Source organism: Camelina sativa, chromosome 7, assembly GCF_030686135.1.
Source record: "Camelina sativa cultivar CO46 ecotype springtype chromosome 7, ASM3068613v1".
Classification (NCBI taxonomy): domain Eukaryota; kingdom Viridiplantae; phylum Streptophyta; class Magnoliopsida; order Brassicales; family Brassicaceae; genus Camelina; species Camelina sativa.
Genome location: NC_141886.1, coordinates 7,998,362 through 8,137,296, shown reverse-complemented (window position 1 = coordinate 8,137,296; position 138,935 = coordinate 7,998,362). Strand labels below are relative to the sequence as shown.

Sequence of the window (138,935 nt, the reverse complement as noted above, 5' to 3'; positions counted from 1 at the left end):
ATATACACACATTTTAAAAAATATTTCATATATGCAATATAATTCCTTTTTAATAAATGTGAAATTATTATTTACTTGGTATAGATTTATGACGAATAAAAATATACAATATATTTAATTAAGTTATAATATTGTACTTTTAACATGTTATGTTTGAAATGAATTATGTTATGTTACGGGAAATATGACAATTCCTAAAATATGTCTGAAAGAATAACTATTGAACCAGAACCAGCCGGTTTGTTTCATTTGGTTCATGGTTTGTATCATTTTTTACTAATTTTATAAATTTGGTTTGATAGTTCATGGGTTTTAATCATTTTTACTGATTATATAAATTCGATAATTTACCGGTTTAATAAATTTTTTACTATGGGTATAAAAAGTATAAAATTTATTATGAGACATGTGTCACAGGTCTATGGGACTGTGTTTGACCAACTTGAAAATTTGGGTCATATGACCAGAAAAGTTTAATATTTTGGTAGTTTTTATCCGGTTGATACTTTATGAATTTAATAGAAATCTAATTAATTACTAATTCAGTTCAAATTTGATTTGAATCTGTTGTCATGTTAATCCAAATTTCATGGTGAAACTATAAAATATTGACGAATATAATCCTGTACGAACGTTCGGGATCGAATCCAAATTTGATTTAACACCCCTAAACAAACTATATTTAGATTAGCTTACAATAATATACACGTAATATCACTTAAGTATATTTTATCTTAATTTGTTCTTATAAATATCATCCATGCAGATTTGAGTAGAGGTCTACGTGAAAATTTTCCAATTTTAAAGAAATTTACGTAAAAATAACCTCGCACGTACGTGCGGATCCGAACCTAATATATTTTACTACAAGATCATAAGAAATGTAGGTCATTGCTAATGATACTATAAACAGTGTTTTCGTAGCCAAATGTATGTTTTTTTAACAAGAAAAACTATACAAAAATGTGAATCATTGTGTTATATAACCAGTTATAACATTCGTCATTTTTCTTTGATTTCAGGCCTCTCTTTGTCTTTCTTCATTATTAGTCATTTGGCGGTCTTATTTACATATCATCTTTATAATATATACATACCTATATATTTCGACAAATTGTTATTTGTGTAATTCACTAATAGTATGAATTTGCATCATTCTTTTGAAAAAAATATTTGGCAGAATATCTTACGTAAGTATATATACATTGAATAATATCGTAAACTATATGTTACCAGAATTTGTATCCGGAAAACATCTGGCAAATCCTCCATGGTAGACATATGTGACATATTTGGTGCACCATTTGAACATTTTCCATAAACTTTTATCTCATATTTAATTTCTCAATGCTGCCGAGACTAGAATAAAATTTCTTCTACTCCTCCAAATCTTTCTTTGCCCTCTCTCTCTCATTGAGTCTCTTTAACATGTTTGGATTTTCATGCTCTGCAAGAGCTTTCTTGTAAATCTGAATCACACGCTCATAATCTTTTGAACATTTAATTTATAAAGAATTAAAATAATATAGTTATTACATATGGAATCAGTAAAGTCATTAAATATAGTATAATTTCTTCAATTAATATTCAATAAATTAATCTTGAAATAAGCAAATACATTTTTTGGTCCTGAATTGTGTTTTAAAATAATTAATATATCGATAAATTAATAATTATTAAAATTGATAAAATAGAATAGTTTCAAAATGCTTAATTTATCGAGGTTTTGCTGTAGAATATTTTTAGACTAAATAATTACTGAAATTGCATATTTTTCTCATCCTCATGATGCATTAAAATATTACAATAAGAATCTTTTAGAATACATAACAATGAAATTTTAATATTACTGTAAGAATCTTTTAGAATACATAACAAATAAAATTAACTTACTTCATACCAATGATAAGTAATATTCTTATGTTTATATAATTATCTGAAATTACATAATGTTATAAATTTAACAACTTTAAACAAAAAATATATAAAATCAACAACATTTTTATTATAGATGAAAGTTTGAACTACTCTTTTGAACAGCTAAGAAATGTAAGCTCTAGTGGAATGGGGATTTCTTTCTTATTGCTATGGTTCCCTTTTTCTTTTCATTTCTTAAGACATAAAAGCTTTTTGCTAGTCTCTTTTTTTCTTTCTTTCTTCTCTTTGATTAGAACCATCTTTAACAATCTCATACTTCCCATTCTTTCACTAGAGCTTACATTTACTTAAACACATTCCCCTCCTAAAGACTATAACATTTTATTTCTTTCTTTCTCTTTTCTTTTTCTTTTTCAAAACAACCAAGTCTCAAACCCAACAATTAAACCACCTAGTCCTATCTAGTTTGAAAACTGCAAACTAGAACTACACAAGGCAATACTTTTGTCAGCTCAAACCTAACACTTTCTACCAAGCTCAATCCCAAAAAGGTCTTACACACACAAGAATAAACATGTCTTAAAAGAAGGGTTGGTTAAGGGTATTGGAAACTGATCTTAATGATTAAATCAGCTACTTGGATCAACAAGAGTGGTAAAAAGGAGAAAGATGATCCAAATATGTATATGGTATCCATGAGTTTAAAGCAATGCACAAATTGATAATTAAAAGTCAATATTAGGTTCTTATAAATAGGAAATGGTATCAAATCACAACATGCTTCAATTTAGACCAAATACAATGCAGGAATGCAAGAGTTGGTTCAACCTTATGCTTCTAACCACTCAACTAGCATCAAAGTACTATTAACTTGGGCATTGATCCTAGTTTAGTGAATTTTCCATACAAAGTGATCTCGGGCCGGCTTATGTTTTCTTATTGAATGGTTTTTTCTGGGGCTATAGCTATGATAAGATAATTCAAGATCTTTCATCATTCATTAGTTTATTATAGATGAAAGTTTGAACTACTCTTTTGATCTTCCGAGCATCTCCAATGGGAGTATTTAGGTTGGGTTCTTGAAATAAATAAGAACATTTATTTAGGAGGTTTAAGAGCCACTTTTTGATGATGACATGTCATAATGTGATAGGGTGAAGAATTTAATATTTAATTTTTTTTTTATGAAATACAATAATTTTCCGGTTTATGAAATGCAATAATTTTCTATTTTTATAATGTAACACCCATGAACCGGTTATAGATTTCTGGTAAGGGTGTCAAATGACACTAGTGGTGGGTGTCCATTCGCAGGTGTCGGTGTTCACTGACACCACGTTCGACACAAATCCAGAAATCACGACCAGAGCCTCCTTTCAAGGTTCTTTTTGCCATAAACCCCTAATCCTTCACAACCATCGATTCCCTAGTCGAATAAACCACAAACAACACGACTTACCTGGATTACAGCCATAAGAGAGCCTCCTTATCTCTCTCAATCCACCACCAAGTAGATGTATCTCCTTTATCCTTCTCTTACGGCACAACCAGAACTCAGCTCTCTTCGCTGCTCACACCACAAACAAACTCAGCTCAAGCTGGAGGCAACGACTCCATCTCTTTTTCCTTATCTGATGGTGGCTGCGACCCAAGGGACATAAAAAAAGAGAAGAAGATTCTCCGTCCCCTTATAAACCTAGGGTTATGGTTTACTTCCACCAAACCAGAAAACCGCTTGCAAAAATAATCCAAACTCACAGCCCGAACCAACTTGTGGTGTCGGTCGATATTCCAACACCAAAGTTGGTTCACGAGCGTTAAAATTCTCCCATCTAATTAAAGATTCGTTCTCAAATCTGACAACACCACAGTCCAATTGCAAAATGTTTCCACCACCACAGTGGTTCACACCACATACCGATCCAACAGTCCATAACACCCTGACCTCACTGGCCAGTACAACCAAAACCCGAGATCACTCCCGACCTCCGAAGTCTACATCAAGTCACTATGCTGATATCCATGTCCTAGACATTGTTTGCTCCATTACTCTACCATTCTCAGGTCATGTAACATCCATGTTTGGGGATTATATTTTGGGTTGTGTTATATAAATCAAAAGAGTGGATTTTAATTAATTTCAATTTAACTATCGGTTTAATTAAATTCTGGTTTAATCTAATTAAACCAAAAGCCCTAGATTTTTTTAAAGTGTCGCCTCCTTTCTTTTGGTGGAGTGTCAACGTTAGTTTTTTATAGAGTAAGAGAGAGAGATATTGGTCGTTTTGGTGAAAAGGAGAAAGAGATCAACAGCTTTGTGTTAGAGAGAAAGAGAAGGAGAAGGAGCAGAATCGTTAGGGTTTGGGAGGAAACAGTTTCGATATATCAAATCGTTGTAAAAGGTAACGAAATTTTGTAGAGTTAGTCTCAAGTCTATCATCGTCATTCTCCTTTTTACAGAAGTGGATTTGGATTTAAACTCGATACGTTATTGGCAGTTTCGTAAGACACATTTTCTCATACACGAGTTGAGACCATCAGAGATTGTAACTGTAGATCATAGTTTCGTTTGGATTCTAATCGGCAAGAGATTTTGTGGGAAGTTTCGACGTCTAGGGCTAGCTTTTCACCGAAGAGATTTGATAGTTAACGATTGGTTTTTATTTTAGGGTTTCATCTTTGAGACTGTTCTTTTCTGTTGTTTCTGTCCAGTTTGCTTCAAGATTGCTTTTGGTCGTGTGAATTGTTGTAGGACGTTTTTGGACTGTTTCAGACGCGAGGAGAGGCTCTCCTGTTTATATTTGTTGTTAGAATCAGCTTGTTAAGGTGAGTGTGTGACCATGAGTTTATCTGAGCGATTGGGTTGTATTATTTGTTTTGTGTGATGATGTGTAGGTGTGGTGAATATGTTATTGGGTGTTTTGTTTAATGACTGGTTTATTATATTTTATTTTTGGTTGTACTCTTGATTTGCTTGTGTGTATAGGTCGTAGATGGGAGGATCGCCTCAATGGGTATATATGGTAATACTCACGCATCTCATTGTGTTTGTGGTGCAGGTAATGCATGTGTAGCGTGGAATCATGGCGATGAGGAGGAGTATGATTTAGGGTCTCGGTTGTATTATTGATAATGTTAATTATGTTGGAACCTAGTTTGGAAGCATGTTAGGTTGATGGTTTTAATTGGTTATAATTGATTGATATGGTATTTATATTCATTTGAAGTTGGTTTGGTTTGTTTTCCGCTGTGCATATTGATTTATTGTTTGGTTGTAATTAAATATGATGGGGGTATATAATTAGATTATTATTATTAAAAAAATGGATCGGGTTGTTTCAGTTTGGTATCAGAGCCCTTACGGTTTTAGGGCGGTTAAGTGGATTGGTGTTAGAGTGGATTAAGGGGATTTTAGTTGGTGGAATTATTTCTTGTTGCTTGGTGCATGATGTTGTGAATGGTTGTTGTGTGATGAAAATTGATTATGAGTAGTTAGTCAATTTGAGTGAGTTTGGAGTCCTAGAATTATCCTCTTCGACCATTCAATGAGATTCTACGGTAAGTTTTTATTGCGTTGTGTAGTTGTTTAGAGTTTTTAGTCTATGTTCAAGGAAGTGCATATGACTAATGGAAAGTGGTGGATCACGTCGGTATCGGAAAATACCGTTAGCGGTGAATTGTGAAAATAGATGTGTTGGAAATGGATTTCCAAGAATTTAAGTTCGAGACTTACTTCGTCGAGGGTGGCTGGAGGGCCACTGTTTAGCAAGTTAGTAATTCGCATGCTGGTCAGGTGGGGGTCTAAGGGTGTGGCCGGTGTGCTTACTGGTGTTGTTGGAGGTCCTGCGGGTGCTGTGAGTGTGGTAACAGGTTTTGCTCAGACTGAGATGACCGTATTGCGGATTTACTGACAATATTGCTGGAGAGAAGATTTAATAAGATGAGTAGTTCTTATGGAATCTTGATATATAATGAGTAAAATGATTATGAGATTCTAGAAATGGGATGTTTCCATATATAGAAAGTTTCTAAAAATGGAAAGTTTTAAGGGAGTTAGAGTTTTGCTATTTTTGGAAAGTGTATGAAAACACTCTTGAGGGTGGGCGTAACACCTGTACCGTTACAAAAGATGGAACAACATGTAATCCATCTGGTATGGCCAAAAACGTTTCTTTCTTAAAATTCACCAACGAACAAACATCAAACTGTAACTCTTGAAACTTACTAACCTGGGAAAAAGGGAAATAAGGGGGTGAGTAAACAAGTTTACTCAGTGAGGAGATCAAACTCTGCCCACTGGACATACAATAATAACGTTCCAAATATAATCAACAACTATTACTTAGCATAGATTCAAAATGTTTATCAATCAAACAAACAAGCAAACATCTTATTTCTCCTCAATAACTTTCATCTTAGTTTAATCACTTTTGTGGCAACTACCACTGTCAAACATTTATGTTTCTTACATTACTTAAGAAGTTTTACTTTTCTTATAGGTTTGGCCATTATCACTTTTTCTGGCTCACGAACCCCATTCCTAAAAGACCACGGTCCATAGCTCGATTCTTCCCGTACTGCTCGTCAGCGGTTTATGACCTGCAATGAACCCGTCGGTCCGTTGTAGTCCAACATCCTCAAGTATCCTTTCTTTTCGCATTTTCTTTATACATTAATAATAATTTTTGTAATATAATATATACATTAATTCATAACATCAAATCGTATTACTAATGATTTCTCAATTCTAATTGGGCCACGTTCCAGACATTATTTGCTTACTCAATCATACATTCTCAGGTCGTAACCTTTGAACTGCACCACCTACCTTCTCAGATCGTCATTTTCGAGCCATACCGTTTCATTCTCAGATCAACAGCCTCGAGATCTCGGTACCAGGGGAACTACTCATCCCCTCCGGGGTTCTAATCATCACCACCAATGTAGCCACAACGTACACACCCCCACTGTAACACCCCATTGAGAAAGGACTCAGAAAGAACTTTGAAAGACAGAAAAGGAAGAACCTTGAGAAACGACCGAGAGGCTTGTGAAGGTTAGGCCAACAAGGGAGATAGACGATGGACGTTGGGGGACATCGGTGAAAATTTTTAAAAAGGATAAGTAGAGAAATAGCAAAGATAAAGGCAAAAGGAAGACGTGGAATGGACTATAAAAATGGAATGGCCGCGTACCAGCTGACCAGCCAGTGTACCAAGGGACCGTTGGGAGTGACCCGTGGTACGTACCAAGTACGTTGGACGAAAGGAAAGAATCAAGGAAGAAAATTGGTCCGAGAAGGGGACTGTTGGTACGGGGAAAAAATGTACCAGGGGACCAGACCACAGACATTAAGGCCATGCACTGCGGACGAGTACGTTGGGTACACATGGGACGTATAAGGAACGTGGGAAGGGGAAGAGTCCGGTCATAAGCTGCAATGCCACGTGTTGAAGGATTAAGCCTCTTTTGTCTGGCGTTTGAGATACACGTGCCACATGCAGCCATGGTTGAGCCACGTGGCGAAATCCATACAAGAACTGAGCCATTTGTCTCCACACTCACGCCACATGCTCTTTCATGAAACTCGAGTGAGAGGCTTATAAATAGCTCATGTAAACTCTCATTTTCGACAAAAAACCTCTTAAAGCACCAAAACTCTCCCAAATTTTTGTTTGATTCTGATATGTCTATATTTTGTATCATTTTCTAGTCCTTTATATACACTTTGCATGTCTAGGTAGTTCTTGCATCATCCTTCCATACATTGTGCATTTCGGAGTATTTCAGGTATCTAGGAGACGTCAGGAACACATCACTCGACCCATCCGCTGCACAACACTCCCGGAACCATCTCTCGAGCCAATCTCACAACCCCGATCGAGTCCCTCTCTCGAGCCAGTCTCATCCGCTTGATCGAGCCACCCCGTTCGAGCCGTTCCACTCAAGTGGGATGTAGCTTTCGACGTCTTTATAAAAGTTGTAGGGAATTGATTCATCTTTCCAACGCCGTTTATTTCAAGCCAATCGGAGGTGTGGTTCAAGAGTTACCATCGTTTTAGTGGATGCCTATACACCCAACTCGAGCCAAAACCACTCTGGATCGAGCCAACACTACTCTGGTTCGAGCCAACACCCCTCCACTCCATCCAGTAGACCTCGCTCGAGCCAGCCTCACCACGCATCACTCGAGCCATCTGGTTCGAGCCACTGGACGCACACCGACTCGTTCGCACATGTCAGGAAGACGTTCCATCTTACACGCTTTAGGAGATTCCGAAACCGACTCTTCACCTTGTCGTTTTAAGTTTTAGGGATTTACATGTTTTTACTGTAAATACATTTTGTTAAGTCTTGGCTGAAGACATCTTTTATCTCATTTTTTGTTCTTTTCCTTAAGGTTTTACCTAGCTACCGAAAACGTTCTCAGACTTGTAATCCGACATCTTTGAGTTTATTGAGTTTTTGCATTTGATTTCTTCTGCAAAGTTGTTCTTCTCATTTTTATCTATCTTACTATGCTTGATTCAATGTTTTCCGAATTCGTATCTTTGATGATGATTTTCGGATCTGAGTAGTGTGATTGTTCTTGAGGATAGGATAGATTAGGTGGAGGATTTTAGGATGTAGGGTGTTTAAACTTTGATTTGTATGATTCCCTTCTGGACTAGAGTTAGAAATACTAGTTTCTCTCTGATCAATTGGAACTAGGTCTTAGACATTTTCACACCCAAAAGGTGTTCGATGAAATGTCTGACCAACTAGTGCCATAGACTTACATTTCTAGCCTAAGAGATTAGTTGTCTAGGATGTTTGTTGACGTAAATGAACTCGTTTTTCATGTCATGCTTGATCATGTTTCTCTAGCGAGAGCTAGGTTTAGAAGTGGTTGAGTGAGTAGCTTCTGTCAAAAGATTGGATTAGCTAAGACGTGATGTTCATTGTTTAGGGATGGTTTGCTTGTGGCATGTTAAACACTCTGTAGACTAGGATACTCCACCGACATCAATTACTCCCATCCTTAGGACTTCTATCTTTCTGATTTTTATTTCATTCGTGAGACTGTTTTGGTTCTTGCTGTTTAGTTCACGCTTAGACTCGTTTCTGCTTTTACTCATTTTTACTTCATGTCATACATTTTCGTTTCTAGTTCTGTAACTCATTTCCGTTTTCCATTCTGGTCATTCTAGGATTGTTAGATACAAAAACACTCTTTGAATTAACTTGACTTGTTATTTCTTGATTGCATCCTGATTGCTAGCAACATCCCATTTGGATTTACACCTTAAGTACTACAACTACATAAGGTTAATTGAACCTGCTAGGATAGACACACAAAAATCCTAGTATCAATTTTGCGCCGTTGCCATTTGGGATTCGGTTTGCTACATTTAAGATTTCAAGTTTTGCACGATTAAGTTCTATCACACTTATCATTCTGAGTACTGACTTGTTTTGGTTGTCTGCTTGTTTGTTTTGCACCTCAGGAACCTGTTGATTGCAACATTGCATGCACACCAGATCAAGAGGACATCAGAACCTCCTTCCTGTTATCGACGACATCAATCGGTTATAACGACCACGACAAGCTCGTCAACTCACTGATCATCCCGCACTAGTCACTATGGAACAACAAAATGAACCAAATCCGAGACCGCGAAGTTCATCACGCCCACTCGATCGGTTTCATCCTCTCTTTGCACTTTCAAATTTTGAATTTCATAATTTCTCTTGTTACTTGCTCACTAACATATTAACATTTAGCTTTGAGTCTATCATGTCTCAGAGAAACAAAAAAAGTACCGAGCTTATACATGAGATGAGAGAAACATATGGTTGTGTTGGTGGAGAACGCTCATCACCTGAGTCCATGGCAAAGCGTTTCCTGAAAATGAAGAACATGGTTGACGAGATTGTTGGGGGTTCAGCATAGGCAGCAGGGCAAACAGACCAGACAAATCGCTCTCTAAGAGCAAGAGTCGAGGGAAGAGACCGACATGAGCTTCCAACTCAAGAGAGGAAGGCAGTGATTACGAACAGGAGGAACCTGAGTTGCGCTCAGGACAAGCTCCTAGGAAATCTGTCAGACGGAAGGGCGCTGAGACGAGACTGACTCCCAAGGAGTACTACGAGCTGTTCCAGCAGTTGGAGTTCAACGGAACAAGATATCCTCATGTTGAGACGATGGAGCAACTCGGGATTCTGGAGGATGTTTAGTATCTATTTCGACGATGCCATCTGGAGAGAATCATGAACACCCCGAAGCATTGATACAGGGAGGAGACAATCCAGTTCCTATCCACTCTGGATATGCACTTGTATGCGGATGAGCCGGGAACGATGTCTGATGGAGGTCTGGTCTACATTACATTACGCGTTCACGGCCAGTTCTACACTCTTACATTTAGGACCATCGACGAGATATTTGGATTCTCCAGCGGAACGGGGACGACACTGCAGTTTGATAGGAATGAGATATCCGCACTCTGGGCAACAATCGGAAGCACGTCCATATTCACTTCATCGAAGACAAAAGCGACGAACCTGAGGAGCCCAGTGTTGTGTTACTTCCAGAAGGCGGTTGCCAGTGCATTTTACACCATGGAGATTATGGGATACATGACGAACGGCGAGCTTGAGATGATTGATCTGGCGCTTAAGGGACTCTGGCGCTTAAGGGACTCTCGTTCACTACTATGGATTGCACCGCGCTGCAAAGTGACATATCCAACACTTCTGCCACACTCTACCTTATCAACTACATAATGTCATACAAGAATTGGGTCTCGAGACTCAACAGCAATCACACTCCCGGAGTGATGTGCATGGGAGGCGTGGTGACTTGGTTTCTTGAGGCTGCTGGTGTTCCCCTACCATCCTATTCATACCAACCACGCTGGATAGACATAAGCAACTTGCGGCAGCTACGCACCTTGGACTCGGGATTGAGGCATGGACGGTTGCTCTACAAGTTCATGCATCCTGCGCGCGCACCCTCGAGATTACTCCTCCCTTGCGTCGAGTTGAATATGATCTTGGGGGGGGGGGGGGGGGAGGGGTGAGCATATTTAGTTCATCCCTCCCGCGGATACATTATACAATTCTGATGTTGAGGAGCAACATGTAGACGTTACGGAAGCAAGCGCCGAGCCAATGGAAGAAGATGCGGTTGAGTACCGCCCTGAGCATTTTCACTTCGAGGAGTACTCAGAACCCAGGATGGCTAAGGGAGTCAGAGCAGCTCATGAACGCCTCAACAAGCTTCAGATATGGGGGAAGGCAAGAGACAAGGCGCTCAACAGCTTCACCAAGACTTTCACGAACTTCATGCGCAAGTTCAGTTGCTTGACTTCCACTACCACCGTCCCTAGGTCTATCCCCGAGGATACCAAACCAATGTCAGGACGCCCCACAGGGACACTCGAGCCAACTCGTCAGAGAACACTCTCTCTTGTTCCCTCTCCAGCACGTCAATCTTCATATGTGCCTCAGGAGCATCAGCCTTTACCTGCTCCTTCACGCCACTCGTCGGACAAGTCTAAGGAGAGACAGAGACGCGGTTCGCGAGGTTCCAAAGCCTCTTCTAGTCATCAATCAGCGCGTTGTTCTGCAGCTCGAGATGAGCACGAGGTTGAGGTTGAGCAGTGAGATGGCGCTGAGGGAGATCATCAGGGCATGCACGGGGTTAAGCAACAGGGCGAACAACAAGGTGATTATCAGCCTACCGATGTGGTTGTGTTGGTATTGGACCATGGTGAGTCCAGAGTCGATGACATGCAGTGTGACGAGCAGCCGAACATGTATCAGAACACGCAAGCGGTTGAGCAGCACGTCGACCAACCCGCTGAGGTCACTCCTGCGGATCCAGAACAAGGTGAAGGATAAAGTCAATATAACGCTCCTCCTTGGGCGAGCACTGACTCCTTCTTCTACTACTGAGGTACTCCTACCTTCCCTTGTATATACCATTTCATTCCTGCATTGTTTCTGTTGTGATTCTTAAATCCTCCTGCAAATTTTTCTTACACAGGAGACTGTAATTTAAGTTTGGGGGAGGATTTGAGATGATGTATATGATGTTGTGTTTTGTGATTCTTATTTCAATTTTTTGCAACATATCATGTTTGAGTTTGCATCCATCTATTTGCATAGAAAACCCCAAAAAAAATTTGAAAAAAAAATCGAATACTTTCACAAAAACAGAGAGTTGATTTGGTTTGCACTTGCATATTAGGATTGAGTCTAGTGTTATTCATACAGGGTTGTTGCATTTAGAGCATAGGGGTTGATGATGATTGTAACCTTGGTAGCATGCTGAATTCAATAGGATATGATCAAGGCCCTTGTTATTAGTTCTTTGATGCTTGTTGATTGAACTTGAAATGTAAGACTGAACCAGGTTTTGAATTCTCGAAATTACATCCTAGTCTTGATTGAAGCATGTTTTGAATTGACGTCATTCCCTATCTATCTGAACCTAATCCTGACTTGCAATTATCTTGTTATGCATTGAAGTTGAACTCATGGATACCATATACATACTTGGATTGTCTTTCACATTTTTACCACCCTTGTCAATCCAAGTAGCTGATTCCCATTTTTGGAACAGTTCCCCGCACCCTTAACCAACCGTTCTTTTAAGCCAAATGTATTCTTGAGTGTCAGGCCTTTTCCGAGTTGAGCTTGTTAGAAAGTGTTAGGTTCTAACCGACAAGAGTAGGATCCTGTGTAGTTCTAGTTCGCGTTATACGGATTTTGGATATTGGGTATGGATATGTGCAGAAAAGTAAAGGGTAGAAAGTCTAAAGGAGGGGGATATTGGGTTGAGCAAAGTAAAAAGAGTAATTGGTTCTGGGCATGAAATAAAAGATTAGACAAAGAAAAGAAAGTAAAAATGCTTAAGATGTCTAGAGTCCTTAGAAGAAAAGAAAAGGAACCATAATGATAATAAAGATTTCCCAATCCGCTAGAATGAAAAGAAATGAACTCCTCCATAGTGTAAAGAGTTTGAGATGATGTTGCTGACAAAGGGTAGAGATATGACCAACTTCTTGGTTAGAATGTTAGGGCTAAGGTTTCTTGTGGACCTTTGGGTAGACATGACACTTCTCTTGTATGTATCAGTAGGTTTCAACCTTTAGCCTTCTTTTAAGCTCAACTCTTTTTCGTGAGAGAACCTTATTCTGTATTGATAAAACCACTTCATCCTTGACCTTTCACCCTAGCCAAATGAGTTCGATGACATTGTTTAGCTTGATTCACGGTTCTCTGTTAATGAATGTTAAAAGAAATGATTCATAGGATTGCATGTGTAGATTAAAGATCAAAATCGTTTCAACAAAGTTTTTAAATAAAGTTCCTTCACCATGCATCATAAAACTAAGAACAAAAACTTTGATTTTAACTACTCTATTCAGCATGTTTTAGGTTCTGAGACCCCATCTTCACACGTCTCTTCCATACTTTGCTCTTGATCGTTTGCTTGAGAGCAAGCAAAGACTAAGTTTGTGGGATTTGATATTTCTATATTTTGTCTCTCCCTAGCATATATCTATCATGCATTTAGCTAGGATAACTCATTGTTTTGCATAATTTTCTAGTCTTTTCTATACACTTTGCATGTCTAGGTAGTTCTTGCATCATCCTTGCATACATTGTGCATTTCGGAGTATTTCAGGTATCTAGGAGACGTCGGGAGTGCATTATTTGACCCATCCGCTGCACAACACTCCCGGAACCATCTCTCGAGCCAATCTCACAACCCCGATCGAGTCCCTCTCCCGAGCCAGTCTCATCCGCTTGATCGAGCCACCCCGTTCGAGCCGTTCCACTCAAGTGGGATGTAGCTTTCGACGTCTTTATAAAAGTTGTAGGGAATTGATTCATCTTTCCAACACCGTTTATTTCAAGCCAATCGGAGGTGTGGTTCAAGAGTTACCATCGTTTTAGTGGATGCCTATACACCCAGCTCGAGCCAAAACCACTCTGGATCGAGCCAACACTACTCTGGTTCGAGCCAACACCCCTCCACTCCATCCAGTAGACCTCGCTCGAGCCAGCCTCACCACGCATCACTCGAGCCATCTGGTTCGAGCCACTGGACGCACACCGACTCGTTCGCACATGTCAGGAAGACATTCCGTCTTACACGCTTTAGGAGATTCCCAAACCGACTCTTCACCTTTTCGTTTAAGTTTAAGGGATTTACATGTTTTTACTATAAATACATTTTGTTAAGTCTTGGCTGAAGACATCTTTTATCTCATTTTTTGTTCTTTTCCTTAAGGTTTTACCTAGCCACCAAAAACGTTCTCAGACTTGTAATCCGACATCTTTGAGTTTATTGAGTTTTTGCATTTGATTTCTTCTGAAAAGTTTTAAATCTCATTTTATCTATCTTACTATGCTTGATTCAATGTTTTCCAAATTCGTATCTTTGATGATGATTTTCTTATCTGAGTAGTGTGATTGTTCTTGAGGATAGAATAGATTAGGTGGAGGATTTTAGGATGTAGGGTGTTTAAGCTTTGATTTCTATGATTCCCTTCTGGACTAGAGTTAGAAATACTATTTTTTCTCTGATCAATTGGAACTAGGTCTTAGACATTTTCACACCCAAAAGGTGTTCGATGAAATGTCTGACCAACTAGTGCCAGAGACTTACATTCCTAGCCTAAGAAATTAGTTGTCTAGGATGTTTGTTGACGTTAATGAACTTGTTTTTCATTCCATGCTTGATCGTGTTTCTCTAGCGAGAACTAGGTTTGGAAGTGGTTGAGGTTGAGTAGCTTCTGTCAAGAGATTGGATTAGCTAAGACGTGATGTTCATTGTTTAGGGATGGTTTGCTTGTGGCATATTCAACACTCTGTATACTAGGATACTCCATCGACATCAATTACTCCCATCCTCAGGACTTCTATCTTTCTGATTTTTATTGCATTCGTGAGACTGTTTCGGTTCTTGCTGTTTAGTTCACGCTTAGACTCGTTTCTGTTTTTACTCATTTTTACTTCTTGTCATACATTTTCGTTTCTAGTTCTGTAACTCATTTCCGTTTTGCATTCTGGTCATTCTAGGATTGTTAGATACAAAACCACTCATTGAATTGGCTTGACTTGTGATTTCTTGATTGCATCCTGATTGCTAGCAACATCTTATTTGGATTGACACCTTAAGTACTACAACTACATAAGGTTAACTGAACCTGTTAGGATAGACACACAAAAATCCTAGTATAAGATTCCTTGATAGAAAAGCAAGATTTTCTGATCAAAATGAGAAAGAAGATAAGGAACGTTCGAGCTAGTGGCTAAGGTGGAAGAGGAGGTGCTGTCAGATCGGCTGTGTGGTGAAGATCAATCTAATCAATTTCTGCTAAAAATAGTTAGTTGCGGTTTGTTTTTTTTGGGATGATGCATTAGCTCTCTAGCTCTTGCATGAGTCCTTTCTTGTTGCATGTTGCTTGTTGCATGTAGATCTTGTTAGAGTGCATGTGGACAAGCTAAGCTTTAAGTTGACTTGCATGAATTCTTGGGGGAGAAGTGCATGAAGTCTTGGGAAAATTTAAATTGACTGCAAGGTTGAACCTCTTTGCATGCATAATCTGGAGAGTTGGGATCAGTTATTGGTGGAAAATTTTGCAAGAATTTTCTTGCTTACAGATTTGGACATGGGGGTGTCATGCATGTTAGATTATTTTTGCTTGCATAATTTGAGGAGTTTAAATTCTAGTAGACTCGATGAAAGGTCGGTCTATGGGATAGATTATTTTTATGAGGTCATGCGAGAATTACCGGGATGGAAAGAGCCGCATGCATGTTGAAAATTGAGGAATTTAACCTAGGTGGACTTGATGGGAAAAAACAGTCTATGGAATGGTTATTTTAAAGAAGTCATGCGAGAATCACCGGGGTGAAAGAGCTGCATGAATGTTGAAATTAATGAGAAAAAGGTTTGCATGTCGAGAAGAAATTTGTGTAGAATTTTTATTGCATTTACCTGCATAAAAATTGTAAGTTAAGGGCTTGCATGCATGGGTAGGAATTCTTAAGTTTGCATGATTGCATTCTTGCATCTTAAGAATTATGTGGTGCTTGATAGTATTCTTGCTTGAATTTTGGTTGCCTGTGTTGCTTGATTATCTTGCTTGAATTCTTTGGGTGTGTAGAGTACTTTATTCTTTGTGTCATTAGACTTAGAGTTATAGTACATAATCTAGCCAGCTCGCGTTTTGTGGATCGGAGCTAGGTCTAGCGATCGACAGTCTGTTCCCACGAGGTGAAGTGATGGTCCGAGCGAGTTAACCTCAGCGGTCTCGCGGGATGGACGTCTCAGTGCTAGCTAGCTACTAGATCGAGCTGCTGCATGACGATGCAGCCAAGTAGAAAACCGGTTGGTTACCTTTGTGGTTTCAACGTGGGGAGTGGGTGATGGAATGGGACAGGCTATCGAAGGGCCCTGGTTGCGGTATGGTTGAGTGAGTTAAGGCATGGCTGCCTGATTGGTTGAATGGCAAGAATGGGAGGAATGGTTCACGGGGACAAGGTCCGGGGCAGGAGGAGCCGAGTCACCACAACGGATATCTTTTGACTGAGTTGGAAAGTACCCACGTGACCATCGACTCAGATAATTGGAGTCTTGATGGTTTGCTTGATGGTTTTGAGGAGGAAGTGGATCAGCATGTTGAGTCCCATCCTTCCGAGTGTTTGGGAGAGGATGAAAATGGGAAGGAAGTAGATTCGTCTGTTGAGTCCGATCCTTCCGATTGTTTGGGAGAGGATGCAAATGAGGAGAACGGTTGGGATGATCAGTCAGACTCGAGGGAGTTCGAGGTGCCGAGCCAAATCCAGATTACTATCGATGGACGCAGCATGACTTTGACAGTACCGGATAAGGTATCAGAAGAGGAAAGGGAAGGAACCAGGAGCCAAGTCCTAAATATGCTGTCAGAAATAATGGAGGAGACAGATGATGAGACCAATGCGGGAGTCGAGACCGGCGTCAGAGTCAAGACTAATGCCGAAGAAGAGACCTATGTTGGGACGAAGATAGCAGAGGGTGATGGAGACCCTAGTTCGAGTGAGAGTGACCAGGAGGAGTATTTGGAAGTCCTGGAAATCTTGTCAAGTGATGAGGAGTGTATACCAACTCTTATAGTTAAGGTGAAAAAGATTCTAAGGGAGGAGCCAAGGGAGGAACCGATCGGAGGGAGGCTCAATCCAAGCCAGTGGTTGACACGGTACCAGTATCAGTACCAGACCGAGAGGAATTAGTGGTTGGCCCTAGTGTCAAGGGCAAGTTGAGTTCGAGACGGACCAGACCAGGGTGCGGATGAGCGAATGGTGGAGAATCAAGGGAATGAGACAAGGAGTTATGGCCGATGGGATCTAATGCTACTCAAAGTTCAGATAAACAACGAGGCGTTGTTGAGACATTTGAGGGTGGCTGAGACGGAACTGGAGATCGTACATGTGTGTATGGCTGAAACTGAACCCAAGAATGATCTGGTACCAGTGGTCGAGACTGAACCAAGAGGGGACCAAGTGCGAATAGTAGAGGATGAGATCAAAAGTGATGGTACGAGAGAAGTTAGAAGTGAACCCGAGGGACACCAAGAGGAGACAGTCGAGGGTGAACCATTTGAACATCGTGGAGGAGTGATGGCCATTTGAACACCAAGAGGAGTGATGGCCATTTGAACATGGCCGATCGTGGACCGAGAGGTGATCGTGGAGAGGTAGCAGAGCAAGAACCAAGGGATCCGAAGATGGAGCTTGTTGAGAAGATGTCGGAGGAAGGGACCTTGAAAATAGAGCCTGTTCGGTTGGAACCGAGACAAGGCAGTGAGAAACGATGAAGATACATGGATGAGGGAGTGAGACCAATGAGTCACGTTGAGATGCGGCCGTTGAGGGGAATGTCAAGAACTCGAGCTCAGGCTAGGAAGCGTGTGACATACCCTTCCCGAGTTCAATTGAGGAACACAAACTATGGTGTGGCGTGTGGAGAGAATGGACATCGAGTCCTCAACTGCTGGAGAGCAAACCTGTGCACCCTAGGGCCGGGAGATGTTGTAGTATGTTGGGAATGTTGCGTATTTGGGCATCAGGGGCATACTTGTCTGACCAAAATCGCGAGACCGAATGAGAGAGGACCAAGTGACGTTGGAACTCCAGATCCTACGGCTTTGACCTCTGTGATCCTTCCCACTGAACCAAGTACCGACCAGCCGCCTGAACGTTGGTGAGTGTAACTGTAGAATGTGTAAGTTCCTGAGAGGACCCTAGGCACTTGTTAGCCATTTATATAGGGTTATCTGTAAACCTTTTGGGGAAGGTTGGAACTTTAAATTTTTGGTGGTATAATATTCTATCTAGGTCTTAAGGACTAGATATTGAAGTCGGATAGCAAGCATGATGAACCCTTATTCTTTTGGTGTGAGATATTAAGGGAAGTTTGTGCTAAGTCGTTAGCCTTATTGGGTTGTGTTGATGTGTGTGACTGCTTGCATGTTGGTTTAGACTGCATATAGATTGCATAACTAACCATATGATTGAGTTGGGTTGTTTTGGCATGATTGATTGAGGATTCACTTAAACACCGCAAGAGCGCGATCTGACAAGAAAGCACGAGAGTGATCGAGGAGAACACTCGAATCAGTTGAGGGGAACAAGGGAGAATGGTATTAAATAAATAATTGCTAGGGAAAATCCAAGAAAGATCGAAAAGATTGATCCGGGAGGGAAAATCTGATAAGGGAGAGAATGAACGGGTTGAGGCAGTAATGATAACTCCAAGGGCAAGCCAAAGGAAGTAAGGGCAAACCAAAGCAAACAAGAGATGGTGCAAAGAAGCCGGGAAGTGGAAAAGTAAGGAAAGAAAGAGGCTGCAAAAAAATAATGTGGCAAAGAGGATAGAGCGGATTTTATGCAAAGTGGCAAAACCAGTGAGGTTCCATCAAACTCGAGAAGAGTAAATGATGAATCAGATCAAGTGTAAGGAGTCCAGACCAAGTATGGAGGACGGATAAGGAAACACGATTCGTTACATAAGATGTGGAGACGGAGTCGTGATAAAGAGACTAAGTACACTTGGTGAGGTACAACGAGAAAATTGAGGGATTGGATAAGACGGGGTACGTCAAAGAGATAAATAACCGAGGTGAGAAGCTTTCTGAACAACGCCAACCAATGGTACCAAGGAAGCAATAAGTGAGAAAGGAAACTGAGGATTAAGTAATTGGCGGGAAGTCAAACGGTGATACGCAGAGTAGCGAGATAAGTATCAAGATATGGAGATGAGTATGGATCCAAAGAAGGGAAGTCGACCAAGACACAAGAAGTGGTACGGTTGAGTTAATATGTCGATGGTGGTCATGATGACAGCCGGACAAGGACACAAATGACAAAGGTCATGATCATTATAAAAGAAATGACCAAGACATTAAAATTCAAGGACAAATTCTTTGAAAGATAGAAAAGGAAGAACCTTGAGAAACGATCGAGAAACTTGTGAAGGTAGTCACTAAGACGCGGAATGGCCAGTGGACGAAAAATGGATGTGAACCGTTAGGCCAACAACGGAGATAGACAATGAACGTTGGGGGACATCGGTGAAAAGTTTAAAAGAAGGATAAGGAGAGCAGTAGCCAAGGTAAATGCAAGAGGAAGACCTCGAATGGACTATAAAAATGGAATGGCCCCGTAGGCCTTGGCATTTGGATACTCTTTCGGATCCGGGTTCGGGTGTTCGGGTTTTTGAGTTTGGAGCTATAAAACCCGATTAGGTATTCTCTATTATTGGGTCGTGTTCGGATCGGTTAGCATCGGGTTCGGTTAATTTCGGGTAACACCCGAAACCGATATAAAGATCGGATAACCAATGGTGTTTGGTTATTTTAAACCGAATTGCATAAAAAACCTGAATTAAACCCGAAACCCTATGTACATGTGACCATTTGCACTTTCAATACACAAAATTACATACATAAAAACATAGAGAAGAAAGAGTAAAAAGATATAGAAATCTAAATCCACTAAACTTAAAAGGTGTTTCATGACATTAATCCAATAAACTTAGAAAGAGTAGTAGAGTAGAATGACATAAAATCAAAGAGAAGAAAGACATAAAACTAAAGAGTAAAACCGAATAGCGATCGACCAAAACCAAAGAGTATGATAGCTAAAGTTAAAGAGAAGAGAGAATATGACTAAGAGATTGAAACTAAAAACTCTTGAAGACTCTTGAAGAGAAACTTCCAACTGTCCCTATGAAATGTAACGTGAATTACATCAATATTAAATAGCAAGAAACAAAAAATTTGACAAGTGAATTCAGAAAACATAACCTAAAAAAGCACCTTGTAGATAAGCCGACTACTTTACCAAATCAGTTTTTGTTCTTGAATTGGTTTTCAAAGTCAAACTCTGAAAAAAATTAATACAAAACAGATTAAATACTTTGTAATCAACAAATAAGAAACTAAAGCAAATGGATAACAAGATAATAAGATAGTAAGTATACCTTTTTCAAGCTCATCTTCAAACTCAATTTCTGCAAGTATTTGTGCATTTGTGAGCACCTTTGATTCACATTTGATGTCTTGTTTCATCCACTGCTCTGTAAACATCGAAACTTCAACCATATAATGAGTTAGACAACTTCTATATGGGTATATTATTCTCCCACTAGAGCTAAATGCACTTTCAGAAGCAACCGACGACATTTGCATAACAAACAGATCACGAGCCATCTATGATAGTATTGGATACTTGCCACTGTTGACTTTCCACCAAGAGAGTACATCATACTCAATACCCATCATGACCTCAGGATTCTCAACCTTGTCTCTAAGATATGTATCCAACTCATTTGTGTCTCTAACTCCAATCTTTTTAACCAATGTATTGTACCTATGCTCCATTGGATTGTACCCATAAAACTCATCCTCAGTAGAGTCAGATCTTTCCATAGACTACTCTTGAGTAGCTTGAGATGCATTCTGATTTGGAATTTCAGATTGTTGCACAGTCTTGTATCTCTCACTATACTCCTCATACATATTCTGCATGATGCTAACAACTGATTCATACAACACCTTAGCTGTTTTACTATCTTTCCCATACAGATCCTCAAAACACATATTTGCAAACTGCATCTTCTTTCTCGGATCAAAGACACTAACAATTACTAACGTCTTGTTAATGTTATTCAAGCCATCCCAATACTTTTAGAATTTCATAAACATTTCCCCAGCTTTTATCTTAAGCTCAACATCAAAACTATTACAGAGCAACTGAAGCTTTCCTGCTATATTAACTATCTCACCATAACACTTATGTGCATTCAGAGTAGTAGAAGCTGAAACTACCAATGTGGATTGATAGAAAATATTAAGAAACTTCACTAACCTCTCAACCTGACGCCAATGATCTACCGAAGGTGGTCCAATCCGTTTTTTACCATTCTCAACCTCTAAGAAATGGTCATTGTACAGCTTATCCTCAAACTCCATCTTATCAAATGCTCCCTTGAATTTAATTGCCTTTGTCAACATCAAAAAGGTTAAATTCCATCTAATTTTCACATCTAGAGGCAAATTACCTCTTGTCATCCTACCAGTATCAAACCTAAGTTCAAATGCCTTTTGACTATTAGTCCTTGACCTAATATAAGAGATCCCATTACGAACTGCAGTCACACTATCAGCATAATCAGAAGTTCTATTCTTCACTATCAAGTTAATGATGTGACCAGCGCATCTAACATGCATAAAATCTCCATTCATACCAAAGATTCATTTGATACCAAGGAAAACTAGACTAAAAACTATCCAGTGCTTTACTATTAGCAGATGCATTATCCACAGTAACACAGAATACTCTTTATATTTCCCAATCAACAAGGCATTCAAGAAGCGTGTTGGATATGGTTTTACCTTTGTGGTCGGTTACATACTAGAATCCTATAATTAGCTTCTTTAATCGCCAAAATTTATCAATGTAATGTGCTGTTACCACTATATAACTTGCACCTGTCCATTTTAAATAAGATAATGATTAGATTACATAACAAGATAATAAGCTAATTATTAGATTAAAGTAAAGAACATCAGTTGTGAGTGAAACTCTTTGCTTGCTACTCAAAAACCATTGTCTAATACCAGCTTTCCTCTCAACATACATCTTCACAATGTCTCTTGATGCTATTCTTCTTGACTGAGGCTTGTACAAGTTTACCTTAAAAAAACATGTATATTAGCAAATTTGTTGAATAAAGAACTAAAAGTGTATATTAGATAATAAGAACTAACCTTGTTGCAAAAGTGTCTAAATGCCATACTCTCTACAAACACCAATGGTAACTCCCCTATCACAAGCATTTTGAAGAGTTCCATCTTTACTAATCACTTTCTGATTCTGAGTTTGATCTTGACCCTCTTCCCATGTCTTGTATTCTTTACATATCTTAAGATGATTCTTTAAGGTTGTAGTCCCTGACTTTGATGGACATGCTAAGCCCTTCTTAAAGTAGTTGCAAACACATTTCTCACGGTTATCCAGTAGCCTTGTGAAATGAGCCCACACACCAAATCTGGAGTATCCTCTGCCTCTTAGCATTATGTTGCTGAGTATCAGCTTCATCAGCTGCATCAGTAGCCTCATCACCATAAGCAGCTCCACTCACAGGTTTTCGTTTCGTTTTGCCTCTACGGTTTGAATCCGGGGTCAGAAAATCTTCTTGTTTTAAGTCATCATTCTCATCTTCATCTCTGTCTCGATTATCATGGATTGGAGATGATGAATCCATCTGCAAATAATAAGACAAATGATCATAGTCAGGTTTCAGTTACTACAACTAATAAAAACTAATTACTTACATAGCTACTAGCAATGCTTAAGTACTAATATTTCAGTTTCAGATGCAAACGAGTATGAATATCAACCCAACAATCATGATTTATCACTTACGTATCTACTAGCAGCTTTCATAAGATCAGTCATACATAAAACCAAACTAAAACGATTACTGGTTTGACAAACAACAATTATCAAGCAGCTAATCAAGCATATATTTTTAAATAATCGAAAACACAACAAGAAAAACAAAAACAAGTAAACAACAATTATCAGTCATATTTTTTCAAAAACAATTAACGATTAAACAAGAAGAAGAAGTATAGATTAACTACCCCAAAAAAAAAACATTACAGATTACAAAAAAAAGGATTGAACAAAAGGATAAAAACAATCGAACATGCAACAAACATTACAGCAAATTAACATTCAGAAAATCTTTGTGTGAAGACAGAATTACAGATTATGATCGAAGAAGAAGAAGAAGCAGAGTACCTTACATTGCCTTTGAGAATTTCAGACGGCGGAGGAGATGGATATTGAGATTTAGGGTTTTCAGTTTGAAGAAATGGGTCTTATATCGATTCAATGGTTTTCAGAAAAGGGAATTTGAATCTACTATGGTTGTGGGTAAATCAAAATCAAATCCGCAAAGGAAAGGAAGAAAGGGGATTAGGGATTTGTAATATTCTTTGCTTGCTAATGTATATATATCTTTGTGTGTATTCAGTTTAATATTGGATATCGGGTATTATCTGATCGGGTATGGGTATCCGATTTAGTAGAAGAAAGACACCGATCGGATATTATCACTAACCCGTACCCGTACCGAACCATCTACTTCAGGTCGGATTTTGGTTCGGATTTCGGATATGGTCAATATGCCCAGGCCTATGGCTGCGTACCAGCTGACCGGCCAGTGTACCAAGGGAGCTGGGAGTGACTCGTGGTATGTACCAAGTACGTTGGGCGAAAGAAAAGAATTACAGAAGAAAATTGGTCGAGAAGGGGACTTGTGGTACGGGAAAGAATGTACCAGGGGACCAGACCACAGACATTAAGGCCATGCACTGCGGGTGCACACGGGTAGTAGAAGGAATGCGGGAAGGACAAAGGGAAGTGGAAGAGTCCGGCCATAAGCTGCGATGCCACATATCGAAGGATTAAGCCTCTTTTGTCTGGCGTTTGAGATACACGCGCCACATGCAGCCAAGATTGAGCCACGTGGTGAAATCCATGCAAGAACTGAGACATTTATCGCCACATGCTCTTCCATGGAACTCGAGTGAGAGGCTTATAAAAATAGCTGCTCTAAACTCTCATTTTCGACCAAAAACCTCTTAAAGCACCAAAACTCTCCTAAATTTTTGTTTGATTCCTCGAGAGAAAAACTCAAGAGATTTTCCGAGCAAGAGGAGAAACAAGATAAGGGACGTTCGAGCTACAGGCTAAGGAGGAAGAGGAGTTGCTGTCAGATCGGCGGTGTGGTGAAGATCAATCCAATCAAGTTCTGCTAAAAACAGTGAGTTGCGGTTTGTTGTTTTTGGGATGATGCATTAGCTTTCTAGCTCTTAAATCAGTCCTTGCTTGTTGCATGTTGCTTGTTGCTTGTTTCATGTAGATCTTGTTAGAGTGCATGTAGACAAGCTAAGCTCTTAAGTTGACTTGCATGCATTCTTGGGGAAGAAGTTTATGAAGTCTTGGGGAAATTTTAAAGTGCCTGCAAGGGTGAAAGACTCTTTGCATGCATAATCTGGAGAGTTGGGATCAGTTAACGGTGGAAAAATTTGCAAGAATTTTCTTGATTACAAATTTGGACATGGGGGTGTCATGCATGTTAGATTATTTTTGCATGCATAATTTGAGGAGTTTAAATTCTAGTAGACTTGATGAAAGGTCGGTCTATGGCGTGTTGAGTCCGATCACTCTTTGGTTTTTCTTGCTTATTGTTGTGGGGTAGATGGGTGGGGAGAAAGCATGTTAGAGGGTTACCCAACTAACTGAGAAATCTTAGATTAATCATTTCTTTCCAAAATTGTTTTTGTCTTACAGGAAAGACAAAGTGAGTTAGAGTTGGGGCAGCTAAGAAACCAGATAGGGTGTTTTCTTGCTGTTTTGAAAAATCCTTTGCCTTTAACATGTTTTCTTTGAAATGGATCCACCTGTTTTACTTGGTCTTTGTTTTAAAAGCAACAGTGTACTAAGTATTAATAAACGTTATTTTCATATATTCAGACAAGTAAAAATGGTACATGGCCTAGTCCGGGCCAGCACAACGCCGCATGCGTCCCAAGGGTTGAAAAGCCTAAGGGATGTGCGCAGCAGAGAGACAATCGTCAGTGAACTGGCTGAGGGACCCAATTTGTTGGTGGAACCTTGGATGGATTGCGGGCGGTTGTACTCAACATAGTGTTCTTGAGTCGGTCTGCGGTTTGTCCGACCATAGGGACGGTCGGGGCGTTACAAGTGGGATCAGAGTTTTGTGGACCGTTGGATCACGGGGGTGTGCAGGCTGTTGTGACAGATGCATGGGGAAACTTTGGCTGACGTTTTTCAGTCCAGTCGGAGGATTTGCGGGGCGTGGTGAAGATTGCAAGGAGGTCCACGGTGGATGGACGGTGTTGCGGGATTCGAGGATGAATCCTGGTTGGTGGGGGAGAATAGTAACATCTGTATACGGCGATTATATTTTGGGTTGTGTTAAATAAATCAAAGAAGTGGATTTTAATTAATTTTGGTTTAATTATCGGTTTAATGAAATCCTGGTTTAATCTAATTAAACCAAAAGCCCTTGATTTTTTTTAAAGTGTCGCCTCCTTTCTTTTGGTGGAGTGTCAACGTTGGTTTCTCAAAGAGTAAGAGAGAGAGAGATCTTGGTCGTTTTGGTGAGAAGGAGAAAGAGATCAGCAGGTTTGTGTTAGAGAGAAAGAGAAGGAGAAGGAGCAGAATCGTTAGGTTTGGGAAGAAAAAGTTTCGATATATTAAATCGTTGTTAAAGGTAACAAAATTTGGTAGAGTTATTTTCAAGTCTTTCATAGTCATTCTCCTTTTTACAGAAATGGATTTGGATTTAAAGTCGATGAGTTATTGGTAGTTTCGTGAGACATGTTTTCTCAGACTCGAGTTGGGACCATCGGGATTGTAACTGAGATCAAGGTTTCGTCTGGTTTCTGATCGGCATGAGATTTTGTGGAAACTTAGTGACGTCTAGGGCTAGCTTTGCACCAGAGGGATTTGATATTTAACGGTTGGTTTTTATTTTAGGGTTTCGCCTTTGAGACTGTTCTTTTCTGATGTTTCTGTCTAGTTTTCTTCAAGGTTGCTTTTGGTTGTGTGACTTGTTGTAGGACGTTTCTGGACTGTTTCAGACGCGAGGAGAGTCTCTCCTGGTTATATTTTTTTTTAGAATCAGCTTGTTAAGGTGAGTGCGTGACCATGAGCTTATCTGAGCGATTGGGTTGTATGACTTGTTTTGTGTGATGATGTGTAGGTGTGGTGAATGTGTTATTGAGTGTTCTGTTTAATGACTGGTTTGTTATATTTTATTTGTGGTTATACTCTTGATTTGCTTGTGTATAGCTCGTAGATGGAAGGATCGCCTCACTGGGTATTTTTGGTAATACTCACGCATCTCATTGTGTTTGTGGTGCAGGTAATGCATGTGTAGCGTGGAATCATGGCGATGAGGAGGATGATGATCTAGGGTCTCGGTTGTATTATTGATTATGTTAATTATGTTGGAACCTGGTTTGGAAGCATGTTAGGTTGATGGTTTTAATTGGTTATAATTTATATGGTATTTATATTAAATTGGAGTTAGTTTGGTTTGTCTTCCGCTGTGCATGTTGAATTATTGTTTGGTTGTAATTAAGTATTATGTAGTATTTAATTAGATTATTTTTTTTTTAAACGGGTCAGATTATTTCAAGTCGTAACCTTTGAACTGCACCGCCCTCGCTCTGAGATCGTCGTCTTTGAGCCATGCTGTCTCACTCTCGAATCTTCACCCTCAAGATCTCGGTAAAGGGGAAACACTCAACCCCTTAGAGGAACTAATCATCTTCAAGGAAAAATAATCATCTTCTCTGCCGCTATCAGGGTCGCAACCCCTCAAGGCCGCGGTGCATCAGGAGAACTAATCATCCCCTCAAGAGAACTAATCATCTCCTTCAGAGAACTATTCATTTCCTCTAGAGAACTAATCATTTCCTCATGAGCAAACAAGTCTTAACGTCTATAAGCATCTTCCGAGCAGAACAACCTCCCGTGGTTCGCATAAAACATCGCAATGTCCAACCACCAGATTCTCTCACGAGAATATCACCACCACCATGAACACTCTTCAGGCCAACTCTAAAATATTCCAACCACTCGGGTGTTTACACATGTTCTTACCGAAATAGACAAGTTATAACTATTATTCATAAAACTTTCTGTTTCCAAAACAACATATGAATTTAACTCCAACATACATAAAAACATAAGAACTAATCATCTTATGAAATCCTTTCCCATTCCATTGTCAGTAAATCCACAATACGTTCATCTCAAACCTGAGCAAAACCTGTTGTTCCACCGACAAACTCCATACCGGCTCCCACACCGGCCACACCCTCAGACCCCTCTAATTCTGCATTAAAATTCCTAACCTGCTAGCCGTGGTACTCAAAGCCAGCCTGATGAAGTAACTCCCCAACTTAGCTTTTCGGAACTCCATTCTCAAACACCTCCACTTTCATGAATCACCGCAACAATATTTTCTGATACCAGCGTGATCTACTACTTTCCAAACACTTTCTACTAGCCATCTGCTATTTCTTGAACAAAGACTAAGAACTCCGAAACAACAAACAACAAACACACAACACTTACCGCGTCTCAGACAATCTAGACAAGTCTATTTCCATTCAAGAACATGTCCTAGAACCGTATACCCTTTGATACCACTTGTAACGCCTCGACCGTCTACTCACTTAGTGGATCCCATTTCTAATCCTAGACCATGGGCCCACTTTGCTTAGTGGCCTCCACGTCCACTCCCAGCCCGTGGATCCACTTATATCCGACGGCCAGATTGCTATGTCCGAGAAGCTTTAAAGAGTTGTTACCATCTCTACACATCACCAAATGATCTTTCCTTGTGTTTTGTCTTCGCTCGCACAGTTCTGACAATCATTTCCTGGAAGGTCACCCATCCTAAAACTACTCCAGCTCAAATAATCTTAACTCTGGAGTTCTCTCAGAACCCTTGACCGAAAACATAAGTGCACTTTGGTGAAATAGGTGGTCAAATCAATTCTTTTAAACCTCTTCACAAATCGGGGTGTCACATACAATAACAAATGAGTTTCTCTGTTTTTATGTTTTAAGAGTAAAATATTGAGCAAGATTAAAATTTTCATGCCTGAATGTTGGAGTTTTGTTTTGGTGAAATCATGCCTTTAATTGAGCTAAATATCATAGTAGGTGAGACAATTAGATATATGTATATACTAAAGTATAACTTAACGACATAAAGATAATTTGATACACTACAAGAAAACAGGCGTTTAGCGACTACAAGTAGCGACTACATCTGTAGTCGCCAAAAAGAATGACCACAAGGTGACCACTTTGTGACTACGTTGTGACTACAGTGATTTAGTCACTACTGAGTCACTACAGTACCGACCATAGATGATAGTCGTAACATAGTCGTTAAAGTAGCGAATATTATGCGACTCTTTCGGCGAGTCATAAGATAGTCGTAAGGTTGTCGTAAAATAACGACTACGTTACCGACCACAGCTGATAGTCGTATATTTGGCGACTACTTTGCAACTCATACGATGCCTACGATGTGTCTTTGAATCAAAACTTTAATCTAAAATCTGTGCTGATGTGGACGATAAGCGACTTTCCGGCGTATAGCATGTTATCGGGATGGACCACCCACGGTAAATTGTCTTGTCCAATTTGCATGGAAAGTACAAAGTCGTTTTATCTACCCAAAGGAAGGAAGACATGTTGGTTTGACTGTCACCGAAGATTCTTTCCTCATGGTCATCCATTAAGGAAGAACAAAAAAGATTTCCTGATGGGAAGAGACACTTCAAACGAATATCCACCACAGTCTTTAACTGGTGAGCAAGTTTATTACGAGCGTTTGAAATGCGTAAATCCACCAAAAATCATGGACGTCAGTGGTAACGGTCATGAAAAGAAGATGGCAGGCTATGGAAAGGAACATAATTGGCACAAAGAAAGCTTATTATGGTCGCTACCTTACTGGAAAGATCTCAATCTCCGACAAAATATTGATGTGATGCATACCGAGAAGAATTTTGTGGACAACATCTTGTATACTCTTATGAGTGTGCAGGGTAAATCTAAAGACAACATCATGTCAAGATTGGACATAGAACAATTTTGTTCTCGACCACACTTACATATTGATAGGAAGGGTAAAGCGCCATTCCCAGCATATACATTGACAAAGGAAGCCAAAACAAGTTTATTGGAATGTGTCAAGCATGCAGCGAAATTTCTAGATGGTTATTCGTCAGACTTGGCTAGTTGTGTTGATTTGATCAATGGCAAGTTTTCAGGAATGAAGAGTCATGATTGCCATGTTTTTATGGAGCGACTACTTCCATTTATTTTCGCAGAACTCCTAGACCGGAACGTTCACCTTGCGTTATCAGGTACTACGCTATTTCTAACTCTATAAAACGAGTATATATGAATATATTAATTTTGTGAGACATGCAATTTGAATATATATTTTGTAGGGGTTGGAGCATTTTTCAGGGACTTATGCTCGAGAACTTTGCAAAAAAGTCGCGTTCAGATTCTAAAGCAGAACATTGTTTTGATCTTATGCAACTTAGAAAAAATCTTTCCACCATCATTCTTTGATGTGATGGAGCACTTGCCTATATATCTTCCGTATGAAGCAGAATTGGGAGGCCCTGTACAGTATAGGTGGATGTATCCTTTTGAAAGGTTTTTCAAAAAGTTGAAAGGAAAAGTAAAGAACAAAAGATTTGCGGCAGGATCAATTGACAAGATTGCTTATTTCTCAGAGCACTACTTTGCCGATCATATACAAACAAAGTCACTGCAATTAAATGCATATATAATTTAGATATTTGAACATAAATATATATTATCATTAATTTAATTTAACTCATTTGATCAGGTTAACAAGATTCAACGAAGGAGAAGTCCCTGTGTTTCATGTCCCTGGAGTACCTAATATATTTACTCATGTCGGTCGTCCAAGTGGGGAAATTCATGAAGTATGGCTTTCAGAGAGAGACTATCAATGTGCCCATGCATATGTTTTACGAAATTGTGACTATTTTCAACCAATTGAGAGGTATATAAAAAAGACTCTCAACTTACATTTTCATTTAGAAAATCCACAATTATTACTCATATACATGTATATATGTTGCTTTGTTAGTATGTTCGAGGATTTTCTTTCAACAAAATATCCAGGATTGACCGAAAAAGAACTTGGCCAATGTACTATACAAGAGGCTATGTGTTTCATACGCAAACTCACGGTGCTGGACGGAAGACATGTAACTATGGTGTATGTGCTACTGGTGAAAATTACATTGATGCATCTGATGGCGCGGATTTCTACGGGAACATCATCGATATCATAGAACTTGAATATGAGGGGATGGTCAATTTGAAGATCACACTTTTTAAGTGTAAGTGGTATGATCCTGTTCTCGGTAGAAGCACTCGGAAGAGCAATAGTTGTGTTGTAGACGTGAACGCATCAAGGAAATACAACAAATATGAACCATTTATTTTAGGTACGTAAAGACTCCATATAATTTAGATATTTTCATCATAAATGTAACTATCCATACTAATTACTGATTTTGCAAACAACATCTCAAGCGGATCAAGTTTGCTATATTCCGTATCCATACATAAAGAAACCAAAGCGGGAGTGGCTCAGTGTTTTAAAAGTAAATCCTAGAGGAAACATTTCAGGAGAATACGAAAACAACGAACCGGCTCTATTGCAAACAGAAACTGATGATGCTGTAAACTGATGATGACTACAATTGAAGATCTCATAGTCGACAATTTGGTAGAAGAAGCTAATCCAATAAACCTTGATTACGAAGTCGGAGATGCGGATCCAGAAGATGAATTCCTGTGTAATTTATCTTCTTCTGATGATGAAGAAGAAGAAGACGAATATCCATTTTCTTAGTTTGTTTAATATGCTATATATATCATTATTTGTCAAAAAAAAAAAAAAAACACTAAGTTTGTTTTAGTATTAATAACTTCGTAATATTATATATGTTAAGTACTTTGTTAAATAATATTAAGTTTGTTTTAGTATTAATAACTTTGTAATATAATATATGTTAAGTACTTTGTTAAATAATATTAAGTTTGTTTCAGTATTTAAACCCAAATAAATTATATTTGTAGCCTGTTATTTAAATTAAATTTCATTAAGGATTTGTAATTACCAAAATTATTTAAATTTGTAATTATAATTTTTACCAAAATAATAAATTAATTTTATTATTATAATTTGTACCTTAATAATTTAAATGCTATATTTTACAATTGGGTTAAATTTAGGTCCAAATCCACTTCCTAATTAACTAATTAAGGCCTACAAATTCCTAAACTTAGCCCATTAACCACTAACTAACCTATACGAAACCCTAGTCTCACAAGACACCCCCTTAACCCTACCTCTCGAACTCGATCGCCTCTCTCTAAACCTCTCTCGTTACCTCTCTCAAACCCTACTCAGTCTCTCTATCAATCACCAACAAGATGCCGAATCGAGGAAGAAAGAGGAAGGTTGGTCCTAACGTTACTCAGAGACCGATAGGGGCAACACTAAATCGACCGCCTAACACTCTGCCCAGTCAGTACAACTTCACGCCGGCGGTCCAAGATCCTCCTACTCCTCTGCAGACGCCTGAAGTACAAGTCGGCGGTTTGCAACGACAATCATCAGCAGCCTAGATCCCGAACTATCCTCCGCCGCAACAACTTTTTCAGAACTCATTTACACACCCACCTCCACCCGAACTACACCGTACTCCTTCAAAAGAAGTCCACTTCAATCCTCAGACTCAGGCCAGAAGTCGGGATGTCTCTCCGCCTTCTCCAGTTCGACCCTCTCAAACTCAGGCCAGAAGTCAGGCCAGAAGTCACAAGCATCCATCACATCCATCGTCTCAAGGGAACAACTTCGAAGAAGAATCTTCTCCGGTGTTGCCGGAAGTCCAGGCGGACATATTGCATGCTCTAAATGCATTGCTTCTGGTTCCAGACAGGGATAAGTTCACCATTGTCCTCTCTCCCACACCCATACCGAACACCCAATGGTATGACATTCCTCTTCACATGTTTTGTAATGGTGTTATGTGATTGTTAGAAGAGAGTTTGGTGGGTTTTGTACTGTAATTGTGTTTTGTGATTGTTAGAAGAGAAATTGGTGAGTGAATGTATTGTAATGATTGTGGTGTTAGCTTATATGAATAGCAATGGTGTTTTATGATTGTGGTATTGGCTTATACGAATAGCAATGGTGTTTTATGATTGTTGTGTTGGCTTATACGAATAGCAATGATGTTTTTTGTCTTTGTGATGTTGGCTTATACGAATAGCAATGGTGTTTTTTGTCTTATGCGTATGCGTATTGTAATTCAATAGAAACTGATGCCTCTTGTATTGATCTCATTTCTTTTGGTTTGTCTATTATTTGCTTTTAAGTAACCTACTTACTTATTTTATTGGTTCATGTGTATGGAGGTTTACTCGTGACAAAGGATGTAAACTTGTTCGAAAGATTACTAAAATTCTTCAAAACAAATTCGAAGGTCCCTTCTTCAGCTGGACATGTGTGCCGCGGGACAAACAAGAGAGATACTTCCTTGAGTTCGCGGTATGGATTTATGTCACATAGCCTTCATACATAGCTTTACATGTCTTCTTTTCACTCACAATAGCTCCTTTTTTTCTAGAAAACCCACACCTGGGATCCTTTGATAATCGGGACTTTTCAAGCTTACTTGAGGAAATCTGTCAAAAGCGGGTCAAAGACATGGTTAGCACTGTGAGAACTAGTCGAGTTCAACCAAACTGGATTGGCGACACTCTCTGGGTTACGATGGAGGATTACTGGGACACTGAAGAAGCACAACAAAAGAGTAAAACCTACTTTGATGCCCGTATGTCTGACCATAACGGCCTAGGTCCTCACGTCCACCTCTCAGGGCCAAAGTCGTATCGACAGCTTCAAGACGAAATGGTTAAGTAGCTGTTATTTTTGCCACTTTTAATTCTTACATAGCTGTTATTTTTTTTAGTTAATCTATGTTTCTTTGCTAACATTGCAGGTTGAGGAATTGGTAAGAGAAGTCCGACTTGGTGAGGTTTTTATCAAGGCACATACAAAGCCTGATGGTACATATGTTGATCGGAAGGCAAAAAAGATTGCAGAAACTTATGAGAAGACTGTTCAAGAGAGGTTGACTCAGCTCGAGACAGAGTCTTTTGCTATGTCAGATGGAGAATCACGGCCACGGGACCTCACAACAGAAGAATATGCAGAAATTTTCCTTGAGGTTACTTTTTTAAAAACCAATACACATTTATAGTCTTGGATTTTAATTTGTCATCCTCTAATCTTAACTTTTCTCTTATTTTCAAGTCCACTGAGAAGGATTCAAGAGGAACACCTTATGGGGTTGGAAGCCTCAAGTACTGCCTTGTCAATGGAAAGCATAAGCAAGCATATGGCTCTTCTACCTTAGTTGCTCTCCAAGAACATTTGAAGGAAGCTCAACGCATGATAGAAGAACAGGCTGCTCAACTGCAGAGGCGTGATGCAGTAATAGCTGCGCGTGAAGCTGAGCAATCCAAAGTTATTGCTGCCCAGAAGGACAAGATTAACCAATTCTCCATCGTCGAGGAGTTTCTGAGGGAATGTGATCCGCGGTTTCAGAGTTTCGTTGCAAGCCATTCAGCTAAAGAGACAACCACAGAACCTCTTCCCCAAAATGATGCAACTTCAACTGCTTAATAGGTTTCTCTGTCTTAACTCTTTTTGGATGAAATCAATGTCACTCTTTTCGGATGTACTCTATCTCACTATTTTCTGATGAACTCTATCTCTCACGCTTTTGGATGAACTCATTGCCACTTTCAGATTGTGTGTATGACCTTTTTTATTTCTGTAACTTGAACATGTACCGTGTATTTCAATATTTCGATATTATGTCTTTCCAAATTCGAATCTTTCAATTTAAATTGGTAAACAAGAATGAAAGGAAGAGGATAAAGGGAAATTAGTATATGCAACATTCAAATTCTGAAATCAACATCAGTGGCCAAATAGTCGTAACATTCAGATTCTAAAATCAACATCAGTGGCCAAATAGTCGTAATGTAGTTTCTAAATAGTCACTAAGGTAAGTGACTATACAGCGACTACTAAACACTCAGTCAGTACTTAGTCGCCAATTTGTCACCACAATTATACGACTAAAAACTGACAACAGTAAGAAAACCACTTGTCTGTGCTAATTAATCACACAATAGTCGTAAAACAGACACTACTTTAACGACTACGAGACGACGACGTTATGACCATATGAGGACTACAAGTTTTGGTCATAAAGTAGTCGCTAAAAGACGACTACATATACGACTACATTAATTAGCGACTCTCAATCTCCGACTGCTTGCGTTAGTCGCTATTTAGTCGTAACCACGGTTTTTACGACTACAAAGCGACTAATTGTGCAGTCGCTAACTGCTTGTTTTCTTGTAGTGATATACTAAACTACTATAGTCTCTTTTAGTTTGGTTTATTAAAAAAGAAAACTCATGTGACAATAAGTTTACTTAAGAAACAATTTCATTTCTTTTAAGAAATATATGTTTCTAATATACACACACCTTCATCTTCTAGTAATACATATTAATTGATTCATAACACGTATATTTTTCCTCATGAAATACAACATAATATGTATGAAATTTATACAACAATTTCATTTAACAGAGGTATGCCTCGCCGTCACTTATGAAACACCGGTTGGAGCACGTTATGGTGCCCTCTTGCTTGCTTTGGCCAAATGTCTTCATAAACCACATATACTTGTATGAAGCCACTATGTATCCCATCACCAGTCCAAATACAACTCCAACTGCAATGCCTAAACATACAGCAATCAAACTCAATGGTTTTTCTTCTTCTTGTTCTTCTTCTTTTCTCTTTAGCAGTTCGGGTTGTGGTGTTGTAATCGCTTTGATATCTCCACAAACATCCTTAAGGGAGTGACCATTAGGTCCAGGGTTTCCCTCGTATGATGAGCAATTTTATCGCTGAAACTGTGTGCCTCGTGGTATGGAACCTACAAGATGGTTGTGTGAAACGTTTATCCACTCAAGAGAAGAGAGAGCCCAAAGCTCAGTAGAAATCTCACCAAAAATCTTGTTTTGGGATAGGTCTATCGATTTGAGATTTTTCAGGTTTGCCAAAGAATATGGGATGTGACCCGTGAATGAATTGTTAGACATGTTGAGATTACGAAGCTCCTTCAGCAGACCAATAGAATATGGAATTTGGCCATGGAGTTTATTTCCTTAATAATCGATGGATGTGTAGATTGTAAGGACTTGATCCATCTCCATTGACACTCCTTTACTCGTCAAGATAAGTGAAGTGTAGTAGCGGTATGTACGAGTATTGATGAAACGAGCCACTCGTTTTTTTAATACAATATTAAAATAGTGATCCCATACTCACTAATAACCTAACCCCAATCAATACAACCGAGAAAATAAATAACAACATTAAACTAGAAATGCCTCAATTAAACCAAATTCAACTAATCCAATAATCATTCCAACTTAAACCAATAATAGATCAACCAACAATATTAATATCATAACCAAGTCAGAACAATGAAACAGCAACCTAAACAACCGTTCTAGATCACTACATTCCATTCTAGCAACCTAACAGCAGCATAGAACAAACAACCGAGCCTCTAGAACATCCTCCTCTTCATTGCCTTGATTCCAGGATCACACTTTGCCTTTACCTATATCAAAAATAACAATTGAGAATCATGAATATTATCACAAATACTCAGTGAGACAATCCTCCCATCTATTGGGCTATAAACACAAGCAATTGAGAACTCAATGTCCAATAAATAACAAAAAACACAATCAAACCAGGAAAAGCACCTAACGAAGGTTGGTGTCGTCCGACACACTGGTTTGTTTCCCTAGCCTCCAAGTCTTTCTTTGCTCAGAAAGTCATCACATGGACTGCAAACGGAGTACCTTCATTACGCTCCTCATTGTCCAACTCTTCTTTTGCTCCCATTGCCTCATTTAGTCTCTTAAACGTGAATTTGTTACGATGCTTCCAGGTAAGTCTCAATCATGGGCTCATAGGTCTTTTGAGAAGTTAGTCATCTTCCCTTGAGCAATTCCTTTTCAACTCAAAGCTATAGCTAACAACCTACAGTCTGACCTAAGCTCTCTGCCCCTTCCAACTACCTTATCACAATCAATGATGCACTCCGCATACTGTATAATCAACCACAACCACACATTTAGACTTAACCCCTCATGCCAAGCAAATCACTCTAAGTAAGGTAAGAATTATCTTCTTAAAAGGAACATTTCTAAGTACATTTCCCATCTCCAGATCAGCAGGAGCAAGATCTGTAGTATAAGTGATATCTTCATCATCATCCATCACCATGGCCGTTGAGTAATGATTGATAACAGTTTCAAAATCCTTCTTCTGAAAAGCAGCATTCCCCATCTCTTTCTCCTTCAAATCTCTCTACTTCCACTCCTCCTTATCCTTTTTTTCCTTTGCTCTCTTAGGTTCGTGCAATCTCTTCAATGCCTCTAGGTTATGATGCTCAGTAAGAGGTTCCAGCTAAGAGTCAATCACAGATTCATAGTCTTTTGAGCACTTAACCATCTTCTCCAAAGCAGTTATTTTCCTAGTTAGAGCTTTAACAACCATCTTTCAATCTAACCCAAGATTTCTACCTCTTTCAACTGCGTTATCACAACCCTTGACGCACTCATCATACTGAATCAAACACAAAAAAACATTTAGACTTCAGTCTGGCAATTTAGTCTAATAAGGAATAGTTAGAAACCAAAAATAAATAAAAAAAAAAAAAAGAAGAGAGAAGCATTTCTGTGTACCTTACCCAACTCCAGATGAACAGCATCACGATCTGTGAGAAGACTGATGTCTTCATTATCCATAATAATGGCCGCAAAGTAATGATCGATTGTAGTTTTGAAGTCTTCCTTCTAAAAAAGCAGCATTCCCCATCTCTTTCTCCTTCGAGCTCTCTACTTTCGCTCCTCCATCTCCTTTTTTTCCTTTGCTATCTTTGCCTCGTCAAGTCTCTTCAACGTGTCAGAGTTATGATGCTCAGCAAGAGCTTCCAAGTAAATTTCAATCACAGATTCGTAGTCTTTTGAGAATTTAACCATCCTCCCAAGAGCAGTTCCTTTCCTAGTCAAAGCTTTAGCAACCAGCTCTTCTTCAGCTCCGTCATCTCTGCTGGAGCCATACTGTAAGGCGCCTTGGATAACGGCATAGTCCACTATTCCAATTCAATTGTGAAGGGATTAGAACGAGATGGTGGTAATCCTTGCAACGACTGAAACACATCCTCAAACTCCTTAACAACCTGAATACCGCCAACCGTAGAATGACCCACTGACTCCGGCATCGAGATTGTAACCAGATAGGCCTCACCGTAAAATGCCCTTCTCAATCATCTTCCATGTCTGCATGGCAAAGATCACAAGACTTCCCGAAGTCGGTTGCACTCCCTCAAATACTAACTTCCCTTTTGGACGCTGAAAGACCACTCTACCTCGATGATAATCCAGATGTACCCTGTGACGATGCAACCAATCCATCCCCAAGATAACATTATATAACTCTGTTGGCTTCGACTCCCCTGCAATCTGAATATCAACACCCCTCGCCTGTCCAAGTGTTGAATTTTATGAGACAAAGCTCACAAGAGAGAGTAAACAATCACTTGGCGATTGAATCCCCCTTTACCCACACAAAAGAGAACTCATTTCTAAGGTGAACAAGCCATCAACTTGTGATGTAATTCACTAGATAAACTAGAGATTAACTACTAAATAAAGAAGAGTTTAGAGTGTATTTAACAAGTATTAGGCTGCCTTTAGGGACAGTCTCTAATACATCACTCTCTAACTAATCTACATTATGATTATTAGTTAAGCATATGTAGAGAGAAAATAGTAACAAATTAGATAGAGGAAATACTTGTATTCAATATATATGTGTGTTACAAAGTAGTCACAAAGCCTTTATATATAGGCAAGGAGAGAGATTTGAATTGTAAACATAAGACAAAGAGTGAAAGTGACATGAGGAGAGAAAGGGAGCTTCATGAGCGCCCAAGGAGTGTAGGGGACCACTCCCAACGTCTCTTTGCCTACATGAGCGCCCAAGGAGTGTAGGGGACCACTCCCAACGTCCCTTTGCTCCCACTTGCCTTCCTTTGACTTATTCAACATCTTTCCCTCTCATTCTTTCATGGGCTTGGATGGGCTTTCTAGATTCTTCTATATTCAAGAACCCTTAGCTTTAGTAAGAGTAGAATCATCTTGGGCCTTCATTGGACACCAATTTGGCCCTTTATGATACTTGAAGCCTAGATGGAGCCTTGATATCAGTCTACTGTTTTGTTACTTCCTCCATCAAGCCTAATACTACCCCTCAAGCTTAAGTGTAGAGATATTGGAGGTTAAGCTTGGACATTCACGAGCCTAGTTGAGTGTTAAAGTTCCTTAAACATTCTCCTTAGGTTCTCCTTAAAGTAGCTTGAAGCACAGCCTTGTCTTCTTGACATACTCCTTAGGTTCTTATTCTCTTTTTCCTCTCTAATACTCCCCCTCAAGCTTGGGCGGTGGGAACCAAAGACCAAGCTTGCAACAAACAAAGAACTACCTCATTAAAAACCTTAGCAAAGAAAACCACTTGGGATAAAACTTTGCCAAGGGAAAAAGAGTATAGCCTTCATGGTTGAATGATGTAGCTATGGCCATGGTTTGAATGTGGGATAGCTTTGGCTTCTTGCTTGGAATTCTTCCCATTGCTTCTCTTCTTGTCATCTAGCTTCCAAGTGGCCTTCTTTTCTTTAACACCTCCAGCAAAATATGTAAAGAAAGATCTTAAGTATGTTTATCATAAAAACAAATAACATTAAGCATGCACAAGGTTTTACTAGATCTAAATTCCTTTTAACACATGACTAAAAACTCAAATTTCAAACATGCAAATTCAATTTCAAATCATGCTAAATCCGGTTTAATATTCAGTTTATAAACTCATAAATTAACAAGATAAATTTCAGATTTTAATCATGAATTTAATTTCTAAAGTCAAACTTTAAACATGACAAATTAAATATTAATAATCTGATTTAATACAAGAAAATTCTCTAAAACCACAACCTAAAAAAAATGTTTTCTAAATTCAGATTCTAAGCATGACAAATTCACTTCAATGCATGACTAATCTGATTAAAATGTGGTTAATGAATTAAATATATTGAAAGATTTAAGGGTTTAGAGATAGCCTTTGATCTTCTTGTTGAAATGTGTTGGTTGAGACAATCTTTGCACCACCACTTGAGTTTCTCCCCATGGGTCTCCTCTTTATGTTTGATGACTTCTTGATCCCAATCCAACATTTCTTTGAAGCATAATTGCCTCAAACTGCTTCTATAGCTCCATAAGGGTAGTTTACACCTTTCTCCCCCTCAAGATTGGCTTGAATGGTTAATGAGAACCAATCTTGTAGGTTTGTGTAAACCCTACTTCAGTTCAAACAATGGACCGATAATTCCAGTAAGCACTTCAATGTCGCTTCTTTTTCATCTTTGTTCGTGTCCATTCAATGGCCACTTGACCCTCAACTTATCTCATTGATCGAGTGCTTCTTCTCAGTCGCGCCAGACTAATATATCTCCATTTAATCGAGCATAACTCGTGAAAGGTTGCTCCGATTGGCATGATCTCACCTCCACTGGCCCGACAACTCAATTTTCTACAAGTTTTGTGAAGAACGCGGAAGCTGAATAACAGTGGAAGACCTCCGTATGTGTCGATCTTTGAGACGCTTCGGCAGAGATTTTCATGTTGCCGAGAGTAAAGTAACTAGAATGAGAGGTGACTCCTTCCTCTAAGTGTTTCCATTCCCTTTTTAGTCCTTCATGACTTGATTTCTCCTCTTTATATGGATCTCTTTGCTTTATCTTGTGTTTCTCATGAGAATGTCCACACATGCCTCCTCTCCTTTAAACCTTCATCATGAGATTTAAAGAAATTTTTTAAAGTATATGTAGTGGAGTTTAAGAAAACACTAAATAAAACTTGAGAAACCAAATGAAAGAATTAAGATAAATAAGGTAATGGTTTTTATTTCTCCTTAAATACTATATTTATGTTAAGAAAATATTTAAAACGAATTTAAAATTATTTTAAAAACGAAATAAAATATTTTTAGATAAATATAGAATTAAATAAATTCAAACTTGAAATTCAAATTGAACAAAACTTGAAATAAGATGAATTTAAATAATTTAAGAGGTAGAGTGTAGAAGGTAGCCTTTTTAAATTAGAGATATGTTTTGAATCATCTTTGGGACCACTCTCTTGACTTGGTCATGGCTTGGGACATGTCTTTGAGTCTTGAAACCTTGTGCCTAGAAGATCTTAACTAGTGTACATTCAATCAGCTCTTAACAACTTTTACACTACCACACATGCTTTGGAGCTGATTCATCACCTTCCACCAGCTTGATGGCCATTGGTTCTAACTTCCAAGCATTGTGATGTGCCAACCTCACCATTTTTAAAGAATGAACCTGTTTGAGATTAAGATAGATTCTAAACAAGAGATGGTGAGAGATTAGAGAATAGAGTATATTACTCAAAATAAAAAGAGAATTTAGAGAATAAGTAACCAAGAATTTAGAGAATAAGTAACCAAGAATAAGTAACCAGAGAATAGAGTATTAAAGATTATGGGCAAGAGTATAAGGACCATAGAGAGTAGAGAATAGATAGTTTTCTCAAGAGTTCAAATGGACAGAGTTCTACTCTGTTTTCTTGAGTTTTGCGGAAGCTTCAACAACCAAGAGCATCCAATAGTCATTGAGAATTTGGTGCTTTAGTGGCTGAAATTTATGGACCATTTGGACAATTAATTTATCCAACGGTAAAGACATAAGACATATGTCTTAAACAACTTAACCCACGAAATAACACATGAACAAGTGATTTTCGATGGCTTTAACTGAACAAGACCCACAAAATATCATATTGAAGATGATTTTCGTGGTCAATTGCCAGTAAAACAAAATAAAAGTACCTTTGGAACAACATTTGTCCATTGGTTACAAAGATGCATCTTTAGAACAAGCTTTCATCTAATTGACTAAGCTAAATGGAGATGCAAAAATCAGATCTTTCCCCTCCTCAAGCTTGGATTTGGGCATACCAACAAGACCAAGAACAAGCTTGCAACAACAAGATGTGAAAGAGAAGAACTTTAAGACAATAAAGAAAAATAGCAAACATTAGAAACGAGTTCTTAAGGAACCAAGAGAGCAACTAGGCTCTGATGCCATGTTGAATTTTATGAGACAAAGCTCACAAGAGAGAGTAAACAATCACTTGGCGATTGAATCCCCCTTTACCCACACAAAAGAGAACTCATTTCTAAGGTGAACAAGCCATCAACTTGTGATGTAATTCACTAGATAAACTAGAGATTAACTACTAAATAAAGAAGAGTTTAGAGTGTATTTAACAAGTATTAGGCTGCCCTTAGGGACAGTCTCTAATACATCACTCTCTAACTAATCTACATTATGATTATTAGTTAAGCATATGTAGAGAGAAAAGAGTAACAAATTAGAGAGAGGAAATACTTGTATTCAATATATATGTGTGTTACAAAGTAGTCACAAAGCCTTTATATATAGGCAAGGAGGGAGATTTGAATTGTAAACATAAGACAAAGAGTGAAAGTGACATGAGGAGAGAGGGGGAGCTTCATGAGCTCCCAAGGAGTGTAGGGGACCACTCCCAACGTCTCTTTGCCTACATGAGCGCCCAAGGAGTGTAGGGGACCACTCCCAACGTCCCTTTGCTCCCACTTGCCTTCCTTTGACTTATTCAACATCTTTCCCTCTCATTCTTTTATGGGCTTGGATGGGCTTTCTAGATTCTTCTATCTTCTTCTCCCTTAGCTTTAGTAAGAGTATAATCATCTTGGGCCTTCATTGGACACCAATTCGGCCCTTTATGATACTTGAAGCCTAGATGGAGTCTTGATATCATTCTACTCTTTTGTTACTTCTTCCATCAAGTCTAATACCAAGGACCCTCAGAAACTTGCCTTCCACGACTCTGACAACACACAATCGCTCTCTGGTATCTCCTCTAATATTGGCGCTCTCGGGGTACTTTGGGTTAATGAATCAATGAGTTGTTCCAGAATCAAACTTGACGTGGGACTTAAACCCACCCACCAATAAAGTTCCTATGATCTCTCCAGCACTAGTTCCACCAGTCTTCACGGTCGAGTACACCCGTGGCGCCTGCTCAATCCATGCTATCAGCTTCACTCCATGTTGTGCCACTGCCATCGCCATCTGCTACAAATTGGGCTGCCGTCGGAGCACTCTTCTAAGGAAAACTTGCCATCTTGTGATTTATACTACCGCACCTGTAGCATCCTGCACCAGTCAGCCTCTGCATAGCCTCCTACTTCCTCTTGGTTCCTGTGCATGCTTGCCGCCCTTGCCAGAACTGTAATGACCCTCACTAAGGGTAGAAATCCCGAAAGTAAAAGTTCAAGGAAATGGCCTAGAAAGGATTTAAAGAGGAAGAGAAAGAAAAACAAAGAAGAATGGCTGAAGGAAGTCCGAGGAAAAATGCGCGGATCGGAGGATGGCCAAGCCAAGACTGGAGTGGTCGGATATACAATCAAGACCTTAAGACCGATCGGGAATTGGCTGTTAACGCAGAAAACTGCGTATGCGGAAGAAACGGTCCGAGACGTACCAGAAAGGACAGTACGGACCGAGAAGTACCCGGAAGGGACAGGAAGGACCGAGAGAAGTACCCGGAAGGGACAGGAAGGACCGAGAGAAGTACCGGAAGGGACAGGAAGAACCGAGAGAAGACCAAGAGATGGTCGATGGTACCATGTACCATGTACCATGTACCGTACCAAACGTACGCGGAACGACCGGACGCACCAGACGAACGCCGAGTGGACAAGGACGTGTCTTGGACGGGAAGCCAGAGTGGGAAAGAGCCCACTAAGGAGGGAGAATTAAATATAAAAATTGGAGTTAATGGAGTCTCCACTAAGTGATCATTTAATCACAAAATTAATCTAAGTGGGATTTTCCACCAAGGATTAATTTAGATCAAGGGGAAGTAAGTGGGAGACAAGAGAAGATTCTTTTGGACAAGTGTTGTGCTCACTTAACAAGTGTACACACCTGCAATAATTGGTGACTTTGGTGTTGGACACACCTTAAACATGCATTGGGCCATGTCGCCATTCTTTTCTCTATATAAAGACCACCTCTCTCTCTCATTTTGAAAATTGCATAAGGGAGAAGGAGAGAAAGAGAGAAAGGAGAGGAAGAGAGAAAGAAGAGAGAAAAAGAGAGAAGTGTTGCCGAAAGGGAGAGAATTTCCATTTCGCTCAAAGGCTACTAAGAGAAAAAAGAGAGACGCTGGTTGTGGACCAAGGAAAGAGCTGAGGAAGAAGAGTTGTGAAGAGTTGCTGTTGGACGCAAGAAGAGGGAGTTGTCTGATCCGCGGTGCAGTGAAGTCCATCCATTATCCGTTGCCCCAAGGTGAGTTCTACGGTAATTGTGTGCGGTGCTGCATGGATCTTTAGATCCTTGCGGTCACCATTTGCGTGTTGCATGTAGACTAGATTCATGTTAGAATCGGTTTAATTTGATGCATGTGAAATATGGTAGGATTCATGCTAGATTCATGTTTAAATGCACATAGAATTTGAGCTAGGAATCACCATAAGAAAATGAACTTGGGTGCATGTTAAGTAATTGGAGTACTTAAAATTTGGATAAAAAAGTTGCATGCATGGTTAAATTGTGAAGATTTTACTTGCAATATTTCTTGCATAAAATCGGTTGCATGCATGAAGTAAATTGGTAAAATGTACTTGCAATTTTTATTGCATAATTTGGTTGAGGTTAGTTGCATGCTTAATTGGACTTAAAGGATTTAAATGGGTTAAATCATTCAAAATGGATTGCATGCGTAAAAGAACTTGTTGCATTAATTTGCTTTAGTTGGATAAATCGATTGCATGCATGTAGAATGATCATAAGTTGCTTGACTTATCATCCTCGTTGCTTGTTGATTGTTGCATGTTATCTTGCTTGAAATTTCTTGCTTGTTTTGCTTGATTTCTTGCTTGAGTTGTTGTAAGTATTTTAGCGAAGTCTCTTGAATTTGTTTCTCGAGTCCTAGCTAGAATAGAGTGTCGATCTTCTGTTCCAAATATGGTTCTGTCTCGCGAGAGTTCCCGATGACCACTCGCGCGGGACAATGTCACGGCTAGCTAGCTACTAGCGTGACCGTTACATGACGATGTAACCTTTGGGGCTCATGCTGGTTACCTTTGTGGTTTCAGCATGGGAAGTGTTGTGGAATGGAACAGATTATCGAGGGCCCATAGGTGAAGGAGTCTAGGGTATTTCAAGCGTCCCTTGTTTTATCCTAGTCGTCCTTGCGAGTCGTGTAAGAGTTAAAGAGTCTATTGTGTCCAAGTGAGCATGCCTATGAGCAGTCCTTGTACCTCTAGTCGTCTTTCTCTGTGTTTAGCGAGTATAGTTCGTCCGAGTAGAGTCGTGTCGTTCTAATTTCTCTCGCTTGTTTGTTATTGTTGCTTCCGCTTTGTTTCTGTTGCGTTGCTTTGATTACGTGCTTGCTAGTTTGCCTTGCTTGTTTATTTGCTTGTTGGGATAGTCGGGTTGGGAAGTAGAATCCTGTTTAGGAGAAAGGGGTGCCCAGGCTCACTGAGTAATATTAGATTACTCATGATATTATTTTGTTTTGCAAGAAGCCTAAGTGAGTCTAGAGCTGGAGCAAACATTAGGGTACCGGATAGGGTTTTCTTGTGTTCTTTGTAAAACCCTATATTTTCATAAGCAATTTATGACAAATTATCCGACTATCTTTATATATTGCTTTAATGATTTATTTTCAATGTAATAAACTATTGAAGTAATATATTCGGTTTTCGGGAAAAGCATGGCAAGTTTGCAAAAGTTACTCGGCCTTGTCCGGGTCAACACAACGCACCAGGCCGCAAGGGTTGCAAAGCCTAAGTAGTCTCGGTTGCGGGTGGAATTGTGCTAGGGAGGACCGGTCGGGAAGTCTGCAGCTTCCGTCCCTCGACTGGATCACCTTGGTACAGTTCCCATAGTGGCGTTCCGTGGCTGTCTGATGGCCTGCGTGGTCATAGAACGGTTCGGGGGCGTTACAAGAACCGCTGGACTAACCGTCACAACCTGTGCTTGGATTTCCTCCTCGATCTAAGTTGTAGTCTCAACCAACTTTGTGCCTCGTGGCGTAGCTCCGCCCTCTACAATGAACCCTCAATTCATCCTGAAGGGCCCTCATAAACCTCCAGACATGCGATTCCTCGGACTCAATCGCCTGGTCCCCATACACCAAAAGCCGACTAAACTCCATTTCCATCTCACGAACTGACCAAGTCCCCTGCAATAACTGCACCTCCATTCGGTCTTGTGCCTTTCGAGGGAAATACTTGCAGTTGAACTCCTCAACAAAGTCAACCCAAGTCATCTCTCTTTGCACCCTCCTGACAGCCACCGACCTCCACCACAAGTGGGCATCATCTGCCAGGTAGTGGACTCCTATGTTCACCCTATACTCCTCTGAACATCTAAGAGACTAAAAGTTGTGTTCCAGCCTCGTCCTCCACGCATCAGCTACAGTAGGGTCGTTACTAGCCGAGAAATGCCCCGTTCAGATCCTATCCATCTCTCTCAACATGCTGACGTACTAAGAATGAGCTCCTGCACCTACAACCACTAGTTATTTTCGTTTTTTGTTCCGCTCGTAGAATACCTCGTACAATTCTAGATAGTGACCTAGCAACCCAAAATACTTCATTAAACCCAAAATTCTTCAATTAATCCAATAACAATTAATCTAATATCAATAATCCAAGACAATCCAGAAATTCCATAAGACTAACATAAACAAAGGAACCAGCAATCTTAGGCAAATTCTAAAGACTCAACTCTAGCAACCTAACAGAAGCAAGACATCAACCAATTGAGTCACTTGAACACCCTCCTCTTCATTATCTTGATTCCACGATCACACCTTGCCTTTATCTGCATCACAAACAACAATTGAGACACATGAGTATTATCACACATACTCAGTGAGACAATCCTCTCATCTACTAGGCTATACACACAAGCAATTAAGAATCTAATGTTCAACAAATAACAAACAACAAACAACACAACCAAACCAGGAAAAACAATTATCAGCCGTCTACTGAAGGTTTATGTTGACCAACACCCACTTGGTGTCCATCGAAACTAACACCAGGCGAGAGTTGATGTCGACCGACGCCCTCCTGATGTCGATCGACGCTGACAACCTGGTGTCGACCGACATCCTCCTAGTGTTGATCGATACCTGCTCGACATTCCCCAAAAATCTTATAGTTGTGTCAACCGACCCCTTCACATGGTGTCGATCGACACTCATTAGAGCCCTCGAGCTGTCCTTGCACTGGTGTCGATTGACACCGATGCGAAGCATCATTTTCCTAGGATCTCCAGCTTAGATCTCCATCTCCAAACGCCTCCCACTCGTCCTAGACATCCCTAGGAACGAAACCAAGCCACAGAGAACACGAAAAATCACACAACAATCAAGAGAAACAATCACACAATTCAAAGAACACCAAAACAGAGAATTCTCAAGATTAAATAAGCCATGGTCATGCACTCACCTTTCCAACATAAGATTCAGACCAAACAACGACGAAAGTCACACCACAGCAAGCTTCTAATACGCCTCTTGCCTCGGATCTTTGCTCCCACGTACAGATCTCTCAAGAACAACAAAAGTTCTCCAAAAATTTACAGGGATCTTTTTCTCTTTCTAAAACTCTATGGAATCGACAAATTAGCGGCCACCGAACCATCAACCTCGAATTCTAGCTTAAATACCACAGTTTAGGGTTTTCAACCTCGAATTCTAGCTTAAATACCACGGTTTAGGGTTTCCTAAATCAAATCCACTCTAATTCGACCATTTAAAACAAACAGATCGAACCATAAATTGATGGTGTCGATCGACACTCATCCCAAAACTCTAAAATCTGGTTTGCGGGTGTTACAGGAAACTTCTAATTTCTTCATAAATTTTTGAAATATTGTGTTTCAACCAACAAACCAACCACCATAAAAGTACATTATTTGGACTACCAGTCTATAAAGCCCAAACAATATTCCTCTCATGATTCAGTTTGGCCGTAAGCTAACATATCTAGTACTGCTCCTTTCCCATTCACCAGTGAATCTTCCTCCTCTTTACCTCATTGTGTATATAGGTGAAACTTAGTTTGCTGATTAATTGGCTTAACAATGATTCAATGAATACAAATTTGATTTTCTTATTTTGGTTTTTTCATAGAGTAGAGTCGCTGAGAAATCGAATGCATGCAAAAATCGGTTTTCTTGGTTTGGAGACATTAACCGAGATCCAAAACACTACTTCTACGTTTTCTTTTCTTGTTTTTTTACGACAAAAGAACTTCTTGATACTAAGTTTTGAACCCGCAATTTTAATCCAGTATGAAACTACAAATTTTGCTGCTTCTAAGTTTTATTTACCTTTCGATATTATGTGGTTCTCCAAAACAAAACAAAAAAGTGTTTCTCCAACACAAATAGAATGTCTAAGTCAAATATTTAATTGTAACTTTTTATTTAATAATATGATGTACATTCGTATGACTTTTTTGTCCCGCATTAAAAGATGGTCATAACCAAACCAAGCGATATGAAACGTACACGTAGTGATTTAATTTGTAACAATAAGTAGTGTTATGTATTACCAAAGGTGTTAATTATTGAGCACTTACAGAAATGAAGTTTTTTTTGCCGATCCTTCTATATTCTTACTAATTGTTTTGCTAATATATGAGTCATTTCATATCCCGTAATATGTATATCTTAATTTTGGGAATTTAAAAGTGAATTTTAGATAAAAATGAAAGCCATTTATGTGTTCTCTATCATATATATTATTTTTTTTTGAAAAAGGCTTTCTCTATCATATTTTTGCCATCTAAAAAATACTTGTCCGGTAAATGATTCGCCATATTATGAACTTGGTGGACATACGTACGTACATACAAAAATTGTCTTTGACAAATTGAATAAACAATGAATGTGAACTGATCTTTCGAATCCAAGAAATAAATCTGTAAGAAAGAGAGTTGGGAACAAAATGATGTGAAAATGAAATGAAAACATGTTTTCAACAAGAGTCAAACATGTCGTCTTAATCGGCATTAAAAACACCTTAAATAGTATAAGAGGAAAATATGTGACGACTAGGCTGACGTTTAACATATGTAATCTCCTAATGCACTTAAAATCATCTACTATATATATATATATACTTCTATTGCAACCAAGTTGCATTCAACAAAACAATTAAAATCCAATCATCACCTCTCCCTCTCCCTCTCTCAAAACCTCTTTCAAAACCAAAGATGGATAAGGTATCTATCCAATGCTTTATCTTCTTAGTTCTCACCAGCTTCGTTGCCACCGTTTGGTGTTTGAGTGCTACAACAGATTATAGAGAAGTTGGTAAGCCACACAAGTGATCTTGGTTCTTTTTTATGTTCCTACATTTTGTTGCATTTTGAGAACTAAATTATACGATGGATGGATGAATATAGAGGATGAAAGGGAGTTCAGCTACGAGCGGAACAAAGAGAACGGACCAGAGAAATGGGGAAAGCTAAAACCGGAATGGAAACTGTGCGGAAAAGGAGAGTTGCAATCTCCAATTGATCTTATGAACAAAAGAGTTAGACTTGTTACTGATTTCCAAAAGCTTACTAAAGATTACAAACCTTGCAACGCCACTCTCATAAATAGAGGCCATGATATGATGGTATCAAAGTTATTACCCATTCATATACAAATCTCTCATTTATAAGTTTCAAACTAAAACTCATAATTTCTTACTTTTCGCAGCTGAGGTTTGAAGAAGACGAAGGGCCAGGAAGTTTTAAGATCAATGGAACTGAATATAAACTCCTACAGCTTCATTGGCATTCTCCCTCTGAACATACTATCAATGGAAGAAGGTGTGTAACCATCTAAATAACATCCCATATATTTGACTTAAACTAAATACGAAAAATAAAACTATAATATAGATCAAATATGTATGCTTAACACACATGTACAACAGAGGAGGAAAACAAAAACATACATGCATGTACAAATTAAAATCTATGCCCATTATTGCATCAAAAGAAGAGTTAGTACTTAGTACATATCACGAATTTAATTGAAACTTTTTACAATTAAAAATAGTTGATGCTATTTTGATTAAGTTGTTGTCTTTAGTTACACATCAAGACTTTAGTTGACACTTCTTACAATTATTAATTCTGGATGATAAAAGAATAGTTATGATAATTTTCTAATTATATATATTAAAAACCTTAGACGGCATGGAATTTTGTTTTCTCTGAAAAAAAAAAGGATATCTTAGTGTTTGTAAATTAAAAAATTATTTTCAACTTTTACATAAATGGCACTGCAGGTTTGCTCTTGAGCTTCACTTGGTTCATGAAAACATTAACGGAAGCTTGGCTGTAGTCACAGTGCTCTACAAAATCGGAAGGCCAGACTCTTTTCTCGAATCGGTATATATCTCAAGAATTTTGATTAATTAAGCACTAAATTTTCTAGATAATGAAGTGTTATTGTAACCAATCTTTTTCTTTTTTTAGCTGGAAAAGAAATTGTCGGTGATTACAGATCAAATTGAGGCAGAGAAATATGTAGAAATGATTGACCCAAGGAATATTCAGATTGGGAGCAGAAAATTTTATAGATATCTTGGATCACTTACCACTCCTCCCTGTACGCAAAATGTTATTTGGACCATCGTTAAGAAGGTTTATTCATCTTCTTGTTTTCTCCTTTTTTTCACTTAAACTACCATCAATAAAAAGTACAACGAATGATATATTCATCTAGTTTTTTTTTTTTTTTTTTTTTAAAAATATATCTCTTAGTTTGTGACCAATTATATTATATCGTTTCATTTTTTTATTTTTCTCGACATATTCTATCGTTTATAAATTTGTGTGATATTTATTTAGGTAAGGACGGTGACGAAAAACCAAGTGAAACTACTTCGAGTGGCTGTTCACGATGTAAGTTTTATTTAAATGATAAAATTATCAAATTTTACAATTACACTATTTTAGATTTGAAATTTATATATGTTTGGCCTTTTTTGTTGCAGAATTATGATACCAATGCGAGGCCGGTTCAACCAATAAATAAACGTGTGGTGAAGTTATTCAGACCAAAATCTCTGTGAATCAAGGCATCACATGAATCAAATACAAAGATACAATACAATTTATTTCATTTTTTTACAATCAAAGTGTAATTTTTATTTATTACGAAATTAATGATGTATGTGTTTCCTGATTCCCTTATTCTTTGCAATGTCCCATCGATATCTTCCTCCTTTATTTACACTTTTTTATTTCCATTTAAAATTACTATTCACATTTTGAAGTGGCGTTCATATATTGTATTTGTTAAAAGAAGAAAATCCTTAAAAGTGGTCTTAATTTGCAATAAAATAGTCTAAGGTGGTCTTAAAAGTGGTTTTAAAAATGGTCTAAGGTGTACATTATTATTAAGATTCCACGAAAACTCCAGACCCTAAACATGGTCTAAGGTTTTTCCTTACGGCTAACTTATTCATACATTTGGCTCCACTTTTACGGATTACCGTATCATGTGTTCTCCAGCTTCGAGTTACGAGACAAATCCTTATAGAGATAATCACCTTTGTTCGAAAAAAGAGCTTTTATAAAGCTTCTTCACGATTTAAGCCAGAGTAGCAAGAAGCTTGCAGGGAAAAACCTAGTCGTCAACTTTTAAATCTGAGTCAACCGGAGCTCATCGTGAACACCACATGATTAGGCAGGCATTTAGGCTCCAAGCCTTCCGCTCTATTTCGTTGGCCTTAAGAAGGGTATAGTTTGGTTCCGTCAATGGATGTTTATTGAGTTTTTTTTTCTACATTATTTTAAACGTCAGTTTTTACATTTCTTTTTATTATCGGTATATGCGATTGGTTTAGAGAACTAATATGCGAATGAGTTATACGACATGCATCAAAAAATAATAGTACAAGGATGCGGTTGGAAGGTTCAAGATTCACAATTATAAATTAAACCAAAAACAGTGCGAATAAATCAGTTTTAATATAGAAGTCATATATATCTAATTTAATTTGTTAGGAATCAGTACATTACATAGAGCAATCAAAATTATTTTTCGACTAAATTTTAACTGAAATTTTATTTGTTTCTAGTCGCCATGAATGATGTAAGTAATAAGAATAATCTAGAATGTTTAACAATTAAAATTAAACTACTTCTCAAGTTATAAACAAACTTATTATTTTGAAGTTATACAATGTGTTCGATCATATTGGACCGTCTTAAGTATTTCTTTTGAGTTTTTTTTTTTTTTTTGGCACTAGCTATGAGCCTATGTATGATACGATAATTCAAGGATCTCCATCACTCTTTTTTTTTTTTTTTTTTTGTCACCCAGATCTCCATCACCCATTTGCTTATCATACATGAGAATTTTGAAGTTGTTCCTTTAATTTGACCTTGCTTACGGCGAAGCGAAACTTCTATTTCTTTTACAAGATATATGTGTGTTTTCAACCAATATACCTTCTTTTTTTTTTTTTTTTTTTTTTTTATATACGAGAAACCTCTCTTTTATTCATAACAAGTTCGTGATACAGAAGCCATGACTGTGCTAAGTCATACAGTTCTTAAAAACAAGAAATTAATACAAACAGATGCCCATATTACAAGTAGAATAAAGTTGGTAACCGAATCTTCCGCTTCGGTTAGCTTCTTATCTCTTCATGACAGGACAACTAACCACGCCCATGGTTCCCGTGTCCACGATTCCCGCGTCCACGATTCCCACGTCCTCGGTTACCCCTTCCTCGAGCATTAGAAGATTCTTGTATCTCCTTAGCTTTGATGGAAGGTTGAACTGGTCTTTCACGCAAAATTCATTGTCCAGCCGGAGTCATTTGATCCAATATTCTCGACTCAGTGTCGGAATCATCGGACTCAATTGAATCTCCATCTGACTCAAGTGACTCTCCATCTGAAAACGAAGACCCCAAATGGTTAAACCTGTTGTTAGTCATGACATGTCTTACCTCACGTTCACTAAGAGCATGTTCATGTGAGCCTGCTATTTCAGTAACTGTTTCAACTGAGTAAACAGCCTCAGTTACAATTCCAGCTTCAACAATTGTATGACAATCTGCCACCTCGGTGCTTTCCTCTATGACTTGGATTTGGCTAGCATCAACTGCTAGAGCTGTATCGAGTTGGATTTTTGTGGTTGTGGTAATAGGAGCAACTGGAGGCTCAGATGGAAGAGTGATTGGTGATACCAAAGCACAGAGACTAGAAATACTTACAATAGTAGGAGCGGTGACATCTTTTGAAACCAGCTGAGTAATTTTTTCATTCGGCAGATGGGGGTGCAAACAGCGGGAGGCCTTATGCCCTAACTGTCCACAATCTCCACAAACCGCTGGGATCCAAGCATACTCAACATTCACCATAGAAATGTTACCCCTTTTGTCAGCTGCAGCAATCCTAGGAGGGAAAGCTTTACTCAGCTCCACTTCCACCAATATCTTGGCCTCCCCCATTAAGGAAGGGTCAAGTCTTGGTTTATACGTAGCCATAGGAGCACCTAAACCTGATGCAATATGACTAATTCCTGGAATTGAGTACAACCTGTGTGGTATATTTTTGAGTGTTACCCAGACAGGAATAGTTGATATCTCTAGGAGATCAAATGTTTCTGCATCAGACCAAGGAGCAACAAACATAAGACAATCATCAACATGCCATATTCCTCTTTGGAGAACCCACGCTATGGTTGAAGCATCTGGGATATGGAAGAGAAATCTTGAACCATCTAACTTGCGCATAAAGATCTTACACTTTCTACCCCAAATTCTATTTAACACTGCATGAATCAAGCCATTAGGAGGAGGACTACATCTATAGAACTGACCTAAAACATATTCCTTCTGATTCTCAATACCTTGCAACAAGACATGACTCGGAATTGTTACTTTTGGAGTACCGTCTTCCATATACTCCGGTGAGGTAGCTCTGTAAAGATTTCTTGCTGCCGGATCCATTTTAGCAGCTTAAGGAAACCTTAGATTATCTTCCTGTGATGATTCAGGAAGATTTTTCCTCGGTCCAGATATTGTTACTCCATTCGCAGCTTGTTGCGAGGTGGATGAAGAGGTATACTTTAGCTTCTTCGCCCAAGCTCCTTTCAGAGGTGGAGAAACCAAATCCTTAGGGGCATTGGGTTTGTTAGATGCATCAACAACAATCTCCACGGTTCAGATGAAAGCTTGTTTGAAGACACCGGTTCAGGCTCGGCGTTAAGTGGTAATGATGGAACCTTCGGAGGAGGTTGACTTACGGCATCGTGAGAAGAGCAGTGGGTATCTTCCGGCGAGACACCATCCACCACTTTGGATATCGATGCCACCGGAGTAGTAGAATGAACAGAGACCAGCGATTTCTCAACAGCCGTGGGAAGGAGAGACTTCACCGGCGGTGAAGAAGAAGAGTCGGGAGCAGAGGATATGGTGATTTGGTTTGCAACCTCTAAATCCGACGCCGACCAACGATGCTTGCTAGGCCATCGTGGATCTGGAACTGAAGTTTCTAAGCAAGCAAGGAGAGGCGATGAAGATCTCCGGTTGAGACTTGACGGAGGAAGCAACTCACCAGAATTTTCTTCAATTTTGGATCCCAGATCCATGTCGAATAAACCACCGATTAATACTCAAAGTTGGTTTAATGGTTAGCTAGAGATGGAACAAAACCGAATATGGTGTTCGTGAGTGACGACGCGCCGGAGCAACGCCGACCTGAGGAAATACAGGTTTGGTTTTGCTTTTCTCCCTGTCCAATACTCTTCATGACATATACTAAAATATGGTGTTTTCAACCAAATATGGTGTTTTCAGCAACCAAATATACTCTTCATGACATATACTAATACAGGTTTGGAGCAACGCCGAATATGGTGTTTTCAACCAATATACCAACCACCCATATTAATTAATATTCAATTATTAATTTAGACTAAAAAATCAAACAGTTTCCCTCTCATGATTCAATTTCTATGTTGGCATATCTATGTTGCTTCATTCCTTTTGTTCCCATTCGCCAAATAATTTTGCTCCTCATCACATCAATGTAAAGGAGAAACTAAATATGCATATCTAAGTAGTCAAGCATGCCGTCTGGGTTGGCGTTGAAATAATATAAGAGGAAAAGAAAAAAAAAACGTGACGACTACTTAGCTCGCGTACAAAACTGTAATGCACTTATAATATCATCAACTATGGGTGTGATTGGTAAAAAAACATCTAGTATAGTTAACAAAAATTGGTAAGGAAATTAAGTTGAGTACAATAAATAGATAATTGAGTGAATGTTTGTTCACAAAATAATTGAGAATAACTTAGATTAGAGAAGAACAAATTTGAGTTTGTTTTTATAAATAGGAAATATGAAATTTATTTTTGAAGGATAAAAAGAAGAAGCTAAAGATAAGATAAATATATGTTTGTAAGTTGTAATATTAGATAATTTCTTTGTTGCTCTTGTCCTCTCTTTTCATTTCATCTAAGCAGAGGGAAGTTTTATCCTCCCATTTTTTTACAGAGGGTATAGCAAACAAAAACTACGTCTTTTTATTGACTGGTTTAAAAAAAAAATCAGGGACGTAGCAAAATTCTTTTTCTTTATTCTATTTGCAAATCTTATATATTTCTATTACAAACACTTCATATCCTATATATATATCTTTACATCCAAGATGTAAGAAGAATCATCCCTCTCTCTTTCTCTCTTAAACATGGATAAATCTTCAATAAGGTGCTTCTTCTTTATAATTCTCACCATCCTCGGCACCATTGTTTCGTGTTCAAGTGCTGCGAAAAATGATAGAGAAGTTGGTAAGCCATATGATTGATCATATCTTGATTGTTTTTTTTCCCTACAATATATGACGCCTTACAAGTTTTCTTGTTTTGAATTTATAAAATAATTATCTAATGCATTTGATGTAGAGGATGAAAGCGAATTCAGCTACGAGCATAACAAAGAGAACGGGCCAAAGAACTGGGGAAAACTGAAACCAGAATGGAATATGTGCGGCAAAGGAGAGATGCAATCTCCAATTGATCTTACTAACAAAAGAGTTAAACTTGTTTCTCATCTTGGAAAGCTTAGTAGAAACTACAAACCTTCTAATGCCACTCTCAAAAATAGAGGCCATGACATGATGGTATATATTTTACTTACCCATATTATGTCTATCCCTCGTTTATAAATTTTCATACCTTTATATGTAACTCTTATTTATTTTTCTCAGCTGAAATTTGGAGAAGAAGGGGCAGGAAGTTTTAAGATCAATGGAACTGAATATAAACTCCTACAGCTTCATTGGCATTCTCCCTCTGAACATACTGTCAATGGAAAAAGGTACAAAATTATATTCTAACTTTTAATCATTTTGTACCTTTGTTCATTGGCATTCTCCCCTATAGTTGGCATATTTATAAACTATAGTTGAAAAAAGGTACAAATTATTTATAAATTAGAATATTATTTTCCTTGTTAGTATACTAACTATATGACCTACATGATGTGCAGATATATAAATTAAAGATTTGATTATCATAATATATGTAGTCTCTATTAACACATACCAATAGTTATATTTTTGATAAAAAAATAACATACCAATAAATTTAATTATTAGTATAAAACAGATTCTTATATAACTTTCTTAATATTTTCATTCTCCTAGATTACAACCCGCTCAATGACTTGTTCTTAATTTATATATTTTTTTTAGTTCCATTATTGTTATAAATGCCTAAAAATTGAGTATTGATTATTGTTTTATAAACTTTTTTATATCCACACGTTCATACATAGTTGTGTCTTGTGTGTAATAATATGCATATATAAGAGTAAAAATTAACAAATAACATCAATTTTATATAAAATCAAAATATATTTCTGAAGGACAAAACTTTGTTGATATATGTATATATAAATATAATATGTTCTTTACTTGTGTTACTAATTCTTTGAATATGGTAAATAATAAATGACAGGTTTGCTTTAGAGCTGCACATGGTTCACGAAAGCAAGAACGGAAGTATGGCTGTAGTCACAGTTCTGTACAAAATCGGAAGACCAAACTCCTTTCTCAAATTGGTATAAATTGCCAGAATTATTACTTATTGCCAGAATTAAGTTTTTAGTTTTTTTTTTTTTTGCCCATGCTTTTAGTTATCTAAATAATAAATATCTTTAACCAATTTTTGTGTTTTGTTTTTGTTAGTTGGAACAAAAATTGGTGGCCATTACAGATCAACATGATGCCGAGAGAAATGTAGTAATGATCGATCCAAATAAAATTAAGACTGAGAGCAGGAACTATTATAGATATATTGGATCACTTACCACTCCTCCTTGTACGCAAAATATTACATGGACCATCTTGAAAAAGGTACTACACTTGATTGGTAACTTGTATACAGTTTTGTAGTTACAAATCATAATTAGAAGTTTATTTTTATTTCATATGTTTTTTTTTCTTTTTTTAATAGTGATATCATTTTTTTTTTCTTAAGTTTTAATGTCTTCTAGAGGATTCAGTATTATCTTTAAATTTTGTTCTTTTATCTTTTAGTTTTATATCGTTTAATCAATATTTTTAGGTAATTTGTAGATACGAACTGTGTCGAAAAGCCAAGTGAATTTACTCCGAGTAGCTGTTCATGATGTGAGTTTTATATAAATAATTATAATTAATAAGTTTCACAATATGACAATATTACAACTTATTTTGTAGAAGTGAAATATATATTTTTGATATACAATTTGCAGGATTCGAATTCAAATGCGAGGCCGGTTCAACCTACAAATAAGCGTGTGATACACTTATACAGGCCAAAATCTTCATGATTATTCAGTTTTTTTTTCCACGATAAAGAGTGTAAATTCTAGGGAGATTATGGTGTATGTACAATCAAATAAAAATTGATAATTTGTCAATTGACAACCAAAAAAATTGTAAGAATATTCTCTGTATATACAAGAGTACCTTAGTGCACTTATAAACAAACACACATATATATATATAGGGAATGTATGCTTTTTTTTTTCTTTTCCTTTTGTCTTATATTTATTTTACATTAAATTTTCCTCTACCACTCTATCTTATTATGTCTTTTCATGAAAACCATGTAAAATATACTATTTTCTACATTATTTTCTTAAACCTTAAGCACACACACACACATATATATATATATATATATATATATCGTAAAACCTCTATAAATTAATAATGTTGGGACTATGATATTTTCTTAATTTATAGTGATATTATTTTTTCTATAAATGAATATCTATTATCTTATAGTATAAAATAATAAAAGAAATATTTTTTATTTTTTATTCTTAAAAATTGTGAAATTGAGACAATAAGATTGGACTTTAGAATGTTATCATGATTTTGGAATTGAAATTTGAAGATTTAGAAGAAAAAAATTATTGACAATAAATTACAAATGCTATAGATAAATTCACTTATACACATGGCATACATAAATCTATATTTATGAATAATGATCTCAATTGTCGTTTTTAATAGCTTACAAAACTATCAAAATAAAATTATGCATATTTAGCTATTTTTGTGTGATGTTATAGAGTAGGGGTATTTTATAACATTATATTCAGAAAGTACACCATACTAATTGTTTTAGATAAATAAATTCTAGGATAAAATTCAAGCATATTATATATATATATATATATATATATGTATGTATAAATTTATATAATTATTAATTTATGATATTATTAAGACTATATTTTATTATACGGAGATTTTAAAAAACTATTATTTTATTAAATTTTGTTAATTTTAAAAATTAACAATTTATCTTGTTTATTAATTTATAGAATACTAATTTATAGAAGTTTTACTGTAATTTTTAGGCTTCCAATATGTCACCGGTCTTGCGGATTGATTCATCAGAAATCAAACTATTTTGGCCCATCGCAGGGTGTGATGTGCCTAATGAGACGGTCGCCTGTTTTAACACCTTTATTTGCAGTCAGTTTGGGCTTTGCTATATGTACAACATGGCCACAAAGAAGGGTTCTCTCCATTTTTTACTTGGAAAAAACGATGTGTATCCCCCCCAAACCTACAAATTCTGAACCACGATCTCTGGCCACACAATTCGGAATTGTATCCACACAATTCAAGATTCACAATCATAAAACAAACCAAAACGTTTTGAACATTAATCGAAATTCAAACAACAATCTGCTACGATCTCCATTTTTTTTCCTGGAGTTAGCAAAGCAACTTGGTCTATCAACTCTTTCTCAAAGTCTATTTTTCTCAATGTTTCTTCTACATAAAATGACTAGCGATATCACTAATATTGCGAAACGCAGAAGTCTTTTTACCTAAGATACAAAGCTGTGTCTTTTGTTTAGCCTCTCACAGCTTGAACCGTAGCAATCATGTGAGCCATCACGAGAGCATATCGAACAGCGGTGTGCTGTGGAGTGTAATTGTCTCCAAGTCCAAACTCCCCAAAGTTGAGATCTATGTTCACAAACTTACCAGGCAACGACCTTTTAGACAGAGCTTCATGCCATATCTCCAAGAACTCCTCCATCACTTTTCTTGACTTTTCCATTGATGATATAGGAAGATACTCCACCTGCAATGATACACACAGAGAGTCTTTAGTTACAAGATATACAACACACAAACTCCACACTGAAATTACAAGAAACAAGACAAACTGGATTTAGAAAACTTCTAGATGCATCAAATAGGATCAAGGATCATCACCAAAAGGGACGCTCCATGTACCCTTTTGGTGATTAGATTAGCATTGAGACAATCGGAATTAAAAATAATAGCAAGGGGTTTTTCATCATCTCGATACATCAACATAGTTACAACCCATAAACTCCAAGTTGAGATTACACAAAACAAGACTGAAGAAACTTGGAGATGCATAATCAATATTGTTCAATTTTCATTCATCTGTCTTAACATTTTACAAGGAACTCTGTTAACAATATACAATCTAGAACATGGACTTCATCAACTAAACACATCAAACATTGTTGATCACTAGTTTCAATTGCTCAAGCTCTAACACTGAAATTAGCATCAAGGATCATCTCCACCAAAAGAGACTACAACAATTTTCCTATATGCATCTAACATTGTACACTTTTCATCATCTATGTTAACATTTTCATTCACCTATCTCAATTTCTCAAAGCTCTAACATTTTAAATCAGCATCAAGACCCATTATCACCAAAAGAGACTACAAAAAAAATACATTGTTCACTTTTCTTCATCTCTGTTAACATTGGCATTCACCTATCTCAATTGCTAAAGCTCCAACACTGTAAAATAGCATCAAGACCCATCATCTATAACAAGACAATCAAGAACAAGGATTCTAATCATCTATATGCACCAAACATTGTTGTTATTCACCTATCTCAATTGCTCAAACTCTTAAAAAGCTCAAATCTTTGTTTTACCTCCATGACGATTCCTCTAACATTCTCAGAATGAGTAGGAACAACTTTACCAACTCTCAATCTAAAATCACCAAGCTGATACTGAAACCCTTCAAAGTAAAGGGCAACTTTGGATTTATAAGACTGAAGCCTCTCCATGATCAATTGAATCGACGAATCAGCCTCAAGCACAATCCTCTGAGACCTGATGATGAAGTAGTACTTGTTGGGCTGATCAGCGAGTGAGATCCCTAAGAAATCACGAGGGAACTCGGCTTGATTAGTCTGGTCTCGTAACAAGGGTTTGTAATAGTTGAGAGTAGCTTTCCATCTTCCTTCTTTGACACCATTGATGCTCTCTACGCATTGTGTAGCTTCGTTTAGGATTTGGCTGCTTACTGTTGAACCTTGATTTGGTTGCCAGTGTAAAACCCTAGAGAACCAACAAATAAAACACCCAGAGATTAATTACTAAAGGGAACGAGAAAAGTTGGAGACTTTGAAGGTTTGTATGAATGAATTTGATTTGATTTGATATGATATGATTCAGTTTTTGCAAATCGCATCGAAACGTTACCATTTGACAGGCATTGTTGTTGAGGAAGGAGGAAGACTGAAAGCTACAATTTCGCACTGACCCAACCAAAATTAAAGTAAATAAACAAGTGCGAATTTAAAACTGTATTTTAGTTCATTAATAACTAACAATAGAAAATTTTATATTGACCTTACAGAATAATAAAATAATATTTTTGAAGTTATATAATAAAATTATTTATTATTATTTCAGAAATTAAAAAAAAAATAAAATTATCGCTAAAACCTAATATTTTATACACAAATTCTCTACATAAACAATACTCTACTTCATATCAAAATCTACATTTACAAAAACAACTAGGTTCGGATCCGCACGTATATACGGATTGTTTTTACATATTATTTTTTAAATTAGAAATTTTTTATGTAAACTTCTACTCACATCTGCATGAGTAATATATATAAGAAAAAATTAAGATATAATTTAGATAAGTGATATTACGTGTATATTATTCTAAACTAATCTAAATATTTCTAACTGTTTGTTTAAGGGTGTTAAATCAAATTTGGATTCGGTTTCAGTTTTATTTATTTCACATATTAAACCTAGATATATATAATTTGGAATGAGATACTCGTCTTGTTCTGTATGCATCAAAAAATTTCGTTCCATAACCGTTCTCTTTTAAATACTTACATGTTCGACTATATTTATTTTAATAGATTTAGACTGAATACCCGTATTCTCTGTTTATAAATTTCATTTTTATTAACTTTAAATATTTATCTGGTATAACATACATAATTATTTGAATGCATAGCAGTTTGATATTTGGTTTAGTTTCACTTCTGATCAGACACAAATGAATGATGATTTTTTAAATATCGATAAAGAAGACAACTAAAAACTAAATAGAAAGACAATGAGAGAAAATGATCTTGTCCTTAAGCATGATAAAAACTAAACCATAACCCTATTTTGGACTATAGCCGTACATAACAATTAGAAATCTTAATTGTTAATCGTAAATATATGGTTAAATTTATATTAATTGTAACCGTTAATTTACTGTAATCCTATCAAAACTGTTGGTCAACCAGATAGTTGAACTATAAATTTTTTACCGTAATAAATATACTAATAATTATATATTTAATATGATATAAGATATATAATATAATATATAGATATACGATTACACTGAAAGAGCATATCAATTGAAAATAAATAATATTAACTATATCATATCATCAAAAAATATCAACTGTATCATATCATCAAATAACCACAACCGTATATATCCATAACCGATAGTTAATAAACAGTAATCGTACCCGTGGTCATGCCTGCTTGTCCATACCCATCTCGTTGCATATCGTAGAATTTTCAGATGACCTAAATATAATTGTCAAGCGATCAAACCCATTTAATATGTCTGATTGCAACGTTTAAATTTTTTTGACCCGAAAAAATCCCATTCATCGTAATTCACATGAGTAAATAGTATTTTTGCATGTGTTCTGCTTGAATTCCTGTTCCCAAAATTCTCGTCATGTATTTTGTCATACATGAATATACCCACACAAAATTCTCATAACCTGATTATTATGGAACTAATTTGAACGATTTCCTAAAATATAATAAATCTGTTGTTTAATCTTCCTCTTAATATGTAAATTGAGTCAGTTTGGCAAAATAGATATTTGATATGATTTTTTTTTGTTTAACCTTTAAGTGTATTCCCCAATTAATAGTATAGATTTACTTCAACTTTTGAATGAAATATTCCTTAGTTATACTAATGACAATTTAATGTAAATCCCTTATATATTGAATGATATTCGATTCTTTTACCATTAGAGCTTTATAAAATTATTAGAAAGGTAAAATTATTTATATTTTTGAAGATATGATTTTAAATATATATATTTTTACATTTCATAATATATTTATATTATTATATTTCAATACATAGTGAAATTAATTTAATTTTGAAAATATGTAGGGGATAATATTTATCAATTTTTGAATAATATTTACCAATTTTAGAATTTTTAGGAGCAAAATATTATGTATATAGATAATTGAATATCAGTGGTAGTTGAGAAAAAAAAGAAAAAAAAAATATATATATATATATAGCAATGGTATATAGGAGTGACAGTTTTATGTAATTTTATGGAATACTAAGGGTGAATAATAAATTAGATATGAAGCTCTCTGGCGATGACACATCAGTTTTATCTCCAGAATGTTTTTCTTTTAATATATAGGAGATTAAAAAAAGGAAAAAAAAAAAGAACTTACCTCATTCTTTTTTTTTTTCTGGATTCTACACATATTGCCCAAATTCAGCATGCGCCCTGATGTTTGCAAATACGGATCTAATTTAACCTATATATATATATATAAAAGAATTTTAACCTATAAATAAAACTTTGACAATAAAAAATATATATTTTAATTGTAAATTTGGTATATAAAGTTAATATATATTAACATGTTATACCAATAAATTAGATTGTGGTTTACAACTATAGCTTTCATACCTGTTTTGTTTACTTCGGAGTATCCCTCTAGAAAAAGAGTCAGAGAAACGGCAGCGATTTAAATAAAGATTCCTACAATACCCTACCTATTAAATAAAATCGCAAACAGAAACTAAAAGAAAAAAAAAAAGCAATGTTGCATCAAACTGCTTGTCGTTTTGTAGTTGGATCTCCAAGTTTTTAAATAATATTAACTACAATGGTGTTAATATTAACACCAATCACTAATGTAAATTTGGTATATTAAGATCTCTGCACATGAGTGCATCAATTTGTAATACAAGATCACTAGTCAATATAGGTTTTGTTAGGGTTTCTTAGACTTTACCGAAATTATAATTAAAGAATTTTGATATTATATCCAAGCAAAAATAATGGTACTCAAATACTGGTCAAAATCATAGTATAAAACTAAGTAAATTAAATATATAACATTATAAAATGAATAGAATAAATAATTTTTCACTATTATTTTGTAACTAACAAATTTAAATTTACGTAAATATTTCTCAGTACAACAAGGGTCACTGTCTAGTACTTTTTAGAATTACATTTATACATCCCAAATAATTCCATTCCTGTACAACATTAATAATTTAACAAAGTTTGCCCTTAAACTTAAAAAACAAATTTAAGAGGGGTTATTGAATTAAAAAAAGATTTACATACATTAAAGATTATATTTTTCGATATTATGATAAAATATCACTATTACATAGCTCGATACACTAGTTAATAATTTACTCTCATTTTGATATTTTATTTACAGTTACATGCCATTGTGTTTTTTTTCTTTCAATAAAATATTAAATATTTTCATTTCATTTTTTAATTATATCACGTCTATTATTCTTTAAGAAAAATCTTACGTATATCATATTTTTAATAAAAATAGTTATTAAAATATTCTACCAAAAATTGTTTGGAAACCATTACAACATTACAAGTATCGAGCCCTATACATAAATACATAATAGGTGATGTCACATCCCCTAAAACGGAAGTACGTTACTAAAGTACGTTGTTTCCACAAATCATAAAGGGAATATTTTAAAAAAACATTTTATATCATCTAACTTATTATATTAATTTCCTTTATTAAAGTATTTATCAAAGAAAATCATTTGATATCTAATTTAACATATTAATTTGTTAATTATCATTATATTTCACCTCTTATTTTTATATATGAGTCTATTTTGTGAAACAAATAAATTATAATATTATCTATTATAATTAAAAAATAGTTTTATTTCTGGATATACCATAAGTTAAATTTTTAAAAACAAATATAAATGGTTCAATCTATAAAATATTCAAGCTTTAGTAATATTATTCCTTAAAAATAATATCTATTGAATTAAAAAATTTACTGAGTAACGGGTCAAAATTTCAATATTTAAATTCTATTTCATATTTTTTTGTTGAATTTTATAATTTTAGATTATATAATAAACTTTAAATAATTTATTTTGAAATATTTTTAAAATATTGAAACTTGATATAAAAAGTAGAAACGGGTTACCGACTCTTAACGGTCAAAGCGAACTCGTTCATTCTTATATTCTGAATTCTTAAATTTGGAATGAATTCTTAACTTAAATTTGTTATAACAATGTCAAGAAACCAAGTATATTAAAAAAAAAGTATAACAATATATTAAAGTACTCATAATATAACAACTCGCTTTTTAAAAACCAAATTTACAAAATTATTTTTTATAATTCAAGTCATGATTTAGATTATACATTGTTGAACTAACTTCACATACATAAACTAATACAACATATTAAAATTTTATTTTAAAATATATAATATACTAAATTTTGTATAAAAAATAATAATAAGTGTTATAGCACGGGTACTTATCTAGAATCATTAACAATATAAATTTTACAAAATATGTGTCTTTTTTCAAGCCATCATATTTAGCATATGATTTTATTGCATAATGTTTTATCTAAAAAAACTTTTAAAAACAATCACATAAATTATATTTTATATAAAAATTACAATATAAATAAAATAAATTTTAACCCGTGCTCTAGTACGGGTCTTAATCTAGTAAATTTAGTATTTCAATTTACAAACCAAGACTATTCTTCCACAACTAAAGTTTTATAATGGCATATTCAAACACCATAAACACATTTCCTCAAGAATACTCATACCTCAAAATATCCTTTAAAAAAATAGATATATTCAGATTAGAAATTTAATTATATTTTCCATAATGAAAGGTTTCATCTAATATTCCTCTAATTATAGAAAATCTTAAAAAAACCGAAAAAACTCAAAAGATTTAAATGGTATAAAGAAAAATATTAAATCATTTAATTAGGTTATATCCAAAAAATGATTTTCAAATCTGATTGTTTATTAATAGATAATTAAATTAAATAATTTAATTATTGAGTAATAAAAATTATATTTTAATGTTTCCGTAAGAAACATGCAAAATAGTTATGGTTACTCGATAAAACATAGAATATATGAATTTGAATATTAATAACAGTGTTCTCTTATGAGGCTGCCAATAAGAATGTTCCAAAATTTCAGTCACCAAAGAAATAACAATTGCGAATTTAAATGTAGTCTTCGGTCTTTGAGTAGCTGGTTGTAAATAGATCTGTCCTCTTCAATGATCAGAACAACCCCAGCTTCAAATACACGGTAAGATTGCGGATATGCCCAAGCCAATCCATATTCACAATCACTCTATCCAGCTTTTTTATACGCTACACCTTCATCCCTCTTGTTACACCACGTGAATAATGGACATTGAGACCCCATATCCGTTAGAGAACCAAACTGAATAACAGCTTGAAAATCTTTCATGATTGTCCTAACGTTGGTATAGTTTCAAAACATGAGTGTTCCTCCAACAGTAATATCTCATTAAAAATCTCCAAAAAGCATCTCTCCACAATTTCCTCTTTTCCTCGACAAAGTTTGATGCCGATACGAATGAACAACAAGATTCACTTGGACAATTCTCCACCAACATAGCACAAGTAATCATTTGTCCACTCCTAAACACCACCGTAGTCTTCGCCATTTTAACTGGATAATCTTCCCCATTTTCCCCATCATCATGAAGCACCTCAAAACGAGATGGTGATGCAATACACACTTGTTCGTAAACTAATTGTTTGTTCTGTTTTCTTGTCTCCAAAGGAGAAAATTCACACAAAGCACCTTCGTTGTTTCCCTCTTTTTCCTTTTGAAATAGAGACGACACAGCTATTTCTCCCTCCCATGTTCTAACTCTTTCCCGAACTGAGATTATGTGGACAATATCTATGTTCTCGCACCATATCGACGGTATTACATAATAAAAGTGTAACTTAATGTTTTCTGTTAGAATCTAACTATATACATAAGAAGATTGCATCAGCGTCAACTGATTTTTCACAAATAAAGTTTTAAGTCTGCTTTTCTAGAATTTCAACCCTACTTTATTTTTTGATTGTTTCTTATTTTTTTCATGATTACAGATTTTGGCATACAATGAGAGAAGATCTAAGATAGCTTTATCATACATTGTAAAATTAAATGTTATAGTTCTTAGTTGGCTTTTTTTGTGCCCTACATATTTGTAAGTTGTTCCACATTATGGTAATTGTATCATTTAATAATTGTGGTAAAATTAAAATAGAAAATGCCAAAATTAAAGCTTAATAATAAATTGGAACAACAACATAAGAGTATCTTTGGTTCTTATGCTATATAAGGGGATTAAAGGATCCCATGAGCACAAGAGGTTCAAAGATAGTTAGTGTCAACAACATAGGAAGGTTTTTTAGTTTATGTAAAAAAAAACTCAATAACAATTTGCCATGATGTAAAATTAATGGTTTCGAATTACAAGCACTCTCTCACCTATGAAAGCTTTGGGTTGATGCGACCTTTTATCTAACTTGATTTACAACAATTTTTTTGCTAACTAAATTGATTTACAACAATTAATTCTCATTCTGGGCAAACTCCATCGCCGAAAGGTGGTGTTTGAGTTTTGGCAAATAACCAATGAGTAATTTCTGTTTTTATGTTTTTTAAGAGTAAAATATTGAGCAAGATTAGAATTTTCATGCCTTAATGTTGGAGTTTTGTTTTGATGAGATCATGCATTTTATTGAGCTAAATATCATAGTAGGTGAGATAATTAGATATACTAAACTACTATAGTCTCTTTTAGTTTAGTTTATTAAAAAAAAGAAAATTCATGTTACAATAAGTTTACTTAAGAAACAAGTTCATTTCTTTCAAGAAAAATATGTTTTCAATATACCCACACATTCATCTTCTAGTAATACATAAAACTTGATTGATTCATCAAACGTATGCTTTTTCTCATGAAATACAACGTAATATTTATGAAATTTATACAGCAATATCATTGAACAGAGGTACGCCTCGCCGTCATTTCTTAAACACCGGTTGGAGCATGATCTGGTGCCCTCTTGCTTGCTTGGGCCCAAAAGTCTTCATAAACCACTGATTCTTGTATGAAGCCACTATGTATCCCATCGCTAATCCAAATACAACTCCAAGTGCAATGCCTAAACATACAGCTATCCAACTCAATGGTTTTTCTTCTTCTTCTTCTTTTCTCTTTAGCAGTTCGGGTTGTGGTGGTGTAGTCGCTTTAATATCTCCACAAACATCCTTAAGGGAGTGACCATTAAGTCCGGGGTTTCCCTCGTATGATGAGCAGTTTTGTCGTTGAAACTGTGTGCCTTGTGGTATGGAACCTACAAGCTGGTTATGTGAAACGTTTATCCACTCAAGAGAAGAGAGAGCCCCAAGCTCAGTAGGAATCTCACCAGAGATCTTGTTTTGTGACAGGTCTAGCGACTCGAGATTTTTCAGGTTTGCCAAAGAATATGGGATGTGGCCCGTGAATGAATTGATAGACATGTTGAGATTACGAAGCTCCTTCAACAGACCAATAGAGTCAGGAATTTGGCCATGGAGTTTATTTCCTGATAAATCAATGGACGTGTAGATTGTAAGGACTTGATCCATCTCCATTGACACTCCTTTACTCGTCAAGATAAGTGAAGTGTAGTAACGGTATGTACGAGTATTCCTAATGTACTCTGGTTCCATATTATAATCTCTCTTGGAGGACATCACAGTCCAGTTTACGAAGAAGTCGGAAGGCAAGGTACCGATGAAGTCATTATGTGACACATCAATGATTTTCAAGTCAGGAAATCCAAAGAAAACCCCATCAGCGTTATGTAACGTACCGTGAAACTTGTTAGAGTTGAGGACAAGAACTTGAAGCTTTTGCAAAGAATTCAAATGGAAAGGAAACATGTCGTTGATTCTGTTTCTTCCCACATTTAGAACTTCCAAAGCAGAACAACCAATAAGAGAAGCTGGTAGTTTTCCTTCTATTCGGTTGTAGCTGACATCAAGTGACCCTAAGTTCTTGGCGTTCATAAAGATTTCAGGAAGATGTCCGCTGAGCATATTGTTACGAAGATTTAGATCAAAAAGATAACTCATCTGAGTCTCTAAACACCAAGGAACTGACCCGTGGAGGTTATTGTCTGATAGATCGAGGACGTACAAAGAGCGTAGTTCACATAACGATCGAGGTATCTCTCCCGTGAAGTTATTCTTCGAACCAAGAAAATATAGAATAGACTTAGACGGGATGAAGACTGGTCCTTGAAAATAATTTGACCTTAGATCCACACTAAGGATTTGACTCCCATGATAACCTTTGAATGATCCATTGTAACCGCTGAGAGAGTTGTTAGAAAGATTCACATCGGACAACTTTGGAAGTCTCCACAACCACTCTGGTACTTGACCTTTGATTTTGTTGTTTGAAAGGTCTATAGACGCTACATTCCTTCGGTATTTTATGAACTCGGGGAACTCAGTGATGTTGCAGCCTGGTAAATACAACTCTTCCATTTGTGATGTAAGATCTGAATCAGAAGTGATGTTTGCTGTTGAGACGGGGACTCCCAAGAGTGCCAACAATATTAACTGCTTCAGAGGCAAGAAGATGTTTAAGTCAACTGGACTGACTTTATTGTAATCGATACGGTTAATAATCTTAATATATTGTATATTAGGTAACATAGAGATATTCTCAACCCCAACGAGGTCTTGGTGTTGGCTATAATCCAAATAGATGTGAGTCAATGAAGGTATCTTGACTAGGGAAGGAAGGGTGGCTCCCGTGAAATAATTCTCACACACACCAAAATAAATTAATTTGGAGAGTTGGCTAATGTTTGGTGGGAAAGAACCAGTGAACTGATTGGAAGAGAGAGCGAGTGAACGTAGTTGGGTAAAATTGAGTATTGTACTTGTCAAGTCTCCACTAAGCTTGTTTCTCTCGACATTAAAATATGTCATTTGTTTTAGATTGCCAATAGAAGATGGGACTTCACCAACAAAACCATTTGAAGAAAGATCAAGATTAGTGAGATGAGAAAGGTTCCCAAGTGAAAAAGGAATCTTTCCTGAGAACTTAGAATAGGAAAGGGTCAAAGAAACCAAATGTTTGAGGCTGCCAATGGAGTCAGGTATGGTACCTGAAAAGGCTGTGTTGTAAAGGCTTATCTCTAACAAAGAGTTATTTTCTTGAAAAATGGGAAGGTTGCCTCTTAGATTTAGATTGTAGTCTAAGGCAATGGACTCTAACTTGGGGATCAGAAAGATACTGCTTGGGAACTCCTCAAGTAGGTTGCACTCGACAAGATGTAGCAATCTTAGAGACGACATGTTTGAAAACTCATGTGGAATTTTTGAGGAAATGTTCGAGAAGCTCATATCCAGTTCTCTAAGGTTACTCAAGTTTTGAGCAAGTAGACGAAGAAAAGATTCATCAATAGCAAAAGATGAATAAGAAAGATTGAGAGACACCAACTTGGTTAGCTGAAGAAGCTTGGTTGGAGTTGGGCCTGAAAATGATGAACGGGCGAGGTTAAGTCTTTCTAACTCCATTAGTTTATCAAAACCAGGTGGGATTGGCGAACCAGTGAAATTGTTGTAAGCCAGGTTCAAGTCACGGAGATGAAGTAGTCTGAAAAGACTACTGGTGGATTCAAGTTGGCCATGGAGACAGCTGGAACTAAGGTTTAGTCCGACAACATTGCCTGACATAGCATCACACGTGATACCATCCCACGAACAACAATCACTATTATTCACCCATGATGTTGTCTTTGGATAAGAGGAGACGTCAAAATAAACAAAAGTAGGCTTCTGAATCCCAAACTCCTTCTTGAACTCAAGAAGAGCATCTTTTTGGTCTTGATTACACAAGTGTTGTGTAGCAGAAATAAAAGTGTTTAGAAAACTTGAAACGAGGAAAACGAAACAGAAGGAACGAAGAATGAAGCTCATTTTTTGATTATATAAGGAAAATTTAACATTTGTGAAAAGAAAAAGCATTTGAGTAGTGATGTTATAGATTAGTGCTGCTGGTCACCATATATAGAGTACAAAGCTCCATCGACCTGACGACAAAAAAGAAAAAAAAAAAAGCTCCATCGACTTAATACTTTGAAGCATATTAATTATTGAGTCTTCCTTTCAGTAGACAAAAGCATGATTGCGACTTGTAAACTCGTTCTTGCCACCGAGAGGTCAATCTTGTTAAGAAATTTAGAAATGAATGTGAAAATGAAATTTGGAGTTTAGTGATGGGAAAAAATAAAAACCAAGTGCCGTGTGGCAATTTTTGGTGATATGCCTTGCAAGTTGTCTTGTCCAACATTGCATTTCCAAAATTTGTATAATTGCGGGGTGGACAACGCGTATGGTTGGTGACATCAGAAGTGATAGCATGAGAGAACATTTATGCTTTCTTACTTATACACTAGATTTTTTTCATTGGGTATAGCAGTATTTTACAGTAATTTAAAACTTATAACAATGTAAAATATGAGTATAAATAATAAAATAATTCAAAATGTAAATAATAAATTTATAGAAAACTTTTTTTGTTAGCTACTTATTGTCGGTGATGATGTTTATTTAGCAAAATGATGGTTTGTTATATATCACTTAGTAACGAAGATTATTTAAGAATCTCACAAGCAGTTCGAGCTTTCTTGTTGGTGTAAAAATTCTTCTAATTTGGTTTGTCCGTGCAGGTGAAAGATGATCTTTGCGTTCCGAAAAGTTGTAGACCTGCATCGTCAGAGTATTTAAGGACTGTCTCTCGGGTGCAGAAGACTCACAGCAAAACCATTGAATTGAGACTCCTCCTCCTCCAACGATTGTACCTTCCATTTTATCTTCTCTAGTTTTGCAGTATTTTTCTTGTAATGATGTATGTTTTAGAGTTCAGTCTTCTATTATTCTTTGTTAAATCTTTGTATTCTGTAAAAAATTGAAAATTGGTATGAATCTTCACATGTTTACAAAAAAAATAAAAATAATGGCAGTTACGACCATTCTATGACCCTTCATCAATCCCCATCTCAGTAGGGTGGGCAGAGAGTGTGGTCACCAAATACTTTCTTTTGATGGAAAAATATTTATAAAAAGGTTTATCGTTGGTTTTAAAAAGCTAAATTATATATATAAGGCTCATATTTATATTAAAAAATGTTTAAAACTGTGATAAAGTCCAGGATTCTGAAAATAATTTTTCATATATAAGAAAACACCAGAAAATCATCAAAAATAATTATAAAAAATATAAAGTAATAAAAGGCCATTTTTTTTTTTCCAAATGCTTTTAAATTCTTTGAGTCAGAGCTGCTTTTATCTCTAAGAGAGTTTAATATCTATCTTATTCAGATTCCATGAGAACATTCTATGATTTTAAGTTGATTTCTGATAGGTTTACATAGTTGTATGATTCTAAATTGTGATGCGAACATAATGTTTTTCAATATTAAATATAAATATATATACCGAATATTATCAAATAAAAAAGTACAAACACAGCTTTCAGCGAGTATTAACCATGATTTAGTGGTCATATGGCTAAGGTTGAATACAATCTAATAATTATTCGTTTCACACATGGATGGTCCTTACCTTTGAGAGGCCTAAAGTATTTTAGAAATTGTAGCCTTAATAGTTAGGACAAAAACTTCAAAAATAATTTTTCTATAACAAAATAAAGCAATATGATCTAAATTTATTTTCCAAAAGAACATGTTCGGCATATGGTTTAACACAATATAATTTTAAAAACATTGACACCAAGTTATTTAATACCTCATATATTAATATATTTGAATTATGTTAATTATATTTAATTAACTAACAGTTATAAAAGTCGGATATTTTCTAATGAAATTCATTGGAAACTAAGAAGTGGAAAATGCTGCCAAAAATAATTAATAGTTAAAACAACTGAGAATGATATAAGCTGGAAGTTAAAAATATATAGGCCACAAATGGTTATTAGTTTTTAAATGGTTTTTAGTTTTAAGATTTTAGCTTTCAGATTTTTGTTTTTAGATTTTGCTGTTGATTTTAAAATTAATAAATAAAAAATCTGAAAGTATTATAATATATAAGATTAGAACAGCCTTGAAAGAGGAATCAAAACTATGAAAATTTAGAGGAAGAGAGAAAACATAGTTAGCTAACCCATCGATAAGAAGGTTAGCTTTTCTATACACATACGGACTATCGAATCCGTTGAAATATAACTATGATTTTTAACTCTTTGTTATATGACGATGCCAACGGATTAGCCCGTCTTCGATCCATTCGGTTGTAGCTATCCAAGGCATGGTTTGACACAATGAATTAGATCTCAAAATTTACAGTAGCACTTTTTTGGCATTTTCTGTAATATACTTTTTATTGACCTTCTATTGACTCATATAATATAATGGACTATGAACTGATTCTCAAGACAAATCATAATTTGTACAACAAGATAGAACATAGTTAGATCAAGGAAAATGATGGATCTTCAATGTTGGAAGGATCTTCTTTTTGCGGTTGATGGAGCGCTTGTTTGTCTTCTTTGCAAGTATATATATACGTATCAGTTTTTATGAACTAATAAACCAATAAATAAGTGATAGCATCAATCACCGCAACTGATATTATATTACATATATAGTGTCAAATGTCATCAATAACAAATTAAGAGGATGTATTAAAATTAGTATTTTAGTTTAATTAACGGTTTTTGAATTTTATGGGATTTCAGTGAGTTTCAAAGGGATTCGACGATTTTAAAGGAATTAAATAAAGATATTCTAAAAGATTGATGATGAATTGGTAAAATTTGATTATCGATTTCATATGATTTTTTGTGTGATAATATAATGAAATGAAATTTTCATTAGTAAGTTAAACACAAGGCAATAATAAATTTGTTTGGAATTTTTGTTAATATAAATCTTATTATTGCTCGTTTTTTTTCTTGGTAAATCAGATACTAATAATGAATCAAATTATATACTATTATACTAGAAATATTGTCGTTAGGAACCGAGAGAACTAATCAAGCGTCACATTCATCAACAGTTTTATGATCCATGAAATAAAATCTAAAATAAACCTAATCGTTCGAAACTAAATATTTGGTTTGATTAAAAAGCTCAGTAAGTAAAATGCATTATACAAAACCTACCTATCGAAATCAAAATGTGGGCTGAAGGCCCAACAAAGCTTAATTAAATGATCCATGTCTCTCGAATCTCGATTCCTATGTTACTGTGTTCTCAGCGCTCTGTAACCAAACCTGGGGCAAGGAAGAAGAAGAACACCTTGAATAGAAGATTCGAAGATTCTACATTTTAAGGTAAGAGTTGTCTTATTTATTTATTTTTTTCGTTGGAGTAGTATCACTGAATTTGTTCGACATGTTTCTTCCCTCAATGAAATCGAAGCAAAGCTCTTGTTTCTTCATCATTGTCCACGCCCTAGATTTCGGATCAATTTTGTTTGCTTACAATAATCGCATTTACAAAGAATTAGTCAGTTGAGTTTAGTTACAAATCTTGGAAAAGTTAAGATTTTTATCTGTATTATGGATTTTAATTTCGTTGATTCTGTGTTTTGATACTGTAATGGTTCAAGGGTCACTCTCATTTGCAACTTCTTGGAGACTATAGTGTGTGTGTGTGTGTGTTTTTCAAAGATTGTAATTTGAAATAAGATTGGTTTGTTGTGATGTGGAAACCAGGGAACTTGTAATCCGTAAAAAGCTCCTGATGTGTTGCTTGATCTCTTCATAACCGTATCGGTGAAAGCAATTGATGCCATGGTTCCAAAGGAAACTGATGAGCCTACAGATTCTTTGCCAAAAGCACAGAGCAAATCTAGGATTAGTCAATTAGATGGCTCTGTAATTGTGGCTTCAACCAATGTACCTGAGATTTTGACTGCTTCTGACTGTGGAGAGAGACTTCCTGAGTCGTCAAGAGGTTGGGTTTGTGACACAATGATGCCACCACCAGCTTCATATTCCCAAGCTGCCTCCTCAGAGTTACCTTTGAATGTAGTGGAAGGTTTGGTTAGAGTAGAAAATAGTAGAACTAGTCATGATGCTGATGGTATTTTGAACCAAGTGATTTATGAAGAATCTGCATTTTGTTTACCAGACCCTGCCGGCTCTGCTAGATCAGATCAGGTGAATTTCTACTTCTTAAAAACATTTCTCGTAGTTTGTACATGTTCTTGATTTCATGTAGGAAACAGGTGTGGTGTAACTGATAAGATCTCATATGTTGCTTATGGATTTGATTTTTCTTCTACAGGGTGTTCAAATTACAGGTTCTCTGCCATTCTCATCAGTTCTCTCCCAAAATATTACATCAGCAGCAGACCATTGGACTTTGAGATCAGCTTCTTTAGGTCATAACCTGCCTAGAGATAGTGATTAAAATGCTTTTAACTAAATAGTTGGTGTTTACTAGACTGTAAAGGCTTTGGTGCGTTTTTGATTGTTATGTAGTTAACCAGTCTGAGGATGTCCATGAAGCAGGTGTTCAGCCTCCTAACATCTCATATAGCGGATCAACAGTCAACGCATCAGCGGATACATCTCTTCCCAACAATCCTATGGGACAGAGTCCTCGGTTACATTTCCCTTCGTACAGTGACATATGTGACTACGAACTGGAGAAACTGAACAAAGAACAAGGGACCTTAAGGAAAAACTTTGATGAAACGGTAAGTTTGTCCTAATTCTCGGTAAAATCTAATCTTTATTCAGTTTTCTGTCTTCTCTGCTCACTGTCTTGTTGTTTGTAAACAGACATTAGAGTTGAAGGCTGAACTCGAGAGAAAGATGGCTGAAGCACGCAGTGAGTACGATCGGAAATCCCAAGAGGTAGATACTGAATATAATGCCATTTCGAAACAGATTGGAGCCTTTAGGAGTTTGGTTGCCATGAACAGTCTCTTGGCGAACGCTTACAAGTCTTCACGTCCAGTGAAGAGTGCAGCGACGGATACTGCAGCTGTTAGAGGTAAACGTGAAGAGTTAAGAAAAGTGAATTTCGATAAAGCTGATGAGCTAAACAATGACACTCACACTTTTTATTTCTTTAGCAGCTAGAAGCTCCCAACATCCAACGCAGCAGCAGCAAGCAGTACAAACGAACACGACTATGACTTCAACTGCTCCTCCTCGACCCCCAGTCACAACAGCGGAAGCTCCAATTCCTTCCGGTCCTCCTTCACATTTCCCGCGCTGCAATACGCCTCAACCGAGACCAGTATCTCAGCAAGCAGTACAAACAAACACGAATATGAATGCAACTACTCCTCCTCAACCCTCAGTCACAACAGCGGAAGCTCCAAGACCTTCAGGTCCTCTTTCGCATTTCCCGCGCTGCAATACGCCTCAACCGAGGCCAATATGTCAGCAAGAAGCAGCACAATCCAACCCACATATGAATTCAACCGCGCTTCCTCGCCCCTCAATCACAACAGAAGCTCGTCCTCTACATTCACCACCCTGCAACACGCCTCAGCCAAGGCCAATATCTCAGCTACCAGTAGTACAATCAAACAGGCCTATCAGTTCAACCGCCCCTCCAAGACCCTCAGTCACATCAGAAGCTATACCTTTGCATTCACCACCCTGCAACACGCCTCAGCCAAGACCAATATCTCAGCTACCAGGAGTACAATCAAACTCGCATATCAGTTCAATTGTCCCTCCTGGACCCTCGGTCACATCAGAAGCTATATCTTTGCCTTCACCACCCTGCAACACGCCTCAGCCAAGACCAACTCAGCTACCAGTAGTACAAGCAAACACGCCTATCAGTTCAACCGCCCCGCATGGACCCTCAGTCACATCAAAAGCTATATCTTTGCATTCACAACCCTGCAACACGCCTCAGCCAAGACCGCCACCTTTAATCTCCAACCATACTCCAACTTCTTATTCAGCAGCATCTGCTCCACATGTGCATGGTATAGTGAGGCGGACCATGGCACCTCACTTACGTTCATCTCGACCTCCCAACTCTGCTGCTGCATCAACAATAAATCCAACAAGGCAGGTTCAAGAACAACAACAACAACAACAACAACAGCAACAACAACAACAACAACAGCAACAACAACAACAACAAGGGAACTCAAACAGTAGCTTGGTCTATCTCTCAGATGAAGACTAGTGACAAAATCCTTGGGAGTATATATAGTATATAAGTTATTGTAGTTTCTCGTAAGGATATATAGGTATCGAAGCCCTTAAAACATTTGAGAATACCACGTACGAAGAAACATTTCGAAAAAATGGACTGTTCATTTGGAAACATGTACTGGAACTTAGTGCTTATATGTGTTTTGCGTAATGGAATACAAATTTTTTGGATACTTACAAAGGAAGCATACAATTCCGAATGTTGAGAGTTGTATATTACTACATAGAGTAGAGATTTTTCAAAAATACTTTCCTCAAAACTTCGAATTTTGAAAATATTATGGTCATTTATGGATTCTAGCAGAGCAAGGATCATGGTGGACTTCTGCTACATTAACTTAAACCTCTGAAACGAGTTCCAATGAAAACGTGATATTAACACCACGTGGCACGTGACATCCCCCGATCTCTAATAAATGAACTCTTTCTCTTACTATATACTATATAGTATCAGACTTATCAGTACAGTGATGAGCTAGCTGACTCAACTCCACCACAACCGCAAAACGCAAATGCAAACGCAAAAACACTCCTCTGTTTTTAGCGTTTAGCTTTCTTAATTCTCATTCTGATTTGTGTGTGAACCAACGGGGAAAGGGATTGTGAAAGTTTTATCTTGATGAAAGCTCAACTGCATTCCACATTTGCGTTTTAGCTTACTGGTACTAGTACTACTACTAGCTTTGAATCTGCGCCTCTGTTCCTTCCAAAAGCTTCAATTTTTTCAAGGTTGGTCCGCTATTTCCCATTCTTTTAACGGTTGAAATCTGCGGTTTGAGCTATCAGGAAACGGGTTTCCCCAAAAACCTTAACTTTTTTTCACTTGGACCATTGTTGAATTTGTGGGACATGTTTCTTTCCATCAAAAAGTTCGGATCTTTACTTTTTTCAGTCAATGGCGGAGGAGAGGAAACAGCTTTTACAATCTAAATCCCGGTTTAAATAACCGACACCGGAAATTGTGAGTCCCACAAATAAAAAAAAACCAGTTCTTTAACCGGTTCCCGACAACCGACACCGGAAATTGTGTGCCCCGACACGTTCCAACAGTTTGCTTCGGTCCTCGTTTACCTTTTCCTTAAAAGCAAAGCACTTTCGTCATCCTCTTTTTGTCTATATCCTCTAATTTGGTTTTTGTCTCTTAACCCTTAATTTGAGCTTATGGAACTTCTTGGTTAGATTTCACAAAATCGTTTTTTTTTTTTATGAGCGTTGAGAAAGTTTTAGTGGATTAGATTATAATATGAGGATTTTGCTATTAGTAAACAGTTTAAAGATTAACTTAAAAGGAGCTTTTTTGATATATAATATAATGGTCTAATCTCAATGATTCTGCCTTTGATACTATAATGGTTGAAAAGTCACTCTCAGATTTGCAATTCCGTTTCTTTCTTGAGGTGGTTGGTCTGTTTTCATTCCATTTATTATTTGTATTTCCCATTTTTGACTAATCTCAATCATTTCTTTAATCACATTATATATTTTAGTAGTAGTGATCAAGATGCTCCATTACTTTCTTCTTTTTATAACCCTTTGCTTTGTCTGCAACTTCCTTTTCTCTGTACACTGTGATGCACTTACCAATCTTGTTCTTACTTCAACGTTTTTGCAGGGTAATGTGATTTTATATTGGCTCTCTTGTTTTGTTCTCTTTTAGTGTGTTTTGCTTTCAAGAATGCAATATGAATAGTTTGGTTGTTGTGTTCTGCTGTGCTTTGTCTTTAGCCAACTAACTTTAGAGGGGAACTAAAGATTTGCAATGGATCTTCAATGATTTGATGTGACTGTATATCAATCGGTATGAGTTTTACTACTTTTTTTTTATTGGGGTGTGTCTTATTTTCTCTTCTAACTCTGGGCCCTTTTAAGAATTGGAGTCTGACCAGGTCATAGAATGTTTTTGGTTCACAGTGGGTGCAACAGAGTTAGAATCTTTTGTATGTCTGTTCACCAACCCCATTCATTCACAACATTACACTGTAGATTTACCTGTAATTTTCTATAAAAAAAAGTCTAACATAAGTTGTTTCAGGTTCTAGGTTGTTGTACACTTGGGAGTTGAGTTTACTTTGAGTAAAAGAAATAAATCAGACATGAAGGTCTTCATCTTATCTTCTCTGTTTAAGAAGCTCCGCTCGCTCATGTTGTTGTCTACACATGTTAGAATCAATTACTAACTTCTTGTGGTGTAGTTTCAGCAGCAGTTATAAATAAAGATGAGAGTGGAAACCGCATTTGTGATTCTCTTGGTCCTCATAGCAATTCAACAATGTTATGGAGGTTAGTATCCTCTTAGTGTATACTCTTTCCATATTTGTTCATGCTTTCTGTATTCAAAGATAACTCCGCAACATATCTAAAATGGTGTGACTACCTCATTTATGTGTTAGGTGCAAGCAACTATACGTGCACTTGCTTCTCTTCAAGCAATCAAAGTGATATCCTGGGATCTAACTGTTCAACATCATGTAATTGCAGACCAGGTTAGTTTTCGCTTAACCAACTAGGAAGTTTTCAAGATTATAGAGATAACTAACTTTATAACTTTCTCTTATGTTAGCTGATAGAAACCAATGGGTGTGCTTGTGTCCTGCAAATGGTTTTCCAGTAATAGCCATTGGTGGTGCCAATTCTTCATGTTTCACTTCATGCAACTGCGCTGCTGGTATGTTTTTACTCTTATCTATCTCGTTCTATGGTAACCTCAGTCGTTTATATCATACATTTGTCTGCTTACTTGTTTCCAGGAGCTACCAAATCTTGGAAAAAGCAATATTTATCGAGGAAACTCGTTGTGGCTATACTACTCTTCTGCGGTGTACTCACTTCACTAGCATTGCTTGCCTCTATGATTTGCTACATTTGTCGAAGGAACACATTTTCTGGACAGTCACCTTCAGTTTCTTCAGATAGAGAATCTAGCTGGCATAGCTCAGCCAACTTAATAAACCGTAAAAGCTCGGTTTCACAATCGAAAATTAGTATCAGCTCCTCAGTGACAGGTATACCATTTCCTCCTACTTAGTTCCTTGAAAAATCTTTGCTTTGTTACATTAAACTTGTTTTTTGTTGTCATCAGGATGCTTCTTTCAGAATGCTTCTTTGTTTTGTGTGAGCAGACCTGAAACAATCCATGGAACTATATTTCAGTTCTCATACACTGAATTAGAGCAAGCAACCAACAAATTCTCCAGCAACAGTGTGATAGGACATGGAGGTAGTAGTTGTGTTTACCGCGGGCAGCTCAAAGACGGTAAAACCGCTGCGATCAAACGTCTAAATACCCCTAAAGGAAATGACACTGACACTCTATTCTCAACAGAAGTATTAGCCTCCTCCTCATCCTCTTCATGCTTCTTATATAGGGTGGTTTCAAATATAATCAAGATTATGACATTTGTGTTCTGTTTTTTTTAATGTTTTCACAGGTTGAGTTATTATCAAGACTCCATCATTACCATGTGGTTCCTTTAATTGGATACTGCTCTGAGTTTCATGGCAAACATGCAGAGAGGGTTCTGGTTTTTGAGTACATGTCTTATGGAAGTCTGAGAGATTGCTTAGATGGAGAGTTGGGGGAGAAAATGACATGGAACATTAGAATCTCTGTCGCTCTTGGAGCTGCAAGAGGGCTCGAGTATCTTCACGAAGCTGCAGCGCCAAGAATCTTACACAGAGATGTAAAATCTACAAATATTCTCCTTGATGAGAATTGGCATGCAAAAGTAAGTAACACAAACCACCTCCCCCATATATTTAGATGAGTCTAAATTTGAACTTGTAATGAGCATAAATTGTTACAGATAACAGATCTTGGGATGGCTAAGTGTTTGAGTAGCGACGGTTTACAAAGCGGTTCAAGCTCTCCTACCATAGGACTACAAGGAACGTTTGGCTACTTTGCACCTGAATATGCAATTGCAGGATGTGCTTCACAGATGTCAGACGTTTTCAGCTTTGGTGTTGTTCTACTCGAGCTTATAACTGGAAGGAAACCGATACAGAAACCTAGCAACAACAAAGGAGAAGAAAGCCTAGTTATTTGGGTGAGTAACAACACTTAGTAAATGAATCTTTTACCATTCTGAAATTTAGTATTTACTGGTTGGTTTGTGTTAGGCTGTGCCGCGTTTACAAGATAGTAAGCGAGTGATCGAGGAACTGCCTGATCCGAGGCTAAAAGGGAAGTTTGCTGAAGAAGAGATGCAGATCATGGCGTATCTTGCTAAAGAGTGTCTGCTATTGGAACCAGAAGCTAGACCAACAATGAGAGAAGTTGTTCAGATTCTTTCAACCATCACACCAGATACAACATCCAGACGTAGAAGTTTCCCCATTAATTATCTATTCCAGGTATGTTTTTACATGAAAACACAGAATACTAAAGCATTGAAACCTTATTATCAGTAACATTTTGTCTTCATAGAGTAACGAGACGAAGAAAGAAAGCAAAGTAGGGTGGTCAAGAGGTGGGAGCAGGAGTGGACATGAAGAGGAAACAGTGGATCTTACTGAGCCACGGTTTGAGTCCTTCTGCTTGCCGAATGTGAAGCCGGTCTTGCTTGAACCATCTGCACATATTTAAAACTTTGAAGTAGATATAGAAAAGCACAGAGCCAAAAACAACATTGAGCCATTTGCACTATGTAGATAATTGCTCACTCTGACGCGGGTGAAGCGTTGTGACTTGAGAGGTTTCTCTATAAGTGAGTGTCAAGATTTGTTCTAAAAAAATAATTTATAATCTTACTAAAATATTTTTAACAAAATTCATAAAATTTGTTAGTTTCTCTTCTCTAATTTGGTTAATAAAAAATGTAGAATATGATTTAAGCTTTTGACTATGTGTTAAACAAAAACGAATGAACATGGCCATTATGTATTGTAAGATATTGTTAAACTAGAGTTCAAGTTAATCGTACACGTCCACACCCTAGGACCGGCCTTGCAATGCATACACACATAATCTATAAGATAGATAATGGAGGCATGTCCATTTTTTCATTTGGATAATACGTTCGGATGTTGTTCGTGTCATGTAATATTAAGCATGTGAATACAGTCATATGTTTTGCTGATATCAGTTTTTTAATGCGTTGAACTTTCCTCTGTACGCTTGATTGATAAGCATGCATATCAAAGCATATATTTTTTACTTTGTCAGTGCATTCGGTAAGTAATACCTTTTGACTAAATGATGTTACAAATGTCTTGGAATAATAATTGAGTAGTAGTAGTAACGTTAACATCTTGGATAATCGAAGAAAGAGAAGGTGGGGGATGATGGGATATCAACCAAGAAGAGCCCATATGGTGTGTTCCACAGACTGGACGAACCAAACCCATTTATTCCAAATGAAACCGTCAATTAATGCCAACCCAAGCTTTGTCTCTTAACCTTATAAAAATGAACCAAATAAAAACTAAAAATACAGATTCAATTTTTATCTTTTCAAATGGAGTTCTATAATCTTATTGCATTGTTGCATAAATAAACTCTAATTACCAAAAGAAAAAAAAATTGAAATAAAAATAGATGGGATAAACCATCCAACTTGTTTTTAGTTTTTAAAATTGTGTCCTTCGGCTAGTTCGAGACTACGTTTGACCTATTCATATTATACTATTTTTAACAGCACTGATCTCAGTATAAAACATATAATGCATATCTCAACATAAAGAAATGCAAATGGTCGTAGTATCTTGAGGAGTACTGTTTGATAAATTTTAATATATTTTCGTATGACACGCTAATAATCTAACGAAAGATTCATCCCTTAATGCAATTAAAGCAATCTAATCCGATGAGGAAATGCGTCGAGATTTGTGAGCAAATTGTCCAAATTTTAAGTTTATCACTTATATTTACTATGTAGTTTATTTAGAAGACCAACATTGTTTGCTATATGCAACAGAACAAATACTAACACACCCGAGTAAAGAAAACTCAGAGTGTTAACTTCAACAAAAATTAATAAAAACATCATCAAATGCATGGATGTAACAAGGTTCGATTCAATTCACCAACGTCACTTTCAAAAAGGCTCACCAAAAATCATGACAGAAACTGAAACCTAACTACTGCGTGGACTAAAATGCTGTTGAAATAGGTATTTTAGCCAATAATATTACTCAAAATATCCCAAACAAACAAACCAAGTGTAGTGGTAAAATTGGGGTTTTTTTTTCTTTTCTTTTAAACTTGGAAGAAGTCAAGCACTGTGGTCCGTGCAACGACTGGTACAAACACATGGCTGGATTCCAGAAACGAGTCAACTCCTCGGATCTTACAAACCCACCATCTTAGTATTAATTCGAACACTAAGTTTACCACTATACATGTACTAATAGACAGACACTCAACTCAATACTTGGTCAATAAATATGTCTTTCATTAATATTTAATTTACAAATATTAAAGAAGATAACATGTTCCTTTTTATAGTAATTGATTTCCTTTTTTTGTCAACTAAAATGGTAAATTGTGAATTAGTATCACTAGGTTTAAGCACTAGTTGAGGAAATTATGTCATTATTAACCAGAAGATTACTTGAACTTGAACTGTTTAGGATTGTTAAATCAGTTTGAATATTTGTCACACACACACACAAAAAAAAAGAAAACAGTTGGAGTTTTTCTAAGTTGTGTTCAGTGTTCTTGTTGTGATCTTGTATATATGAGATTTTCAATAGAGAGTATACTCTATTGAGATATTATTCTTTCCCGTTCTCTTCACTATTTTTTTATTATGTTTTTGATTTGTGATCCATCATTATTCGTCTTCGTCTAATGCGATCCATTTGTTTGTGTTCGTAGCATACCAAGCTTCCGAAATAGGCTTCATCTTGATGCAAGTTACACAGCACACAATAATTGGTTCATAATTTAGTAGCTAGAAATATGTATTAAATATTTTTAGAATTACATGTTAAATAATTGGAGAAAACATTAAAAAGCAAGATATCTTTGTTTATTCTAAATTTTTTAACTCGAAAAAATCCAACTTGTGTTTTTGTCATCATGATTTTGGCTTTGTACGTACTTTATATAATTTTTATATGCAAAACAAGTATAAGTAACACAGTAGCTACGTTTAACAGTGTATTTTATATTTATAATCATGTGATCCGTACCAGAAAAGTTCCACTTTGTCCACACACTAGTTCACTATAGACCTTTCTTTTTTTTCCCTTTCTTTTTTTCTTTCTCCTCTCTTTCTCAAACACAAAGCTATTTTTTCTTTTAATCTGCATAAAGCATATATGAACGAACACCACATTTTCTCATTTCTGGTCCTACTCCTTATTCTTACAGCTTCTCTTGTTTGTGTTTGTTGTGTCGGTGCCTTAATATTCAACTTTCCTTTTTTGTATTCACATCAAACATTTCTCCTAAAAGTAGTCTTTTGCTTGTAGCTTAAGCGACTGAAGAAACTTTTCTTTCTGTAACCAGATTCATCTCATCTAGTTCATCTCTTATAAGTTATAATCACATTTATAAGTTTCTCTCTAGTTCCTAATCATTTCTTGGTATTATTATTCGGATTTTATCTTTTTCGTACAGTTGTCTACAAACACACGTGTCTAATCCAAATATGGGTTTAATTTTCTTCGTTTTTATCTGGGAATTTAATGTTCCCAAGTTGCCTTAAAATGGGTTCCTTCATTGATATAGTCACGGTTCATATTATCAATTCTTGTAAAGTTCTGTAATTTCTCGTGCCCTCTCACCTCTGATTTGACAAAGAAGGTAGCAAAATGGGTTATGGTAACACAAGATCTGTGAGGTTAGGACTTACTTGTCCTCTGTTTTAGTCTCTCTCTCTCTCTCTCTCTCTCTCTCTCTCTCTCTCTCTCTGTTTCTCTCTTCTTTTGCTAATCATCATTATTCATAAACCAAATTTTAATGTTATAGATTTCAAGAAGATCAAGAAGTGGTTCATGGAGGTGAATCTGGAGTTAAAGTCAAGTTCAAAATCAATGGAACTCAAATAAAGAATGTGAAGATGATGAGTAAAGGGAAGTCTTTGAAAGCCAAAGTACTCTCTAGAGTGTTTTCTGAGGATTTTGAGAGAGTGAAGACCAAAATACTCGATCCTCGCGGACAAACGATAAGAAAATGGAACAAGATTTTTCTCGTAGCATGTTTGGTTTCTCTATTCGTCGACCCTTTGTTTTTTTTCTTACCGGTCATGAGAAATGAAGCATGTATCACCATTGGGATCAGACTTGAAGTGGTTCTTACATTCATTAGATCTTTAGCTGATGCTTTTTACATCGCTCAGATTCTTATACGTTTTAGAACAGCTTATATCGCACCTCCTTCTCGTGTATTCGGTAGAGGAGAGCTTGTGATTGATTCAAGAAAGATTGCTTGGAGATATCTCCATAAAAGCTTTTGGATTCATCTCGTTGCTGCTTTACCTTTACCTCAGGTATATATATCTCTATATCCTCAAGCTTTAGTGATTCAGTTCTTGATTTGATTCTTGGTTCTTTTTCAGGTTTTGATTTGGATTGTAATCCCAAATTTAAGAGGCTCACCAATGACAAACACTAAAAACGTTCTTAGATTCATCATCATTTTCCAGTATGTTCCAAGGATGTTCTTAATATTCCCGCTATCTCGCCAGATCATTAAAGCCACCGGTGTTGTTACAGAGACCGCTTGGGCAGGAGCCGCCTACAACCTTATGTTATATATGCTAGCAAGCCATGTAAGTTACTCAACTCGTAGCTATTAGGTATACCTTATCTAGCTTAAGACTAATTGTACTGAGTTGGTTAGAGAGCAGTTTCTGAGGATTTTGAAGTTTTGGTTTAGATTTGAGAATCTCTCTTTGCTCTTTCTCTGTTTCATACAAAGACAAGACTAAATCATTCTTGTTTTCCAGGTTTTAGGAGCTTGTTGGTATTTGCTTGCAGTAGAGAGACAAGAGGCTTGTTGGAGACATGCTTGCAACATCGAGAAACCGATTTGTCAATACAGATTCTTCGAGTGCAGGAGACTGGAGGATCCACAAAGAAACACTTGGTTTGAGTGGAGCAATATAACAACAATATGTAAACCTGGAACTAAGTTTTACGAGTTTGGCATATTCGGAGATGCAGTAGCCTCAGGTGTTACTTCATCAAAGTTTATCAACAAGTACTTTTACTGTCTCTGGTGGGGCTTAAAGAACCTAAGGTGAAACTACAGTTTTGTGTTTTGCATATTTGGCTCCATTTGGTTATCCATAACATGTTTTTATTCTTTAGCTCTTTGGGACAAAACCTCGCCACAAGCACTTACGCTGGGGAAATCCTCTTCGCCATCATCATTGCAACACTCGGGCTTGTTCTGTTTGCATTGCTTATTGGAAATATGCAGACATATTTACAATCAACCACAATGAGGCTTGAAGAGTGGAGGATAAGAAGGACAGATACAGAACAGTGGATGCATCATAGACAACTCCCTCCAGAGCTAAGACTAGCCGTAAGAAAATACGATCAATACAAGTGGTTAGCCACACGAGGAGTCGATGAAGAAGCTTTGTTGATAAGTCTTCCTCTTGATCTCCGAAGAGATATCAAACGCCATCTCTGTTTTGATCTTGTTCGCCGTGTAAGCCTCTCTCTTTTGTGTGTGTTTTTTTTTATCAATTCTTGATTCCTACTTGATCAAATCTTGATCTGAGAGTTCTTGAAAACAGGTACCATTGTTTGATCAAATGGACGAAAGAATGCTTGACGCCATCTGCGAGAGACTAAAACCAGCATTATGTACGGAAGGAACGTTTCTTGTAAGAGAAGGCGACCCGGTTAACGAAATGCTTTTCATCATTAGAGGTCATCTTGATTCCTACACAACCAATGGAGGCAGAACAGGATTCTTTAACTCTTGTCTCATAGGACCAGGTGATTTCTGTGGCGAAGAGTTGCTTACATGGGCATTAGATCCTCGGCCCGTTGTGATCTTACCGTCTTCCACACGCACAGTTAAAGCCATTTGTGAAGTTGAAGCCTTTGCATTGAAAGCTGAAGATTTGCAGTTTGTGGCTTCACAGTTTAGAAGATTACATACTAAGCAATTGAGACATAAGTTTCGATTTTATTCGCATCAATGGAGGACTTGGGCGGCTTGTTTTATACAAGCTGCTTGGAGACGGCACAAGAAGAGGAAAGACAAGAGTGAGCTTAGGGCAAAAGAAGAGTTTCATTATAGGTTCGAGGCTGCGACGGCTAGGCTAGCCGTGAACGGCGGGAAGTTCACGCGTAGTGGTTCGGATTCTGGTATGATGTCTTCGATTCAAAAGCCAGTAGAACCAGATTTTTCTAGTGAATGAGATTAAGATATGAGTTTTAGCTGTTTTTGGTATGTAGATCTTTTACTGTTTTACATTATACAAGATAGAACATAAAAACAAAATTACATGTAATTTTGTTTATGTAATTGTATATATAAAAAAACTTTTGTTACGTAGAGATACTATTTTAGTTGTAGAATCACTATATTTTGTATTACTCTATAAACAACTATTTAATTTGCATCATCAAAGAGACATGAGTAACAACAAATTACATTACTGAGAACGGTCATACCCAATACCATACACATTCATAAAGAAATATGACAAAAATATTTGGTGCTCATGTCTCCTTAGATGAAACATGAACTCTGCAAAAATAAAAATGTTTGGTTCATCAAGGTTAGTATTGAACTTGTATGAGCTAGTCTTTTTCTACTATATAGTAAACACATGAAAATTTCCTGCTAACTTGTTTCGTTTGGGTTATCTGATGTGAAAAATAAATGAATGAATCGGCTGATGAGTTTAGAATGAACGTCAGATTCATTGACTTATCATTGGCTTAGTTTAGTGAGTGTGAGACTAAAGTTTAGTTCGTTGATTAATGTTTGTATTGTTGCTTGCTGGCCATATCGTGTGGAAGTATCCGGCTTGAGTCGTCGTCGTCATACCAAAAAGATGCTGTGATCAAATCAAATCTACTATCTTTAAAACTTGTATTTAACCGTTTGGCATTCCCAAGGCCGATCATGTAAAAAGTCTCAAAGCAAGGCCGATCATGTTAAAAAAAGGGCTTTGGGATAAAAATGCAAACAGCAAAATGAAATAGCAGGAATATGACAAACCATGCAAAGACAATACACAGTATTGTAGTCTACTAATGTTAAACATAAACTAGACATCCCATAAAGAGTTTTGTTTTAGTTATGCAACAAACATGGGACTAAGAAGCATATTAGCACCATAACAAAGAAGGGTCGTCAAAGATGAAAGTGTGAGAACTTATGATCTGAACAATGAAAATATTGATTTCTTTAAACTCTCTTTTGATTGATAGAAAATCTGTTTAAAAGTTTGTTCTAAACAATTTTCTAACCTCTCAAAACTCTCTTAAAGAAACTTTTTGCTCTCTCTAAGTTTTTAGCTCTCTTTCTTAAAGACTAAAACTTAATAGCTAGGTTAACTTTCTCTTGTTTGTGCTAAAGCTCAACCTTGCTTTAGCATCCCTATTTATAGATCTATGTATTAGCTATTTAATTAGTAAACTACCTAATCTAATCCTAATAGGAATAGGACAATTTCCTTTTTCTTTACGATTTAGGAAATTTCCCACTTTCTTCATGTTTACATTCCAATTGTAAACATGAACCTCTTCAATCTTTTAGAAGCTTCTCGTGCCTTCTAAATCTGCATGAGTCTTGATAATAGCCGTTATAGATCACTCGATACTCTGTTTTCGTATTAAAGACATGTCCTTCTGGAGTACTTCAAACCACCTCTTTGACATACCACCTCTTTGACATACACATGCAAATCTTGTACCGAAAAATGAAACCCTAGATCCATAATCTTATCAAGAATCCCAAAGTCATCTGGTTGAGAAAAATCTAGTTGTCTTTCTTTTGTAACCTTCCGAGAAAAAATATATGCATACCTTGCTTGAGCTGCTTTGGACACAAAAACATCAGACCTAAACTTCCCCTGTGCACGAACACTCTTAGTACTAATAGTTGCAGATTTAGACCGCTTGGCAATGGAAGAAGACCCTCGCTTCATCTTCCTCTTTTTAACCGTGTGACACTCAGTCTGCTCTTGCACCGAGACTTCATCAACCCTGAAATCCTCAGAATCCGAACCAACTCCTTTGCCCTAATCTCGAACCTCTTCTTCCACATTGTTAGATGCGATTTCATCATTACAAGCTGATTCCGATTTGTCTTCTGCGGAATCTTCAACTCCTACTGAATTGGTTTGAACATCACCCCCCGATTTATCAAGAGCTGATCGATCATCATCACTGCTTGATTCGTCGATCAGATGAGGTCGTTGAGAATCACCATCTTGATTCACCTTCGATCTCCTTCCTCCTCTTACCAAACCTTGTCGAGTCGCTCTCACCATCGCTGTTTTTTTTTTCAATCCGTCGATACAACCGAAGACAACACCTAACATACCTTTAACCTAAAAATTAAAATCCAACAAAACCGCAAATAACCCGGTTGAAAAATAACACACTTAATTAAACCATCTCAAACCCAGAATCTTCCTTACACTCTTTCTTGACCAGCATCAACTCAATATCACATTTCACACACCCCAATTGAATTCCTCAATGTTGCGAATCGATTAGAATCCAAAGCCTTTGTGAATATATCTGCTAGCTGATCTTCAGTATCAACATGATCAATCTGAACTTGCTTTCTCTCAACCAGTTCTCTGATAAAGTGATGTCTTACATCAATGTGTTTGGTTCTTGAGTGTTGAACTGGATTCTTAGAAATATCAATTGCACTTTTGCTATCACAATACACTTGTAAAACTCCTGAATCCATACCATAATCTGCTGACATCTGCTTCATCCATAACAATTGAGTACAACAACTTCCCATTGCTATATATTCTGATTCAGCTGTAGACATAGAAACTGAATTTTGTTTCTTGCTTAACCATGCAATGAGATTATTCCCTAGAAAGAAACATCCTCCACTAGTACTTTTTCGATCTGTCACACTCCCTGCATAATCAGCATCACAATATCCAACTAAACCTTGATTTGAGCCTTTAGAATACCAAATTCCAAAATCAACAGTCCCTTTTACATACTTAATGATCCGTTTGACTGCTTCTAGGTGTGATTGTTTGGATTCGATTGATATCTTGCACACATTCCAACACTGAAACTCAAATCAGGTCTACTAGCAGTGAGATACAACAAACTCCCAATCATTCCCCTGTACTGCTTGACATCCACTTCCTTTCCATCAATTTCTTTGACAATTTCAGAGATGTGCTCATAGGTATCTTGGCTTCTTTACACTTATCCATCTGAAATTTCTTCAGAAGCTGTCTTGCATAAGTACTTTGTGAAATGAAAATTCCTTGATCAGACTGAGTAATCTAAAAACCAAGAAAATATTTGAGTTCACTAACCATACTCATTTCGAATTCTTGTGTCATATGACTCACAAAACCATCTACCAGCTTCTTAGATGTACTACCAAAAATAATGTCATCAACATAAATTTGAACCATCAAGATATCAACATCTTGTTCCAAGACAAACAAGGTCTTGTCAATACTTCCTCTAGCATAGCCCTTTTCCATAAGAAAACTAGTTAGTCTTTCATACCAAGCTCTTGGAGCTTGCTTCAATCCATAAAGAGCCTTCTTTAATTTGTACACATAGTCAGGCTTAACTGAATCTTCAAAACCCTTGGGTTGCTCAACATATACTTCTTCTTGTAAGATCCCATTTAAAAACGCACTTTTGACATCCATCTGGTATACTTTGAAATTCAGGATACAAGCCATTCCCAAAAACAATCTAATCGATTCAAGTCTTGCTACCGGAGCAAATTTCTCTTCAAAGTCCACTCCTTCGATCTGTGTATAACCTTGTGCAACCAACCTTGCTTTATTTCAAATCACAACTCCACTCTCATCAATCTTGTTTTTGAAAATCCATTTAGTCCCAATGATATTCACATCTATTGGCCTACGAACCAGCTCCCAAACATCATTACGCTCAAACTGTTCTAGTTCTTCGTCCATGGCAATTATCCAGAAATCATCTTGAACAGCTTCTATGTGATTCTTGGGTTCAATCATTGACACAAAACACTCAAAGTAGACAGTTTCTAGTGCTGCATAATGACTAGTCATCTTTTTAAAATCAATATGCACTCCTCTAGTCCTCATTCCTTCATTTATGTTACCAATAATATCTGATGTAGAATGATTCTTGTGTACTTGTTTTGTTTCTTCAGATTTTGGAACATGATCAGAGGTGTCTAGTCCAATATCTTCTTCTTGTCCTTCAATAGTATTTACTTGTTCTGCATCACTGTCTGAATCATCATTATCTCTTAAAGCAATAGACCGATCATCAAACACCACATTCACTGATTCCATAGTAGTCCATGTGCGTTTGTTAAATTCCCTAAATGTTGTACTACTCTCAGCATAGCCAAGAAACATCTCTTCATCACTTCTGGAATCAAATTTCCCAAGATAATCCTTGTCATTCAAGATATAACATTTGCATCCAAAAACATGAAAGTAGCTCAAATTAGGAGTTTTGCCTTTCCATAACTCATATGGAGTTTTTGATGTATCTCTTCGAACATACACTCTGTTTACTATGTAGCAAGCAGTATTGAGCGCCTCAGCCCAAAATTTCTTAGGCACATTATTCCCATGAATCATTGCTCTAGCCATTTCTTGAAGAGTCCTGTTTTTCCTCTCCACTACACCATTCTGTTGAGGAGTTCTGGGAGCTGAGAATTGATGTGAAATCCGAAGCTGTTCACAAAATTCTCTCATTGATTCGTTTTGAAATTCTCCACCATGATCACTTCGTATTTTCTTGATTCCACTTTTCTCATTAAGCAATTGCAAAGCCAAGATCTTGAAACTATGCACTGTATCTGACTTCTCTCGAATGAAGCGAACCCAAGTGTATATAGAAAAATCATCTACCAACACAAACACATATTTCTTCCCAGCTAAGCTCTCAACTTGCATTGGACCCATTAAGTCCATGTGAACCAGATCTAAAACTGACTTTGACTGAACTTCAGGCACCTTCTTGTGCTGAATCTTGACATGTTTTCCTTGATTACAAGGTCCACAAACCATATTTTCTTCTCCTTTAAGCTTAGGTACTCCTCGAATGATCTCTTTATTAATAAGAGTAATTAAGTTCCTTACATTCATATGACCCAGTCGTTGGTGCCAGAGATCTAGCTTTCCTTGTGCACTAAAACATTTGAACGAATTTCTCTGCCACATGTAACAATTGTTCCCTAACCTTACACCATAGAGCTTGACACTGCCTGATTCATCAACCGCTTTGCAATCTATCTTTGTAAACATAACTGTCAAGCCTTCATCACACAACTGACTGATACTTATCAAAATCGCTCGCAGTCCTTGTACCAGGTAGACATTTACTAGTGGTGGAAGTTCTGTATCACGTGTTGTGCCTTTACCTTGAGTGTAACCATTACTTCCATCTCCAAAGGTTACTATGCCTCCTTTCAGTTTCTTAATATTCTGCAAATTACTCTTAGTTTCTGTCATATGCCTTGAACACCCACTATCAAAGAACCAAGGCTCAGAATCTTCCTGTTCCTCAGTAATCATAGCCATGTTGCACCTAAATCCTGATGATATTGCTTCTGTTTGATACAAGTCATTCTTCTTCATCCAAACCTGTCTCCTAAACCCATTCCAGAAAAATCTCCCTTGTCGCTCTAAACCATAGACTCTTTCCTAGATTTTAGAGCAATAACGTTTATAATGTCCAAATTTTCCACAAAAATAGCAGCCTGAAAACTTCTCAGATGCGGATGTTGATGCTTTCAAATCAGATTGGTGCATTCCAACAGTAACAAAGTTAGTTGTTGTTTTCTTGTTTCCTTGGTTCTCAATAAAACCCAACCCTCTATGAGTTTTCTCAGTTCTTCCATAGCTTAAAATCTTATCAAGTTGCTTTGTTCCTGCAAACATGTGAATTTTTCTGTACTGCTGATCAAGTTCAGATTGAAGTTCTGTGGTTTTCTTCTTCTCTTTAATTAAATTTTCCTCTAGCTTGTCTGCTTTTGCAGATAACACCAATTTTTCTTTCATTAAATCCACAGCTTCCTTAGCAATCTTCTTTTCGTCCACCAAATCATTCTGCAGTGATTTGATCACAGCTTCAAGATGAAGTTTTTCTTTGATTAAGTCTTGATTTTCCTTTCCTAAGGTAATGAGTGTTTCTCGGACTTCCTTGTAACTCTGAACAATATCAAGAACTTCCTCATCTTCCGATTCAGAATCAGTTACCTCTTCTCCATTCTCAAATTCTGTAATTCCCAACATCGCTACTAGATTTATGAGTTCTTCTTCACTACTGCTACCATCATCTGAATCATCTTCAATACTTATCATAGACTTCTCTTTCTTGTGTTTAAGGTTACTCACACATCCCTCCTGTGTATGTCTTGTACCTCTGCAAATAGTGCACTTTGCATCTCGAAGCTTAATCGTTGGACACTCATGAATGAAATGTCCAAACCCTTTGCATTCATGACACTGCATATCAGCCTTCTTATCTTCACTGATCTTTTTGAAAACTCCAGTCTTCTTTTGTGAATTACCTTGTTCTATTCTTCTTAAAGCACGATCAAATCTTCTTACTAATAAACTCACATCATCTTCTTCTCCTTGATCTGATGTGTCTCTGCTAACCGTTAAGGTTATACCTTTTGGTTTCTTAATTCCATTAAGCTCCATTTCGTGAGCTTGCAGCATTCCAACCACTTCACCATAACTAAGACTGTCTAGATCATGTGAAACAGTTAGTGCAGTCTTGTATCCCATGAACCTTAAAGGTAGACACCTTAGAAACTTCTTGACCAGCTTCTGATCCTTATAAGTCTTTCCAAGAGTTAATGCTTCCTGAGCTAGCGCACTTAACTTTGAACTAAAGTCTGATATTGATTTCTGTTCTTCCATCCTTAGATTTTCGAATCGTGAAGCCAACATGTCTTTTCTTGAGCTTTGCACTTTTGTGTTTCCTTCATACTGGATTTGCAAAATATCCCAAGCTTCCGTAGCAGTTTCACACCCCTGAATTAGATCGAACTGCTTCCTTCCTACACTGCAATGAATAGCACTCAATGCTCTTGAATTGTACTTGGATTTCTTCTGTTCTTCATCAGTCCAGTCGGCTTCGGGTTTGGGAATTCGCTTGCCTGACTCGTCCTTGATCGTCGGTCCCTCCAACTTTTTCAGAACAGTCTTCCAAGCAAGACGATCAATACCTCCTATGATAGATTTGATTCTTGATTTCCAAAACCCATAGTTTCCATCATCCAAGACAACTTTGTTATTGTTGATCAGATCTCCGTAGCTCTCCATCTTGTCCACAGAATCTCACCTGTAGTAATCCGAACAAGTGTTGCTCTGATACCAATTGAAAGTGTGAGAACTTATGATCTGAACAATGAAAATATTGATTTCTTTAAATTCTCTTTTGATTGATAGAAAATCTGTTTACAAGTTTGTTCTAAACAATTTTCAAACCTCTCAAAACTCTCTTAAAGAAACCTCTTGCTCTGTCTAAGTTTTTAGCTCTCTTTCTTAAAAACTAAAAATTAATAGCTAGGTTAACTTTCTCTTGTTTGTGCTAAAGCTCAAACTTGCTTTAGCATCCCTATATATAGATCTAGGTATTAGCTATTTAATTAGCAAACTACCTAATCTAATCCTAATAGGAATTGGACAATTTCCTTTTTCTTTACGATTTAGGAAATTTCCCACTTTCTTCATGTTTACATTCCAATTGTAAACATGAACCTCTTCAATCTTCTAGAAGCTTCTCGTTCCTTCTAATTCTGCATGAGTCTTGATAATAGCCGTCATAGATCACTCGATACTCTGTTTTCGTATTAAAGTCATGTCCTTCTGGAGTACTTCAAACACTTGTTAAAATGCTGCATCTTCAAAAGATGCAATGGTCTTAGGCCATCCAAGGGAGCTTCGAATCCATAAAACAAAAGAGAAACGATGTTTTGTGTTAGGACTTGTCAAGAGACAGAACTATTCATCAAGCAATCAGTTTAGTCGTGATTTACCTTCGCAAATCAACTGGAAATTCCCAGTGTGAAACGATGCCCTACTAATAGCCAATAACTCGAGTGCGAATCGAGGTCCACATTCCTTCCACTGAGAAAAAAGAAAAAAAGAGTTTAAAACCAAAATAGGAATGCTACATCTCCAGTTTTGTTGTTGCATGCAACACATGATAAGGTCAGCAAAAGATATGCAACCTTTGTCTTTGTGCGAGAACTTGAACTTTCTCCTGCAAGGGCTTCCTCAGAGCAGAAACTGAACAGGAGTGCATCAATGCAAATAAAGAGTTGTAATATATTATTATAGTCAGACAAAAAACCTCAAGAGATGATGAACAAGTAGCTAGGTGAGGCAAGTTACCGATGATGTCGGAAAAATACGTAATTTTTTTGCTTCTCCAACCATGCATTGCTTCTTGTTCGGGAAGGTCGACGGGAATGAGAGACCTTTGGGAAGAGTGACTGTATCATTCTGAAAAGAAAAAATAAACAAAATCAATAAATAATACATGAAATTAAGAGAAAGTTTTCTGTAACTATACTATGAATATCGAAAGATAGCATTAGTTTTTGACCTGGCTGTGCCAAAACTGGCCAAAGAGTCAAAACCTCTCACATGAAGATGAGGATAGCGTCGGCTCGGAGGCGCTACACGATTCTGTAAGACCAGTTTATGAATGGCAGATTTTGAGCAATTTACACATTTATAGTGTTGAACCAAATGTAATGTTATACAAAGAAAGACAAAGCAGCTTGCTTACATACCGGTATATAAGCCTGTTCGATGAGGTCATAAACCCTGAAAGCAGCGGATGCACCATTAAGCAAGTTTGTGATAATGAGTTCATCTGCAAACCAAACAAGCAAGCAAGCAAAGATTATGACACCACGCAACGCACGCCAGAGGTCTAAACTCGGAGAAGAAGAGTACAACACTACGGACCATGTTCATAACGGTTTGTATGAGCGACAATGAGAGATGTACAACCCCTGGTTTTGGCTAATTTCATGACATGAAGTAAATCGGATTTCATCCTCATGAATTTAGAATTAGGGAACACTGAGCGGATCTCCTGTGCAACCAGAGTTGCCCTCTGATCCTTAGCATAAGCAGTAATCAAGGTCTTGGGTTTGATTTCACCACTCATGATCCTATCAGTTTCCTCCCATTCAAATCCTGCCCAAAGCTTCAAACACACGCATACAAATCGAAGACAAAGACTTAATAAACAGATATCAAAAATCAATAAATAAAATAGATGATCAATCATACACTTAGCTTACCCCATCATCATCGAGACTAGTAATCTTCCGGCGGGTCTTCATCACAGGCTTATCCTCTGCCTTCGTTGTTTCCTTCATCTCCATTTTACGCGGCTAACAGAGTTGCGCGCAATTAGGGTTTTGCGCCTCGAATGTTTATATACATATTATTATGGGCCCGATATGGGCTGTTGTGAGTTGGTTAGTGAACCGTTTCTGAGGATTTTTTGAAGTTTTTGTTTAGATTTGAGAGTCTCACTTTAGGGAAGTCTCTCTGGTTTGGTGACTTGAATGAGAATTAACACTTTCATAGCTTTGTTCGATCATATGGACGAAAGAATGCTTGACGCGATCTGCGAGAGACTAAAACCGGCATTATGCACGGAAGGAACGTTTCTTGTAAGAGAAGGCGACCCGGTTAACGAAATGATTTTTATCATTAGAGGTCATCTTGATTCCTACACAACCAATGGAGGCAGAACAGGATTCTTTAACTCTTATCTCATAGGACCAGGTGATTTCTTCGGCGAAGAGTTGCTTACATGGGCATTAGATCCTCGGCCCGTTGTGATCTTACCGTCTTCCACACGCACAGTTAAAGCCATTTGTGAAGTTCAAGTCTTTGCATTGAAAGCTGAGGATTTGCAGTTTGTGGCTTCGCAGTTTAGAAGACTACATACTAAGCAATTGAGACATAAGTTTCGGTTTTATTCGCATCAATGGAGGACTTGGGCGGCTTGTTTTGTACAAGCTGCTTGGAGATGGCACAAGAAGAGGAAGGACAAGACTGAGCTTAGGTAAAAAGAAGAGTTTGCGACGGCGGGAAGTTCACGCCTAGTGGTTCGGATTCTGGTATGATGATGTCCTCGATATAAAAACCAGTAGAGCCAGATTTTTCTAGTGAATGAGATTGAGATATGAGTTTAGCTGTTTTAGTAGCTCTTTTACTTTATACAGGACGAAACATAAAAACAAAATGACATGTTATTATGAGATGGTTATAAGATATTGAATAAATACATTAATCAAGAATTTAAACAAATAAATAAATATATATAAAAGAAACTTTGGTTTCATTGTTTATGTACAAACATATAATATTTTACTATTTTAGTTGTAATATACTATAATTATAAAATCACTATAATTATAAAATCACTATAATTATAAAGGCACTGATCCATATGTTTCCTCGGATTGGGATTTGGAGGGTAAAGTGGTTGGTGCGGATCTTGGGATGGGAAAGTTTCAATTCGACTTCAATGTGGAATCGGACATCCTTGAAGTTCTCAAGATGGCACCCTTTCATTTCGACCATTGGATGGTTTCCATGGTTCGCCGGAGCCCGACAGTGGATCCTTCTTATTCATCGTCTCTGACTTTTTGGGTCCGCGTCATGGGTGTATCGTTCCAGTTCTGGGCTGTTCCAACCTTCCGAAGTATTGATGAGGATTTGGGGACTGTTCTGGATTTGGATATCGATGGAGGGAGAGTCCAGGTGGTGATAAATGGTCTTAAACCTCTTCGTTTTGAGACTGAAGTGGAGTTATTCAACAGTGAAGAGACCGTTGTTTCGCTAAGGTATGAAAGGTTGTATGGTTTTTGCAAGAAGTGCTTTAGTATATGCCATGACGAAGACCATTGTCCACCCTTGGAGGAGGCTGTCTCGGTTCCGCTAGTTCTGCCTAAGAATGAGGCTGATTGAAGGCACCAAAGTTACAATGGTGCGGTCAAGTCGGATAGGCAGAGAAGTGTTGGTATGGATGGTGGTGCTAAAGGGGGGGGGGGTACAGAGGTAAGTCCGGTAGTGAGAGGACACAGTTGGATGGGAAGCGTCCCCTTGAGCGGAAGTCTGCGATAGGCTCAAAGAGCCGGACTGATTTTCCAGCGGGAGAACCGATGACAAAGCATCACTGTTACCAAACCTATGTGCAGTACAATGATTATAGGAACCTTCGGGAGGCCGCACAGGAGGCTAGGACTCAGCTGGAGCAGACGGTGGTGGACGGGGTGCCAGCAGGTGAGCCTCTGGTGGGTGAACCCAAGCCAGTTAAAGTGGTGCGTAAGGCATTGTTTCAAGAGGACGTAGCGGTGGGTTCGGTGCAGTCACATGTGGTAGAGGATGTGGGGAATCCTGATCCTTTGTCAATTACAGGGGAAGCAGTTGCGGCTATTACCGCAGAGCAGGAGGAATTTGGAGCTGCTGTGTTTGTGGACCCTGGTTTCGGCGGAGACAACTCTGCCTCGGTTGTGTAGGAGGTCGCTATGGTTGGGGATATAGAGGCGACTACGGGGGTCGGCGCATCAGGTCCTACCTTGGAGGAGTTTAGAGAGAATCGGGTTGATGTGGGCTCTGCTGAGGAGGAGGGAACCGTTGTTCAGGTGAGCGATAGTACTGCTGGGGAGGTTCAAACTGGTGAGGACCTGGCCAATGAAGGGACCGATACAGTGATGGATACCGATCCACCACTGGTCGATGCAGCTGGATCTGTCTTGGTGGGGGAGAAGCTCCGTAAGGGGAAAGGCCTTATGGGATTGCAAGGTATGGATTTCAAGAAATTGAATGTTTATGTGCGTACTCCCCGCAAACGTCCTGCCCTTAAGGGTTCTGCTTCGACAGGGGACACTATAGCCCTAAAACCTCAGGATGTGGAGAAGGGTACTGCTGGTGGGGCTAAACCACCAATACCAAAGGCTGCGAGGGGCTGGGCAATAAAGCCACTATTAGGTATCTCCGAGACTTATGGGGGAAGCATCGGCCAGATTTCTTGTTTTTGTCAGAAACTAGACAATCTTATTTTTTTTGGAACCTTTTGTTGGTCATTTTGGTTCTTCAGCTTTAAAAACAGTTGAACTTATCGGTTGTAGTGGTGGTTTGACATTATTTTATAATAATAATAATAATAATAATAATGTTTTGGTTTTATTTGAATCCAATAGACTTATTGATGTGGAAGTTAATTATAAAGGGAAATTAATATATTTGTCTTTTGTTTATGGGGATCCGGTCCCAACGAACCGGGATTTGGTGTGGGAACGTTTAACCAGAATCAGATTGGCTAGGGACCTCCCTTGGTTTTTAATAGGTGATTTCAACGAAATAACAGGCAATCATGAGAAGCGAGGAGGCAAATTATGCCATGCTTCCTCGTTTGTGCCTTTTAACACAATGATTTGACATTGTGATGTATTGGAGTTTCCTTCTTTGGGTGACAGTTTGACGTGGCGAGGACGGCGTGATAAGAAACCAATACGATGTCGGTTAGACCGGGGTTTAGCAAATGAGCAGTGGCATGATTTGTTTATTGACTCCTTTACAGAGTATTTAACAATGATTGCATCGGACCACAAGCCGGTGTTAGTTGTGCTTGGGGACAATGTCCGTCGGGGTCGAAGCAGCTTTCGGTTTCATCGGAGGTGGCTGGATAAGGAGGGTTTCTTTGGATCCATTACTGAGGGGTGGAATGTGGGATCAAGTTTGCCAACTACCTCTTTAGTGGACAAAGTGGTCACTTGTCGTCGTGCTATCTCTCTATGGAGGAGCGCACAATTACCATACGGACGAAAGACAATTGAGGATTTGAAATCCAAACTAGCAGCAGCGCAGGAGAATGACACTACTTCGGTTGATGAGCTTGCAGAACTTACTTGGCACTTAAGGGAGGCATATCGGGATGAGGAGGTTTATTGGTATCAGAAGAGTAGAAGCAGGTGGATGATATTAGGAGATCACAATACCATTTATTTTCATGCTCAGACAAACAACGTCGGGTTCAGAATTGTATTGTTGGTCTTCATGATCAGCATGGTAGTTGGTCGACGGAGGACAGTGCGGTCCAAAACATTACAATTACTTATTTTCAAGACCTTTTTACTTCGTCGAATCCTTCATATTTTGAGGAGACTCTTAGTGAGATTGGTACCTCTATCAGTCAGGATACAAATGAGTCTTTAACTCAGGAGGTTATTGAGCAGAAGATTAAGCAGGTATTATTTATGATGCATCCGGATAAGGCCCCGGGCCCAGATGGTATGACGACGTTATTTTATCAGAAAGCATGGAGCATGGTTAAAGCAGATTTGGTGCTCTTGGTTAATTCTTTTCTTCAGGAGGCTATGTTTGATAGACGGTTAAATGAGACAAATATTTGCCTCATCTCGAAGGTGGATAAACCAACCAGGATGACAAAGCTACGGCCTATTAGTTTATGTAATGTAGGGTATAAAATTGTCTGCAAGGTCTTATGCCAACGACTCAGGTCTATTCTTTCGTCTCTTATCTCAGAAACACAATCGGCATTTGCGGCGGGTCGTTACATTTCATATAATATTTTGATTGCTCAGGAGATGTTCCATGGGCTTCGCACTAATCCTTCTTGCAAGGGGAAGTTCATGGCTATCAAGACGGGTATTAGTAAGGCTTATGACCGGGTGGAATGGTCTTTTCTCAAACATCTGCTTCGGAGGTTTGGCTTTTGTGAAAAATGGATATTTTGCATTATGTGGTGTATGACGTCTGTCCAATACAAGGTCCTGATTAATGGACACGCTTATGGGTCTAGTATACCTAGTCGGGGTCTGCGAGAGGGGTATCCTTTGTCACCATATCTCTTTATTCTCTATACAGAGGTGCTTATTGCCCATTTTTGGAAAGCAGAACAGAGGAAGCTGCCTACCGGCATTAAGGTCTTGACCGTTTGTCCAGCTATTTCTCACCTGTTATTTGCGGATGACAGTTTATTTTTCTGTCGGGCTACAAAGGAGCAGTGTGAAGTCGTATTAGGGATCCTTCAGAAGTATGAAAGGGTTTCGGGTCAGCAAATTAATTCCCAGAAATCTTCTGTCCAATTTGGTCATACGGTGGATAATGGTCTCAGAGAAGAATTAAAAGGGGTCTCGGGAATAACAACTTTGGTCGGGATGAGCTCCTATTTCGGTATTATGGAAAGTTTAGGCGGGTCCAAAACGAAATTTTTTTCGTTTGTTCAGGAATAGCTGCAAGCCCGAGCGAGTGGCTGGCCAGCAAGATTATTATCTAAAGGAGGCAAGGAGGTGATGATTAAGTTTGTAGCATATGCGGTTCCTACCTTTGTGATGTCGTGTTTTCGACTTCCAAAGACGGTCATTCAGAAATTAACCAGTGCAATTTCGAATTTTTGGTGGAGCTCGTGTGGGCAGTCAAGGGGTTTGCATTGGGTCGCATGGTATAAATTGTGCTGTAGCAAAGATGATGGGGGTTTGGGGTTTCGATGTTTGGATGATTTCAACACTGCTTTTACTTTAAGTTTTCTCCACATGGCATGCTATCTAAAGTATATATTTTCTATATTTACTTAAAAGTAATTATAAATTAATTTATAAATTAAACTTTATCTTTTTCTTAATATATGTGAAATTGACAAAACATTAGAGGGAGCATATGTTTATTTTCTATTTAGAAACTCATAAGTGGTCAAATGGTTTTGTATTGAATCAATGTATTTAAAAGGCTTTGCCATATAGTATAATAAAATTAATCGATATTAAAGTCTCATACTTCAAATAAGATCATATGTGCAATTTATACATAAAAGTATACTACCATATAGATCATATGGGCTAATTGTCAAGCTTGTTCCTCTGCCTCCTCCATGCGGAGCACCTCGAGAATTTATGTCCATATTATCAAAAAATTTATCATTTCTTGTTTTCCATATATACTACATGATCAAGAGGTAAGCTGAGGCATAAACTTCATTGGGTACTCTCCAAAACAAGTAGTTCATATTGGCATATAATGAAACCATCAGAAAAGATCCAGGGAGGAAAGGAACTTGGGATATGGACCAAACTTAACGAGCTGGTGGATATTCAAACAAAGCATGATTAATTTTTTCTTCTAGGTGTCCACAAATACCACATCTTGGATCACAACTTAACCCTCGTCTTTTTAAATTAGATGTGACTGACATAAAACCTGTCACAACCTGCCATATGAAATGTTTTATTGTTAGCGGATATTTTACCTTCCAAACAAAAACCTGTAAAAGTATAATATCAAGGCCACAAAAACGCGCCGAAGCAATTGCCGGATTCTCGAGTCGCACCACAAGGTAACACAACTTAACCATATATTTGCCCGACTTAGTGAAATGCCAGCGTAATACATCTGGTTTGGAGCAATCACCCAAAGGTAAGACAGAAATCAAAGATACATCCTCGGGTGTAAGGGAGCATTAACACGTTTTTGTTGTTAAGAAAAATTAGAAATATATATATATATAAAAAAAGAGAAAAAAGAACGAATCTAAAAGCTTTCTTTCTGTCTTTTTAACCAATCACGGAACTGAGCACATTTCTCTCTTAAATTTAACAATTCTCGAAGGTTCAACTTCGGTATTCATGAAAAAAACCATCACAAAACTATCCTGGATTTAAAATTCTTCTTTCTCTAAACTTAGAATTATTCCTCACAAAGTTCCTTGGTCAATAGTATTATTAACCCTCACCTAGTCATCCTCACAACTAAAAGAGTTTATAAATATATTCTCTCTTATTCGATGGAGGTTGCCAAAGATAACTTAGTTACGCATTGAGTAGGAAAGATTTGACCTAGTTAAACCCTATATATAATACACATGTTGCTAATTAAATCTGATGCTAACTAAGAATATATGTTTTTGTAACTCAAAGGTCAACTCTCTTTTATAAATAAAAACTCTATATAGTTAGCTAAGTTACAACTTGGTCAATAAGTTTAGTTTTTTGTATATATAGTTCCCAAAGCAATTCTTCTACAAGGCCTCTGAAACCCTCAAAAACATATCAAGAAAAATATGGGTTCAGGAAAAACTAGGGATAATCCGATTAACCATCGGTGAGACACCCAAGTCATAATCATCCGTTACGGGTCTTCAAATCCCAAGAAAAAGATCAGATCATTTGCTCCGGATGCGAACATGAGCTAATTGGGCAAGCTTTCAAGTGCGCAAAGTCAGAGTGCGATTACTTCTTGCACAAATCATGTTTCGACCTTCACTGTGAGACTCAACACAAGTCTCACCCGAATCACCCTTTGGCATTGCTCTATTCTCCACCGAATGGTCTATCTACTTACACGTGTGATACATGCGGTGACTACGGATCTGCTTTCACTTACCATTGCTCGGAGTGCAAGTACCATATATTCACGTGGGATGTGCGTTTGTTCCCGAGAACGTGGAGCGTGACGATCACGAACATCCACTCACTCTACTTTACAATACACCTTGCAAAGGTCGTGAAGACGGTATGATGTTCATATGTGATGTTTGCGAAGAAGATATGTCGGAGAATCTTTGGGTGTATTATTGCAAAGAATGTGACTATGGGACGCATGTACATTCATGCGCGGCATATGAAGATATTGAACCAAAGAAGGGAGAAGCAAAAGAAGAAGGAGAATCAAGCTCATCGACTTCACATATAAAGTCATTGATGGAGGCTGAGAAAGAGATGAGAGAGATGGCGATAATACATCAACTACAGTTAGATGCTATATTGACGCAGCAGGTAGCTATGTTGGTTCATGGGAACCAAGAAGAAAATATTATTGGTGAATTATGGATGTTGGTATGAGAAAGATAACGATCAACTTCACAACCACAAAACTTTGTTTTAATTTCTCTCTTTTGTGAATTTTGTTTACGAAATAAAACCAAATATATGTGTTATATAATATTTGTAAGGTTTGCAATATATATATTTTTCATGTGGCTTGTTGTAATGTACTTTGTTACGAAATAAAGTAGTCATATAATTTTGCTGTTTGATTTCTATTCGAGAGTCGACCAAAAATTAATATTATAATATTTTTTAAAAACTTGTATATATAACATGAAAAACGGTAACTTACTTGCTTTCCAAAAACAGTCTGAAATACAACAATATCATGTTTATTTTTATTTTTACTAGGTATTAAGCCCCCGCCATATAAAGGGAACTTGTTTTAATAAAATATTTATCACAAAATTTATTTAATATATATATATTTATTAAGTTATTTAATAATAAAATAAAAAAATATAACTTTTAAAAACATTTCTTATATATAAATTGAGAAATATTCTTTAAAAAACTTTATTTTTACATGTGATTAACGGTAATTTAATGTTGACGTGTCGTTTTCAATGAACTTCCATTTAATTATTAGAATACTTTTTGATTAGAATATTTACAGATTTTGCCATTGGTGTAACTTACACATATCTCACTCAATTATTTTGAAAAAAATTATAATTAAAATATGTAAATGAGGGTTACAATTTTTTTTTTGACAACAAAAGATCAGCTCAAAAAAGCCAACTAGAAAGGGATACAAATCTTTACGATTAAATAAATAATGATTAGTGCTATAAACATATGATAGGTAGTTGCATTTATAAAATAATAGTTAATGTAATTAAATCCATATATTTTATTTAGTTTTGTTTTTTATTTTAATATTATATAATTATTAGTTGCCTACAATTATACATTTGAACATATGTATATTGTTATGTTTATTTCCACATAATTATATTGTTAAACATATTTATATCTGTAAATGTTTATATGTTGACATATGGCATCACCATATAGAGTGTTAACTTGAAAGAAATGTAAACTTATTTATTTGATTATTTTGAACTCTATGTTTTGTTTTTAGATTTATTAGATTTATCAGTTTAAATTTCTTTTTTTAATTGCTAAAACATGAATACATTGTATAAAAACACTATAATTTCCAAAATATTGTATTAAAAAATTGAAAAGATATTAATGTTTGGGCAAAAATAATCAATTCGTTTAGAGACTACGAAAACAAGAAATAGATGTTGAATAGTCGTTTTTATTGATCAAAGTCTCGAGCTCATATACAAAAATTCAAGGCACAACGAATCAATCTATAAACCCTAGCCGTGTTTTTAGACTTGAGTCGTGTGTCTTGTGTTTTAGGTCTATTGCTTTGCTCTCGATTATCGATCTCGTGGAGGCCGCTCTCCTTTTTATATAGAGATCTCTTTACCCTAATCCCTTAGGATATGTATTGGGCTTGTCGACTCTATCTATAATAGAGTCGGTCTCGAGACTCTTGGCCCAATGGTAAAGTCGGTCATTAGTCTCTTGGCCCATTGGTAAAGTCAGTCATTAGACTCTTGGCCCACTGGTAAAGTCGGTCATTAGACTCTTGGTCTATTAACAGTTCCAATCATGTGACTTCCGGCCCACTGACAAAGTCAGTCGCGTGATTCTCGGCTTATTGACAAAGTCAGTACAAGCTCTTAGCCCAGTGACAATGTCCGGCACGTGACTCTCAATCCATTGACAGAGTTAGTCACGTGACATTCAACCCATTGACAGATTCGGTCACACAGCTTTTCTCTCATTAGATTGGCAGACTTGTGTAGACTTTTTCATGTAGAATATGAGTTGATTCTATCCAATATATTTGTCAATATTCTCTCTGCTTCTCCTGATTTATCGGGTTTGTCGAACTAATCACAAAATTTATTTATTTAATAGAGAAGATAAAATTATACCCAACAATTATAAATATTAATTGAGGACCACTCTTAAAATGACATAATGTTAATTCGTTCAAATTAAATATTTGAATTCATTTAATTATTTAAAGTTGTTAACATAACTCAAAAATATTTATATAACTGACTTTTTTTTACATATTTATTTTTCTAAAATCAATCATTACTTCATAAAAAATCAAAATTTATCAAATTAGTAGCTTTATTTCTTCTAGACATATTACTACTCAGTCAATCAATAAAAAGATTACCAATCAATCTCAAATTTAAATATAAATAAACAGAAAATTATCACACATTTCATTTATAATTCACTAATAAAAATGAATATATCTATTTTCATAAAGAAAGAGTTGTAAATGAATATATAATACAAATAACTATCGTTTTATAGACAAGACATATTTTATATTTAAAAAAAACTAAAGTTATAAATAATTTGACAATTATAATAGATTATATATATAGTTAGTCCAATATTAAATGTACTTACTATTTATTTTTCTTCGCACAAGATGCTGATTATTTATCTAGTTTTTTTGTAAAGGCAAAAACAATTATGAGTGAAAAATACAATAGAGATTTACAATAAAGAGATGAGACAATCTAAATGACTTCATTAAAAATTTAAAACTTTATTTTTAAGAAATTTCCATGAACCTTTAGTTAAATCAATAATCCTTTACAAAAATACATTATAATAATATATGTTTAGTAATTTTTTAAAAATACTTGCAAATGGTTGGTTAGGAAAACAATGTTTTCTAAGTAACTTAAACATAAATAGGATTACAATTACATGAGTGGTAAATAAACGCAGAGTTTATCCGAGTGATGTGATCTTAATTATTAAACATACAAAATGTTGCAATGGTTCAATTAACCGATTAGGATAATTTCTTTTAAGATATTTTAATAAATAAAAATAATTTATGAAGAATTATACTCAAAGACCAAATAATTAAATAATACAACGATTCATAAATTAAATCAAAATTTTAACAGATTTCTCATAGTGATGAGAAGTCATTCTAACAATTTAGAGAGTAGAGAATGATGTTACAAATTATTTTGATTCATCATATTATGAAAAAAAATCTATGTTAAAAACAAAATTTGAAAATTTCCCAAAAATTTTAATATCAAAATTGCAATAGATTTCTCACAATGATGAGACATCATTTTAACAAATATAAATATAAAGAAAATTTGAATACATTGACGAGAAGTCATTATATATAGATTTCTAAAGATGTGTGTATTTTAATTGAAAAGAAAGTTTGAAATTTCTCAAAAAAAGTACAAATATATAGATTTCTAAAGATGTGAACATTTGAATAGATACAACTGTTTGTAATAGATACAACTTTAAATTCAACAGACACAACTTTTTAGAAAGACACAACAACCGGTGAAATTTGCTGTCAAGAAATAAAAAATAAAAATTTAATAAAAAGGTATAACAAAAAGATGCAATTGTTCTTCGCATTTATTTAGATTGTTATTATTATATAGAAAAGTCACAACTGTTTGCAAGAGACAAAACTTTACATTCAACAGACAAAACTTTCTAAAGAGACGTTACTGTATAGTTTTTTTGTCAAAAAAATAATAAAATAATATTTTTTTAATGAAAAGTCACGATGAAAAAACGCAACTGTTCTTCACATTTATTCAGATTGCTATTATTATAGATTTTTTTTTGTTGGAATATCTGTATGTTAATTGTTAAACTTGAGATCGTTGAAACTAAACTACATTATATTTTCAACCGTAAAACAATGAGAAAAATGTAAAAAAGCATGAACTTACCAAAAGTGGTGAAAATATAATCTAATGAATTATTTAGAAAATCAATAAAAAGTTTATGTTATAACAAGAGGTTTCAGGAATTGTTCTCTTGTATTATTAATCTATCCCATAAGATATAACATATATATAGTGATACAATTTTACGGTTTTAGGTTATACACCAGATCTACTAATGGGCCGATAATGGGCATCCATACAATATAAAATATTCATAACACTCCCCCTTGGATGACCATTATAAAAATATATTCCCAAAATGCGCATATGAGATGCTGCCTCGTTAAAAACCTTACCAGGAAAACCCAATGGGATAAACCATGGTTAAGGGAAAAAGAGTGCAGCGCGCTTTTACTCCCCCTCTTGAGTACATCACTTGAAATATTTGAGATGACTGAACCAATATGATGAAGTAGCTTCTTGAAAGTAGTGGTTGGAAACACCTTGGTAAATGGTTCGCCAAATCTTCACTTGAACAAATTTGTAGGACATGTATATCACCGTACATCACCATTCTTCTACAAGTTGTTGGTCTCTTAGATGACTCATCTTGATCATTATCTTCGTCTCTCACGATCTCATCAATGTATATCAAAGACTTTGAAGATGATAGTCTTTCACCATTGGAATCATAATATTCATCTTCAGGTGTTTATATTTCGCGTGTTCTTCGTTATCTCGTTAAAAACCTTTCATGCAAAAACCCAATGGGATAAAAACCATGATAAGGGAAAAAGAGTACAACCACGCTTATGATCATATTTCTCCCCCTGAAAGCATCATCTTCAGGTTATACATTATGATCATATATATCATCTTTTCTGAACTGTTATAAACAGAACTCATATAATCAACATATATTCTCTCGGGTCATTGAACTTCAAGTCATTTGAACCCCTTTCATATAGAAGATCTATTTGAACTTTAAGTCCAAATCATACAATCTTCCAAACAATCATCTTATACATAAGAGTTATTCATACTCTCCTTGTAAAACTTTCTCTTTCAACTCTTCTTCTTAGTATGGTACTACAAGACCAATTTTCTATGTAAGATAATATAAGCATCTTGAGATAACATCTCTCTCATCAGATATCAAATCTGTAACCTCAAGAAATTTCATGAAATATTCGATCTTACACAATCTAATTTCTCCATCTTTCAGGAGTAATATTTCATCACTGATTATTTCTCCATATATTCCTTGGTATTGGTATATGAAATCTCTACTAGAGATCAAATAATCTTTTCATGATCAACATATTTCGCACTTGTTCTTTTACCTTTCTTTTAACAAGAACCACTTGTAAGTGCTGAATAGACAAGAAACACATATAATTTTTCTTTTAACGAGGTTCAGTAAAGGCCTACGTCCTTAAACTTTCTTGAAAATACTTCTTGAACACAATCACAATGAGTGTTCAATCTCTGATTTACACAACCCTAAGTTCTTCTTTTAGCTTGTTCCCGATTTATTTTCAACCCACTATGAGATACCTAAGATCAACAACAATGATCTACACACATGATTCTCTCATAGAGATAAACTCTCACCTTTTTCTCTCCAAATGTGTCAAAAAGCATCAAGACTTTTTCATGTTTTTACAATATTCTCGAAAACTATAAAGTATTGCTTCTAGCAATATAATTAGCAAGATACTTACTTTAAGGGATATTTTTTTATAGTTTGAAAACCTTATAAATAGACTAATCAAGTCTTGCCTTATTTTCAAACTCATAAGGGATCTATAAAGTTGCTTCCACCATATGAGAGTGCATTTCTCATAATAAATATCAAATATTTATGAAAATCATTGTACTACTACATGTACTTTCTCATAAAGATCCCCTTATGTCCCACTCATTTTACACTTTCAAGTGTAAGGACTACAAGTCCAAATATTATCTCTTTAAGAGACTTAAACTATTTTATAGTTACTTCTTTCAATGATTAACCAATCATTCTTTGTGTACACTTTCAACTTTTCTATTAACCGCGGATTTACGATCCTCGATTTTAATCCATAACATAATCAACTGCAACACTGCATGCAAACATATTACGACGTCGATTTGCTTATTGGTTCCTTTTCTTTCGAGACATGATCGAGACATGACTCAACTTGTTGAGATTTCTTTTCATTATGATTCTCAGGTACATGAATCTCTTTCTTACTCATGTCTTTGTCTCTAGATATCCTCTAGAGATTTTACATAACTCTCTGCTTCCCCAGTGCCATATTAATTTATGCTCCTTTTTTTTACCGAGGATGCTTATATTTGGAACCATAAGTCTATCACACTTCATGCGATCTTTAGACTTATACTAGCAGTTGAACTTATCCTTCTAGGACATTGATATTAATTGGAGCAGAACTGGTATATGTGACTTTGTCACTCAAGGTCAGAAAATGCCTTCTAGCATATTTGCTAAACTTTGCAAATAAATTATCTTTTTCAATTTCTAGCGCACATTTCAAAGTACGATGATCAAGATAATTTCTCTCAATATAATTTTTTTACCAGCTGTTTATTTTCTCCCCCTCATGTTGGAAAAACTGACTCACTAAAACAGTCTCTGCATCCCGAGACTCAAATTCTCGAGATGTTCAATCTTTAAAAGAGTTTCATATTCAACATATTTCCAACATTCATTCAAATTCCATCTTATATAATTGTGGTGGAGCAACCAACATGTATGACACATTTAGATGGAAGATATCTGGTTTCTGACCCAAACCAATTGTAATGAGGGAGTACTCATGATTATTTGTTGGCATGATGCGAATTACTTAGACATATAGAGTCATTTATGTCAATTACTTGGCATGGTTTCACCACCATTGTCAATTAACCAAATACTCTCGCAAACTCCATGTTGCAAGTTAATAACAAACATATATAGTGGATGATCAGTCCACAATTGTATACATACCAGAAAATTGACATTATCCAAATTCATGGGGTCGGTGAAAACCATATAATCGTCTTGCTTTGTAAAGGAGCACACATAATAAATCACAAAAACAACTCTTTAGGTTCTCTAATGAATATTTTCAGAAATTTTTGATTATTCTTTCGCATCACTACTGAACCGAAATGGCTTAACCGGTCATGCCTAACAGTGAGATTTTCACAAAGCATTTTATCTTCTAGATAATGCATGTAATCTCTAAAATAGTTTTATTGCCTTGGGTAATACTTATGATTTCAAAGTATTTTTTTCGCATATTGTCTCAACATGATTACTTTTCAAATCCTCAAGATTTGCTTTTGCATATGAGTGATTAAACTCATTTTGGGTGTGAACATAATCTTATATTTGTTCCATCACCTCTGTATGTGGGATTCATGAATTCTCCCCTTCGAGATGATGACACTTCATGTCTATCAATCTCGATTTGAATCCCACTCTGTAATCAATAACATTCTCAAACTGAGTCATCTATTATATCTTAGACCTTTTAACTTTGAGACTTGGGAGACTATAACACATTAATATCAAATTGTGTTCCATAAACAATAGTAGATACACTCTTCAAGAGCTTTCAATATTTTTTCTACTGCTTATTATTGTAGTAGAATAGTGGAAATTGGCTCACACTAACTTCTTTCATCATCATCATATATAGATGAGATAAGTACCTCATGTACTTATTATTCACTTATAGTGGAGATATTAGTGGACTTAACCGCGACCTTATATATATATCATACCCACATTTATAACCACTTTTATAGCAACTTTCTTATCATTTATTTGACATTTTCTTATTCTTTGCATAAAGTCATATTCAGTTCAATGAATAGACCAAGCCAATAGGATGTGATTTACATCAATATCTCATAATTTTACACAGTCACAAAAAAATGAGATTATAATGTTTTTTAAAAATATTTTTCATTATATTGTGTCTTACACGACAACAATATTTTGTGATAAGTAGAATATATTTTCTCTAATATATTTCCAACAATGATATTATCTTCTATTATAATCTTGGTTATAAGTGGAATTAAGTTGTTTGTATATATTCTCTTATAGGCTTTTAGTCATTTACTTTCTTTAGATTATTCTAAAGAACTATTGAATTTTTATGGTCATATTCTTGGTCTTAAACCTCTTCATAGAAGCGATGCCAAGAAAACATGATCAATAATCATTATTTAATAATTTGTTACTAAATTTTCAATTTATTCACCAAAGAAGGTTGGAGATATGTTTTAAAATATTTCATCATGATATTATATCTAATTTAATTTTGTGATTAAACAGATAAAGTAATTCACAAAAATTATAACAATCATATAAATGAATGTTAAATAAGTATTAAGCATCATATCTTTATATATATATATATATATATATATATATATTAGGGACCTTTTATTAAATGTATTTAAAAATATGTGTATATATATATATCACATTTATATATTATATTTGGGATATATTTCACACCAAAAAAAAATTTATAGGCCCCTTTTAATATAATTTTCATAAAAAAGGGGTTTTGTTTTTTTTTTTTTTTTTGCGTAAAATTTTTGGTCCAAGCAACTTTGCCCATCCCCTCCAAGCAGAGGCTAACTATAACAATAAGCGTGAGAGATATTTTAAACATGAAAAATACTTATCTCAATAGGAAGAATGATTGGAATTCGGAGACACCTTGGCTATAGATTTTAGCGGAAGTTTATCGATCATATACTCGATCAGTAGAGCCGTTTTCCTCTAACGATTCTTTGCTTAATAATCCTCTATGTTAGATCCTTTACTTCAAAACAGTAAGAAATATATAGTCAAATCACAATTTTTTTTGTATAAATATATTTAAGATTTCATAAATGAACGAGTAGCATAATAAACTATGCCTATGTATGTACGATCCCAACGAATCCTAATGAATGAATATGCATAATTTAATCGATCAGAGTAAGCATAGAAATTGATCCTAAGTCAATCTCGTAATAAATCAACATATGGAGCAAATCATTACTCATATTCAGAACACACGATTAAATTGGCCATACAATAAAATAATAATGTTTTCAGTTCGTGAGAATATGAACCAAACCATACATAATTACATAATACAAATTAAATAGATCTTGTAATGTCGTAATTAATGGATCTGTACATAATTAAACCTTTACAAATTAAACCAGTGGAAGGTAAAGGGTGATCATGATTAAGTACATAATTATTCATTCCACGTTATGACATAGCATACGATGAGTACAAAATTATGAATACTTATCTCGATCAAACCGAAGACGTTGAGATCGGAGACACCATCCACGGAGAACATAGGGGTTTTCGGTAGTATTTTCCGGTGAGAAAACACAACGTTGACGGTTAGGTTTTTTTTTTTTTTAAACAGCTAGGGTTAGAGGCTCGTGCTGATAACATATTATAACAAGAATTGTTCTCTTGTATTATTAATCTATCTCATAAGATATAACATATATATATAGTGATACAATTTTAGGATTTTAGGTTATACACTAAATCTACTAATTGGCCGATAATGGGCATCCATACAATATAAAATATTCATAAGAATTTATGATTTCTTAAAAATTCAACCAGTTCATAGTTTTTTCATCCTTTTGGTAAGTGAAAAAAGAATAAACCAATTGATTGGTTATCTTAAACCGATTGATTGGCTATCGTAAACCGATTGGTCGGCCCAAATTAGAGTATTACTGTATATGAATCAGTGGTCTCGTCTCCTGGGACTTAGTTTTTATACACTTTTTTTTTTTTTTCATTTGGGGTAGAGTCATTTCGTGCGCTTTCGCAGAGACGACGACGACGCACACAGCTTCTTCACTTCTCAGTTCTTTACGTTTTTTTCCACCTGAAATTACACTTCTGCTTCGTCTTCCAGAGGTGGATCTCTAACTTGGGTAAAATCTCCCTTTCTGTTTCTTCGTCCTCTTCACTGATGGATCGCTGTTAAGCTATTTAGGGTTTTGTTATCATTCTTTTTTGCTTTTGGGTTTGCAAGTCGCGGGTTTTTTTTTTCTCCTTTTCCTTGCGATTCGGGAAAATTGTTTAGCTCCGTCCCCCAATTTTACGGAATCTGTATGTATCCGCTTTGATTTATTCACATGAATTTTCTTTCACCTCTGAGTTTTGCTTTTAGGTTCATAAATTTTGTTCCTTTGTGATTTACTTGCTCTTGGGTTGTTTTAGATTTAGAGCTATTTTTTTAATCTGTTGGTATGGTTTTTTTTTTTTTTTTGGCAGCCACCATTTCTTTGGTTGGGAATTGTCTTGTTTGTTTCTGAATTGTGTAATTGGTACTTGCATGATCGGTGTGATGCAGGTGATGGTGTAATTTAAATTAAGATGACATCTTCGCATAATATTGAGTTGGAGGCAGCTAAGTTTCTGCATAAACTTATTCAAGATTCTAAAGATGAGCCTGCAAAGCTAGCAACTAAACTTTATGTGGTAATGCGACTTCACCAGGTCTATGCTACTTTGTATTCTGAGCTTTAATACTGTGCTTTTAACTTCATTTATTCTTATTATTATTTGTAGATATTGCAGCACATGAAAACCAGCGGAAAGGAACACTCAATGCCCTATCAAGTCATATCTAGGTATTGTTTTCCTAAGATATCACTAGTTATTTGTTAATAAATTTACTTTTTCGGTTGATTATGATGAGACTATCTCCTTATGCTATGAGAGCATGAGGTTTTCCTACTGATACGGATGCTGTAGCTTTATCCTATCTTGTATTTCTGTCTCAGAAGATTCACTTAATTCATTCACAGCTTGTTAATCTGGGTCTTTGTCTCTAACTGTTATCATGCTTCTGAAAATTTATACTTTTGCTCCTGTTTTTCATTTTACTTCGACTAATATAATCTTTCTAAAACTCCAAGGGCCATGGACACTGTAGTCAATCAACACGGTCTTGACATTGAAGCTTTGAAGTCATCGTGTCTTCCTCATGCTGGTGGTACCCAAACGGAAGATTCTGGGTCTGCTCATTTGGCTGGTATATCCTTTCTCTCCTTTGTTTCAGCTGAGAGTGTGCTAACCAGATACCCCTCCATGAGCTAGGAGTTTTGTTTATCATGTGGGGAAATTGGTATTCTTCTTTTTATTGTGAGCTAAACGTCTTGCATCAATGTGTGAGTACAGGGTCTTCCCAAGTGGTTGGAGTTAGCAATGAGGGCAAAGCAAGTCTAGTTGAAAATGAGATGTCAAAATATGATGCATTCACTTCTAGTAGGCAGCTTGGTGGATCAAACAGTGCATCACAAACCTTTTACCAAGGGTCTGGAACTCAAAGTAACAGATCATTCGATCGTGAGAGTCCATCCAACTTGGATTCTACGTCGGGGATCTCCCAATCTCAAAGAGAGGGCAAGTCAAGTGGAAAGAGAAAGAGAGGTGAATCGTCACTTTCATGGGACCAGAATATGGATAACTCTCAAATATTTGATAGCCACAAGATCGATGATCAGACTGGAGAAGTAAGCAAAATAGAAATGCCTGGTAATTCAGGTAGGATGTTTGTTTCGACGTTGTTTCTTGCAGTATAGAGCATATCCTTTTTAATCTAGCATAGAAGAAGCACCCAATTTTTGTGTAAGCTTTGGTTATCTTATTTGTATATATTGTCGCCATTAAACCTCAGGTGACATTAGGAATATTCATGTTGGGTTGTCATCAGATGCTTACACGACTCCACAGGTATATAACTATTACGTTTCCTGAATCCCTCCAGATAAGATACAAATTATGTACGTAACATTTTGTTTATGAAATCAATTTGAGCCTACCTGAATCTGCCAATTTCAAATATTCTTGGACTATTGTGGTCCACTTATCTGATGCACAAAATCATTTTTAAAAATGTAAAAAGAGATACAGTGCTGGCGCATAGTGGCTTATTCTCCGAAACATTTGTCTATCCGTAGAAGTATTTTTTTTTGTTTCAGTATTGGAAATACGAAAAGTATACTTGCATTTCCCTTGATCTTTTAGAGACTTAAATGACACTAAAATCATTTTAAAACGTAATTTGATTAACCCCTAGCCTTCTATATAAAGGTTTGAAGCTTACTTGCATTTAGTTTGACTTTGGCTCTGCACAACGTCCTTTCCCCTTTTACTTCCTACCAAAGATACCTTGTTTGGAATCTATCCCCTCTATATGTGGCATCTTGTTTTCTATGGCAGTGTGGCTGGCAAAATAGCGAAGTCACAGCAATCAGGCCTCCAGTACATAAAGAAGCTGGAAATAATGTTGCAGCAGAGGGATCACTGCCCTCAGGTTCACCTTTTAGAGAGCAACAATTGAAGCAGCTCAGAGCCCAGTGCCTTGTGTTTCTAGCTCTCAGGTACTTTACAGTCTCCTAGCCAATTGTTTAGTCAATTTGGTGCAATTATAACGCCGGAAATGTCTGGTTAATTTCCTTCTTGTAGAAATGGTTTGGTGCCAAAGAAGCTGCATGTAGAGATCGCCCTTCGAAATACTTTCCGCGAAGATGGTAATTTTGGTTCTCGCTAAAGTTGCTTTCTAATTTACGTTTTACATGCTTTCCCGTGGATCATAATATGCCTCCATTACAGACGGTTTCCGCGGAGAAATGTTTGATTCCAAAGGGAGAACACATACGTCCAGTGATTTGGGTGGCATTCCTGACGTCTCTGCACTGTTGTCAAGACCAGACAATCCCACTGGAAGATTGGATGAAATGGACTTCTCATCCAAAGAAACCGACAGATCAAGATTAGGGGAAAGAAGTTTTGCAAATACTGTATTTTCTGACGGGCAAAAGCTGCTAGCATCTAAAATTCCAGGCTCTCAAGCACAAAACCAAGTTGCTGTCAGTCATTCCCATCTGGCCTTTTCTCCTGGTTTGACCAAACACCCACCATCGGAGATGGTGGGGTGGGCTGGAGTAATCAAAACTAATGACCTCTCAACTTCAGCTGTTCAACCCGATGAATTTCACGCTTCTGGTTAGTGGACTACCTTAGCTAAGATTTTTTTTGAATGATGGTCTTTCCTTTTGGCGTGGAGTATTGTAAACTATTGTGGTTGATAACTCTTCAAACATGGATATATGGCACATATCAGATGAAGAGCAAGGTAATTTGCAACCATCACCTAAGTACACCATGTCGCAGAAATGGATTATGGGTCGACAGAATAAGAGACTATTGGTTGATCGGAGTTGGTCTCTTAAACAGCAGAAAGCCGACCAGGCAATTGGGGCACGGTTCAGTGAGTTGAAGGTCTTTCTCTAGCCCCCTTCTCTCTTCTCATTTAGTTAGTAGTACGTTTTGTTTTCATGGTGATTGAGTTTTGTTCCTGTTGTCAACGTTTTGCATTATACTATTACTTGTTGTTTTTGGTGGTTCTTGTTTTTCTGTGTTCTTAATCTTGTTATTGGAACAAATCCACAATCATATTTAAGTATCTGATTCTGGATAAAGACGTGCCTGACATTGTGATCTCGTAAAATGTTTAGCTCTCCAATGGTCAGCTCTACCCAGTGGAACCTGTCAGACTGATCCCGGGAATTAAATGATATTAAGCTATATATTCAGTTTGATCTTAGTTGGTAACTTCTATTATTTGTTCGTCTTCCAAAGAGAAACACTGATTTCCTTCAGTTTACAAAATTCACTAGAAGAAATGTCCTGTGTTGAGGTTCTTATTTTCCTTTGTCATATATTAAGTAACTACAAGGTTGTTTTGGCCTTGGGGTAATTTTGTTGAAATGACCTTCACATTTGACGGAATACTGGAGAACTAGTTATACTTCACATAGTAGTAACACTGGGAACTAGTTGCTTCTGTCCTTACTTTATTAAGTTCTCACTACCACTTATTCTGGATTATTGCACTGATTCATATATCCAACTCTGCAGGAATCTGTGAGTTTGTCTGAGGATATATCTGCAAAGACCAAGAGTGTAATAGAACTGAAAAAGCTTCAGCTGTTAAATCTGCAACGGCGTTTGAGGAGGTAAGTGTATGTTATTTGCTTAGAAAATATTAGTATAGAGATGTTTCTCCTACTTGTATCTGTTATGCTAATGGGTCGAGCTAACAGGGATACAACTAGATAATCTGTCATTGTTATACTATGGAAGATGCGAACTTCTTTTTATCTATAAAATATGTGCATATACATATTCAACGTGTTGTTTCACCTCTCAGCTGCTAGTGTTTTGTTGACTTGTTGAATCAGTGAGTTCGTGTACAACTTCTTCAAACCTATTGCAACTGATGTTGAGCATCTAAAGTCATATAAGAAACATAAGCATGGCCGGAGAATTAAGCAGCTTGAAAAGTATGAGCAGAAGATGAAGGAAGAGAGACAAAGAAGAATTCGTGAGAGACAAAAGGAGTTCTTTGGGGGGTTAGAAGTTCACAAGTATGTGCAATTAGTTTTCGGACCTATTTCATTCTTCTTATTAGGTGAACCAAATAGTAGCAGATATATTTTATACTGCTTTGTACTGAATCCTTGTTTGGAACCTTGCTTTAGGGATAAACTAGAGGATTTGTTTAAAGTTAAGAGAGAAAGATTGAAGAGTTTCAATAGGTATGTAAAGGAGTTCCACAAAAGAAAGGAACGGCTTCACCGCGAGAAGATTGACAAAATTCAACGTGAGAAGATCAATTTGCTAAAGATAAATGATGTGGAGGGTTATCTCCGGATGGTGCAGGTTTGGTCTTTGAACTGAATATGGAAGTTTTTGGTTTATATTGCTTCTTTGATACTGGTCTGTAATTCTGAATGTTGGTGAATATGTAGGACGCCAAGTCAGATCGAGTAAAGCAACTACTCAAAGAGACTGAAAAGTACCTTCAGAAACTTGGATCCAAGTTAAAGGAGGCTAAATCTTTGACCAGTCGATTTGAGAATGAGGGAGATGAAACACGTATGTCAAATGCGACCGAAGATGAAACTTTGGTTGAAAATGAAGATGAGAGTGACCAAGCAAAGGCAAGTTCTATATCCTAAGAATTCCTTTTTTTATTGGGTGAGCATTCTTCCATCTGTTTCTCATGGTTAAGATACATGTGATGCAGCACTACCTGGAAAGCAACGAAAAATACTACTTGATGGCTCACAGGTAATATTCGACATCCTATAGTTACAGTCTAGACATTCTAAATCTTTAACTTTCTGTTTCGTATGTGAGTAGTTGTCATCTTTCTTGCCTCTTTATTTTTTTCTCGAAAAGGTTGTTATGTTGTTTGTAAATAGAGTCGTATGTGCGTATCATTCCTCATTTATAAATTCACAAAATTTCTTTTGCAGTATAAAAGAAAATATTAATGAGCAGCCATCGTGCCTAGTGGGTGGAAAGTTAAGAGAGTAAGTGAACCATCCGCCTCCTTACTATATATTTGATAACCTTTTGATAATAGTTTTGCGTGGGATGTTTACAACTACAAAACCTTCATTTTAGGTACCAAATGAATGGCTTAAGGTGGCTACTTTCACTGTACAACAATCACTTAAATGGCATTTTAGCTGATGAGATGGGTCTCGGGAAAACTGTTCAGGTATTTAATGCCATCCTATTTGGGATATAGGCACACATGTTAGATTTTCGTATAAAATGCCTCTGTTCCAATAGTTATAAAGTTTTTCTTCTTTGTAGGTTATTTCTTTGATTTGCTATCTGATGGAGACGAAAAATGACAGAGGTCCCTTTTTGGTTGTTGTACCATCTTCGGTTCTGCCTGGTTGGCAGTCAGAGATTAACTTCTGGGCCCCATCAATTCATAAAATTGTTTACTGTGGGCCTCCTGAGGAAAGGCGCAAACTATTTAAGTAAAGAGAGACAAATTTTGTTTTTATTATTCTTTATGTCTCAGATATTAAAGCTCACTATCTCCTTTTTCGTTGTAGGGAGCAAATTGTTCATCAGAAGTTCAATGTCCTTCTGACGACATACGAGTATCTTATGAACAAGCATGACAGACCGAAACTAAGCAAGATTCACTGGCATTATATTATTATTGATGAAGGACATCGCATAAAGAATGCATCCTGCAAGCTGAATGCAGACCTGAAACATTATGTTAGCTCCCACCGACTCCTGTTAACCGGAACCCCATTGCAGGTACAGTTTCTTTCCTTCTCCCTCTCTTCTCATGTTGATATTGACGCATACTCTTGGCTTCATACAATCATTTTGTTACTGTTTTCTGCTATTGGGATCGCCCACCATCTCATTATTTTACATCTGTTACAGAACAACTTAGAAGAATTGTGGGCTCTGCTTAATTTCCTGCTGCCTAATATTTTCAACTCGTCAGAAGACTTTTCACAGTGGTTCAACAAACCATTTCAAAGTAATGGAGAAAATTCTGCTGAGGAGGTAGCATTGACTGTGTTTGATATTAAAAATCTAACTATTATACACTTCTTAAGGCATCGTGGTATTAACTACATGTGTATGGCTGCAATCTGACTAGGCGTTGCTATCAGAAGAAGAGAATCTACTGATCATCAATCGACTTCATCAAGTTCTTCGACCATTTGTGCTGCGTCGGCTGAAACATAAGGTTTACAACATAATATCACCCTTTTATCGCTATAATGATATTGAAAGATATCTTCCAATGCATTTATCTCAGTTATTTTTTCTGAACTTTTATTTTACATGTTTATAATTGTGTCGACTAACTTATTTTGGTAGGTTGAGAATGAGCTTCCTGAAAAGATAGAGAGATTGATACGCTGTGAGGCTTCTGCTTATCAGAAGTTGTTGATGAAGAGGGTTGAGGATAATTTGGGCTCGATTGGAAATGCGAAGGTGTTGTTTTCTGCTCCAAGTGTTGGCAGTTTTGTGATTATGTTGAGTTATGTCTTAGTTTTTTTTCTGTTTACAGTCTCGTGCAGTGCACAACTCAGTAATGGAGCTTCGGAATATTTGCAATCATCCATATCTAAGCCAACTGCATTCAGAGGAGGTAATCATTTTCATTCTCTGTGGAATTATATATGTAAATGTAATGAATCGCTGGTTCCCACTATGGAAAATCCTAATGAACGGCAGTTTATTTTTTTGTTAGGTCAATAACATAATTCCTAAGCATTTTCTGCCCCCAATTGTAAGACTGTGTGGGAAGCTTGAGATGTTGGATCGGCTTTTGCCTAAACTCAAAGCGACAGACCATCGGGTAATGCGTTCTCTATTCTCCCTTGTGGTGATAGGATAACTCTAATAATTTAATACTCTAAAATGCGAAAGCTGATTATTGAAGCTAGAGTGCCTTACGTAATTGCATTGCCTTCGCTCTGAAGGACTATGATTCCTATCACCAGAAGTTTTTGGAATTTTGTTGTGTTTGGATGTCTATTAGTATATTTTCCTTTTTTTTGGATGCTTCCATATCGCTTTATGCCGAACTTCACGTCCTCAATTATACAATTCTCTGTTATTTGTGAAATGCACAAAAATATCTTAGTTTGTAATTTGTTTTTTGCAAAACCTTATAAATGATGTTACTTTTTCTTTTTGGTATCCATGAATTCCCGCAGGTTCTTTTCTTTTCCACAATGACGAGGCTTCTTGATGTTATGGAGGATTACCTCACCTTGAAGGGGTACAAATACCTTAGGTTGGATGGGCAAACATCTGGGGGTGATCGTGGTGCTCTTATCGATGGTTTCAACAAGTCGGGTTCCCCATTTTTCATATTTCTGTTAAGGTGATGCATCATATATCGTGGCCTGGCTTTCTGTAGCTCTAATCTCTATCAGGATGCTCCATGTTCACTCTTAATAGATTTAGTTATGTTCCGAAATACTACAAGTTGTAAACTTTTGGGCGTTCAGTACTACTAATATGTATTTGTATGTGATTGCTAAAATCTTTCATGGAAATTCAGCATACGGGCTGGTGGAGTAGGAGTAAATCTTCAAGCTGCTGATACTGTGATATTATTTGACACCGACTGGAATCCTCAGGTTAGATATAACATTTCCTCATATTTACTATAGTTGAATACTGTGGACATCTGACCAGACTTGAAGCAGCACTTTTTTATACAATTCAGGTGGATCTGCAAGCTCAAGCAAGGGCGCACAGGATTGGCCAGAAAAAAGATGTACTTGTTCTTCGTTTTGAAACGGTAAGTTCATTTATTTATTGTGTTCGAGGATTTCAAGCATCTGAAAAATTGGGTTGATAATTCAATGAAACCTTCAAAGTCAAAAGTTCACTGAGTTTGTGAATGGTTGTAACTTTCACCCTGGTGTTTTTAATTTCTGTTGTTTCATCATTGGGCTATCTAATGTAGTGTTTCTGTCCTAAATCTATGACTGTTCAACTGACTTATGGGGCAAATAGAAATGTGCAGTACTCTTGGGAAATACCAATTGTTTCTTGGCTGTTCCCGTTCAATCGATATATAATCAAGCTGTTTGAACTGTTTGTTTGTCTTTCTTCCTTAATTGTATCCTAAGGTAAATTCGGTTGAGGAGCAAGTCAGAGCTTCAGCTGAGCACAAACTTGGAGTTGCTAACCAGAGTATAACCGCTGGCTTCTTTGACAATAACACAAGGTTACTCATGAGACATCCCTTTTATGCTTCAACAAGTTTCAACTACCAATTCTCTAAAAAATATTCTTACTTTGTAACAGTGCTGAAGATCGTAAGGAATATCTGGAATCCCTTTTGCGTGAATCAAAGAAAGAGGAGGATGCCCCAGTATTGGATGATGATGCCTTAAATGATCTTATAGCTCGAAGGTGACTGCTCTTTTTCATATCGTTTTATTTTTCAGATATATTACTTGTGCACATATTTTAATTTTATAACTGCCTATGCATACATGGTTGTTAAATTATCATGATAGTTTTGTTCCTTTGCATGTGCACTGTGATAAATCTAGCAATTCTATAAGATTACTGCCAACAGTTTGTACAAATTATTTGCACTTTCTAACTGTAAACAATTATCTGCTATCGTATCTTTACATAATATTTTCTATCTGCATAGCATCTACTAGTTTTCGTCAGGTGTGATGTGTTAATTATTCTCAAGTAAGATAATTTTTTTACATTTCCATGCATCTCGATTTTTTTTCTACTTTCTTGCAGATCTGACATGTTTGTTATCTTTGTAGGGAGTCAGAGATTGATATCTTTGAGTCCATCGACAAGCAAAGGAAAGAAAATGAGATGGTATGCTTGTTCTTATTATAATTTCGGGTTATTTCGTTTTATGATGTTTATCTGAAAAAGCTATGGCCCTGCAGGAAACATGGAATACCTTGGTACATGAGCCAGGGTCTGATAGTTTTGACCATATAACACCTATACCCTCCCGGCTTGTTACTGAAGATGATTTAAAACTATTATATGAAACAATGAAACTCAATGATGTCCCGATGGTTGCAAAAGAATCAACTGTTGGCATGAAACGGAAGGATGGATCAATGGGAGGCCTGGATACTCACCAATATGGAAGAGGGAAACGAGCAAGAGAGGTTTGTTGAGTTATCTTCATAATATGATCCTGCATGTAGCATTATTGCGTATAACCATAGAATGACAATTATTGCAACTTCATTAGGTTCGATCTTATGAAGAGAAATTGACAGAGGAGGAGTTTGAGAAGTTGTGTCAGACTGAGCCACCTGATTCTCCCCAAGGCAAGGGCGAAGGAAGTGAAAAAAGCTTGGCGGATGATACATCTGTTATTCCATTTGAAACCTCTATTAACACACTACTCCCTACATCTCCGACACATGCAATAACTTTACAACCAATGGAACCTCTAAGGGCACAGCCGCAGCCCCTGAAAGAAGAAACACAACCTATCAAACGGGGCCGTGGTAGGCCGAAGAGAACGGATAAAACCTTGACTCCGGTATCGTTATCAGCTGTAAGCAGGACACAGGCATCAGGGAATGCTATATCACTGGCAGTAACTGGTCCTGATTTTGGTAGTCCGGATAAAAAGCTAGAAGCAGCTTCTAATTCTAGTTCGTCTCTGGCCCTGACATCGCCTGATTTATCTGCTCCTCCTGGATTTCAATCATTGCCAGCATCTCCTGCTCCTATGCCAGTAAGAGGTCGAGGTAGGGGAAGAAGCAGGGGGCGTGGAGCAGGAAGGGGGAGAAGAGGTGAAGGTGTATTGCATGGTTCCAACAGTTCTAGTACCCAGAGAACTGAAACCGCTGCATCTCTTGCAAGGGATCCAGAAGCCACAAACTCTACTCTTCCTCCTGCATCTGAGATTGTTTCTAGAGTCCCTAAACCTAGTGACGGAAGTACTTCGTATTCTGATCCAGTACCTCCTGTGCGTTCTGTAACTACTGCAGTCCAATCAGACAAAGCAGCAGATAGTAACCTAGATGCACCACCTGGGTTTGATTCAGGATCCCATGCTCAGACGCTAAATGTACTTGAGAATTCATTGGAAAGAAAAGCAGCTGCTGTAAAGAAGAGGCCTTTGATGCAAGGTGTTAGCTCCCAGCATCCAGGACTTAATAAAAAGCCACATGATTTGCCAGTCTCCACTAGCTCTACTTTGTCGGGTAAATAAATCAAACATCACTTTCTAGGTTTCATATTCATGTAGGAGGTGTAGTTATAACTTGCATGAGGATGATGGAGAACATAATGCTGACGAGAATCTTATTGCCATATTATTTTGGCAGGTGCTGGCCCAATACAAAATCAGAGTGCTGTCTCTTCTGTTTGTGATGGATCCAAAAGTCCTTCTGTAGCCTCTGTTGAGGCTGTAAGAAATAAACATCCAGAGGGTCGAACATATACAGCTTTGCCAGGTGTGACAGCTGCACCTTCTGATGCTACTCTGCCAGTGAGTTCGCAACCTGGTGGTTCTACAGTTGAAGGTAATAAATCTATGAAGCATCGTAACTTGCTTAAAACTTTCTGGTTTCTAAATCTTTTCCGTGTTGTACATGTCATCTTTAGCTCAAGAAGCCAGTGTTCCTTCTCTTCCTACAGCCGTTCCTGCTAAGAGGCGAGGCCGCAATTTGCCAAGTAGAGGAGAAACTCCCAGACGCCAAGGAAAGAGGCGTGGCCAAGCTTTACCTGCTACTGATGGCTCTTCTGGTAGGAGTACAGGATTAACACCACAAATAGAGGTCAAGGTTGGTAATTCATCAGGCACCAAAGCTATATCGGCTGGAAATAAGTGTGATGCTGTTGCCAAAGAACAACCCCACTTAAGCCAGTCAGTTGCATCCGATATTCACTCTTCTTTTAGCTTGGGTCAGGAAAGTAGAAGAGACACCTCTGGTACTGGTGGTTCTACTAGGAAACAAACTGCTGATGTAACTGATGTTGCTCGTGTCATGAAAGAGATCTTTTCAGAGACTTCCCTATTAAAACATAAAGTTGGAGAGCCTTCTGCAACAACGAAAACAAATGCGCCTGACGCACAATCCCTAGGTGAGATGAATTTGCACAGAGTTGAGACCCACGAGGCAGAGAATGAAATCCAATCTGCGAAGCGAATGGAAGAGGATTCTTGTGGTGTTAAGACTCAAGAAGCTCCATATAACTTGAGCAAGGAAGAAATTTTTTTTTCAGATGTTTCTCATCCTGTTCCTGGTAATCTGACAACTTCAGGTTCAGTTGCAAACAAGGATGGTGACATTGGATCGACTAAGGCTATTTCCGAGAATGACCTTGTCAAGATTCCGGGTGGTGAAGTAGATTCTTCTGTGATATCACTCACTTTGGGAAATGCTTTTGCTGCTAAGTCGTCTTTGGAAAAGTGCTCCACAGATCAGCTTGTGGAAGAAAAATTGTCTCAAGATACTGTTCATGATGAAACATACCGCGTGGGTGTAGACCTGTCCGAAGAAACAGCATCTTCAGTGAGTTATGTTCGATCTGAGCCTATTGCATCTGCGTCGACAACTGCGGAACCTCTACCAACTGCAAAGTTGGAAACAAATATTTCTTTTCAAGTGGAAGGTGACAGAAGAGAAGACGAGGATGGTGAAAGAAGAGAAGCTATCCTCCTAAGTCCGGAAGAAAAGACGAATGTTAACTCCAAGATTGAGACACATTCTGAGGACCTTCAAGACAGTAGAACAGATGAAGTTCCTCATGTTGATGGAGAATCTGTTGAAATTGCAAATCAGACGGTGAAAGAAGATGAGGCAGCAAATTCTGTTGAAGTTCAATCGTCTATGCTGGAGACTGATGAATTGCCTAATGTCGGACAAAAGGGTCACAGTAACATTGACATGCAGACATTGGTTTTAGCTACACGCAAAGAGAACTCTATGTCCCTTGACGATACAGATAATGATCTTATATCTAAATCTGCTGATACAGAACAATATCCTGAAGAATCTGTTTCGGTCCAACGTGTTGATAGGCCTAAAGTTGGTACTGCTGACACACAGATGGAGGATACCGATGATGCCAAAATTCTAGTGGGCTGTTTAGTTGAGAATGAGGAGAAAGAGAAAACTCTTCAATCCCATATGCCCAGTGGTGATGCTGTTAGCCATACCCCTTCTGAGAAGATAAAAGATAGTGAAGGAGATGATTTACATGGCAAGTCTCTAGTTCCCTGTCCAGCAATGGAAGCGATGGAACATAAGGGGCTTGAATCAGAGACACATGCTCATACAGAATCAAGTGGTATTGATAGGGAAAATGAAATATCAGAATGTCTGTCTGATGGCGAAAAAATGAATATTTCATCTGAGCAGGTCCCAGATGCATCACATGATTTAAAAGTGCCACAGGATCCATCAGATATCCCCCTAGTTGGTGGGACAGACCCTGAACACATGCAAGATAATGCGGATGTACCTGCATCACCTCACAGAGCAGCGCCAAACATTGTGGTTTCCCAGTCTGAAGGAAAACAGTCTCCAAGTATCTTACCGGACGATGTGGCAAGACAACTAGAAAGTATGTCTAGTGACGAAAAAATGAATATTTCATCTGAGCAGGTCCCAGATGCATCACATGATTTAAAAGTACCACAGGATCCAACAGATATTCCCCTAGTTGGTGAGACAGACCCCGAACACTTGCAAAAAAATGCGGATGTACCTGCATCACCGCACAGAGCAGCACTAAACATTGTGGTTTCCCAGTCTGAAGGAAAACAGTCTCCAAGTATCTTACCGGACGACGTGGCAGGACAACTAGAAAGTATGTCTAATGATGAAAAAATGAATATTTCATCTGAGAAAGTCCCAGATGTGTCACATGGTTTAAAAGTGTCCCAGGATCAAACAGACGTTCCCCTAGTTTGTGAGAAAGTCCCCGAAAATTTGCAAGTGAACGAGGATGTGTCCCAGTCTGAGGAAATTCAGTCTCCAAGTATCTTGCCTGACGAGGTACCAGGACAACCAGACGCTGGCAACTGTGAGCAAGTGGATACCATGCAGAACAGTACCTATATTGATGTTGGCATAATTTCAGGTAAGACGTGTGAGCCTTCGTCTTCTATCCAGTCTGAGGATGAGAACAGAAATAGCTTATCACAGTGTCAACCGGCAGAAGTAGTTGAACAAAGGGATTTAAGGGATCAAATATGCACAGGGTCTGTGGAATCTCAGGTAGAGATAACTGCTGCTATGCTTGAAAATAAATCAGCTAGTATCCAGCCCCTGCAATCCATGTTGGTTGATCAAATGGATACAGAAGAATCCAAAGATCCTTGTGTCGCTAATATTTGCAACGCTAATTTAAGTGTTGATGCGTCTTTACAGCAATTAGCTGATATCCACGCCGAGCCATCCATTTTGCTTGATCAAATGGATACTGATGAATCCAAAGATCCTTGTGCCAGTAATATTTGCAACACTGATATTAGTGCTGATGTGTCTTTACATCAGTCAGCTGATATCCAGCCCGGGCCATCTACTTTGGTTGATCAAATGGATACTGAAGAATTCAACGATCCTGATGCCAATCATATTTGCAACACTGAAAGACGTGCTGATGTTTCTTTAGACCAGTTAGCTGATATCGAGCGATCATCATCTGATACAGTTTTGCAAAAGGACATTGAGGATCAAGATCAAGTTGAAGCTGCTGGATGTGAGTTAGTTGCTGTCTCGACCTTAACAGAACCTCAAATTCCATTACCGCCATCCACAGAGGCAGTGGTTGCTGAAAGTACAGAATCCCCTTCTTTCCTTCCAATGACAGCGGAAGAAAATGCCGAGAGGCAAGTAGCTGATATCGAGCACTCATCGCCTCCTACAGTTCTGGAAAAGAACATTGAGACACAAGATCAAGATCAAGTTGAAACTGCTGTATCTGAATTAGGTGATGTCTCTACTGAATGTTCGGCAGAACCTCAAGTTCAATTACCGCCATCTGCAGAGCCAGTGATTGCCGAGTGTACAGAACATTCTTCGTCCCTCCCAATGATGGAGGAAGAGAATGCTGATAGCCAATTAGCTGATATCAAGCCCTCGTTGTCTCCTACAACTGTGGAAAAGAACAGTGAGGATCACGTTCAAGTTGAAACTGCTGGTTGTGAGTTAGTTGATGTCTCTACGGGATGTTTATCAGAACCTCAAGTTCCTTTACCGTCAGTCGCAGAGCCAAAGGGAGATATGCACACTCACTTAGACGAAACAAAGAAATCTGAAATCGTGGTTGCCGAAGGTACAGGATTCCCTTCATCTCTCCCAATGACGGAGGAAGAAAATGCCGAGAGCCAATTAGTTGATATCATGCCCTCATCGTCTCCTATGGTTGTGGAAGAGGATCAAGTTGAAACTGATGGATGTGGGTTAGTTGATGTCTCTACTGGTTCTTCGGCACAACCTCAAGTTCAATTACCGCCATTCACTGAGCTAGTGGAAGGTACACGCGATCATTTAGAGGCAACAACGGAATCTGAAACTGTGGTTACTGAGAGCCAATTAGCTGATATAGAGCCATCATCCTCTCTTACAGTTGTGCATAAGAACATTGAGGATCAAGATCAAGTTGAAACTGCTGGATGTGAGTTAGTTGAAGGTTCAGAACCTCAAGTTCAATTAGAGCCATCCGCAGAGCCAGAGGAAGGCATGCACGTTCAGTTAGAGGCAGCGAATACACCTGAAACCTCAGAGCTACTGGAAGGTACACGCGATCATTTAGAGGCAACAACGGAATCTGAAACTGTGGTTACTGAGAGCCAATTAGCTGATATAGAGCCATCATCGTCTCTTACAGTTGTGCATAAGAACATCGAGGTTCAAGATCAAGTTGAAACTGCTGGATGTGAGTTAGTTGAAGGTTCAGAACCTCAAGTTCAATTAGAGTCATCCGCAGAGCCAGAGGAAGGCATGCACGTTCACTTAGAGGCAGCAAATACACCTGAAACCTTGGTTGCTGAAGGTTCAGAATTCGCTTCATCTCTCTCAATGACGGGTAAAGAACATTCAGAGAACCAATTACCTGATAGCGATCCCTCATTGTCTCTTACAGTTGTGCAAACAAACATTGAGGATCAAGATCAAGTTGAAACTGCTGAATGTGAATTTGTTGATGTCTCTACGAGCTGCTCGTCAGAACCTCAAGTTCAATTACTCCCATCCCCAGATGCAGTAGGAGGTATGCACGTTCACAAAGAAACCGTGGTTGCTGAAGATACAGAGACACCTTCATCCCTCCCGAAGATAGAGGAAGAAAATGCTGAGAACCCATCGGACAGGCTTGACGGTGAATCCGACGGTGCAAATGTTGCTATTGTTGAAGGAAGTTGTGTCGAGCCAAGTTTACTGGTCACCGAAGAGAGCAAAGCAGAGGAACCAAAAGACAATGATAATGTTTAGTTCATTTCTTCTACATTAAGTTGTAAAACTTTGATTATCAGGAACACTTAGTAACACTTTATTCTATTGTATCGTTTTGAAGAATGAAAGCCGTAAATTAAGAAGCTTGTATCGCCTAAAAAAAAATAGTTTCCTATGTTCTGTCGAAGATGTGTAGACTGTTCAAAAATTATAATTCGTATTCTCTCAAAAAATTTCATTACCTTAGTCATGACTTCTTTGGTTTTCCTCATAATCCTTATTGTTCACTAATTTTTACCGAAGAAGAGCAAAACAAAACGTGAACATTTTGGTTGTATTATGTGATAAAAGAATAAGAGAAAAGTATAATATTGTGATAGTGCAGAGATTGCGACTCTTACTTTGAGGACCGCATTAATACCAAAAATGATGAGTGTAACAGATGTGGATAGTTGAGACAGTGTCCACAATCTTGGCTTGGACAAGAGACGTGGGCAAGAGAGACGGCTTTAATATTTAATATTTTTTTCTATGAACATTGGAATATTCCCTCTCAATTTTTACTTGGATAGAAATTAATTTTTACCATACATATTATACTGTACTAATGATAACGCGGATAAAAATTAGAAAAAAATTATTGAGAATAATTAAATAGTAATATACATGTTTATAGATTTTATTTTGTAATATTTTAATATTGAATCTGAATCTTTCATATTTTATTTTAATATTCTCCATTTCTATTATATAAGAGTTTTAAGGCTATTTTTACTCTATTTTATAATATTTTTTCAATTTCTATATATATTTTTTATTAATATAACAATTTATGAATATTTGAACTATAGAGTATATTTTTCTATTGGTTGAAGTTTTATAAATGATATAATATTTATTGTTTATTAATCTTTTTGCTTTTACTTATAAACTTTTATAGCACAGAGAGTATCATTTAAATATTTATACCATCATATGATAAACTATATTTTAAGTTTAATTACACATTTCATCTTAATGCAGAGAACTAAATATTTTATATCAAACACAGTTAATACACTATATCAAATCTATATCTTAGTAAAAATTGAAAATACAAATAAAAATTAGCAAAATATAATTCGCAAAAAAAAAACTAAATCAACATTATTTAAGATATATATATATAACTGAAGATTCATTCCTATAAGTTATAATTTGTTTCGAATTATCTTATGTTTTAACATATGCATTACAAAAACATTTATATTACTTACAATAAAAATAAAAATTTACTTACAATAAAAATTTATATTACAACGATAAATACAATTTATATCCGACTAAAATTATGTTAAATAACTTATCTTAGGTTTTGTGTACTTACTTACAATAAAAATTTATATTACAACGATAAATACAATTTATCTCCGACTAAAATTATGTTAAATAACTTATGTTATTCTTTTTAAATTTGTTATTCATTATTTATTGATTAATATACATGCTTAATAAATTAATTTGTTGCTTACACATATCAAATTTTATTGAGAACACATATAATATAATTAGCATGCAATAGAAAATATATTGATTTTGTTAGTTTTCATTTTGATTTAGTAAAATAAAATTTTTAAAATATAAACATATAAAATTCTGTAAATATAATTAGCTGTTCTACTACGTTTATTATTAAAAAAATTAACACGTATCAATATCTAATCAATATATTTGATACTTGTCATAATCTTGTTAATAAATAACTTTGACATCAAGCTATATATAATAAGATATAGCTTGTTGTGTTTTTTTCACTTTATAATTCACACGGGCGACACTTATTTTATATTTTGTAATGCTAGTATCTCTTCCCTTTTATAATGAGTGATGTTCAAATCTCTTTTTTTATTATTTTATAATTACAAATGATGTGTTTTTTTCTATTCTGCGAGAAATGAATAGATATTTTTCATTGATTAATAGTTTTTTACTTCTCTTTTAATTTTTACAACCAAATTTTACTAACAGCTGATAGATAGCGTTGTTACACAAAACAAAAATTGTGTGGAATAAGTGAAATCAAGAAAACATATATCTTATTGAGTTGATCCTTAATTTAAAGGCATAACTAAGAAAATAAGATCTTTAATAAATAAATAAAAAAAATTGCACATAAATTACAAATAACTTGAGTTCATCCTGGATTGATGGCATTAAGACGATCGTCTAAATTTTCTTTATAAAACATTGTAACCTCCTATTGAAGTTTAATTAGTTAAAAATAATCAAAAATATATATGTCAAAACGTGTTTGGGATAAGATCTATAAAAAGGCAAATATGGAGTGGAGCATTGGCTCCAACTATCCACCTAAGTCCATCTAGAGCGCATCCAAACTAAATGGTGAGAGAAATTTCAATTTCACCCCCACAAACATAAGGTTAGTGACTTTACACAATACTTATAACCAGTGGATTTGAGACCCATTAATTCCATCATCATTAACCTATTGGTCGGCATATATACGTTTCCTTACAAACGTTATTTTATAGGACATAAATGTGAAATAAATTAAAAAGGAGAATTGAGAAAGGAAAAACAAGAAAAAGAAGTCAATTGTCTTCTTAAAATGAGGATAAGATCCAATTGAAAAATTAATATTAGATTTTGACATCTACAAGGAAAAGATAGTGACCTAGAGAAGTTGTGGAAGGAGATGTGAAAATGTCTCTAACATTGACACATCTAATAATTTCATTTAACACGTCTCTTTAATCTCTCTGTTCACTTTAATGTCTTAACGATTATTAAGTTATTGAATGTGTCATACCTTTTATTAGAAAATTTCATGTTCTATTGGCTCTTTTTAAGGCTGGTTGTTGATCAATCACTATGATGTTGCTAGCTAGAACTTTCTTTGTAACATTTTGTTCCGTGCGAAAATCATCTTTCTAAATTTCGGATAAGAGGACCATTTGAAAAAGGGCAATGACTCGTATAAATATACTTGAAACTAAAAAAAAGAAAAAATATTTTTAATAATTACTATAGTGGTAATTTTATATACGTATGATTTGTTTACCCAAACTACAGTTCGACAACATTAACATGGATTTGAAAACGATCTTTAAGTCAACAAAAGTGGTAATTTCTCTATTAAACATTTTTCAGGAAAAAAAAAAAGAGAGGTATGTTCCACAAGTTATCTGAAATGTACTATTAGTATTGGTATTTGGTTAATTTAGTATCCTAAAAAAATGAAAGATATTAATATCAATTGTGTAATAAAAAAAAGAAGTGGTAATTAAAATAAATAATTCAGTCATATCTTATGCTATGTAATCTTTCTAATCTTGAATTTCTTTTAGCTATTGAAGATACAATAAAATCTAGTAAAAACTCTTTAAGAATTTGTAACATTCGTTAAATTTTAAGGTAAGATATATTCACCTTAATAGAAAGGATGATAGTTTGATTTTTTGTTTAATATTATGGATACAAATTTTTGATAAATTTTATGAGAAATAAATTACAATTTGATAAGGATTGTATTCAACCTTTACCATACAATTTTTTTAATAAAGTTAAATTAGATAGTCGTAAATCTCAAAAAAACAAAAAAAACAAAAAAAAAGATGAGTACGTAGCCAGTAATTTTAAAGTGAGAGACTAGTAAAATTGTGAAACAAATAATAGAAAATTAGTCAGCAATATAATTATTAGAAAGCAAATTATTATCTTAAAAAGCTTGAGGATAGTAAGTGAAGATGATGGATGATGTTCCAAAGGATATGAGGGACAAGATGTGATTTGCATAGAGATGTTTTATGTGGGAACATGTCTTAGTGGGAATAACCTTAAATAGAGACAACATTTTAAATTAAGCCCTGTTTTGCCCATTGCACCCTACATGTTCTTAATAATAATACTGCTTCGGTGGCTTCGTAGTTGGATTCCAACCAATTTCACAATCTTTGGGTATGGAAAATAACAATAAAAATTCTAGGGACTTATCTGTTATTCACCTTGGTATATGAGTATTGTGTGTTGTATTTTTTATTTTCTTGTTAAAATTTGCATTAATGTGTGTCTAAGTACGTAATTCTATTGATATGATTTGACTTCAGACAAAAGAGTAAAGATAGAGATGGGTGACACAGGATTTCCACTTCTTCTGTCTCTCTGGTCTCTTACACATGTCCCGTTTTATTCGAATCCCATCTTTTAACACTTATCGTAATAACGTGTTACAACATTCACATAGCTTACCTAAGTATGGTTTTTTTTTTTTTTTTTTTTCATACATAACTTCGAGATCGGGTTTTGTATTGGCGATCAAGTATAGCCTTATGATTTATACTAGTGACATTGTCATATCAGGACAGCACAAGACAGCATAGTACATATTATTGACTATATTAAAAAAAAAACTGATCATATATGCTTTTGATGTATTTTTTCTATTGTTGAAATCATGCTTAGTTCAAAAGAGAAACGATGAACATATATATAATATTTTGAACGAGTTTGCTATACAGGGTTGGATGGTTTTCTAATTATTTTTTCTAGCTAGCAGCTGACTAATAGGTTTAAGTAGTAGGGGTGATTTTTACTGCATTTGTGTGAGAAAGAAAAAGAAAAAAAAAATTGATGGGTTAAAAAGTTTGCAATGATTTGTATGGTAAAATGACTATGCCATTGTAACTAACCAAGACATTGTCCTAATAAAGGAACACCATTCAGCCATCCATGGTATTTCTAAATACCGACACAATGAATAATATGTATCAATTTGGGAAGGATCATCAATAGGATGCATAATGAACATTATCCACACACACTTTGTTCAAAAAAAAATCAACACACACACAAACACTAATCATCCACCATATGTTTTAATGCACATGGGATGATATAGCACCATAGAGTAATCTTAAGGATTCTGTTGTTGAATACTACAGTTAAAGACGGGTGGACGAAGAACCCCAACACAAATGGTTCAATGGCGTTTTGGAAATTTTCAATTTTTCGAGGGTAATAATTAATAGAAGCCCTAATTAATATCTTTATTTGTCTCTCATAAAAAAATGAAAAACGAGAATATTTTCTCAAAAATTTTGATATTAGCTAGTTATCTACTATTTTAAATTGAGTGTTATTTTACAATTATCATTCAGATTTTTTTTTCTTTTTTGTTAAATAATTAGTAATCATAGATCTGCGTTCATCATCTTGACATATTTATGATTATTGTACGAGCACAGTTTATCAAGTTATCGTAAAATCAAACTAATATGTATAAAAATATCTCAATTCTCTCCTTTTTGTTTTGGTATACGTCAATTCTCCCTTTTACACCCTCCACATGCAAAAGAATAATTATCTCACTTTTTTTTTTTATCTTCAACTCCTCAAGTACATCATTTTCCCTGTATCTGAACTGTGTGTCTTTGTGAACTTGAGATGTCAAAGGTTGTACAGATATATGAAGCAACAAAAGTCAAAGTTATAAAAACATTGAGAGCAACTATTCATCGAAAGATTGAAACTTGATACACCAATAGAAGATAGTGTCACAACTCTACAATCACTTAAAATAAACTCATTATAATTGTAGACAAGGACTCTGTCGAACACTAACAAGGGTAGAATAGGGGTCCCCTGCGTACTCTGTACCTCCCCTCTCCTTCTTCCTCCATGTGATACGTTTCTTACATTATTTTGTGGTTTTGCTTATCCCCCTTTTTCACAATCATGCATTCTTAGTTTTGTACATATTGTTCTGTGACATTTGTTTTTACACGTTTTTTCTCTATTTTTTTTCCTTAGATTAGTACTGAGTATGGTCGCCAACAAGCCAGCGCTATGGACCAGTGCTGATGACTCTTTGAAGTTGTAGTAGATCCTTGACTGAAGTTTTCCGCAAGCTTACTAATATTTCATCAATTTCCACTTCAAAATATTTCATCAATTTACCAAAGAAACTAATTTCACCACTACATTGCTAAGTAGACATAGCACATAAAACTTTACTAATTCTAGACAAGTTATACTCAATGCATATAATTTTACTAATTATACTCAATGCATATAAACATAACTTTCGAGACAGATTCGATTATTTATTTGAATTTGGGCCATTGTTGTATCAACTAAAAATGAAAATGGTGGATACTAGGTGGTAGACCATACTTTCCTAAAATGGGGAGGCCACAAATGGTTAGTGTATGAGATAGGTGTCGTTGTATCTTTGGTTCTTTGGCAATTAAGGAATGTCCATCTATTTTGAAATTGTCTTAAAATAGAAAAGGCAAACCGTCACTAATCACTACAATATGTTATGCTCGAAGTGTGATCTGTTGATTAGTTCAGTGTTACTTTATTAGCTTTTTAATGCCATTGTTTTGTACACCGACGTTGAAAAAAATTCAAGTGTTAAGCTATATATACATATTGACATCATATATAATTTATCAAGGTGAAACATTGAATTATGGTGAAGGTGAATCTCAGTATTGAGTATTTTAGGTAGGATATTTTTTATCAACCATCAAACTTCTTCATTTTAATGGACCACCATTCACTTTCGTCCAATGGTTGATTCGTTTTTAAAACAATTTTGAAAGAGTTTTTGTATGATCATCTAATACTACACATATATAGTTTTTTCCTGTTTTGTTTTTATTCATACTTTATCAAAAATCATTTTCAATAAATCATCTACTGATCATATAACTTGTTTGTGGGTCAAAACACTTAATTGTGTAGTTTAATTAAATCTTCTAAAAATATGGGTATTATGACTTAATTGTGTAGTTTAATTAAATCTCCTAAGACTTGTGAATTTTTTAAAACTCTTTTTCTAAGTTATGTCCATATTAAATTTCCACAAGGCATTGGCTCAATATGTATACTACTTATAAAAGTTATGCATTAATCCAAAAAGAATTAGAGGGTTCAGTGATTGCACTTTTATAAATCTTTTAAAAACAATTACTGTAAGACTAAAGAAGTTTGGGAGGCTACTCGTGTTCCCCTGATCCGACGGGAATGGTTCAGGGGTATATGGTTTACCCATGCCACACCAAAGTTCACTTTCTTTGCGTGACTTGCCATGAGGGACAGACGAACTACTGGTGATCGGATGATGAGTTGGAACGTAGGGGCTCTTACCTCTTGTGCTTTTTGCCATGAGCCATTGGAAACTCGGAACCATTTATTCTTCAAATGTCTGTACTCTAGCAAGGTCTGGTCGGGTCTAGTCTCTAAGCTTCTTGCTGGAAACTACTCTGACGACTGGCCTGCGGTTATCAACCTCCTCACGAATTGGTCAGCGGATCAGGTTAACATCTTCCTACTCTGATATACATTTCAGCTCCTAGTGTACTCATTATGGAGAGAACGCAATAGTAGACGTCATGGGGACGCTCCCACTATGCCAGAACAGCTCCTCAGCAGGCTCGATAAGGATGTCCGCAACAGATTGATTTCCATGCAGGAGCAAGGTGATGCTCGCTATGGGAACTGCTTGATTGTTTGGTTCGCAACACGCTAGGAACATTATTTCATTGGTTCATTAATCTCTGTCCAATTTGTTTACAAAGTTTAAAAACATGTTGCACTTGATGTAAAAACGTTTTTACCTTTTTCGAATAAATTTTATATTTTATTTAAAAAATATATATATACGAGTAAAGAAATTTAAATTCAGTCAAGAAGATATGCTAAATAGTAAGTACACGGTTTTAGTTCTGGAACCGGGGAAAATTCAACCAAGAATTATATTTTTATTTTATTATATATATATATATATAAGAAATAAATAAATAACATTAAAATAGTTTATGGCTTTAATATTTTATGGTACATCAATTTTGAAGAATTCATATACGCCATCATGTTTTTCACATGTTGATATATATATTGACTTTTGTACTGTCCCTAAATTTGGACCATGCATCACATATCGACTTTCCTAATATATGAAAACTAAATTTGTATACCTTTTACAAAAGATTTTTGTATAATTTATTAAGATTTTTGTATAATTTGTATACCTTTTATAATTTTTTTCACATAAATATTCGACGACCGTATTTGATAGAAAATTTAACCAAATAGTCGTCTCGTGGGATTAATAAATTGGGTTTATTTGTCACTTTTGCAACATTAATTGAATACTTACGACTTTAAGGGAATGGTCAGTGATATATGGGGAATAACAGTACCAAATGATTGCAGTAGATAAAACATTACAATCTTTAGGATTAGTACTAAATAATTGAGGCTGTTTTGTACGGTTGGTCGAGAATAAAGTAATCAAAATACTGTTACATATTTCAATGAAAGTTTCAAACCGGATTAACTCATCCCATTTAATAAGTTTACTAACGTGTTAAGATATTTTATAGATTTTGAGCTTTTCAAAAGTTGGTCCTTTAAAGACCATGGTCCTGAAAAAAATGTCAATTCAAACACATTTGATTTAGAGCTGTGGGTTTTGCTAGTTGACTTACATGTTCTTCCAATTTTAATTTTTTGTTATTTAGTTTCTCACAAGAAGTAGATTTTCTTTTTTAAAATTTATGTACGATAAAAATAAGGTTTTCTAGTAAACAAAAAACCAACAAATAACTCTTTTTCTTTTTGTAAATTGACCTTTAACTAGCAAAAGATACAGATCAAACTTACAAAATTGAAATGTCCGTAATCTCCAATATTACTCTTATGTATATCTTCGAAGAGCTTGTAAATTCTTTATAACTTCTAGGACTTAAGTTAAGTTATTCATTGCAAGGATTTCGATTTGATATAATATTTATCATAATTTTGAAATTTTAAAAGTGATGACTGAGGATTATATTGTATTCTAAATCAGACTTCGTATGAATGATTTGCATTTTTTGTAAGTTAGGGTAAACTTGCAAGAAAATGATATTTGCAAGATAGGACCTAAAATATAAGATAGGACTTTAATAAACATCTTTATTTTACAGAAGAATATGATATATATCTTTTGTCAACAATATTCATGACAAATACAGCTCTTTAGATCATTTCTTCGCATGCTGGCCACTCTCTTCGAATGGTTCAAAAAATTGTGAAGTCTGTTTATGTTGGACAATTGACATGCAATCTCTCAATCCTAACGGTCTAAATAAATAAGAGCATCATGTTTTCTCTACATCTACTGATCTACCCACATATACACTTAAATATATGGTTGTAAAATACTGAATAAATTAATACAACTATTCGACTATATGTTTTGATTTACCAATATATATATATTAATAACATACTGCATATTTGCATCGATATAGTATGATTGAATGCCTCAAAAGTGATAATTGATGTTTTGAGAACTGTTTGTACTACTAACAAACCGTCCTAATGCCAACGGTAATAATTTGTATTACATTAAATAGGACAATGTTCACGATCAGAACCTTCTAATATCAGATACAAAAATTACTTTTACAAGTGTACATAAAATAAAATAATTTTTAAAAAAGATATCATGTAATATAATTTTTGAAATAACATTACATTGACGCTAAACATTTTTCTTAGCAGATATAAATTTCTCGTATTTTATACTACACAAACAAAAATATTTGTATCTCAATCACTATATAGTATTTCAAACAATAAATATTGGTATGTTGTTCGTTTGTCTGTCGTTGGATCATCAACAGAGACAGATGAACAACATAGGTTATCGCATCACTTTTCAAAAAAATAACTAGAAATAATATATAAACTAGGTTCTAACTTGGAGAACTGCTGAATTTGCTACATATATTAAACTATAACTTTAAAGAAGGATTGAAATACACATTAGGTTTTGTCTCTTCAAAAAATTGAGAAA

At 36.3% G+C, this 138,935-nt stretch overlaps 13 protein-coding genes and 2 pseudogenes across 71 annotated transcripts; 11 read left to right on the top strand and 4 right to left on the bottom strand.

The window, feature by feature from the left end:
* The first annotated feature begins 28,612 nt into the window (after window positions 1–28,612).
* LOC147941031 (uncharacterized) lies at window positions 28,613–30,553 on the top strand. Its single transcript, XM_087458360.1, has 4 exons — window positions 28,613–29,417; window positions 29,505–29,829; window positions 29,915–30,094; window positions 30,217–30,553. The coding sequence occupies exons 1-4, from the start codon at window positions 28,613–28,615 to the stop codon at window positions 30,551–30,553; spliced, it is 1,647 nt and encodes a 548-aa protein (XP_087314486.1).
* An 18,022-nt stretch (window positions 30,554–48,575) lies between these two features.
* LOC104700715 (alpha carbonic anhydrase 2-like) lies at window positions 48,576–50,671 on the top strand. The gene is made up of 7 exons (XM_087459610.1): window positions 48,576–48,749; window positions 48,842–49,059; window positions 49,143–49,255; window positions 49,720–49,822; window positions 49,910–50,077; window positions 50,285–50,338; window positions 50,431–50,671. The coding sequence occupies exons 1-7, from the start codon at window positions 48,650–48,652 to the stop codon at window positions 50,506–50,508; spliced, it is 834 nt and encodes a 277-aa protein (XP_087315736.1). The 5' UTR covers window positions 48,576–48,649; the 3' UTR covers window positions 50,509–50,671.
* Window positions 50,672–51,958: 1,287 nt separating this feature from the next.
* Window positions 51,959–54,341, bottom strand: LOC104700716 (uncharacterized). 2 transcript variants are annotated; one of them, XM_019227565.2, is made up of 2 exons: window positions 53,304–54,341; window positions 51,959–53,057 (listed from the first exon to the last, which is right to left on the bottom strand). In XM_019227565.2, the coding sequence occupies exons 1-2, from the start codon at window positions 53,401–53,403 to the stop codon at window positions 52,246–52,248; spliced, it is 912 nt and encodes a 303-aa protein (XP_019083110.1). In that variant the 5' UTR covers window positions 53,404–54,341; the 3' UTR covers window positions 51,959–52,245. The 2 variants fall into 2 exon arrangements, with proteins under 2 accessions (XP_019083110.1, XP_087316375.1); XM_087460249.1 differs by having other exon boundaries at window positions 51,959–53,225; window positions 53,304–54,310.
* A 568-nt stretch (window positions 54,342–54,909) lies between these two features.
* LOC104700717 (alpha carbonic anhydrase 2-like) lies at window positions 54,910–57,476 on the top strand. 2 transcript variants are annotated; one of them, XM_010416278.2, is made up of 7 exons: window positions 54,910–55,248; window positions 55,363–55,580; window positions 55,668–55,777; window positions 56,419–56,521; window positions 56,649–56,816; window positions 57,039–57,092; window positions 57,197–57,476. In XM_010416278.2, exons 1-7 carry the CDS (start codon window positions 55,149–55,151, stop codon window positions 57,272–57,274), a joined length of 831 nt encoding a protein of 276 aa, XP_010414580.1. In that variant the 5' UTR covers window positions 54,910–55,148; the 3' UTR covers window positions 57,275–57,476. The 2 variants fall into 2 exon arrangements, with proteins under 2 accessions (XP_010414580.1, XP_087315847.1); XM_087459721.1 differs by having other exon boundaries at window positions 55,075–55,248; window positions 57,028–57,092.
* A 1,124-nt stretch (window positions 57,477–58,600) lies between these two features.
* On the bottom strand, window positions 58,601–60,573 carry LOC104700714 (mediator of RNA polymerase II transcription subunit 20a). The gene is made up of 3 exons (XM_010416277.2): window positions 60,458–60,573; window positions 59,902–60,313; window positions 58,601–59,055 (listed from the first exon to the last, which is right to left on the bottom strand). Exons 1-3 carry the CDS (start codon window positions 60,469–60,471, stop codon window positions 58,822–58,824), a joined length of 660 nt encoding a protein of 219 aa, XP_010414579.1. The 5' UTR covers window positions 60,472–60,573; the 3' UTR covers window positions 58,601–58,821.
* A 6,635-nt stretch (window positions 60,574–67,208) lies between these two features.
* LOC104700713 (receptor-like protein 7) lies at window positions 67,209–70,489 on the bottom strand. 2 transcript variants are annotated; one of them, XM_087459156.1, is made up of 2 exons: window positions 69,869–69,999; window positions 67,209–68,979 (listed from the first exon to the last, which is right to left on the bottom strand). In XM_087459156.1, exon 2 carries the CDS (start codon window positions 68,902–68,904, stop codon window positions 67,393–67,395), a length of 1,512 nt encoding a protein of 503 aa, XP_087315282.1. In that variant the 5' UTR covers window positions 68,905–68,979; window positions 69,869–69,999; the 3' UTR covers window positions 67,209–67,392. The 2 variants fall into 2 exon arrangements, with proteins under 2 accessions (XP_087315282.1, XP_087315281.1); XM_087459155.1 differs by having other exon boundaries at window positions 67,209–70,489.
* Window positions 70,490–73,499: 3,010 nt separating this feature from the next.
* On the top strand, window positions 73,500–76,761 carry LOC104700712 (uncharacterized). 4 transcript variants are annotated; one of them, XM_010416275.3, is made up of 6 exons: window positions 73,500–73,726; window positions 74,111–74,557; window positions 74,685–74,781; window positions 74,912–75,099; window positions 75,185–75,398; window positions 75,481–76,761. In XM_010416275.3, the coding sequence occupies exons 2-6, from the start codon at window positions 74,189–74,191 to the stop codon at window positions 76,557–76,559; spliced, it is 1,947 nt and encodes a 648-aa protein (XP_010414577.1). In that variant the 5' UTR covers window positions 73,500–73,726; window positions 74,111–74,188; the 3' UTR covers window positions 76,560–76,761. The 4 variants fall into 4 exon arrangements, with proteins under 4 accessions (XP_010414577.1, XP_010414575.1, XP_087315722.1 ...); XM_010416273.3 differs by having other exon boundaries at window positions 73,574–73,726; window positions 74,882–75,099; XM_087459596.1 differs by having other exon boundaries at window positions 73,594–73,726; window positions 75,484–76,761.
* A 269-nt stretch (window positions 76,762–77,030) lies between these two features.
* LOC104700710 (receptor-like serine/threonine-protein kinase NCRK) lies at window positions 77,031–81,357 on the top strand. Of its 50 annotated transcripts, none has more exons than XM_010416260.3 (14): window positions 77,031–77,317; window positions 77,481–78,201; window positions 78,314–78,386; window positions 78,500–78,525; window positions 78,621–78,687; window positions 78,781–78,868; window positions 78,979–79,071; window positions 79,149–79,253; window positions 79,336–79,590; window positions 79,668–79,912; window positions 80,017–80,313; window positions 80,392–80,634; window positions 80,708–80,941; window positions 81,015–81,357. In XM_010416260.3, exons 6-14 carry the CDS (start codon window positions 78,805–78,807, stop codon window positions 81,171–81,173), a joined length of 1,695 nt encoding a protein of 564 aa, XP_010414562.1. In that variant the 5' UTR covers window positions 77,031–77,317; window positions 77,481–78,201; window positions 78,314–78,386; window positions 78,500–78,525; window positions 78,621–78,687; window positions 78,781–78,804; the 3' UTR covers window positions 81,174–81,357. The 50 variants fall into 50 exon arrangements, with proteins under 50 accessions (XP_010414562.1, XP_087315163.1, XP_087315149.1 ...); XM_087459002.1 differs by having other exon boundaries at window positions 77,033–77,317; window positions 77,481–77,549; XM_087459017.1 differs by having other exon boundaries at window positions 77,053–77,317; window positions 77,481–77,549; window positions 78,628–78,687.
* A 2,382-nt stretch (window positions 81,358–83,739) lies between these two features.
* On the top strand, window positions 83,740–87,053 carry LOC104700709 (putative cyclic nucleotide-gated ion channel 15). The gene is made up of 6 exons (XM_010416256.3): window positions 83,740–84,375; window positions 84,504–85,023; window positions 85,093–85,305; window positions 85,483–85,775; window positions 85,847–86,195; window positions 86,284–87,053. The coding sequence occupies exons 1-6, from the start codon at window positions 84,347–84,349 to the stop codon at window positions 86,914–86,916; spliced, it is 2,037 nt and encodes a 678-aa protein (XP_010414558.2). The 5' UTR covers window positions 83,740–84,346; the 3' UTR covers window positions 86,917–87,053.
* A 7,394-nt stretch (window positions 87,054–94,447) lies between these two features.
* On the bottom strand, window positions 94,448–96,086 carry LOC147941030 (uncharacterized). The gene is made up of 8 exons (XM_087458359.1): window positions 96,003–96,086; window positions 95,662–95,905; window positions 95,484–95,566; window positions 95,294–95,376; window positions 95,080–95,190; window positions 94,917–94,974; window positions 94,722–94,806; window positions 94,448–94,524 (listed from the first exon to the last, which is right to left on the bottom strand). Exons 1-8 carry the CDS (start codon window positions 96,084–96,086, stop codon window positions 94,448–94,450), a joined length of 825 nt encoding a protein of 274 aa, XP_087314485.1.
* Window positions 96,087–96,308: 222 nt separating this feature from the next.
* Window positions 96,309–96,782, top strand: LOC147941029 (putative cyclic nucleotide-gated ion channel 15 pseudogene; annotated as a pseudogene).
* Window positions 96,783–97,218: 436 nt separating this feature from the next.
* Window positions 97,219–97,686, top strand: LOC147941028 (uncharacterized protein At4g02000-like). Its single transcript, XM_087458358.1, has one exon. It carries the CDS (start codon window positions 97,219–97,221, stop codon window positions 97,684–97,686), a length of 468 nt encoding a protein of 155 aa, XP_087314484.1.
* Window positions 97,687–98,246: 560 nt separating this feature from the next.
* Window positions 98,247–100,976, top strand: LOC147941027 (uncharacterized). The gene is made up of 4 exons (XM_087458356.1): window positions 98,247–98,709; window positions 99,302–99,663; window positions 99,786–99,968; window positions 100,092–100,976. The coding sequence occupies exons 1-4, from the start codon at window positions 98,247–98,249 to the stop codon at window positions 100,974–100,976; spliced, it is 1,893 nt and encodes a 630-aa protein (XP_087314482.1).
* Window positions 100,977–102,796: 1,820 nt separating this feature from the next.
* On the top strand, window positions 102,797–103,558 carry LOC104704427 (protein VACUOLELESS GAMETOPHYTES pseudogene; annotated as a pseudogene).
* Window positions 103,559–113,067: 9,509 nt separating this feature from the next.
* On the top strand, window positions 113,068–129,353 carry LOC104700708 (chromatin structure-remodeling complex protein SYD). Of its 4 annotated transcripts, XM_087457986.1 has the most exons (35): window positions 113,068–113,242; window positions 113,665–113,792; window positions 113,883–113,944; window positions 114,233–114,348; window positions 114,495–114,860; window positions 114,994–115,049; window positions 115,539–115,699; window positions 115,785–115,849; window positions 115,932–116,324; window positions 116,443–116,600; window positions 117,240–117,337; window positions 117,563–117,748; window positions 117,863–118,043; window positions 118,133–118,324; window positions 118,411–118,454; window positions 118,643–118,699; window positions 118,794–118,890; window positions 118,989–119,161; window positions 119,240–119,453; window positions 119,586–119,711; window positions 119,809–119,898; window positions 120,033–120,149; window positions 120,226–120,306; window positions 120,409–120,516; window positions 120,878–121,047; window positions 121,228–121,306; window positions 121,396–121,470; window positions 121,805–121,902; window positions 121,983–122,090; window positions 122,468–122,525; window positions 122,600–122,830; window positions 122,917–123,883; window positions 124,007–124,204; window positions 124,287–128,687; window positions 128,778–129,332. In XM_087457986.1, exons 2-35 carry the CDS (start codon window positions 113,688–113,690, stop codon window positions 129,122–129,124), a joined length of 9,978 nt encoding a protein of 3,325 aa, XP_087314112.1. In that variant the 5' UTR covers window positions 113,068–113,242; window positions 113,665–113,687; the 3' UTR covers window positions 129,125–129,332. The 4 variants fall into 4 exon arrangements, with proteins under 4 accessions (XP_087314112.1, XP_087314110.1, XP_087314111.1 ...); XM_087457984.1 differs by having other exon boundaries at window positions 113,068–113,225; window positions 124,287–129,353; XM_087457985.1 differs by having other exon boundaries at window positions 124,320–129,353.
* Window positions 129,354–138,935: the final 9,582 nt, after the last annotated feature.

Excerpts from the sequence above, each read along its gene's own strand:
- LOC147941031 (XM_087458360.1), top strand. The coding sequence starts at position 28,613 with ATGTGGACGATAAGCGACTTTCCGGCGTATAGCATGTTATCGGGATGG. Across the intron at positions 29,418-29,504 it reads CGTTCACCTTGCGTTATCAG|GGGTTGGAGCATTTTTCAGG; the intron begins GTACTACGCTAT and ends TATATTTTGTAG. Across the intron at positions 29,830-29,914 it reads GCCGATCATATACAAACAAA|GTTAACAAGATTCAACGAAG; the intron begins GTCACTGCAATT and ends TCATTTGATCAG.
- LOC104700715 (XM_087459610.1), top strand. The coding sequence starts at position 48,650 with ATGGATAAGGTATCTATCCAATGCTTTATCTTCTTAGTTCTCACCAGC. Across the intron at positions 48,750-48,841 it reads AACAGATTATAGAGAAGTTG|AGGATGAAAGGGAGTTCAGC; the intron begins GTAAGCCACACA and ends GGATGAATATAG. Across the intron at positions 49,823-49,909 it reads CAGACTCTTTTCTCGAATCG|CTGGAAAAGAAATTGTCGGT; the intron begins GTATATATCTCA and ends TTCTTTTTTTAG.
- LOC104700716 (XM_087460249.1), bottom strand. The coding sequence starts at position 53,403 with ATGGATCCGGCAGCAAGAAATCTTTACAGAGCTACCTCACCGGAGTAT. Across the intron at positions 53,226-53,303 it reads GAGTCATGTCTTGTTGCAAG|TGTTAAATAGAATTTGGGGT; the intron begins GTATTGAGAATC and ends TGATTCATGCAG.
- LOC104700717 (XM_010416278.2), top strand. The coding sequence starts at position 55,149 with ATGGATAAATCTTCAATAAGGTGCTTCTTCTTTATAATTCTCACCATC. Across the intron at positions 55,581-55,667 it reads ATAGAGGCCATGACATGATG|CTGAAATTTGGAGAAGAAGG; the intron begins GTATATATTTTA and ends TATTTTTCTCAG. Across the intron at positions 57,093-57,196 it reads TCCGAGTAGCTGTTCATGAT|GATTCGAATTCAAATGCGAG; the intron begins GTGAGTTTTATA and ends TACAATTTGCAG.
- LOC104700714 (XM_010416277.2), bottom strand. Across the intron at positions 59,056-59,901 it reads TTAGAGGAATCGTCATGGAG|GTGGAGTATCTTCCTATATC; the intron begins GTAAAACAAAGA and ends GTATCATTGCAG.
- LOC104700713 (XM_087459155.1), bottom strand. The coding sequence starts at position 70,395 with ATGCTTTTTCTTTTCACAAATGTTAAATTTTCCTTATATAATCAAAAA.
- LOC104700712 (XM_010416273.3), top strand. The coding sequence starts at position 74,189 with ATGGTTCCAAAGGAAACTGATGAGCCTACAGATTCTTTGCCAAAAGCA. Across the intron at positions 74,558-74,684 it reads GCTCTGCTAGATCAGATCAG|GGTGTTCAAATTACAGGTTC; the intron begins GTGAATTTCTAC and ends TTTCTTCTACAG. Across the intron at positions 75,399-75,480 it reads GGATACTGCAGCTGTTAGAG|CAGCTAGAAGCTCCCAACAT; the intron begins GTAAACGTGAAG and ends TTATTTCTTTAG.
- LOC104700710 (XM_087459037.1), top strand. The coding sequence starts at position 78,805 with ATGAGAGTGGAAACCGCATTTGTGATTCTCTTGGTCCTCATAGCAATT. Across the intron at positions 79,254-79,335 it reads TTCATGCAACTGCGCTGCTG|GAGCTACCAAATCTTGGAAA; the intron begins GTATGTTTTTAC and ends ACTTGTTTCCAG. Across the intron at positions 80,942-81,014 it reads CCATTAATTATCTATTCCAG|AGTAACGAGACGAAGAAAGA; the intron begins GTATGTTTTTAC and ends TTGTCTTCATAG.
- LOC104700709 (XM_010416256.3), top strand. The coding sequence starts at position 84,347 with ATGGGTTATGGTAACACAAGATCTGTGAG. Across the intron at positions 85,024-85,092 it reads CTGCTTTACCTTTACCTCAG|GTTTTGATTTGGATTGTAAT; the intron begins GTATATATATCT and ends GTTCTTTTTCAG. Across the intron at positions 85,776-85,846 it reads TGGGGCTTAAAGAACCTAAG|CTCTTTGGGACAAAACCTCG; the intron begins GTGAAACTACAG and ends TTTATTCTTTAG.
- LOC147941030 (XM_087458359.1), bottom strand. The coding sequence starts at position 96,086 with ATGGAGATGAAGGAAACAACGAAGGCAGAGGATAAGCCTGTGATGAAG. Across the intron at positions 95,377-95,483 it reads TCGAACAGGCTTATATACCG|AATCGTGTAGCGCCTCCGAG; the intron begins GTATGTAAGCAA and ends CTGGTCTTACAG. Across the intron at positions 94,525-94,721 it reads TTTCCAGTTGATTTGCGAAG|AGTATCGAGTGATCTATGAC; the intron begins GTAAATCACGAC and ends ATACGAAAACAG.
- LOC147941028 (XM_087458358.1), top strand. The coding sequence starts at position 97,219 with ATGGGAAAGTTTCAATTCGACTTCAATGTGGAATCGGACATCCTTGAA.
- LOC147941027 (XM_087458356.1), top strand. The coding sequence starts at position 98,247 with ATGGTTGGGGATATAGAGGCGACTACGGGGGTCGGCGCATCAGGTCCT. Across the intron at positions 98,710-99,301 it reads GGCAATAAAGCCACTATTAG|AGTATTTAACAATGATTGCA; the intron begins GTATCTCCGAGA and ends ACTCCTTTACAG. Across the intron at positions 99,664-99,785 it reads AGGCATATCGGGATGAGGAG|CATGGTAGTTGGTCGACGGA; the intron begins GTTTATTGGTAT and ends CTTCATGATCAG.
- LOC104700708 (XM_087457984.1), top strand. The coding sequence starts at position 113,688 with ATGACATCTTCGCATAATATTGAGTTGGAGGCAGCTAAGTTTCTGCAT. Across the intron at positions 115,050-115,538 it reads ATGCTTACACGACTCCACAG|TGTGGCTGGCAAAATAGCGA; the intron begins GTATATAACTAT and ends TTTCTATGGCAG. Across the intron at positions 119,712-119,808 it reads GAGAAAATTCTGCTGAGGAG|GCGTTGCTATCAGAAGAAGA; the intron begins GTAGCATTGACT and ends CAATCTGACTAG.